Raw genomic sequence first — 136897 nt, 5'->3', positions numbered from 1 at the left:
CATGAAGATGGCCCCATGAGGACGCCATGTTAGCATCTCATCACCTTTCACCAGGCCGAACTGTCCAATGTGGTAACCGTGATCAGACGTGTAGATGATGTAGGTGTTCTCCAGCTCGTTGGTCTCCACCAGCATGTTGTACAACTGACAAGCATCGACACGTACGCTTTTACAGCCGAATGACACGCTAACAGACGTACGACGATGTCACATGTGCGTGTCGGCGTGCGTCACCTTGTCCATGCTGTCGTCCACCGACAGTAGCGTCTGCAGTCGTTTCCTCTGGAGAACGTTGGTGAACTCCATGTGAATGGGCTTCATGGGACCCGTGTAGCGCATTATCCAGTGCTTGTCCGGGTTGGGAGCGTAGTTGTAACTGGGGGTACTGGGAAACATAGACATACAGTTTAGTGTGTGAAGTTCCACAGGGATCTGTCCAGGATCAACTGTTCTTTTCTGTTTATATCCTGTGGAGCATCCAAGCATGATTGACATGTGGTAAAAGATTGTAACGATACGCTTGGACTCCGTGAAAAGCGAGTCTGTGTCCATGTTTAGTCCGTGTGAATGTGACTACACACATGTGCTGTGACGCGTTGGGGAAGGCGTTGCTGTACTGCGGCGCCGAATCCTCAGGTCCGTGAGGTGCAGCGTGACTCAGTACCATCATGACGGGCCGATGAGGATAAACACGTTTGGACCAGCGGAAGTAACGAATGGACTCTGCTGTGATCAAGTCGGTTAAGTAGTCCTAAAACACACACAAATAAACACTTTAGTACTTGGACATACGGTACTACTTTATGTACTTTATGTCCCCACACGCTTAACATTGTCATTGCTCCCTTATGTACAATGCTAACATTTTAGCTTTGCGTGTAGCAGATGTCACAAATACTATAAACATCATGCAGCACGTAACACCATGTAACATGTTGCATGTTGAACACACCGTTACACATGTAAACATGTAGCACATCATGCAGCACGTAACACCATGTAACATGTTGCATGTTGAACACACCGTTACACATGTAAACATGTGGAACATCATGCAGCACGTAACACCATGTAACACGCTGCATGTTGAACACACCGTTACACATGTAAACATGTGGAACATCATGCAGCACGTAACACCATGTAACATGTTGCATGTTGAACACACCGTTACACATGTAAACATGTGGAACATCATGCAGCACGTAACACCATGTAACACGCTGCATGTTGAACACACCGTTACACATGTAAACATGTGGAACATCATGCAGCACGTAACACCATGTAACATGTTGCATTTTGAACACACCGTTACACATGTAAACATGTGGAACATCATGCAGCACGTAACACCATGTAACACGCTGCATGTTGAACACACCGTTACACATGTAAACATGTGGAACATCATGCAGCACGTAACACCATGTAACATGTTGCATGTTGAACACACCGTTCCACATGTAAACATGTGGAACATCATGCAGCACGTAACACCATGTAACACGCTGCATGTTGAACACACCGTTACACATGTAAACATGGAGCACATCATGCAGCACGTAACACCATGTAACATGTTGCACCGACATTTAACACTGCATACTCTACCATGCGGGAATGTAGTGCGTAACCGGAACGTAGCATACGACGAAGGACGCGGCATACAATATCGCTTGACATGTAACTAATAACATGGCGTGTAACACAGGCAACATAATATAAACACCGTTACACATGTAGCACATCATGCAGCATGCAGCACGTAACACCATGTAACATGTTGCACCGACAATTAACACGGCATACAACATCACTTAACATGTAACTAACAACATGGCGTGTAACACGGGCAACATAATATAAACACTGTTACACATGTAGCACATCATGCAGCATGCAGCACGTAACACCATGTAACATGTTGCACCGGCAATTAACACTGCATACAACATCACTTAACATGTAACTAACAACATAGCGTGTAACACGGGCAACATAATGTGAACACACCGTTACACATGTAAACATGTAGCACATCATGCAGCATGCGGCGCGTGCTTCTGCAAACAACAGTGTGGAATGCAACATGTTCCGCAAACAAACATGTAACAGCGCACAATAGCGTAATATAACACGGAGCATGCACGACAGTAACATGCAACATAAAGCACATGTAACACTTAGCATGTAGCATTTAACACTAGAACGTCACAGGCAGCATGTAACAAGACTGGGACGTGTTTGGAGTGTATGGAAGTGCGCGTATGCGGTGTGTGTGTGTGTGTGTGTGTGTGTGTGTGTGCGTGCCTGAGGGTACTGTGCGCCGTGCTTCTCTCGGAGTCCGTTGCGACTGAGCGTGTAGTTGTAGAAGCGACTGTTCTTGACCAGGCCAAGCCACTCCCTCCAGCCCAGCGGAACGTACGAGCCGTTGTATTCGTTCAGATACTTCCCAAAGAAGGCTGCCGCGTGCACACACACACACACACACACACACACAAACATGAGTAAACACATTGTCATGAAGTCAACGTGTGTGTGTGTGTGTATGTGTACCAGTCCTGTATCCTGTGTTGTTGAGGTAGACGGCGAAGGTTCGTGGTTCCTGCTGCCGCTGCCACGACATGGACGAGCAGTTCTCATTGTTGGTGTACGTGTTGTGGTTGTGCACATACCTACACACACACACACACACACAGTAAGCGGACATTTGACTCAAAGTTCAATTTAGCGTTGTGTGTTGCTAGCACACACTTACTTTCCGGTGAGCATGCTAGAACGCGATGGACAGCACATGGGCGTGGTGACAAAGGCGTTGGAGAAAGAAGTCCCGCCCTCCTCCATGATGCGGCGTGTCTTATTCATGGCCTGCATGGAGCCTACACAGACAGCCACACACATGACCTTTGAACCACAGCTACGGCATTAGCTTGCAATGCTCACAACGGATGTTTCAGTCACCCAGTTCGAGGTCCTGATCATCAGTGAGGACCAGAATGATATTTGGACGGATGTTGCGTCTGTCTCTCTGGAGGCGGGGCTTCAGTCGCTGGCCCGACAGGAAGTGAGCAGGACTGAGCATCATCAATGCCAACAGGATGAGGAGGAGTCTGCTTGCCATGGCTTACAGGCGGGCCTGACCTCACCCAAAAGGTCAACCAATCAGCTTCTGGAAGACAGAAATAAAACAACAGTGGTCAAAGGTCAGGATGATGCTTACACTAAAGAGCGACATAGCGACCACGAGCGAGCACACGTGCATTCATCACACTGACGAGCCGTCACCGCCCCCCCCCTCCCGGTTGAAACTCGTGTGCATTAATATTCATGAGCTGTGGGCGGGTGCAGCTGGTCGCTAACGAGATGCAGCGCTAACAAACACTCTTCCATATTCATCAGCAGCTTGGCCTGCTGGGAGTCCACAGGACCCCCCCACCCATAAGATCAGAGTGCCCTCTGCGCTGCACTGAGGTCAGAGGTCAGCACAGTGGTTACCATGGCAACAGAGAGTGGCCACTGTCTCCATCCTGAACGGACATCTGGAGTATCAGAGAACATGTTGCACTGTCAGCATCATGTGAGCTGATCAGAGTGTGTGTGTGACAAAAAACGTAAGGGGTTAGTATGTCGTTTTTGTTTTTTCGTTTTTTTTTCAACTTGCTGCTAATGCACTTTTCTGGTCAAAAAAACAGGGGAAACCTCACACACACTCAACAGGGGGCCCAGGAGCACCCAAAAATGGCATAAAATGCCAGTGTTTGAATTTTGTAATTTTTGACAAAAAACGTAAGGGGTTAGTATGTCGTTTTTTTCAGTTTTTTCAACTTGCTGCTAATGCACTTTTCTGGTCAAAAAAACAGGGGAAACCTCACACACACTCAACAGGGGGCCCAGGAGCACCCAAAAATGGCATAAAATGCCAAAATTTTAGGGCGTTTATTATTTCTCACAGCTCCTCGCGGTGAAGCTGGAGGAGGTGGCCGGCGACCGGGAAGTCTGGGCTTCCCAACTGAGACTGCTGCCCCCGCGACACAGACCCAGATAAGAGGAGGAAAATGGATGGATGCTCTGCGCATTAGCTTAGCATTAGTCTAGCAGGATGTTTCTATTGTTGTCGTTGTCTAGCATCAACTTCCTCTTCTTGTCCTCGCCCTTCTGCTTCTCTGCTCTTCCTCTCGCTGATGGGAGTTATGTCCAATGAAAGAATGTTGACTTGTAAAGAGAACAGAGCCGACACAATAAAATCCATGTTCCCCGTCTCTCTCCTGTTCGCCCTCGCCATCCCTGCGGGTGGCTTAGCCGTACTGCCCACTCGCAGACGCAAATAAACTGATGGAGAATATACACACACACACACAAACATATATATTCAGGCAAGAAATTCAGCAAAGCGAGCATCAGAGTGGGGTTGCAGGTCACCCGTAGATACATATTGTGTCAACACGCTAATGCTAGTAAGTCTAGGCAGAGGACAAAGGTCAGAGAGTGCCGCCCTCGCAGGTGAGGAGGGAGGCAGCCAATCGGTGTGCAGCAGCGTGCGTCGCCATGGCGACTCTGACCCAAAGTGCTGCTCGGGCCTCGCTCTCCTCTCGCTAATCAGGAACATGTGGGAAAACATGGAGAGGAATGTGGAGGAGAGAACGTCATCTGGCCAGGAAAGCAGCCTGGAACGACGTCTGCATCACTCTGTGTGTGTGTGTGTGTGCGTGTAAGACACAACAACAATATCAACAACACCGTGTATGTGTGTGTGTCATTGTTTGGGTCTAAACTACATCATTAATCAGGAATGTTCTGTTCCTCTTACTGGGTCACGACAAGTGCACAAACCCTCTGACATGCATACGCACACACACACACACAGTGTCAGTAGTAAGTCACATGTGAACAAAGTGACTTGGGACTTGAACACTTCATTTTTGACATTCATTTTGTAAAAGTAGCTATCCCAACAAAAAACCTAGGTGACTCCTATTATAGTCGTACATTTAAACAATTACACTGCATGCATGTGATCTGTATTGGCTACAGCCAATTTCACTCACGGGCAGCACTCATGCAGCCCCATGCCAACTATGTAACCCACCAACACCCATGTAATAATATAATAAAAAATAATATTATAGTTTATGGTCTGACGACTGGCAGGCTTATCCCCACCCCTTCAATTTCTGCAGTGATGTTGGCAGCACAACCAGACTAATTAATTTTAATTATTCATGTAGCAACAATTTAATTCAATGAAGAGCAATTTAAAACAAAACTATTGTCAAATTTGGACAAATTTTGGACCAGCTAATTGAGCCCAATTAATACAATTTGACATAAGCGTACTGATTTTTGTTGCAGCTAACTAGACATTAATAGTTGTGTGTAGAACTGCATCAACTAATCGGAGATTAATCGAAGATTAATCAAAGATTAATCCAAGATTAATTAATCAAGCAACACAAATGCTCAATGATTACCCGATTAATAGATTGATTCATTTATTAATAATTGATTACACAGTTAATTAACAACTATTTTGGTAATCTATTAATCATATTTTTAATTTAAATACGTAAACATCATTTAATTTCAGCCTGTCAAATGTGATTATTTTTTAATTTGCTTCGTCATCCATGAAAACAGACCTCTTTTCTGATATTTTGCGGACCCAACCACGAACTGTAAGTGTTTGCTTTGAATTAATTTGGTCTAACTGATTACTTATTAATTGAAACAATTAGCTTCAGATTAATCGACTAAGACAGGTGTCGAAAACCTGTAGCTCGTCAGTTAAAAACTTCGATTTCTGAATAATGAGGCGGAAATTAAAAATGTCTTTTTTTAAAATCTGAATCAAGGATTGATGGAAAAAAATAGACAGATTAATCTGTCTATTTAAAATAATCATTAGTTGCAGTCCTACTTATGTGTTGAGTTATTTTGAGTGTAAATCCACATTGTTCAACTAGCTGTACCTACCGATCATGTCATCAACCACCTTTGACAGCCACTGATATGTGTTTGTGTGTGTGTGTGTGTGTGTGTGTGTGTGTAGAAGCAGAGCAGACCGCAACCAGAAGCCTTCAGCTGTACAGCTGTACGATAGATGAGGGTTGCCATGGTGACCAGTGACATGCGGTTGTTGTGTTGGCTTCTCTTTTCTGTTTTCATTTAATTGTATGTAGTTTCTCATTTTTAGTTGACAAGATTGTTTCTAGATACAGCACACAATAATTAAAAACATAAATATCAGTGGTGTCACGATACACAATTTCTTTTGTGTTACTTTTAAAGAACTACAGTGACATAATCAGTCACATGTAGCTATCTTGTTTTGAAGTGCAACTATTAAGTAACTTTGTTCAAATGTACAATTACTACAGATTCTGCATGGACATCGCAAGCAAGTGACACTGGGAATTGCAAGGTTTATAGTGTGCTACTGTGAACTGCCAATCCCGACTTCCATATTATGTTTATTATTCACAGTTAGCTTTTTCCTAAAGGAGAAATATTGTCATGTTTAATCTTGTGACACCTCCAAAAATGTTAATACTACAATTATGTTTACATGTTTACAACATGTAACACAAACTTCACAACCATTACCCACAACGCAACTGCACAGACAAATTGAGACGTTCCTCATGTCATGTGACTACCCTGACAGTCGCAGCCGTGCGTCACATTGTAACATCACCCAGTGTGAAACAGGAAGTCCGAAGAGGTCACGTGTGTGGGGCACAACGTGACCGCCTTCAGCACAACTGTGACACAAAGACACAAAGGCAAGCATGTTTGAGTGTTCCTGTGTGTGTGTGTGTGTGTGTAGGCACCCCGAGGACTTCCAGCTGTAACAAGTTCAAAGGTCACCTGGCTGCACTGCCATGGATTCACCCCCGGGCGGGCGGCTGAGCAGAATCAGCTGATGATGTCAGCGTGTCGCGCGGCCAACAATGTCCTCGTTATGTCTTCTGTTTGACCCCCTTTTTGTCCACATGGACGCGAGACCCTCTTCAGTAACTCTACACTGCCCCCGATGGTGACATGTGACAACAGAAAGTACATCCACGGCGCTGACAGGAATTTCCCAATATTGAAATAATTCACAACACTATCATCCTCTACATACTGTATATGTTGTCATGTTGACCGCGTGAAGACATCACTAAGAAACAACGCTACGCTAGGATAACCCCTCCAAGACACACCATAGGACATCACTCCTGGAAAAAGCAATTCTACAACATGATCAATTCACAGTACAATGCTAAGGAGATGCTAAGCTACAATGTCATAAGGCACACTGCGCTGTGGTATGACCACATCACACAACGTTGTGCTACTACCCAATGCTACTACCCAATGCAATGCTAGCAAGAGGCTATTGCAACATCTTATTAATCCAGTATTTTTGATATATTAGCACACAATGCTATGCTACAATGCTGACAAAGGACTTTGAGATGTTTGATGATTACTTTCACTGTTGTTAAATGATGTTGTTAATTGAATTTAAGACCAAACGGAGGAACTTGAAGTTCACCATGAAGTCTGATTGACACAAACAACGAAGCAATTAACACTAATGCGCGCACACACACACGCGCACACACACACACACACACACACACACACACAGTGAATGCTGAAGTTGAATGACTAGTGTACCTCTTGCTCCTTGTGGAATCGCGTCTGTGGAGGCAGGTGTGCTCTAGGACCCCTGAGGAGGAGGTGGTGGAGGAGGAGAAGGAGGAGGAGGAAGGCTCCAGTCAAAGAGTCATGTCTTACATGAAGAAAAGTCTTGCTTCCAAACTTGTGTTCAAGATGACGTCTTTCTGTTTCGTGTTTGTAGAGGAAGAGTTGAGAAACGAGTGGGAGGTCTCACTGGGATTATTTTTCACTAGCTCTGTCCCAGCTTCCTCGCCCCTCTGTCCCCCCCTCTGTCTCCCTCCCTCGTTGCCTGTCTAAGGGCGTTCCAGAGCTCCGCCGCCGCCACCGCCGCCGCCGCTGGTAAAGCCATCTGTTGCAACACGTCTGACCGCCTCTCCACTTTCACCCACCATCTCTCTCTCACACACGAGCAGAGAGAGAGAGAGCGAGCTGGCGAACGAAAGAGAACGCGAGCAAGGGGGCGGGATTTGGCCTCTGCGAGAGCCAATGGGCGGGCTCGGACATCAGTCATGCTGACTGGAAGGGGAGGGGCAAAGAAAAAGAGAACAATAATCACGCACACACACACACAAAGTACAGGTCATTTCCGATCATGTCCATAAAAAAACATAATTTTATCTTTAAACGCTAACAAATTGTATAACTTAGTAGGCTTTAACAGGAAGTGGCAGATAACTTCCTGGTACACACGTGTGTTAATAAAGTTACCAACAGGTGACATCAGCACGTGACGCCTCAAGTGTTTCATGGCGACTTACCGACACTATTTGCTGTCGTTGTGTTCTCCACAGTTCTTCTTACAGACCAGAGTTCGCTAGTTTTTCATTGTTTTTAATTGTAATGTTCGTCAGAGTGGTCACTTGATGTCTAACGAACTAGCTCTGCCAATGGGGGGCGACACCGAGGCGTTTTGTGTTTCACGCAGCTGTTTTTCCTGATTAACTCACCTTAAAGGGGAAGTACACTTTTTGGGGGAATTTAGCCCATCATTTAAAATCCTTATATGATCCAGAAAATGAGTTAATATTAGCTAGCTAACAATGCGCGTTACATGTGAACCCTTTTTAGCATTAGCAACTCAGCGCTGATTAACATCCTAGATCCTGTAGGGGGCGTTCGATCCATTCATTCTTTTTTCTACCGCTTTTTCCTCACAAGGGTCGTGGGGGGGTGCTGGAGCCTATCCCAGCTGTCTTTGGGCGAGAGGCGGGGTACACCCTGGACTGGTGGCCAGCCAATCACAGGGCACATATAGACAAACAACCATTCACACTCACATTCATACCTATGGACAATTTGGAGTCGCCAATTAACCTATTCCTCCCACCGAATGTGGGAGGAAACCGGAGTACCCGGACGGAGAAAACCCACACATGCACGGCGAGAACATGCAAACTCCACACAGAGATGGCCGAGGGTGGACTCGAACCCTTGTCCTCCTAGCTGTGAGGTCTGCGTGCTAACCACTCAACCGCCATGCCGCCTACGTTTGATCCACTGACATCAAAACATGAGCTCACTAAGAACTTGAGGCAGAAAGGGCAGGGTTGGGGGGGGGGGTGATAGTGGGGTGGAGGGGGGGTCATGTAACTGAGGGTAGGCGGGGTGAGTTACAGCTGAACGAGAAGTCTGTTTATGTTCTCCCATGTGAACACACACACACATACAGACGGCCATTTCCATGGTGATGGCGGACATTAAAGCGCTAACAAGTGAAGCAAACAAGGCGTGAAAACATGAATGGGGGTGTGGCCACAAGCGTGGCTTAAATCAGCCGCCATAATGAGAGCCGAGAGAGTCAACCCGAAAAAAAACAACATTACATTCCAGTTATTAGTGTATGTTCCTCCCATGATGCATTGCAGCATCAATGTGTATATGTGTGCATTTATTTGTATGTTTGAGCATATACTGATGTTGAAAGATGGCGGTCATTTTGGAACAGCTAGCATCAAAAAGTAATGTGCGTTACCATGGTGATGAAACTAAGCAACAGGAAGTTGATTGATTGATAGGTGCCCCCCCCCCTGAAATATACTTTGTTTCCACTCTGACAGACATCTGTGGAACGCTGCCATGATGATAACAGCAACATGACAACACATAAAATGTGGGCGGAGTCCAAATAAAGTGTGTCATCACTTCCTGTAAGCGCTGTTCAGCACATGGAAGCATACACGATGACGTCATTGGTCGTCTGTTACTAGGGGACGTCAGCTTGAGGCGGGGCTTGACGAGTAAACAGCAGCTATAAGATACGATGTAATACATAACTTCATTAATTAAGCAATTACCGTGTAATTGGATAGAGAATAAAATCAATATCTTCATGTTGTTTGTTGTCATCGAGCTGAACGCTATAAGAATTAAAAATGGTGGCTACATGGAAGAAGGAGGAGGATGCTGAGAGAAACAGGAAGTGGAAGGTGACCTGCGGGACTATTGATCAGCACGCTGAGGCCATCAATAAGCTTATAAAGATCTGATAAGAACGTCTGCATCCTCTGATGACTCCTCAGACTCTCCACTTCCTGTCTATAAGTATTAGGACAGCTGTTGTTGTGTACGTGGTCTCGTTCTTCCACGCCAAATCTACTTAGCGTTACCACTATTTTCCAAAATGTATCGCCAAGATAAAGAATTAAGAACTTGTCACTGATTGATTGATTAATAACATTCCACGTCCCGCCTCATCCTCCTCATCATCATGCTCCCAAGTTGGCGTTCTCTCACACTTCCCAGCCATCCATCAGGTATTTGAACTCCTCACATGACTTCTCTCGCATCTTTGTTGCCGTAATGACGCCGCCAGCCCTCCTCCTTGTGTGTGGTCTGACCGACGGCCATTGTGTGTGTGTATGTCAGTGTGAAAGTGAGCCAGCCAAGATGGATAGACAGAGAGGCCATAGTGCATGTGTGTTGTGTTTGTGTGGGAGGGCCCGGGGGTCTGCCTAATTTGCAGCTCATTCAACAGCAACAAGCTTCCTCCGGCGGCCATGTTGTGGGTCTGTAGCGGCAAGTTGACACGCAGGACTGTTTTACAGTCTTGTTTAGGTGTAATATCTGTCATATTGTATATTACAATACACTGTGGCATTATGAGTGTAAAGGTTATTATGGTTATTGTGGTTATTATGCTATGTTATGTTATGTATGTTATGTTATGTTATGTTATGTTATGTTATGTTATGTTATGTTATGTTATGTTATGTTATGTTATGTTATGTTATGTTATGTTATGTTATGTTATGTATGTTATGTTTATAATAACAACAACAACAACAACAACAATAATAATAATAATAATAATAATAATAATAATAATAATAATAATAATAATAATAATAATAATAATAATAATAATAATAATAATAATAATAATAATAATAATTCTTATTTTTATTATTATGGTTGTAATAATAATAACAACAATAATAATACAAAATCTTATTATTATATTTATTCTAAATAAATAAATAAATAAATAAATAAATAAATAAATAAATAAATAAATAAATAAATAAATAAATAAATAAATAAATAAATAAATAAATAAATAAATAAATAAATAATAGTGGTTGTTTGTCTATATATGCCCTGCGATTGGCTGGCGACCAGTCCAGGGGCGTACCCCACAAAATCATTAACCATTAATTATTTTTAAATTAGCATCCACGAGGTGTTTCACACTTGTTAGCAAAGTTAACATTGTGTACTCTAACAAGGCTTCAGTTCTCAATGTTAAAATGTGATTTAAAACACAAAAAAACATAAGGTTTTAATGATGGACACAGTTTGACACTGGAACTGATTAATCCAATTTACATTAGTATTACCTATGGGAGAAAAATGGTTTCCAAATTAGAACAAATCAAAGAAACAACCAGGATCAACGTCACTCTTTTGTTGTCCTGACGGAAAACAGGTCACACACACACACATATATACACACACACACACACACACACAGCAGTGATGAACTGAATGAACTGTGTTGGATTATGCAGCATCTGCCTCAGGTTTTATTTGTCTAAAAATAAAACCTGATTTTAAATCCTCCAGCTGGTTGAGGTCAGATTGACACGCTGACTCTGATACACCTTCTGATTGCCATTTCCAATCAATCAAAATGAAGTGAGAGATGGTCACCATGACAACTGAGCCACTGAGCACACACAGACATCCATGTCAGGGGGTGGGGGGGGGGGGGGGAAACAGCATGGAAGTCTTTTCTCTTACTGGACCACAATAACAATTTCACTCACAACAGGACGTTGGCCACCACTCAGGATAGAGAAACGTCTCAATCTGCAATGCTGATGTTGATGAAACAATCCCTGTCCGCATGAAAACACACACTTCCTGTCAAGTATTATTATAGCTATAATTATAGCTACATTACAACTCATTCATTCATTTCTACTGCTTATCCTCACTAGGGTTGTGAGGGGGCTGGAGCCTATCCCAGCTGTTTTCAGGCGAGAGGCGGGCAAGGTACACCCTGGACTGGTGGCCAGCCAATCACTGGGCACATATAGACAAACAACCATTCACACTCACATTCATACCTATGAACCTACGGCGTGAAGTTCAAATAATTCAAATTAAAAAATAGCCTGCAAAGGTCACCTGACATTCAGCAAATGAATGCTAACTTTAGCTTCAACACTCTAGCACATGTCTCTCAAGACCAAAGTTATTTCGAGTCATTTGGAAATTTGCTGGACCCAGATGGAGAAACCGCTGGAGTACTGCAGGTATTTTTTTTTATTGTCATTTATACAGTAATACCTTGACATACGAGTGTCGCATTTTATTTATGAGCCGTCTCTCGCCTGTGAGCTAAAATTTGAGATGCTAGTTACAAGACTGCTATTTGGGGAGTTTGTGTCATAAAAGTGGAAGTAGATGGTCGTAAAGCTTTAACAGGAAACAGGAAATATGCCTTTCAATGTTATTTTGCAGAAGTAAAATGACAATTAACATGTGTTTTGGTGTCACGAGCACCTAAAATACACCTAATAATGTGTATGTATGTGAAATAGTTGCATGTGTTTGATTGCTTGACTTTGTTCTGGATGGATTAATAAATAAATGTCTACAAAGATGTCTACATTAGCAAATGTTGATGTTGATCTGACATGGCCGACGGCGAAAAGTCCCAATCAGCTAATTATGGTGTTTCTAACTAGTGCGACTAATTCAGTTCAAAAGCTTTGGTGTCAATTAATGTCTTTGGTTTGACTCTGTGTGTGTGTGTGTGTGTGTGTGTGTGTGTGTCAGACACTAATTGCGACAAGACTAATAAAATGTTCACGCTGGGGGCCTCTTGTGTTTTTGTCTCCTCAACCGCTTCAGCTGATTCAACCACAGCATTGAGTCATCGTCATTGTGTGTGTGTGTGTGTGTGTGTGTGTGTATGCTGAGACCTTTTAGACAGTAAACAAGTGGTTCAATATTCAGAGTGTGTCTCTCCGAGCCTCCCCTCTCATCCTCCGTGTGAAAAGTCACCAGGAAAAAGTCAAGTTACTGTCACATTGTTAAACTAAGAAACCTTAAAGTGGACCTATTATGCTTTTGGATTGACTTGTGGACTCCTATAGAGCAGCTACACACAATAACCCGCACTGAAAACATTTTAGAATTTCCAGAATCTGCACCTATTCCAGCTGTATTTCCTTTGATTTGTGCTGCCTCCATTTATTCTAATGTTAAAATATGAAAAAATAAAGAAACACAAATAATAAAGTAATAACAACTAAAGAAGACAGTTCTGTCACAGCACCACCTGCAGGCTGGGAGGCTTCTTGTTATCAGTTTGATTGTTGCGGGAGACCAGGTCGTCCAAAGAGTCAAGTCAAATTATTGTTTGGTCATTTGCTTGGTCCTTTGACTTGTTTGATGCTAATCCTCAACCAAACTTATGGAGCCAGCAAAGGTCCCTGAAGGGGTTCACGTTGGGGTGGAAGTCATTATGTCGGTCAATAAAATACAAAATACAAAACCAAGACAGGTATCATGGTCTTGGTTGTCATCACGGCAAAGAAACAGATAGATGTGTTCCTCCATGTTGTTAAGGACATCGATTATGGATGTCTGCGGAAGCGTGGGGCATTCAGGGTCAAGCTGCTGACGTTCATCAACAGATGGATTTGCTCTATTGATTTTTTTTTTTTTTATCCTCAGAAGCCTGAGATGCATCAAAACACCTCCTGTTGCTGTGTGTGTGTGTGTGTGTGTGTGTGTGTGTGTGTTGCGGCCAACCATACATTTGCATTGAGACGTCACTTCACAGTCGGTCCTAATCAGTTTCATGATCAACTTAAACATGTCATTGTTAATAAGAACATCTCCTTTTTTATTCTGTGTGCTGATACACGCATGCAGACACACGCATGTTGCCGGGCAGAGTGTGTTGACTCACAATGAGTCAGAGAGGGGAATGTCAATCTACCTGGACGACACACACACACACACACACACACACACACACACACACACACACACGGTATTGCATGTGGAAACAAGCATCCGCATGCTTTCCATTCCAAATAAAAATATTAAACATTAAGTCTTTGTTGGGCTGGTTTGAACCGGCAGAGGTCATGTGACTAAGGTGATGATGGATGAAAATGTTGAATTAGTAACTTCAAATGAATCTCAGTCATTGAATGCATCGTATTATCGTTTCTAGTCCTGACCGCTGCAACATCTCAGCTGGAAACTCAAGTTGTAAAAAATGGCGGAACTACCTTTGGTGCAGATGTCTGACTATTAGCGTTTTTTATATAAAAAAAAAATGTATGGCTAACGCAGGTTGTTGTCCCGTTCCACTCATCCGTAGTTACTAAAAGGGCGGAGCGTTTACTTGCTCAAGGTCAGTGTCTCGGAGTGCTCATGTCTGCCAATACGCAATTTAAAAATGACATTTTCCACTAATTCATCATATTTTAATGAAATATACTAATCACACCAATTGACACGAACCAGTAACACCATGTTGATCTTACAGAGGAAACGCATTCATTCATTCATCACCATAGTCGATGTTTAAAGATGGCGGATAACACTTCCATAACGTGATTTCAGCCTGCATCTCATTTTCTTATTATAAAAAAATCATAATTAATGACATATATAATTAGATATTACACTAATCTACTTTCAGGTGTAACATAAAGTTAATATGCGGATGTTTTGTTCATGAAAGTTTTCTCAAAAGAGCAAAATGTATCAAATTGTACACCAATCCTTCAATTATTTTGTGTGATGCGTTCAGTGGGAAAAGTTTGCCATAGAGTGAAATAAAAGCAGCTGTCAATCATGCCCAACTGGACCCTGACACGTTAGCACTGGGCGACTTCACACACACAAATGTGGAAACCAACACAGCTAGTCCTCATTAGCATGTCAGCTAACAGCCATAAGCTGGCCTTTGTAAGCAGTGCACGCTATGCCCTCTCCCACAGGGGGCCTCGTAACCCCGAGTGTGTGTGTGTGTATGTGTGTGTGTGTGTGTGTGTGTGTGTGAACTTTGATGAAAACGTTCTTTTGTGGTTTTCAGATGCTAATCTTTCTTTTATCAGTCGTATAAAAAAAGAGTTTAGCTGCTTAAAGACAAACAAATGACTTCTGGCACACGCACAGCCCATCGTGTGTGCGTGTGTGTGTGTCTGTGTGTGGTATTTCAAGGTTAAAAGTGATGTTCCTATTGTTGTGACTTATCTTTCACACAAAATTGTGTTTTGTGAACTAAATGATTAATTTAGTAATACTAATAATAATTATTATTATACTTATTAATAATAATTATTACTAAATAGTCTGTAATAATAATAATAATAATAGTTGTTTGTCTAAATGTGCCCTGTGATTGGCTGGCCACCAGTCCAGGGTGTACCCCGCCTCTCGCGCGAAGACAGCTGGGATAGGCTCCAGCATCCCCGAGACTCTCGTGAGGAAAAGCGTTAGAAAATGAATGAATAATAATAATAATAGTTTGTCTATATGTGCCCTGTGATTGGCTGGTGACCAGTCCAGGGTGTACCCCGCCTCTCGCCCGAAAACAGTTGGGATAGGCTCCAGCACCCCCACGACCCTCGTGAGGATAAGCGGTAGAAAATGAATGAATGAATAATAATAATAATAATGAGAGTATGAATGGTTGATTGTCCAATTGGTTGTTGACCAATCCGCCTCTCCCCAAAGTCAGCTGGGATAGGCTCCAGCATACCTGTGACCTTGTGACGATAAGCAATATAAAATGAATGAATGAATAATAATAATAATAATGAGAGTATGAATGGTTGATTGTCCAATTAGTTGTTGACCAATCCGCCTGTCGCCCAAAGTCAGCTGGGATAGGTTCCAGCATACCTGTGACCTTGTGACAATAAGCAATATTAAAATGAATAATAATAATAATAATAATAATAATGAGAGTATGAATGGTTGATTGTCCAATTGGTTGTTGACCAATCCGCCTCTCGCCAAAGTCAGCTGGGATAGGCTCCAGCATTCCCCGCAACCCTACTGAGGATAAGCGGCATAGAAAATGGATGGATGGATATCAATGACAAATGAAATGGATCAATACTTCTTCTCATTGAAGATGATTTACATAATTTTGTTATGGTAATAAGCTAATTCGGCATATTTCGGTTAGAGTCGGACCTTCTCGAATGAATGAATGACACGTGACCTCTCATTGTTGTATTGTCTCTGCACTCCCGCCTTCCGCCACAGGGGGAGACATTGCCATGATGTTTTCTGGACAGGATGTTAGTATGCCCCAAATCCTGCTAATTTAGTCAAGATTAGCTGCGGCCCAATAAGGAGTTAGAAAGCCATCAGGTGACCTTGAACACACTCTGTATGTGTGTGTGCGTGTTTTTTAGCATGCTTGCTTACTTAGGTGTTTACATAATCCTGGATGAATAAACATGAGATGATTTGTGAATAACCATGGTCACGCGCACACAGAGTGCTGACAGTGCCATGAATATTCAGTGAGACAACATTTTGTGTGTCTGGTTCTCACACTTGCTCCAGCGTGATTGACAGTCATCTTCATCGTGCCCTCCTCTTCCTCTCTGTGCTAATTAGATAGCTTTGTTTGTCTTGCGCGCTCGGGGGGGGGTCACACTTGATGATGCGTCAACTTGGATCGCCATGCCAACCACTGCCAGGGAAGGAGAAGGAGAACATGAATCGATGGCCAGAGTGACTGCTTTTGATTGACATTTCAATTTAAAACATCCTCGTTTGCACAGTGGGCTTTCGGGAAAAAAAAGAACTCGGAACATCACTTGAAAAGTAGTTTTTCCAAAATGTTTCTCCAAGTCAGATTGCCAGTCAGGAATGAAACCAGAATAAATCATACATGATTAGCACACGCAGGCAAAGCCCATTATTTTAATCTCTCCTTCTGCTATGTAGCCAAAATGGTGGATTTAAAGGGCACCTATTATGCTTTTTCCACGTTTCTGTCCTGTAAATGTTGTTAGAATGTTGTATTCGCGTGTTAAACCATGCCAAAGTTTAAGATAATGAAGTTTGCGTAATTGGAAGTGAGTCCTGAAAGAAGTTTGGGATGGCTCAAAACGCTCGATTTCAGAGGGCGTGGTAAAACTGCCCCTTTGTGATGTCACAGAGGGGAGGACTTCCTTATATGGTTCATCGTTAATGGGTGTGCCTGAATGCAGACTACATTAAAACACAAATCAAAGGAAATACAGCTGGAATAAGTGCAGGTTCTAGAAAATCTAAAAAGTTTTCTGTATGGGTTATTGTGTGTAGCTGCTCTACGGGAGACCACAAATCAATACAAAGGGTAAAAAAATTAGCATAACAGAACCCAGAACATTAAGTAAATGTTAATAGTACAGGCCAAAGGTTTGGACACGCACAATAAAACCCCATGGTCCAAACCCCATTAATAAGACAAGAAAGTCCACGTAGTAACCCTGACAAGGCGTATCTGGGAAGTGAAAAAAACATTTCAGCTTATTGAGAGAACACCAAAAATCTGCAGTGTTATCAAAACATATTTGGTAACACTTTCCAATAAGGTCCATAAAATGACGGTAAATAATGAGGAACAAACCTACTGAGCCACTACTCATGAGTTCCTCAGTAAAGTGGGCGTTACATCCTGACGTACGTGTTACCATAAACAATTAATTTATAAGCGGGGTGAAATGCAATTATGAATATTGATGTAAATCTGTGATTTTTTTTAAGTATTAGTAAGTGAACTGCTATGTAGCAACAAATATTAGTCTCTTAAAAGAACAAAGACAACGTCCATCAAGTACCTGAAGGTGACACATGGCATTACCGCCCCCTTGTGGCTATACAGACATATGACAATGCTGGAACATGTCACAGAATGTTAAGTCACTAAGCAAGAAAGTCTGTTTTCAGTCATTAAATTAATTGAATAACATCTGTCCACAATGAGTTTGGTTAATCAATTTAATGACTAAACATCTGTTTCTTCCGGACACAAAAACTGAAATAAAAAATTAAATACAGTAAGAAAAAAAATCCTAATGGCATCAAACGTAGTAGATAAAAATAAAAACTAAAACATATAGCATTTTGTTTTCCAGCTGTACGACGAAACATTCGTAGTTTGGACCCCAAAACACGAGCAGCTCTGCGAGGCTAAACGCTAAGGCTAAGCTAGCAGGCTAATCCAGCATGCTAGTCGCAAGCTGCGGCCACTTCCTGTGTGCATGACGCTCACAGACACGGAGCTGCCAGTCAGCTAGTCAGACTTTAAAAACAACTGAGTGTTTGTCTCTAGTCGATAAAATCTGACGCGAGTAAACAAAGGTCACAAATGTCACATGACCAGCGGGGCGGGGCGTTGCCACATATGGCTAATAAGGAAGAGGAATTAAATAAGCGCGCTCTGACAACACGCTGGCTGCTTCCTGTCTGACAAGTCATGTGACAGGAAGTGTGCTCCCGTGACAACAGACCCCTTCGCCAGCTCGGGCTCAGGTGCGCCTCCTTTTGGCTCCTCCAGGACTGGCGGGGTTGGAAGAGGACAAGAGTTTCTCCGCCGTCCGACTCCTCTTCCTCTTCTCTGCCTCCTTGCCGCCTCCCCCACCTCCTCCTCCACCACCACCTCCTGTGGCTCCGCCCTCAGCTCCTCCCTTGTCCTTCTCACGGCTGCCACTCAAGCGCTCAGACATCTTCACCGAGGAGTTACTTCCTGCAAAGAGGCAACGTGTATGAGGTCATGTGATCAGGTATTGTCGGGAATCTTCGAAGTCACAAAGTTGCCGTTTACCTTCTTCGTGCGTCGCTGGAGGTTCTCGCTCCATCCTGAACTCTTCCTTTGCCTCTTCTTCAGAGCACAGCTTACCTATACATGCATAAATACGAGAGGGCAGGGCATGTTGATTGGCATTTCAAGATATTTGAAATAACATATAAACACAACTTTCACCTTCTTTCACTTCCTGGATGATGTCATCAGGCAGAGAGAAGCTCTTCTCGGAGTTTGGAAACGGCAAGATCTCCGATTCATGCTGACTCACGCACACACAAAACACATTTACAGCAGTCTCATGTCAGCATCCTCACATAAAATTAACATATATTTAATAATATTCACATTGCTTCACTTTTTACACTTTCATATGCAGTGTTAAAATCTGACTTATACAATTAAAGTTTTTAAGATGGACACAGTTTGACCCTGGAACAGATTATGATTATTTACATTGACATTTGGGTGTGTGTGTGTGTGTGTGTGTGTGTCCTCACCAGCGCCTGCATGTCGTACATTGTTCCAAGATGATCCCAGATGACGGAAGAGGAGATTTGGCGTCCGATGTTTTGACTAAACTTATCTCGGATGCAGATCATATGGAAGTGACGGTTGACTCCTGCGTTAACACAAGGCCCCATTGTAACGTTGAAAGTCACATGACCACACAGTCACATCCATTGATGAGGCTGATGAATGAGTTTGACACCCTAACTCTCCAACATTACATGTGTCAACCAATGAGAGCTCTGTGTGTTAATGTTAGCATTTAACGTGCCTGCTAGCATGAAAGCAACATCGCCAAACGTCCTCATATGTGCCTTAAAAGTAACGTTTTAGCAAAATTCTAACACAACTCTTATTAAACCTCATTGTACTTATTCATTAAGCGACGGTGAAAGTTTAATATATCAAAACTGTCAAGTTTGCAGGCCGGGGGAACGGCAGCTAGCACAGACTTGTTAGCTACTGTTGGCTACTGCGGGAGTCTTACCGACGGGTTTATGTCCAATCATGGCGTGGAAGAGACACACCTCCACCTCATGGCTCCACACAACCGACTCCTCCCCGGGGACCAAGGCCGAGTCTGGAGGCTTTTCGTCGGCCTGGTTCTGCGTCACGTCAGCCTCCCCCATCGTTAGCCAAGCAGAGCGGAGACAAGAGCCGCACTGCCCTGTTTTGTTTGGGATGTGTGACAAACGGAAATACAATACTACATCCGGGTTGTCGATTCAGGGTTTTTCAAAGTAAAAGTAGGGCAACAAAACAATATACTGTAAGTCAAATAATTATATATTATAATTATATTAGACAATTGAATCCCTTCATGGGATATTTCAATAAATATTTTAAGTTGTATTAAATACAAGTCATGTACTTTAAATTTAAATTGTATAATAAATATAAAGTTTATAAGTAACTATAATGTATACACATTAATGTGTACACATTATAGTTACTGTTCTGAATATCCAAACAAAATCATGTAATCTTAAAATGAATATATACACACAAATCTGTATATTATTCACTTCATATTGTTCACATTAAAAAAAAAAACATACAACTTGCTCAAGTTGCTACTAAAAAATACACTGCTTCTGTGTGGCTTGTCAAAGTTAAACTGCATTATGCATACAGTCAGCAAAACATGTTTATTTGAAATAAAATATAGTCCAGTTTTTAAACTACCTCCTAAAACAAACAAAAAGCAATTCTCGTCAATTAAACTGACTAAACTTCACTGAAAGCATGACACTTATTGTTGTGGCCTTTTTTTTTTCCTGTAACAAGATAGAAAACAAAACAAAAACACCAACATCAAGCATGACAACGCGACAAGTCAAGTCAAGTCATGGAAAACAGATTTTCAACAGGCAATATTCAAAACAATAACTGCTTGCAAAAATACTGTGAAATAACCCAAATGCTTAAAAGAAAATTCTCAGAAGATGAGCTTTTATTATGAAATTCCCATTGTGCCTTCTTAAGTGTACCTTTTATTGGAATAAACCTGATAAAAAAAATATCCTGAAAGTTGGATGAGGTGTGACGGGGGATGTGATAGGATTTTAAATGCATTATGAGGATTATTTTAATGCTTTTTGCTGGAGCCCTTTTGAAGCCAATCTGTTAATGCCAGCTTTAAAGGGGACCTTTTATGCCCCCCCCCTTTCTGAATGTAGTTACAATGTTGTATTGTGTTAAACGATGCCAAAGTTTCAGATAATGAGGTTTGCGTATTTGGAAGTGAGCTGAAAGACGTTTGGGATGGGTCAAAATGCTGTTTCAGAGGGCGTTGCAAAACATTGCAATCGCTCTTTATTCATTTATTATCAACTCCTAAAGCACTTGGGCATGTGACCAATCACAGGGGAGTGGGCATGCCTGAAGGTGGGCCGTGGGTGGAATAAATTAAAACACACCATGAGCATAATAGGTCCCCTTTAAGAAAAAGAGTATACCATTTTGGGCTGAATTTAAAAAAAAAAAAGAAAAAAAAAAAAGAGTGCTTGGCTTGTTATGAGTGAAAAGGCACATCACATGTCCAAACATACTTATAAACCGAATAAAAGACAAAAATGCTCCATTTGACTGAAGAGCCTCATCAAACCATTTGGAAACAACCCTTTTTTATTTGAGTTGAGTGAATTAATCTTTAAACTTAAGTTTATATATATAAAAAAAAAAAAATTCTCTCTCCATCATGTGATCAGTTCCTATATGTGGAGGCCCCGCCTCCTTCTGTTCTTTTTACAGCTTATTGGAGGAGGGGGCATTCCTACACTCCCGCCCACCTGTCTGAGACAGTCCGCCAATTGAGTTGCAGAATGACAAGTGACAGGAAGTGCATGAGGAAGCGGCTGGATGAGAAATGGCAAGCTGATGAGGGTATTTGAGGGGTATGGTGGTCTTTGGATGTTATTGGTCCTTCTTTTCTGATTCTGATGAGTCGCCTTTGGCTAGTGCCTCCTCTGCAGAGGACTCCTCGTACCTGGGGGGAGAGAGAGGCGGGAGCACAGGTGAGTTGGAGGTGGAGCTTCTGATGACATCACACAGGAAGTAGACGTTAGTAGGAAGGCTAATGAAACAGTGGACATCTGAGCAAAATGACGCTTCCACCCCCCTCCACCACAGCATTGAGGGGTGGCTCTACAAGGAAGTGGGCTGTAAGTGACGGCGGCGTGGGGAGGAGTCTGTCGCCATGGAAACGGCATCCATTGAGTTAGCCAGGCTGGCAGGAGAGCCGCTGACGGTGGGGAAGGAAGTAAGCCTAGGAGAGGCAGGAAGGATGTCCTCTGACGACTCATAGCTAACCACCAGTGGGAAGGGGGGATGGGGGTGGGGGATAGGTAAGAGTAAGAGGGAGGGATAGGTGAGAGAAAATGAGCAGAAAAAAAACAAAAGATTAAAAAAAGGTGAGGAAGAAGACGCGATAATGTGAAGGTGACAGTGGGGACACATTGAAGAAGAGGAAGCTGGAGTAGGTTTATGCAAGGCAGCCGTTGCAGCAGGAAGTGGAAAACAGGGAGGGGTTCCGAGTGCTCACAACTTTAGCCGAATAAGCTAGCGTGCATGTGCCAAAAGACACAGGAAGCAAAAGATGAAGAAGGCGTTGGAAGGTGGAGGAGGCAACTGAGACAAAATTCTACTCGTTCCCATGACGATGACAGCGGTTCTTGCCAGCATCACATGACCTGGTTGTTTTGGTTTCTCACCTGAACATCTCAGTGAGTTCCCCTTTGAAGAGCGCCACCACCACGGGGAAGCCGACACAAGCGGGGACCAGGTACAGCAGAGCGGGCTGACGAGACAACAACGTCCACACGTTAGTTCAATATCACAAATGGCGACCTTTAACCTCTCCCATCTTACCTGTGCGTGTTTGAAGGTGTGCATGACGAAGATGGTGAGGCCCAGTCCAAAGATGTAGGCCAGGAAGCTGGAGTAGAAGTAGGTCCTGCTGTTCTTATTCAGGCTGCAGATAGAAACAGAAGACATAAAAACAATAATAAACATAAATAATAAACAGGAAGAGGAGGAACATAAACAAAAAAAAAAGGAGGTCACACCAGGTAGAAAAGCATGACGAGCGGCTTACCTGACGTCAAAACGCAAAAGAAGTGCGATGAAGATTCCCGGGATAACAATATCGCCGAGACCCAGCATGGCAAAGTTGCTAGCGTCCATACCTTTCTCCAACAGGTCCTGAGGAAAGATCACTGCCGTGGCAGGGAAACCACATCAATCACTCGAACCCGGAACAGATTATCTCCTGTGGGAATAATAAACAGCACGCATACTCACATTTGATTGGCGCCTCAAAGGACTTGGCCACGGTTACCATGACATTGGTACCAAACACCTGATGATCGATATCGATGATAAAAAGACACATTAAAGACTGATCAGTATCATCGGATGCGACTTAGATGTGTCAATCACTCACCCAGAAGACGTCATACACAAACAGCCCCCCCAGCAGGATGCAGCCTGTGCTGACGTTGTTCAGGTGGAGAAGTTCCACCCCATTGAGTGCGAAGGCCAGCCCAAAGAGGTTGTTGGCGATCCAGTGCTGTGATGTCACAACACTGAGAAATGATTGGCTGTTCGCGTTCATGACGAATAATGAGCAGTGTATGCGTGTTCAGTACCTTTTTAAGCAAGTACCAGACACCCACCACGCTGCTGGCCATCAGACACACCAGGTTGTTGGTGTCGAACTCATAGTTGATGATATCTGCAAAGAAATACCACGATAATCGGTGTTATTGCCGTGAGGGGAGGAGCCACTCGTATGGTCTCACCTTCTTTGGCCTCGCCAGTGCCCTGCGTGAAGAGCAGCTGGTACTGTTTGATTGGCAGAGACGCTGGAAAGATTCTGGACAGCAGAGGACTTGGACACAGAGACACACCAAGAATTAATTCATGTGTGTTAAGATAAGATAAGATAAGATATGCCTTTATTCGTCCCTCAGTGGGGAAATTTGCATTGCACAGCAGCAACAGAACAGAATCAGTTAAGCAGTACAAAATACACAATATACAAAATAAACAATATGAACAACACAAGTATTAACAAATTAACAATTTTACCCACACTTATATACAAATACAGTTTGCAAGATAATATGAAATATATGACCAGTCTACACACTCTTGCTAGTGAGTTAATATGAGGCATTATAAAAATACTGCACTTAAAACTGAATATATTGCACTATATTGCACAGCAAACGACCTGCGTTATCACTCCTATTTGTGTTAGTTTAATGAGCGTGCTCACATAGAAGGGCGGCCATCTTACCTCATAGTATGAGACAGTGCAAGCACACCAAGCATGAAGAAGTAGACGGACAGGAGCAAGTTGATGTACTCTTGAGAAAACACCTGAAAGACACTTCAGCATGAAGCACGAGTGCAGCCTGCTAAGATCAACAGATAGAAGATAACGTAAAGTGGACGTAAAGTGTAACGCTCCGGTGTCTGAAATATGTCCGTATACTTAAAATAAGTACAATGTGCGCAAGTGCTGATATTATAGTGCTTTGGTGTCGTTCCACAGTGACCAGAAAGGACTACTGCAATATGTACCCACTTCTTTTTTTCATTCCTTTTTACTGCACTAACGTCACAAATTTGTCACTGGCTGCTTCCGTGATGCATTCAAAACCCCTACATCCGTTTGTGTTCACCAGCTGTGACTGTTAGTGAACTAATGCTCGGTGGTGTAGCCAGGTTTTGCCCTGTCGCTTGCCAAATGTCATGCTGTGTTTGCCCATCCACTTGCTTATTGCTTACTTCTGTGACATGCTGATGTGATTGTGGGTTGAGGAGGAAGGTCACCTTGAAGAAGAGGTAGAGTCCAAAGAGAGTACAGCTGGCGATGATGGGGAACCGGGCAGCATCTCGGCTGGTGATGGTCTCTGGCATGTCCGATGCGTTCTGCAGACCACAAAGGAGACGTGTATGTCAAGACATGACGAGAACCTTCGTCATGTTTGAATTATCTTCACAAAGACTTTTTTTTTGGACCGACAGCTGGTGGTATTATGAGAGCAGGATGTTGACAACTCGCACTGACACAGGAGAGGACTCATCTAGCCCACCCCACCCCACAGACAACATGGGACGAGGACAGAAGGGACACATCAGGGCAGAAAATAAAAAGAAGAGACAGTAAGGAAAGCAGACAATGTAATGGAACATACAACGTGTAGATTAAAGTAAAACATAAAGGTAACTGGGTGACAGTATATATGTATAGCACCGTCCTGCATTGTGTCTTCACTTTTTTTACACTTAACATATTTAATTGCTTAATAAATTACTTTTAAAAAGGCCACAGTTTCACCCAGAAACAGATTAATTCACTTTACACTAATTTACTTTCCCTATGGAGTGAAAAAGCATGGTATCGATATTCTTTATGATCTGCCGATTAGCTCCACCCCCCCTGCGAATCCAGTCTATATTGATATGAACAATATGCTTTTAATACAATAAAAAATAAAATAGTTAAAAAAAAAAACTTAAATTATATTAGGAAAGCAGGAAGTGAACAAATGTAACAGTTACTGATTGTAAAAGTACCAGATGGAGGGGTAGGATTTAATAAGCTTTGCTTCTTCCTACTCCTTTTGGACATGTGGAACTGTGAACTGATTATGTGATGCATTCAATTGTAATCTGATGCATATTCAAATGAAATAAAACCATTACCAAATATGAAAAATTAATAATATCAATATGTCACCCATCCCTAACCACACATAATGTACATACACACACTGACAACAGTGACTACATAACACATGTTAACAAAGTTGTCAAGGTGATTGATTGACCCCCCCCTTCACACATGCACAGACACGCACACACACACTATAGGTGTGTATGTTCATGCATGTGGTGGCATAAAATACTCTCATACTCACTCTGTAGCCTGACTCGTACCCTTTGTCTCCGAGCTCCTACGAACATAACAGACACTCACAGACGTGCACAAAGACACACATGCACAGACGAGAGAGGGAGAGACAGAAGATGAGGGCTGAATCAAGTTTGAGGGGAGGAAGAAAAAGCACATTATTGTATATCGTAAAAAGAGGACTTGACCGTCTTGTGAGAGACAGCAGGAAGTGCAAACAGAAGAATGGAAGTCAACACAAATATGTTATTAAAGTCTCTGTCATCCTATTTTGCTCTCACGCCACTTTATTCTCTACAAAAACACAAACCACCACATTCTCAAGTGGGCATGGCCCCAATTGGTGATGTTGATTTAAGTCAGTGGTTCTCCATTATTTTCTGTCATCTAATTATAATCATATTTTGGCGTCTGACCCGGAAATATTGGAAGTACAGTTGGCATTGGCTCTAGCCGTCCACATTGTGCTATAAAATGATGAGTTAGATAAAAATGCATTTGTAACACTGATTTCTGTAGTGTTTTACATTAAAAACTTCAGCAAAACAAAAAAAAAAATGTTTTAAAAATGTTTTTCAGTCCAAACTTTTCAACGCATATATGAGTCTCATTTGCAAGTAGGCTACTGCCAGTAGGATGTACAATGTGCCAGTCTCGTCTCCTGTTGAGCCATATATTATGGAAAGCAGGAAGTGAGCAAATGTAACAGTTACTGATTGTAAAAGTACCAGATGGAGGGCTAGGATTTAATAAGCTTTGCTTCTTCCTACTCCTTTTGGACATGTGGAACTGTGAACTGATTATGTGATGCACTCAATTGTAATCTGATTCATGTTCAAATGAAATAAAACCATTACCATAGAAAATGTTTGCTTGAAATTATTTTATACTTATTATGCATTATCTGTTTAAGTGAAAGGTATATTTCAATGCCCATTTAGTTGTCATAACGCCAATTAACATCGGCTAGCTCATTTGTTTAAATGCATTTAGTTCATGTTTAATACAGCATCAAGATATTGTTTTGTATCGTATATATACTGTATGTCTTAATTGCCATGCTATATCTTTGTATATTCAGTTATACAGTGCTTCAAAGTAAATGACCACAACTATATAGTCTTTATTGAGAATCTGCTATCTAGGAAGTATAGAACAAACCTGTGCGAGACCCCCACTTACCCATTTGGTTAACCTAGGTTAGATGCCAAGATGTCTGCTAGCTGTACTGTACTGTGTTTATATTGAAAACTGGAACTAACCTTGCATTAAACAGAAACCTCATACTGAAAAGGGGGGCTTTAGACAACAATTTACATTGTGTACATTCAAGAAACTATATTTGGTTGTATTTTCAAAGTGAATGTCACAAGCAGAGGAGCTTTTGGCAGAAGCCATCTTGGGTTTTTTTGTTTGTTTGGGCAGCCATCTTGGGTTTAATTTGTGTTTATTCAAGTATGACGTCATACTAGATGTTTGTGAAGGTGACCATGCGCATGCGTGGACCCAGTTATTTCAAGCCAGCAAGCTAAAGTACACGTCACGCACACGGCTGCTGATCATCTTATCAGAGCTCTATTGATTCTGTCTGAAGGCTGGCCAAGAATCGGCTTAAAGTTCATGACGATGTAAACAAAACCCGACATAAACACCCACCAACAAGTCACTGTAAATAAACACTCGCTACTGGCTTTGCGAGCACACGCGTCATGTTTTAAGTTGAATGTTCATGGAAACAAGGCTTCCAAAGCAGCTCGCTAGCTTGATGCTGCGCTAAGCTAGCGGTGGATTCTCTCAGGCTCCCCTACCTTAGACTTCGAGCAGGCCACTGAGCGTAGGGCTCCGAAGAAGATGGGCACCAGGGCCATGAGCACCAGGCTGCCATATGCCAGCGCGGTGCCCTCTGGGGTGGGCACAAACTTGGCCGACGCGTTGACAGCGTCCATCCCGCTGGAGTCGGTGGTGTTCAGTGCGTCCAGGAGCGCGGCGGCGGCGGCCTGCGGGGCCGAAGCCGGGGCTTGTTCCGCCTCAGACATAGCTCTTCGGGGGTGGAGGGTCTTCGAAGGACCTCGGGTGGCGCTGAAGGTTTACAGGAAGCAGGTCTATAGATGGAGGAAGAAGAGGAGACGAAAGCTTGTCATTCATGGACGAGCTTCTCTTTTCCCCCCTCTTCTTTTGCGGCTAAGGCCACGTTTCTTAAAGCAAAGATAGGAGACACAGACAGGACGTCTCACTCCGTCGGTGTTTTTCTTTCCATGGACGCGACAGTTAAAAAAAAAAACAACAACCAGACTTTACGTAATAAAGACAATAATACAATGCGAATAATTATAAGGTTTCACGTTAACGTTACAAGCAGCAAGAAAAAACCTGTGAATGAGACACAAAAAGATTGTATAATGCCAAAACAACCAGCAATTCAACACACCAGACAAGAAAATACCTTTCAAAACGTTGTGTGCAAGAAACATACTAAGAGAACCACCAAGATGTCTGGCTTTTACACCTTTGTGTGCTCATTAAACAAAGCAACACAAGTCCAACACAGTATTGACAAAATAGACGATCTATGTTTTGATGAAGCGGTGCTTTCCTGGTGAAGCAGCAGCGCCTCTCTCAGGCAACAGAGCAGGACTATACACCTGTGGTCCCCAAACCTTTTGCCTGTAAGACCTCCCTACAATGCCTGGGCATGCTCCTGATGAGGCGGCAGATGTTCTCCTGAGGGATCTCCACCCAGACCTGGATTAAATCATCTGCCAACTCCTGGACAGTCTGTGTATCCCACTTTGGGAACCTCGGCTCGACACAAGAAGTACCAGGAAATCTGCTTTTCTTCACAGAAGTCACATTGTATTGTCTCTTCAAATTAATGTTAAAAAATACTTCATTGTAAACTCATTGTTTTGTGTGTCAGACATCATCACTTCCTTATAATGATCATAGAGTACAATTTTATTTCATACAATAGCTTTTCAATTTGAACATAAAAAGGTAAAAAAAACAAACAACCACCCCAAAACACTGCAAACAAACATACTGTACATGACATTCATGTATACATGATTCCATAAAGATCACTTTGTGAGGTTTTGTTGTCGCAAAATTTGGCATCTTTCATTTTTCACTGACACTTAAACCATAAAAATGTTACAAATAATACATGGCTAATTTACTAGCTGACCTAATTAACTTAAGCTTAGGTTAATTGGCAACTATAAATTGTCCATAGGTATGAATGAGAGTGTGAATGGTTGTTTGTCTATATGTGCCCTGCCATTGACTGGCGACCGGTCCAGGCTGTACCCCGCCTCTAACTCAGAGTCAGCTGGGATAGGCTCCATCATACCTGTGGATAGCGGATAAGCAGCATAGAAGATGGATGGATGAACCAGCTAAAAAATAGAAACCAGTCAACACTGACAAAGAAGCGTCTTCAAGACATCATGTGACTTAGCATCTGGTTGCTCAAATTCATTCACGTAATTAGAGTGGTAATAGACGTGCCAAAGGGTTCCAGGGTGGGAGTTACAACCATATCAAGTCCATCATTGGAAGCATGTAAAACAAAAATTCACAGAGACGACAGGAAGGAGTGGATCACTGCGCTGACCAGGAGCAGGAGGGGTGTGGCCTGAGTAGCCAGGGCGAAGCTCTTCAGCCTTACCTCCACAGGGAAGTGATCGCTCACCTCCAGCACCTGCGCTGACAAAAACACATTAAGAGGTTTGTAACCTCATTGCACATTGTTCTAGAAGTGGGGTGTCCTAATTTGTTCCACAGAGGGCCACATGAAAAAAAAAACAAAGTAATTCTATCATTTATTTATTTGGCTCATTTTCGGCCCATTGTATAGAGATGTGGACTCCTATAGAGCAACTATACACAATAACCCACACAAAGATCTTCCAGAATCTACACCTATTCCAGCTGTATTTCCTTGGATTTCCAAAACGGTCTGTTTGAACTGTATCTTTGGGTACCAATAAAGTAACCTTTGACCTTTTGCGTCCCCCTGAAGTATAACATCTGACAAACTTACTAACATGTAAAGACAAAAAGACAACAGAATGATTTTCTTACCCTCGCCCTCGACAATTTGTACTCTTGAGCATAGTTGAAGACCCTGGCAGAGAACGGAACGATGGCCTTCAAGAAGGACTTCCCGTACACGACAATTCTGCCACATAAGAAACACACCAGATGACACCCTCCACTGAAACAATAACAACAAAAACACATAAGCATTGACACCTACCGGTCATATGCACAGCTAGTTTCGTCTGTGATGGTGGTATCCATTTTGTCCTTGATGAGCCAGGAGAAGCTGGTGTTGGTGAACAGTCGGATGTTCTTCTTGTCATTTCGGGTCACATAGGCGCAGCTGGCATGGAAATCACCCAAGAATATCACGTTCTATACACAAAACACAAAAAATGGAGCACCTCAAGGCTCTGTCCTCTGCCGTTTGACATTTACATTCATCTTCATGTTATGTCTACTACACTGGAACCGTGAATATTGTTTATTATTGCAACCCTAGTAACCAGGTATGTTTTCAGTATCCGTCACCTTGTTGTCCCATTTTTTCAACACTTCCTTGAAGACGTCATACAGGCGGTCAAGCTCCTGGACGGCTTTGCCAGGGTCTGTGTGCAGCCCGACCAGAACGAAGTTCTTGACGGCTGAGAAGAATAAAATCATCATAATAATATAACATTGTGTTGTGATACGCTAACACAATGTGTGAAAGGATCGCCAACCTGTTTTGTTGCTGTGGAAGTGAACGGCTAGTGGAGGTCTGACAAACTGTTGCTGGTTCTGGTACTGATATCGGTCCAGCACACTAACAGTCTCTGTCCTGTTAAGATTAAAACACAGGGACAAATGTCCACTTTCTGTCCACCAGTCAACACACTGTGCTGTGTCTAGCACCACCCTATGACTGTATTTGGTAGTGCAGCAGCATAGTACCAAATTGGGGCGGTTATTTTTGTACCCATGAAAACTTTATAATGATGGAAACACAATAAAAATACTATTTAGGGAAACGTGTCGGCTAAGGGTGCATCATGGGAAAATTGGCAGTGGGGTCTCACCTGTAGATGAAGACGTACTTCTGCATGTCGCTGGGGGACTTGCCCAGACTAGAACTGGACTCGGAGCGGTAGTGGTATCCTTCATACCTCCAAAGGAAACACACATAGATCAAGTACTAAGCAGCAACATACAACATGTCTCTTGACCTAATATAATTAGTCTTTTAGAGAAATGTCTTTGGACTGTTGTTGTTATGATCAATAATTCATAATTAATGTTCAGCTAATAGATGTGTGTTTTGGGCAAACAGTAAAACCGTTTGTCAGTTGAGTTTTGCTGAGTGTCGACACAGACTCACTAAAGATAGCAATACAAACGTGTTCCGTGTCTGAACATGTCTGCATCTGTCACGTGCTGTTGGCTGTCATTTTTTTCTTTTTTTTCCAGTAACAGACCTCACCAGTATACCCGCCTCCGCCCCCATATTGATTATTACCCGCCACAAACAAAGCTTCATCACATAATCATGTCCCTATTTAACATCCAGACATGCACATGCTTTGCATCAATCAAATAGAATCTAATTATTTTCCCTAGGGATGCTCTGATCGATCGGCCACTGATCAAAATCATCCAATTTCCGTGAAAAAGCACAGGATCGACATATGCCCGATAAATTCCTTTGACACTTGACAGAGTATGGTGAATTTTGGAGGATCATGATGTGATCGTCAGGCAAACCGCAGCTAATGTAGCCTGTACATGAGGGTACTGCTTATATTAATTGGAGGCTGACTGTATGATACATGGAAGTACTACTAGAACGCCATCAATGTATGAAGGTTCACTAATGGTCGGTATTGGAATCGGCAACCTAAAACACTGATCGGAGCATCCCGAATTTTCACCAACCAATTAGTGAGCGGCACTGGTATGGCGGCTGTTAGTGACCTGGTTAGTCGGGGGAGGGAAGGGAAGATAAAAGGACAGACACTTGAACAGTACTAATATGTGTACTCACTTTTGTCAGATACTGTAACAAAAACACGCTAAAACATTTAAATGATATAAATGTGATGTGTTGCATGAGAAAGTGGTGTGATTGCAGCCAATCAGATTAGTAGACGATTGATTGCCGTGATTGCTTTGGGATTAAAAGCCGACATGCATTCTGCGAGACTCCTTCGTACCTTTGAGCTTCCCTGTCGGGGGTCAGAAAGCAGACATGACGTCACCTCGATGCATCGACGCGTCGCTGCAATGTTAAAGGTCACCAACACCACACCACTACTACTACTACCACCTGGACACTTAGGCGTCCATCAGTGCTACACAAATGCCGCCGGACAAGTGTTAAATTCAAGATATTCCGCTTTGTGACCTGCTGAGCCTCATGCACAGCTCATTCGGGGAAAGAAATTCAGAAGAACGCCATTTTGCTACGGTTCCATTATTCAACATTTGGTTACAGTGGGAATATTTGGTGGAATAAAGGTGACAAGCTAACAGCACCATGGCGACAACTATATGGCGTCTCGATGCACTGTGTCGCGAACACAACAAACGCCACGGCGGGGCGTGGCCTGCTTCAGTACCTTCCACTGTACCTGTTGAGAGACGACAGTAGTGCTTTGATGGCGGAGCCGTCAGAGTCCGTCACCTCCTGTAGGAGGATGATGTCACAGCGCGATATGATCTACGAAATGGGCGCACACTTTATTAGTTCAAAGCACATCAATAAAACATACAGGAAGTGTGTGTGTGATACCCGTGTCAGTGTGTGTAACACTTTGAAGTTCGCTGCCTTCTGTGAGTCGAACTTTCGCACATTGTAGGCACAGATCCTCAACCCGGAGACGGCCTCACCCCCGACCGTTGCGAACAGGAAGGGAAGGAGGAGAGGAAGATGATGACAGCAACTCCTCATGGTGGACTGTGGATTAAACAAACGCAAACACACATTTAACAGACTGTTGCTACAGTAGGTCACATGTGAAGCTGGAGCACAACACCACAATGAGCTCAGTGTATTAATGTGTATTAATAACACCACAATATGCCAACAGTATAATATGCTAACTGCAAAATATTAGTGTACATTTTCAATGTTAACCAAAAAAAACACTGTGTCAGGTACTGTGACATAGTGACAACAGATTAAATAAATTCTCTATGTTGAATGCATGTTTGAAATAAACTAATCCTTTACCATTACTATAAAATATTGTAATAATAATAATAATAATATTTTCTATGGGAAACATTGGCGGTTCTGAAACTGCCCGTTTCACAATTCCAAAGACAAAAACGTTGACGTGCAAATGCGACAAATTCAACGGCTCTTCGTTACAATTTCGCAACAAATTGAACATTAAGGTTTTCTATTTCGAGTATGTATTTCCATGCCTATATGAACCGTAGTGTTCTAGTTAAGGAGCTAAACCCACCTGTAGTTAAACATTGAACCCGCCCACTTTGCGCTTTCCGTGATTGATTGACATACCTGACATCCACTTCCGGTGTGCGCGGTACTACTTTGCAATTCGTATTTGATTCGTCATTTAGGATTGTTTGTTTATTAGCTGGTGTACATGTGTTTCTTCGTGGAAACGTATACACCCAAGACTACGGGACAGACCACACTAAGTTTTAACAAGTCAGCAAAATATCGACTTTGAGCGACAGACAAAGTCGCTAAACAACGAGACGCCATTTTGACGGATAGAAGTGAAAGTGAAAACACCAAATAACAGCAAGCTCTTACCTGAACAGCTGAGCCCAAAGTTCTGGAAGGCTTTGGCTTAGTTCTTGAACAGTCAAGGTGGCGGCTCTCTTCCTTCCGTTCTCCCCACCTACCTACCTACCTACCTACCTACCTGACTGACTGACTGACTGGCTCCTCCCACTAGCAGGGTTGCCAGATGCTAAGTATTTTCTCCCAAAAGTCACCCTACTGAGAAGGATAACTAAGCAAATACACAAACATAGATACTATAAATGCTGCATGCTGCAATGTTGATAAAAAAAACCTATATATGCCACCGCAAGGTATGCTGGGTAAGCAACATTTTGTCATGTTTGTCACGTTTTTGACTTGATTGCACAACATGTGGAGGAGCTACCATGCTCTTTAATAGCCAATGTGTTATTGTTCATAGTTCATATTGATGGTGCTGGACTACCCAGCATGCCTTGCTGGTATTTGGAAATAAGTTAAGTGTTATGTATAGGGCTTAGTTGTTGTTTATCACCTAGTAGTAGTAGTTGACTTATGTGATGCATTACCTTGATGTGGATGTGTTATGTTTTTGTTTCGTTGCACTGTGAGCAAGTATGTTGTTCTGCTTGATCACCACGGAGGCGGGGCCCTTTGCCAATTTTTTTTAAGCCAATGTACGTGATTGATGTATGGGATCTTTGGCGTACACATGAAGCCAAACATGTGTCCAGAGTTGATCCTTTGCTTTAATTCCATGCACCTGTCAATCCAGGGAGAAAAGGCACACACTGTCACCATCACGGCTGCACGTCACCGCAATCACAACACAAAAGTCGACAACTGTACCGATGGCGCCCGTGATAAAATACATTTTAGACGTCACAACAAGGCCGCTCGGCACTCATGCAAGTGATGCAAACTGCCACAAACAATTGGATACCTGAGTGAATCCAACACACAACCGAGAGAAGCCCCAGGCCACAACAGGAAGTCAGACAAAAATATAATAAAGCACAAAAAAAAACGTCACATTTGAGGCACTTGTGGTAGAACGATGTTGATCATTCAATGCTGCACACATCTTCAAGTCTACCTGGCCTCCCTGTCATTTGGATGAGATCCGGGTTCGATTCCCCGACTCCAAATTGTCCATAAGTATGAATATGAGTGTGAATGGTTGTTTGTCTATATGTGCCCTGTGATTGGCTGGGCACCAGTCCAGGGTGTACCCCGCCTCTTGCCCGAAAACAGCTGGGATAGGCTCCAGCATGCCCGCGCCCCTCGTGACGATAAGCGGTATAGAAAATAAATAATGATATAAGTAGTTTTGGGTCATTTGTGATGCAATAAATTATGTAAAAATATATTTTTTATCATTACTACAGTATTTTCTGGATTCCTGGCTTGGTTATCTCTGCGTGGAGTTTGCATGTTCTCCCCGTGGAGAACTCCTGTTTCCTCCCACATTCCAAAAACATGCTAGGTTAATTGGCGACTCCAAATTGTCCATAGGTATGAATGTGAGTGTGAATGGTTGTTTGTCTATATGTGCCCTGTGATTGGCTGGCCACCAGTCCGGGGTGTACCCCGCCTCTCGGAAAAAGTATTAACGCAACCCTAATGAGGATAAGTGGCATAGAAAATGGATGGATGGACTATTTTCTCAAGCATGCATATCAACAACAAAATTCCAATTTTTTTAACCCAACTTCGGGTTGTTCAGCTTTGTCGGTAGCCTGTGCTTAACCGAGTATCTTTCCAAAAGTATCATACCAAAATAACGAAAATCACTAAACACCTATCACCGTTTCATGTACAAGGTCAGATAAATACGAGTTAGCTCTTTGACTTGGTTTTGTTTTGCTACATTAAAATAGTTTTCCTGAACAAAAAAAACATCTAACGTGTGTAACGCTCGACACAAAACACTTGGCTGATTCGCTGGGCTAGGATACGTCGCTTAAGTGCATGCTAAAACGTTGACGCAAAATAATTTGTCATAACAAAAGCTTTTGTTTTTTTCACAGCGAGGTTTACAAACACTTACACTGATTTCTGCTTCACCCGTCGATACCTTTACATGCCAGTTTGACATTTTTGTTTCAGCTACGTGAATTAGAATAATGGTATTATAACGGTTTAAGCGGAGAAAATAATATTGTTGTTAAAGCTCCTCTTTTAAAAACAGGCTTCGCTACACACCCATTTTTTTAAGTTTATAAGCTAATTTTCTAAAACTTGGCCAAGATAGTTTTATAATAATAATAATAATAATAATAATAATAATAATTATTATTATTATTATTATATTATGCATAATAATAATAATAATAATAATTATAAGTATTGTTATTGTTATTATTATTATTCATAATAATAATAATGTCAGGATATGAAAAATATGTATCATATTGGAACAAATTTTTGTCCTAAGCATATATGCAAATCTCCTGTTCTATGCACCTTGCAATAGAGGGGCACATTGAATCATAATAATTATTATAATAATAATATTGTTAATAATGATAATATAATAATAATAATAATTATTATTATTATCATATTATCATTATTATGCATAATAATATAATAATATTAATATAATGATTATATATAATCATTATTATAATTATTGTATTATAATATTATTATATATATATAATTATTATTATAATTATTATATATATAATTATTTATACTACTACTAATAATATATAATAATAATTATAATAATAATAAATATTATTATTATTATTATGCATAATAATCATAATAATACTACTACTACTAATAATAATTATTATTATATTATTATTATTATTATTAACAATATTATTATTATAATTATTATTATGATTCAATGTGCCCCTCTATTGCAAGGTGCATAGAACAGGAGATTTGCATATATGCTCAGGACTAAAATGTGTTCCAATATGATCCATATTTTTCATATCCTGACATTTTAGAATGCTTTAATCCCAACAAAGGACAGCTTTGTGAGGCGGCAGGCTGCAGCCTGGAGCTCGCCCAACTATTTGTCAGTCATCTACAGATGTGGGAGCTGAAAGTTTCATCATTAATGTTAGCAGTGTAGCTCGTATGTAATGTTTAGCTAGTCCTGTTCCACTTCTTAATGTTACCTTGTTTTATTTACATGGCGTCTCTCCCGTTGGACAGCTCGTTAGCATTAACGGGGGCTTACGAAAAGCACTTTTATGTTGTCTAAATTCCACGGAAAACACATTAAAGTATTTTAGGACCTGTGACACTTATTTAAAATTGATGAAAAATACCAGAATAACGGGCCTTCAACCTTCAACCTTCCAAAGTGACGTCGCCAACTGCATGCATCCCTACAGTATCATTTGACAATGTTGTTGCTTGTATGTGTTACTGCACCACAAGAGTGCATGGAACAAGTGGACAAAACATGCTAAATGTACAAAGCTACATATGTTAGGGTGGTTAGTGTGCAGTAAAAGGTAATAAGTACACTGAAAGAAAGTAAACAGAGCTTAATTAACGGTCTTAGTGGCCCTAAGCAGTGCATGTAAACGTTTCGTTAGCATAGTGTGCTATACACCGGCGTGGTCACACACTGCTGGGGTTGTAGCACAGCATGTTGAGCTGCAGGTTGTCGTCCCAGTGTCTGAGGATGATGAAGAGCTGGTTGGCGGCCGCCTTGACCGACGCCACGTCTCGACCTTCTGGGATGTCCTGGCTGCTAAGCCACATGCTAGCTTTAGCGGCCACCAGCTCCCACTCGATGAAGTAGCTGGCGGAGCTGTGCTCCAGCCAGGCCAGAGCCACCGCCGTCGCCCACACCAGGCTCTCGGTGTCAAGCATCCCCTTGCTGGGGGCCTCCGAAGCACCCGGGCTGCCGTCCACCTGGGACCTGGTGGAGGGTGGAGGGGTTCCTGCACATGTTTCTGGGTCACACGGATGCGGTAGGTTGTCTTCGGTGCTTTCAACACGGCGGCCGCCCAAGTGAGATGGGTGTCCCAGGCTATTTCGGTGGCTGCTGAAGGGGGACCTCCATTTGAGTTTATCCATGGGTACGTTGATGGCGTCGCACAGCGTGGTGTCCAGTGGGAAAGCGCCACACGCCAGCTGCAGCAACACCTGCAAATAAACAGACCACAAGAGCTGGGTGAGGACCCCGACTACAAAAAACCAAAGCATAATATAGTTGGCAGTGCGCCCCCGGTCTGACCCAAAACCGGTGAAGAAAAAAAAATCCATGTTCATGGATCATCTACCCACTAGAGGAATGTAGTCCTTGTTCTCGTTGTCGCTCTCCCCCATGGAGTCAGCTGACTTGCTGTGGGATCGGCTCATGAATTCTTTGGCGGCCCTCGTCAGGAGGCGAGTCCTGCTGAACGCCAACCTGGCCGATGACAAAGTACATGTCAGAGTACTTCAAAGTAAATGTCAGCAACACACTCTACCAACACAGCAGACACACAAACACACACACACCTGGCAGAAAAAAGGCTCTCCACCGATTTCTGAGACTGGTCTGACGTCACTGATGGACTCCTTTGGGCCACTGGGAGAAAAATCAAAATACATTTTTTGATGTTTTTCAGGCACATTGTCATGCCTTTGTACGTATATTGTAAATAATAATATTGTATTGTAAATTGTAATAATCATCTTAGTGTTTAACTTGATACTTGACACACAGAATATTGTATTATATAGTATATACCAATAAAAGATCACAATCTCATCCTTCATCATTAAAAAAATAATAAATTAATAAACAGAAAACCACAGCTTTTACTTTGTTTTTTAAAGGAAAAAAAATAATACTCGCTTTGGGTGCAAAACCAAGCTGTTCAAAAAAAAAAAAAAAAGACCCGTAAAGGCATGAAAACATGCATCAATATTTAATATTGTCAAAAAAGTATGGAATAATTCACACTTCAGCTTAATATGGCAATAAAGATCATTATAGGATTCATTCATTTTTCTGTTTATTGATTCAATAGCATTTCAACCAGATTATGTGGCATGTTCTACTATAGTTAGCATCAAGTACTAATAAATAGAGAGTATTATTTAAAAAAAAAAACAGCCGAAATCAAGGTAACACAATAAAGACTTAAGCCAATGACACTACTCGTCATTTAGTCACGCAATATTAAATTAACTCACAAGTAAATGAGAAAAGAACATTTCTCCAATGGAGTTCCTGGCGCAAGTAACTTTTGCAGCCAACCTACACAAGATAGCGGCTTAAAATATGATAGGTGGCAATTGTGAAAAGGGGTGTGCGTAGTTTTTAATCCTCAGCCAGCGGTTGCTTTCATGCTGGGATTTCATCTATTGTGATGCTATTGTGGTATGTTAGTGTTCGCGTTCCAACAGATACACGTCACAGCGTTTAGCCACAGTGTGTTTCCACATCTCTTTCATTGCCTTGTTAATGCAGAAATGTCTGAGCCTTGCATTGCACAAATAAAAATAATATTCATAGTGAATGTAGAAGCCCCTCCACCCAGTCAGTAGCGTTCTGAAAATGTGAACCCCAAAAGAATCGAGTGATATTATGTGTACCCTCTGTGAAACGACATTTCTCCCAGCTGGACGAGGATGGAGTGCTGCAGGGAGAGACGCCATCGTCCACACCTGACACAAGAACATAAAAATAAATCTGTCGCATTAGCACACCGTCTTTGATTCTTTCCTCCTTGTTGCTAAGCCACCGCACACAGACAAACAATATTTTTCCAGAATAGAAATTGATATTAACATCCAGCCTCATATCTCCTTGCACATGCTATTAGGTGTCATCTGTTGACATTCATTCATTATGATAATGAAAGATATCAAAAATAGCCTACTGTTGTGCGTCAGAGCGTCTTCCACGTCCTCCGACACGCCACCAGACTGAGAGCGGCCGAGTCCGACGGAGTAAGCTCGGTTCTTGCTGCTTCCCGAACTGGACCGTGAGCCTCTTTTAAAGCCGTGGTCTAAAAGTGAGAAAGTAGTCACACACTTTAAAATGTATAACTTATTGTTTTTATTATGTTCCTACACACCAACAAAGTATTTTCAAATCATATATGAATAATACAGATGTTGATCGATTCAAATATTTAATCGCATTTTGTCCCAAGTTACAGTATCTCATAATTAATTGCACTAAATCGTAGATAGAAATACGTTTTTATTAGGGCTGCCAATCGATTAAAATATTTAATCGCATTTTGTCCTTAGAGTATCTCATAATTAATTGCACTTAATCATAGATAGAAATAAGTTTTTATTAGGGTTGTCAATCGATTAAAATATTTAATCACATTTTGTCCCTAGTTACAGTATCTCATAATTAATTGCACTAAATCGTAGATAGAAATACGTTTTTATTAGGGCTGCCAATCGATTAAAATATTAATCGCATTTTTTCCTTAGTTAGAGTATCTCATAATTAATTGCACTTAATCATAGATAGAAATACGTTTTTATTAGGACTGTCAATCAATTAAAATATTTAATCTCATTTTGTCCCAAGTTTCAGTATCTCATAATTAATTGCACTTAATCGTAGATAGACGTACATTTTTATTAGGGCTGCCAATCGATGAAGATATTTAATCGCATTTTGTCCCAAGTTTCAGTATCTCATAATTAATTGCACTTAATCGTAGATAGACGTACATTTTTATTAGGGCTGTCAATCGATTAAAATATTTAATCGCATTTTGTCCTTAGTTAGAGTATCTCATAATTAATCACACTTAATCGTATATAGAAATATGTTTTTATTAGGACTGTCAATCGATTAAAATATTTAATCAATATTATTCACATTTTCTACAGTTAACTCAGAATTAATCAAATTTAATCACAGATAGAAATAAGTTCTTATCTATCATAAAGTAGTGGAAATCTCATTCTGGTGAACGATTCAATGTGCAACTACAACAATAATTACAAATTTTATGTAAAGCGATATCTATTTCAGAACTATGGGCCATTATTTAAAACAATACAGTCAGCAAGCATATTTTTGTATGGCTATTTTTCTTTATTATTAGCATATTAGCTCTTAAACTCGCCCACAAACGTTCAGCAAATACAAAATGTGAGCGAGTGAGACCTCTCACACTGACACAAACACAGAGCAATAGTCGCAACGCCACCATGCCCAATCGTGACAAAAAGAAGTCAACAAACAATCCATACTACTCACCAGGGTTGAAGTATTCAATGCAGGTGTGCAGATATTCATTTGTGTCCAGGTCAACGGGGATGAAGGCCGTGTATTTGCTCAGGATGTTGCAGGCTTTGCTCGTGTGGATGGCGTACATTTGGTACTTCCTGCCACAACCTGCAGCGGTAACATCACATGGCAGCGAATATCGCTGGTGAACTCCAATGAATGCGTAAAGCGTCGATGGTGGAATTGAACGGTTGTCGGGCTCACCGTGTTCAATGTCACTCTCCCTGTCGGCCATGTGCTCAAAGTCGTGAATGATGGAGCGGCCGGCCAGATGGTGGAAGGTCTCGTTCCACAGCTCCTCATGGACCTTCTCCTCGCGTTCCCGTCCCTTCAGGAAGGGCTCCACGTCAAAGAGCACCTCCCAACGGACGGCCTTCCCACTGAGCACGCCCGACACCACTGCCTTGCACTCGCCACCCCGCCGGGCCACCGCATCGGCGCTGTGGATCTCTTGCGGTGTTTCAGCCTGACACATCTGGTGGCCGTATCCTTCTGAAACACCACAGAATGGAAAAAAATGACTAAATACATTTTCCTGGAACGTGGAATGATACAACTTCCTGTTGTATTCCACTTCTTGGAATGTAACCTTCCAGAGTCCCATATACAGCGGAACCACGGAGGAGTTGTTGTAGTGGATTTACTGAGCAATCCTCACAAGAGGCTTGCTGCCGGAGCATACCTCCTCAAATGGGTGTGTGCACCACTGTGGAAGCCTGCATTTAGTAATAGTGCCACTCCCCACTCCCTGTGAAATATGTAAACCAGGGATGTCCAAAGTATTTATTTTCTTATGGGCCTGTGAACTACACATGGACAAAGAGCTACCTGTATCGCCCACGCTACCGATAGACGGACTGTCTGTGGATGATCTGGACCCGTCTTCTCCTGTCGTGTTGCGGGCCCGGGTATGTTTTGGGCTTTCCGGAGCTTCCAAACCAGTCTCCGTCGAGGGAGGCTGCAGGACTTGACGTTCTCCGGATGATGCGGCACACAGACTGGCCAGTTGAGGCTGAAAATAAGACAAATTGACATTTTGTTAGAGCATCCACAGTGACATTTGACGAATGTTGACTTTTCCACACCTGGTAGTCTCTCCTCCAGTGGGACTCGTGTTCCGGGCTCACATGGCTGAGCAGCTCCTGGACTTTGGCTCTCCGCAGGGGATTCTTAGGCATGACAGAGCTGGGATCACTGGAGGTGTACTTCTTAGTTGGGAGGTTGTCGGCTATCTGGTTGGCGCTGTAAGCTCGCCTTCTCACTTGAGCCTCCAGGCCTGACACTGCAGCAGAACCACCAAAAGATAAAAGGTGAAGGCAATGATGGGGAAAACCGGAAGGGAGCTCGGCTACGTTCTCACCGTCATCGTGGTCCGTAGTGACAAAGCTGGCGTCCATTATGGCGTCCTGATTGGAGTTGAGGTGAGCGCTTTGTGGTGTTTCTTTGTAGGCTACCTGAGCAGAATCAGCAGGGGTCCTGAGCAGGTCTTCGTCTTGGGAATGATAAAAGACGGAACTGCCTGAGCCCACGGAGTGCATCATGCTGTATCGGCGTCTTTTGTCCTGTTAATGATTGATAAAAGCGAGTTGATCCTGTGAAAATGTTGTGACGTGTGTCATCATCACACTTACGGATTTGGGGTTGGCGTGATAGCGTGTGGCGTCGCATACCACGGCGTACCCGATCAGACTGTCGCCTGGGTACAGGAAGGTGTTGCCCACCGGGGAGAGCAACACTTCCTTAGTCTCGGGAAAGAGCCACTCAATGGAGATGTCACTGAGGACCGGGCACATGGTCTTCTTCAGGGACTTTATCATCTGCAAAGACAAAATGTCCTCAGTTTGGAAAGTGGTACGGTCCTCTGAGTGAGAGTCATTGCACGTACTCTCGGTTGGAGCCTCTCGCCTTGGGCCAGGAACTCGGCTGTTCCTTTGGACACGGTGGCCAGTTGCTGCACCATCCTCCTGCAAGTGCTCTGCCCAATGCCGAATGTGAAGCATCTGCGTAAACCAACACAAAAATATAACATATCAATCAACACATTAGCCATTACATGGGTTGGAACATTCCTATTTGGGTTAACTATGCTTCGTCAAGGAACCTATGCTCACAACATGGCGGTGTTTTGACAATCCTAAGAGCCGAAATGACGTATGCGGGCTCTAGAGCCTTTTCTATTTGGGATCCAGCACTGAGGAATGCCATACTTCCTAATATTAGAGTTGCACGGTGGACGAGTGGTTAGCGCGCAGGCCTCACAGCAGGACCAGAGTTCAATTCCACCTTCGGGCATCTCTGTGTGGAGTTTGCATGTTCTCCCCGTGCATGCGTGGGTTTTCTTCCGGTTTCCTCCCACATTCCAAGAAACATGCTAGGTTAATTAGCGACTCCAAATTGTCCATAGGTATGAATGTGAGTGTGAATGGTTGTTTGTCTGTATGTGCCCTGTGATTGGCTGGCCACCAGTCCAGGGTGTACCCCACCTCATACCCCGAAGATAGCTGGGATAGGCTCCAGCACCCCCCGCGACCCTTTGCTCATGTTTGGAATACAGCTATATTTTACTCTGTTGTCTTCGACAACAATACAAGATTGACGTAGCATTGGGTACTTGTGCAAAATACAGTAGTACAAAATAAATACATAATAAAACCCCAAAAAGAAATAAATAATACAATGTGGTACTAAAAATACTTGTCAGTCAGCATTTACATACTAAAAACAATTGAATTAAAAAATCGAATAAAAAAAGGACATGATATATAATGTATATAATATATATAATGTATATATATATAACATAATAACATCTTGTACCAGCAGAGGTTTATTTGGTGGATGGCAAGAAGATGAGCTAAAAGTGATATATTTTGTGTAATGAATACAATCAATACAAAATAGAAGAAGAGATTGATTTGTGTGTGAAGTGGTGAGCTCTTCAATAAGACTGGAAGGACAAAAGGCAATTATTTCCACAGGACTTAGAGACCCGGAGGAGAGTGGGAAGCCTTGAGATGATTTCCCACAGCAACAGGAGCTGCTTTGTCGCCGACACGTCACTAACTCACATCTTATTTTGATGCGTGTTTTCTTGTGCAGGGATTCAAAGAAAAATGCACGTTTTTTGGAATTTTGTCCGTTGTTTGCATAATCCGTATGTGAAACATCATCATATATTTTTCTCTTTCCTGTGCATTCTAACCAAAGAAAATGAGTTAATATGAGCTAGCTAACAATGCACGTCATTGGGATGTACATATTTAGACTACAAAAAAATCTATATAATTTTATATACATGCTATGATCATGCATTAACAACATTGGTGATGTAATATTTACCATATCTTGCCGTATTTTGATGATTTAAAACATTATCAAAATTTCTTTCCCAGTTGCATTGATTTAGCCCAGATGCTAGTTCCGTCAACAACAACAGCATAGAAACAGCTACAACACTTACAATGTCCGCTCATATTGGGATGGCTGTGTCTTCCAGCACAAGATGTGTGCTCCAAAAAAAAATGCTAATGGAAAACAAGCATCTTGTTGAGTCTTCGAGAATCGGAATCCACTGTCTGTGAGTGAGACTAGCATCTAGCTAAGCGTCGTGTTACCAGATAAATATGGTTATTCGTGTTCGCTGCTACAATAACAATATCGATGTAGCTTAGTTAGTTAGATATGTAAATGGAGCACACATATTTAGCATCAAAATAGGTGCCTCCCATGATGTTCATCGTTAGCTAGCTCATACTAAGTCATTTTCTCTCAGTAGAACGCACAGAAAAGGGAAAGAAACCTGTGCTTGACTGACCTGATGTAGCGTGCGTGGCTGCGCACCAACTCAATCACCTTGCCCGTGTCGTTCACCGCCCCGTCCGTCAACAGGAAGAGCAGACGGGGGTGTCCGCTGAACATGGGCTGCCTCAGAATCCATTTTAACGGCGCCAGGATGTTTGTACCCCCCATGTCGGCGCGGATCTTATGAACGTACTCGCAAGCCAAGGCCAGGGCCTCCTAGACGAGGAGTGAAGATGAACAGCTTTATTGTCCCGATGAAGGAGATATTTCAACCATTTATGTAATCCCATTTATTACCTCCTCGTAGTTCTGGCTGACTGAGAAAAGCGATTTGAAGGTGGAGCCGAAGCTGACGATGTTGAACAGGCAGCCTGGTACGAGACTCTTGAGGATCACCACCATGGCATCCTGGGAAAAAAAACAGAATGGTCATCATTATGATTCATAGTTATCTCAGATTTAGTGTGCAATAGCAGAAGGATTTGTTAGCAAGCACCAAACATCTAAACCCATTCATTCATTTTTCTACCGCTTTTCCTCACGGGGGTCGCGGGGGTGCTGGAGCCTATCCCAGCTGTCTTCGGCACCCTGGACTGGTGGCCAGCCAATCACAGGGCACATATAGACAAACAACCATTCACACTCACATTCATACCTATGGACAATTTGGAGTCGCCAATTAACCTAGCATGTTTTTGGAATGTGGGAGGAAACCGGAGTACCCGGAGAAAACCCACGCATGCAAACTCCACACAGAGATGGCCGAGGGTGGAATCGAACCCTGGTCTACTAGTTGTGAGGACTGCACGCTAACCATCTAGAGCCACGCTTGACCAAATTCTGCGTCCGAGGCAGTCATTTTACAAAACCACTGTTTTTTCAGCTCTTTGTATTGAATTGTGGATTCCTATAGAGCCCTCACACACAATAACTCGCACAGGAAGCTGTCAAGATCTTCCAGAATCTGTACGTCCTTGCATTTTCAAAATGTCTGTTTTAATTTATTTCACCCATGGCCCGCTCCCGGGCACGCCACTCCACTGTGATTATTAACACTACCATGAGTTCCTGAGGACTTCCAAACTACTGCCGAAACCCATTTTCTAATTTTGTTGGTATAGAAGTTGATGATAAATGAATAAACACTTTGGAGAGCTACTTGAAAAATGGATAGAAGCTACTGGTTGGAGAGTGCCGTGTTTACCTTGACATGGTCGATGTTGACACCGCTCATGCTGCCGCTGCGGTCAATAAGAAAAATGAACTCGCCGTGCACCTTCCTCAGGTCGGAGCTGACAGGTTTGAGGTTGGGACACAAGTTGAGCATTACCACAGGGTTGTGGAGGAGGTCCTTGTGCAGCCGCCTGTGGATGACCTCCACCTGTGTACACACATACACCCGGCTCGTATGATCAGCTTGATGGACCTGATGGTGGGCTCAACGCCGTAAATTTACTAATGAACCAATGACAATGCAAGCTATAGATGTTCGCAATGGTCCGACCTTCCTCTCGTCGCTGAAGTCTTTCCTGGTGGCCTTGATGAAGTCACTTCGGGCGCGGAGGAACTCATCATACTCATCCGTCGTCATGTCTCCGCTCTCCATGAGCACATGAGGCACGTGAGGTTCTACAGACACCACAGCAAGCCCAGAAATACCAGATCACAGTTTGACTTCATCAGAGAGCAGGGGAATCGAACCCAGGTCTATTGACTCTGTGGCGTACATGCTAAACACTCTTCCAAGGGGTTACTCAATCGAATACAAACAACAATTATATTATGAGACGCTCATTCATTGAATTGCTAGTCTGCAATTTTAAAACTTTTTTTCACCACAGTGCCCTCTGCTGGGTCAAGCGGGTCACTGCCTGACGTTAGTAATATATTTATTTGTTATGAAAAGGTGTATTTCTCACGACTTCAATAAGTTATCTGTTTGTTTTTGCTCAAGGTGAAAAATATTGGCATGGAGACTGTCGCACTTAAAACTAGCCACGACTGGCCGTGTGCTTGTTTGCCCAACAAAGCCTTCAAAAGACGACGGTGGCTCGGCAGAGATAGCTATGCCCTGCGGGAAACGAGCGGCCCACACATACTCCAGAACAAGACGACACTCGAGGAGAGACAAAAAAAAGACCCAAAGCCGTTCGCCCCCACATGGCGGCATCTTCATTGATATCAGGGCTGCACGCCATTGGAGGCCTGGAGGAGGCTGAGGAGCGTACGGTAGAGTGTGACCTTGCCGACGTACCGCTAGGGTAGATGAGAATCTTCACTGGACAGTCATAAGTGTACTTGTCTGCTAGTGTGATGACCACACAATTGGCCGAGCGGGCCAGGGGGTCGGCGTCGGCTCGGATGGCGTGAGACGGGCTCTCCACACCTACGCAAAGAGCACATAAGTTGAGATCCTGTAGTTCTGGACTTCATTCATTTGTGCTTTTAAACTTATTAAGCTTTGCCTGAAAAGTTAAAGGTCTAAAAGTTAAAGGTCTATTAAAGGTTAAAGGTTTATCATGACCACAGTTTGACCCTGGAACAGATAATTAGTATTTACATGCTTTCCAATTGTCAACATGTTTATGGCTTTGAAACATAACAATTAGCCCCAAAGAATATTAACTTGGAATTGATACAAGAACAACGCTGGTAGGACGCCATCAAACAACAAATCCAGTCCAAACTGAAGCAACTGGAGTCGGATGCTGACCTGCGAGGAGATAGGGGGCTCGTATCTCCAGCTGGAAGTTAAACTGGTAATCCATGGAGTTGATGGCCTCCTCCTCCAGCAGAGCAGCCAAACAAAAGTGATCAGAGCCGGCAGCTGGATCCTGTGGGCTGGGCGGATGTCTTTCCCGCCTAAAAGTGCAGGCATCGTCTTCATCAACACAGACGACGTCCACCACCAATATGAGTAGAACTTACAGTCTGGAGAAGTTTGGGGACAATCCTTGCTCCTCGTTGATGCTCCTCTGTACGCGGGGTGTGCACACTGGCGGCGTGGACACGGTGATGCCTCCGCTGGGCAGAGTAAATAGCTCACAGGAAGTACTGACCAGAATGTGGACCGTCTCCAAGGGAGGTATGATGCCCAGGTTGACTACAAGAACTGTCCTCTCCAAATCCTCATCCAGGACTATGTGGCCTGGAAGACCACATTGGAAGGTAAATAAACGTTTTTTTCACGGAAAATCTGCATTTTATTCCAAAAAGTGTATCACTTCTCACCAACACCGCCAGGGGGCGCTCCATTTGGCACGCTGCACGGGTTGTTGTAACAGTCGTCAATCTTGGCCTTGTCTTTGATTTGCAGCGTGATGATCTGGCTGGAAATCATCGCCTCAAAGCCCACGACGATGGCTTTTTCCTCCAGCGGATAGATGAAAATCCCTGAGAGAAAACACAATAATATGACATCAAGTAATTGTTGCTGCTCGCATCGCAACAAACGCACCTTCGATGGCGTGGTCCTCGATGTTTTCATACGCCATGGAAGCTGTCATGGCCTGAGTGTAACCTCTGACACAGGAAGTGATATCAGAGGCGCTGAGGGGTAGAGGGCGGCGGTTCTCCTTGTTGATGAGTCCCGGCATGGCGCTGATGTTGGGAGACTTGACATCACAGGAAGAAGAACATTTCTCTGAAGACTAGAAAATCAAACAGATTGAATAGATTGGATTCATCTGTTCCAGGGTCAAACTGTGGCCATCACAGAACCTATATGAAGTGCACAGGCCCTATTTTAAGTCATATTTTAACATTTTCCACTATTTGATACATGTGTGGGTTTTCTCCGGGTACTCCGGTTTCCTCCCACATTCCAAAAACATGCTAGGTTAATTAGCGACTCCAAATTGTCCATAGATATGAATGTGAGTGTGAATGGTTGTTTGTCTATATGTGCCCTGTGATTGGCTGCCCACCAGTCCAGGGTGTACCCCACCTCTCACCTGAAGACAGCTGGGATAGGCTCGAGCATGGCTATGACCCTCGCAAAAATATGTTTTTTCTGATTACTCAATTAGGCTGCACGAAGGCCGAGTGGTTAACACGCAGGCCTCACAGCTGGGAGACCCGAGTTCAATTCCACCCTCGGCCATCTCTGCGTGGAGTTTGCGGCGTGGTGGTGGGGCGATTTTCAACTAAATCAGAAAATGGGTTTTGGCAGTAGTTTGGAAGTCCTCAGGAACTCATGGTAGTGTTAATAATCACAGTGGAGTGGCATGCCATGGGTGGAATAAATTAAAACTGACCGTTTTGAAAATGCAAGGAAATACAGATTCTGGAAGATCTTGACAGCTTCCTGTGCGAGTTATTGTGTGTAAGTGCTCTATAGGAATCCACAATTCAATACAAAGAGCTGAAAAAACAGTCGTTTTGTAAAATGACTGCTTCGGACCCAGAATTTGGTCAAGCGTGGCTCTAGATGGTTAGCGTGCAGACCTCACAGCTAGTAGACCAGGGTTCAATTCCACCCTCGGCCATCTCTGTGTGGAGTTTGCGTGTTCTCCCCGTGCATGCATAGGTTTTCTCCGGGTACTCTGGCTTCCTCCCACATTCCAAAAACATGCTAGAATGTGAGTGTGAATGGTTGTTTGTCTATATGTGCCCTGTGATTGGCTGGCCACCAGTCCAGGGTGTACCCCGCCTCTCGCCCAAAGACAGCTGGGATAGGCTCCAGCACCCCCACAACCCTCGTGAGGATAAGCAATAGAAAATGAATGAATGAAATACTCATAATCATTTGTCAAGTAGGCTGTTCTGTTGAATTAGAAAATGTAAACAATCAAAATGGCCCCCGCAAGATATGTGGACATTTCCTATGATGTCATGCAAGAAAGGCAGTTCGAACATGGACGTTTTTGCACCATTTTAGGAACCAATTTTTCCGACTGTACAACTTCAGGGCTTCCAAAGTAATTGTCCTTGCATCAGGATTTATGGGTAGTCTGATCTCATTAACTGGAGGACGCAGGTAGCTAAAGGTCAAAGCAATACCAGCGGTAAAAAGCGGCCTTATCCACAGCAACACAAGACAAAGCAATCATTTCATCAAAACGTTCAGCATTCCCAATTATGTAGATGAATCCATAAAATCCCACGTTGGTGTCTTGAGCGAGAGCCGCCTCATTGCTCATATTGCGTCGACGGGGCGTGCGCAACCGCACCGTTCCATCACCACGGCAGATGGGAATTTATGACGAAAGCCATTTCCATAGAGACGGATCGGATCATTCGGAAGGCTGACCTAAAGTGAGGCTGTAGCCTCTGTGTCTTTCAGACCGCAGCAGCGGAGACGAGGCAACCTTCACACCCGCATCGGCTGAATTTGGATTTATACTGCATAGTTCAAATTAGAACAAAGACTAAATACAAAAGTTGTATCAAAAATACTTTTGATTGACATTTATATCAACTTCTAAAATATTCCATAGCTGCAGCCCTAAAGACAGTAATGGTTGGGGTAATAGTAACCATAAATAAATGATTGTTGTATCTGCTGGTATGTCTCTTCTCTCTCCAAATGGGCCCCCCCTCCCCCCACCCAGTGCATACTTATTTACTCAACTGCAGAGAGTATAGGATGCCATTCATCAAAGGCATTTATTTGGGAGGAGGCTTTATGTGTGCAAATACATTTTTAGAACAGTAGAAAATAAACTCATTCATTCATTTTTCATAAGCCTATCCCAGCTGTCTTCAGGCAAGAGGCGGGGTACACCCTGGACTGGTCGCCAGCCAATCACAGGGCACATATCGACAAACCACCATTCACACTCACATTCATGCCTATGGACAATTTGAGGGAGGAAAAGAAAACCCACACATGCACAGGGAGAACATGGAAACTCCACACAGAGATAGCCCAGGGTGGAATTGAACTCGGGTCTCCTAGCTGTGAGGTCTGCATGCTAATCGCTTGACCGCCGTGCCGCGCTTCTCTTAATTATTCATTCATCCATTTTCCTCACGAGGGTCGCGGGGGGTGCTGGAGCCTATCCCAGCTGTCCTCGGGCGTGAGGCGCGGTACACCCTGGACTGGTGGCCAGCCAATCACAGGGCACATATAGACAAACAACCATTCACACTCACATTCATACCTATGGACAATTTGGAGTCGCCAATTAACCTAGCATGTTTTTGGAACGTGGGAGGAAAAGAAAACCCACGCATGCACGGGGTGCATGTGCATGTGTGGGTTTTCTCCGGGTACTCCGGTTTCCTCCCACACACAGAGATGGCCCAGGGTGGAATTGAACTCTGGTCTTCTAGCTGTGAGGCCTGCGTGTTCACCACTCGACCACTGTGCAGCCTAGAAAACAAAGTACGGTAATGTAATATTATGACTATTAATATGCAATGATTATTGTTCTGGACACATGTCTGCTTTGCAGGTGGTAAGAACATCTTACCTGGTGGTATTAGTATTTTTTTATAAAAAAGAAACAGCATTTATTTGAGGTGAGGAGTTTTTTCAAGTTGACGATGCACCTGGTAATTAATTGGGGTCATGAGCGGACAATATTTGAGGAGATGAAATGATGTTTGTTTTTCGGGTATGATGCATTCCAGTGGTACATGCACAATAACAAACATATGGAATTCCTCTCAAAGTGAACATTGCCTTTGGGTTCCTTTAGATGAGGTGTACCTAATGTTGTGTCCATATGAGTTGAAGGCAGTGATATCCATGCATCACAAAAGAAGCGGAGATATTCCCGTATAGTACTTTGACTTTACATGCATGTTGTTGTTGGTGTCAAGTCTACCCTATCCTCCCCCCGGGGACCTCCAAAGCGTCCACTCTGTGTTTTCTATCAGCTGCGGTCACGGCGCTGTGCACTCATTAGTGCTCCTGCCGCTGCTGTGGTAACCACCTGTTGAAAGGCGGCGTCTGCGGCATCGAGACGCACGACGGCTCTCAGCATCTTCTTCTACGCATACGCCACACATCGTTCACAGACCATCCTCTTACCTTTCATCTGCGTCCGTTTTGGTAGCTGTATGACTCACAAAGTCCACTTAGGATGAACGATATCTCCTCCTCGTCTCCCCCCCCCCACCACCACCTCTCTCTCTATTCTCCCTCACTGCTGCTATCGGGAGCGCAAGTGAGGCAGCTTTGGCGGGAGAAAAAAAAGGCTGCTGCAGCACTTTAAATGAGCCACAGCAACATGTGGTTAAAAAATACTCCTCCTCCTCCTCCTCCTCCTCCTCCTCCTCCTCCTCACAGTGATGCTGAGAAAAAGGAGGAGGGGGAACCGGGGACCAGTCCTTCTGAGGAGTATCCCCCTCATCGCCCCCATGCATGCACAAAATCACACTGAGCCATCCCTCATATTGATAACAACATAATATGCTTGATTAATTGTTGTGATGGTGGGTGGGGTGAATCAAATATTTTTTTACTTGGGGATGGATGGATGGAATGGGATTTTAGCCAGAAAAGCTTTGTCAACTTTTGTACTTTTCGTCCAATCAATCACCTTTTAACAAATGAGTATATAAGGTCACATTTAATAATTTTGTGTAAGTAAGCGGTTGTCTGTGTAGCATTATAGAGTGTGCATCCAGGTAGCATCTTACCGGTATGCATGCAAATTGCAAGCTCGTCGATGTCTGGAGTTGCTAACGGCCTTTTCTACCATAATTGGCAGATCTTTGTTAAACACAGGAAGTCCCGTAAAAATATTGTTTGTACTCAATAATAATAATAATACGTTACCACTCTTTGAGTTCATACACGGAAAGTCAGAGGTCTCTAGCTAGTACCTCATGAGCTACCGGTAGCTTCTAACCACTTTTCAAGTACCTCTCCAAAGCGTTTGTTCATTTATTATTAACTCCTAAATGAAATAGACAGTGGGATTCGGCAGTAGTCCGGAAGTCCTCAGGAGCGCTTGGACATGTGACGAATCAGAGTGGAGTGAGCGTGCCTGGAGGCGGTCTGTGGGTGGATCAAATTAAAACAAAGCCAAAGAAATACAGCTGGACTACAGGGGCAGATTCTGGAAGATCTAGAAAGCTTTCTGTGCGGGTTTTTGTGTGTAGCTGCTCTATAGGAGTCCACAACTCAATACAAAGGGACGGAAAATAGCATAATAGGTCCCATTTAACTTTGTTAAGTATAATTTAAGGAGAAAAACAGTTGGATTGCTATAAGAAAAAATATGTATAAATAAAAATAATGTAATTTCCCAACTAAAAGAGTGAAATAAACCCATCATATTACAGTAATATAGTCAGGAGGGGAAAATGGTGTAAGATTTCAAGAAAAAGAATACACTCTGAATACAGGATATAGGATAGATGGGTGAAGGATTGTGTTCTGTCACCTTTAAGGCGCTCTTTCCTGCTCCGTGAAGCAGGTTTAGAAAGCCTGACTCGTTCAAATCCAGCGTAGGCGTTTGGCCGCCACTGTGTTTTGTTATCACCTCATTTGATCCATCTGTTTTCTTGCAAGGCTACCATGGCAATAAGAGCGTCTTTATACGCTCACTTGCTGCGTGTGCGCATCTCACCCAAACAGAATTAACCTGCAGCCAATAAGAATCACTTAACCCGCCCCACTCCCCTTTCCTCACATCAACACACATTCAATGAATAAAACACACACACACACACACACACTTGCGTGTTTCATGCAACAAAAAAAAAATCAGGTTAAGCCTCTAGCACAATCTGCTAATGAGCTAGCTAATTTGAATTTTTTTTGGCTCATGACAATTAAAAATGCTAAACAAATAAGCTGCGAGAACCCTGCATGTTATTGTTTTTCACCTTTTAGTATTAACTGTGCTTGACTTCTTTTTACACTACAAAATCAAGACCACACGCAAAGTCAATCTGTGGTGGGACTTTTATGATTGTTAAGAGTTGAGTATTTTTTGTACTGATTGTTGATTGTGGTTAACTTCATTGTACACTGAGTGCGAAGATGTGAAATCACAGTATTTTCCATGGGCGAGATTGTTTTTGAATACAAATAACCATTTATTAATATAATAAAATAATAGAATTCCATTCCAAAATTAAGTGATATACACAGTATGTAAGATACTGTATATTATTTTCATCTTACCCCATGTGTAGTAATATTAACATAACAAGTTGTGTTTAGGACATACAGTATAATTGAGACATGTAATACTCATTAGTGATGGGTGTGCTGTGTGATGCATTCACTAACCAACACACTAGCAAGTGATTTTCTTATTCTATCCGAAATAAAAGTCGTGTTCTCCCTATGATCCGGAGAAAATGAATGTACTAGAGGTAAGGAGGTAAAGGTAGAATTAAATTCGCGTTGATCTACTTTGCAGGATATTTTATGGCGGTCAGGGCCTAAAATCCCATCCATCCCTGACATCAGTGAAGGCATCACCAGCACGCCGACCAAAGCAAGCTGTCACTAATTTGTCGCTTCGCTGTCGCTGACTTTGGGACACAGTTTACCTGGGAGAAGTCTAGCTTCTGTCATCAAGAAAGTTAACAGCCAACATTTTAAATGTTCGAACAATCGTGGGCGTTTGAGGCTGACATGCAAGATGCGAGCACGGCGCCGCTGCAGGTGGTTTAATATGAGGATGCTAACTAACCTGTTGGCGAGGGGGGTGCTAGCTAAAAGTTTGACTAGCACTTTCGACACGCGTTAAAACAAAAAATGTCGACTTTTACTCACCAGATTGAGTCAGCAAAGAAAATGGATCGAGTGCGCCGTCCACGAAGCTTCACCAGAGATATCAACGGTAAGCGAATTTGTCACTTTACATCGTCCGACGGTTAATAAGTTTGGTGATGGTGGCTGCGTAGGGAACGTTGAGCTGGCCTCAGGCAAACGAGGTGAAACGTGTGAAGAGGACAAAATAGACCCGGCTGAAGTGTCCCTCCTCAACAAAATGATCCGCCGAAGTCTAGTGAGGAACCGGAACGAAGTGGAGGTCCTGCAGAGGGACCCTACCTCCCCGCTGTTCTCAGTCAAGACCTTCGAGGAGCTTCGCCTGTGAGTCCTAGGTTACTTCTGGTTACTTAACATAACCTGCATATACACAACACATACCGTATACAATGTGTGTGTCCTTGACTAAAAATACTGTTCTGTGGTATTATCTAACTTACTGTGTGGAGATATAAAAACAATCATCACTTGCTAAATGTAGTTTTTATATGTATAAAAATACAGACTGTATGTTCATGTCTCATAAGAATTGATGAAATGTGCAATTTTCCTTTAATTGAATGACGTCACAGCTCAATGGGCTCCATATAATGGGTGTGTCTTTAAGGTTTATTTTGAAAATTAATCTACTTACATCTATCAAATGTATTTATTTTATGAAAAAAATTTGTTTAATTTTCCCAATATCTGTGCTTAAGAATTTTGTAAGAAACAGCAGCACTCATGCACACTGCTAACCTGCCACCGTTTATAACTGTAAGTAAGTTAAACTGCAAGTCCTACGATCAGCATAGTAGTACCAGGACTGACCTGTGAGAGGCAGCAATGAGCCACAGAGCTCAGACTCGCTCAGGCACTCACTATTAATCACACTCACTCAGACTGCTGGAATCTGTGATGATTTTTGTTGTTGCTTGTAGGACACATTGTTTATGTTGCTTTTTCAGTCACCTGACTTCTGATTGGCTGTTGTTTGTCACAAAGTCTGAGGCTTGTCTGCGTTACACAATAGTTTTCTTGGCGTTGAGTATTGAAAATATCTACAATTGTTGGCCTTGACTCGTCATATTAAAACAAAAACACTCTTAGCTCCACACTCCACTGCATAATCTGTGAGTATAACCTATAATAGCCACCTGATTCATATTGCTTCGCTAGCGTTGTTTGAAGGGAGGGAATCGGGCTCAAAATCGGCCTGACATCAACATCATTATTTATTCAGCATTCATGCTCCACCGCAGAGATTGGCAATTTCTGGTTTCTAATTATTTCCCCACCCCTCATATGAATAGGAAACCGGAGCTGTTGAGAGGGGTCTACGACATGGGCTTCAACAGACCTTCCAGGATCCAGGAGAAGGCTCTGCCTATGATGCTGGCACAGCCGTATGTCCATTTTTACTCCTTTTGAAAATTGGTAACTGAGTGATAATTGCTATTTATTACCGATCAAATGTCCAAATTATGCTTTTCCCACTTTTCTGACCTCTAAATTGTAGTCAGAATGTAGTATTCTTGTGTTAAACGAAACCAAAGTGGCAGATAATTAGGTTTGGAAGTGAGTCCTGTAAGAAGTTTGGGATGGCTTAAAACGCTCTGTTTCAAAAGGCGTGATAAAACTGCCCCTTTGTGATGTCACAGAGGGGCGGACTTCCTTATATATAAACCCTCGCCCTCCCTGTGCAGGCAAGCGGTAGTGGAACACCGCCTCTGTGCAATGCAATGTGGGTCTGACAGCTGCATAAACCCCTCCACAATGCAACCAAGACCCTCAGCAGTTTTGCTTTAAAATACTGTACATGTAAAGTGTTGCTTGACAGCCCTGATGTAAATAGACAAATACAAGTCGATAATACAAAATCAGTGCGCTGGCATTCTTTATTAATGCTGGTATTGCTATTGAAGCCATAAAATTGTAACATTCTTTGCTTCCAGACCTCAGAATCTCATTGCCCAGTCCCAGTCTGGCACAGGAAAAACTGCTGCTTTTTCCCTGGCCATGCTCAGCCATGTCAACCCCGACCACCATTGGACCCAGGTAGGCCATGTGACCTGCTGTCATATTCACCTGTTGACTGTGCTTGCCAAATGAAACAATTTATTCCTTTTTGCCCTCCAGGCTCTTTGCATCGCACCGACATATGAGCTGGCCCTGCAGATCGGTCAGGTGATGGAGCAGATGGGCAAACACTACCCCAGTGTTAAGCTGGCGTACGCCATCAAAGGCAACCGGCGTAAGAGCCTCCCAGCATCTTCACTCACTCTGCTGCGTCGCCAGCTAACGAATGGCTCATTTGGCTGCATTTCCACGCAGTGGAGCGAGGCACTAAGTTGCAGGAGCAGATCGTTGTGGGAACGCCGGGCACCATCCAGGACTGGTGCACCAAGCTGAAGTTCATAGAGCCCAAAAAGATCACCATGTTTGTGCTGGACGAGGCCGATGTCATGATCGCCACTCAGGGTCATCGTGACCAGAGCATCCGCATCCACAGGTACTGTATAACAAATGTCTATCAATACCAAAATGTCAACATGGCTACCTCAAACTAAGTCGGCGATCAATCTTTGAAACTCTTACTTGTCACCAAACATGAGTTGTTCCACTGTACTCGCTTGCCAACTCGCCAGGCAACTAACAAAGGACTGCCAGATGCTCCTCTTCTCGGCCACCTTTGAGGAGGAAGTGTGGAGGTTTGCGGAGATGATCGTTCCAGAGGCCAACATCATCCGTCTGCGGCGTGAGGAGGAGACGCTGGACACCATCAAACAGTTTTATGTGCTCTGCAGGAGCAAGGAGGACAAGTTCACCACTCTGTGTGAACTCTACGGGAGTATGACCGTGGCGCAAGCCATGATCTTCTGTCATGTAAGTCCTTTAACGTAAATCATGCACAATGTCATTTTAGTCAGCTTTGCACACAAAGCGACAATAATCTGTATTATAATCGATAATAATCGATATTTGCTAATTTTGACCTCCTTATAAAAAAATCATTGCCTCACATCTGAGCCACTAGATTGTACTCAAGTGGAGTGTCATCATGGGAATCATGGGCGACACCAGATCACACGGCATTCCAAGTTGTGGTGCAATAGGTGGATAAAACAGATGAGACACTACCAACGTATAATGCAGAATAATAACCCACGACTACTGTATGTGTATGCGAGCTCTAATCATGGGCTTTACAGTCATTTATAAAAACGCTGTGAAATGGAAAGTACTACCAGCGAGGCTACCGTATATATATATACATATATATATATATCTGTTAAGAAAAAAAACACCAACAACACGGCGCATCACCGCTACTTGTGCATTACAAGCTGAATGCGCTGTGGTCTGTTTTCCGTATATAATTTTTCTCCCTGTGCAGACTCGAAAGATGGCGTCTTTATTGGCCACTCACATGACCAACCAAGGCCACGTTGTGGCACTGCTGAGCGGGGAATTGACTGTCGAGCAGAGAGCGAGCATCATCGAACGCTTTAGGAACGGCAAGGAGAAGGTTCTTGTGACCACAAATGTTTGTTCTCGAGGTAGGACACAAAAGTCTAAGTTTTAGGTTTTGATAGCCTCAATAACTGTTTAACTTTGGTACACTTGAACCTCTCAGGCTGAACACAATTGTTTTCCAATTTGTTAATATTGCACAACACGAGCCTGAAGCCAAAGAAAAAGCCAAAAAACATGTGCACTTTATCCTTTTGAATTGAGCATCTTAACTTAAGACAACTGATGTGTTTGTTCCTCAGGTATCGACGTGGAGCAGGTGTCCCTTGTGGTCAACTTTGACCTCCCCGTGGACAGGGATGGGAACGCCGACAATGAAACGTACCTTCACCGGATTGGCCGCACGGGACGCTTCGGCCGGCGAGGCTTTGCCATCAACATGGTGGACAACCAGCACGGCATGGAGGTCATCCGGCAAATCGAGATTCATTTTGGTACGTTCCTCCTTTCTTCTCCGACAAAACCTGCAAACGCCATCATTAGCTTTGTGTCCTTATTCATCCCACAGACAGGAAAATCCCCAAACTTGAAACGGGGAATGTTGAAGAAATGGAAAAACAGCTCAACTGAACACTCTGACTTCCATCTCCAGTGGCTCTTCCACAGGTTTATTGTTTACATGTTGACTATGCAGACTTCTGGAGTTTGTTTGACGCACTTTTGATTTATTGTTGACTCGAAGCTCAGCGCAAAGCTAGCTGTTGTGTACTTTTACTTTGCAGTGGTTTTGCAGTGATTTCCGTTGTTTTACTTGGAATGAATGCATGAATGTTAGCTATTGTCTATTCTTGTGTGCTTTAAAACATTGTGTGTGTTTCAGACTGCAGTGACCCTGGTTACTACGTTCTTTTGTCCTTGTTTCAAATTGCTGCTGTGAGCTTCATGGTCGTTCATGAAGGACAAAAAAAAAAAAAAAAAAACAAATGGAAAAAAATGATATATGAAACATCCTGTTGCCTTTATACCTTGTTTTGGTGCTTTCTCTCCAAACTGGCACAATTCTATTAAAAGGCATAATGAGAAGTGGCGTGAGCTTATTGAAATATTAACAAAAAATACATATATTAATTAAAAAAAATTTGAAATTACAAATGAATAAATAATACCCAAGGGAATCTACAGGTTCTGACTGCATTTCTGGACAGGTCCAAGATCTTTACTCGGTCACTGAGTCAAGCCACTAGACTTCCTCACACTTCCTGGTTGTGTCATGTTTTTCTCGTTTTTTAGGTTGGAGATCCTGGATTTAGACACAGCATTGGCAAAGAATGATTGAATTACCCTGCTGTTGTGTTCGGGTTAGAATAAAAGAGCGTCATACTTTGTGTGACTGTGTGGGGACATGCCAACCATCATAAGAGGTATCGCTAATTGACATGGGGCGCATGCGTTAATTACACTACAATGAAATTAGTTACTGCTGTTAACGTGTTATTTTTTACAACCCTAGTAAATGTATTTTTTTTAATTATAATATATGCAATTTTAAGGTCATTCCCTATTATAGAAATGTAGCCAACAATACAACACTTGGACTTCAGGTTTTTATTAACATGTTCATTAAAACATGCTAATGCATCATGTGTCTCATGGCACAATTAAAATTTTTTAAACTGAATATCACAAAAGGAGGCCATTTTTTTACACCCCGTGTTTTTAGTCTCACCACACAAGACAAAGGTTCCCCGTTTCAAATAAACATATCATTCACTTAAAGAGATGCACAGTACTGATCTGTCGTGAACGCCACACTGGACCAAGGTCTGTTCCAAGTCTCTGAAGCTCCTGCGAGGCATATCCATGGTTGCTATGGAAACCTCGCCGTATCGGGTCCCGAACCTGGCCTCTGCGCTGTCCCTCACCGTCCACAGGGGGTCTGAGGGGTCAAAGTGCTGCTCGAACCTCCCGCCGCACGGCGTTCGGATCGCCAGTAGCAAAGTACCCCCTGTGGTGCTGACGTCACACCCGGAGTCGACCTTCACTCCTTCCTGTGAAAGCGGGCTGAGAATCCCAGAGCGTCCACTCGGGATGGCGGGGAGGACTTTGTACTTGTTGAGGCTTGGAGCATCAGGGGGGTGGCAACTAGGTCGGAGGACTCTAGTAGTCTTAGCTGACCCTGGTGGTACCTGGGTTCCTGGGCCACGGCTCGGCCCTCCTTTGGACTTTGGCCTCGATAAATCCATTGCAATAATTTACAGAATAAATGTTCTTCTCAGCGAATCTTTTATGAACTTGCAAGATTGAAGTCGCGAAAAATAAACCTTTTCGACACTGAACAAGAAGTACTTCTATTCAGAGTCACTGATGTTACCATGGCAACGTGTCCATTACACAAAGGGGACCTCTGGCGTCCAATGCACGCAACTGCAGCCAATTGAAGCATGCTACAGTACATAAAAATCCATGCTTTTAAATGGGAATTTTTTTTTTATTAATTTAGTCCTCATGATTAAAATATTTACAGTATGTTTTCAGCTAATTTTAAGTCACTCCTAACAATTTCAGTGCATCATTACAACAATGATAAACAAGCAGAGGTCAGGCTTTGTTACATACAGTTACAGATTATATATTTTTTATTTAGGATAGAATGATACAAACAATTACTATAATAAACATGGTGAAGAAAAGTTATGCTGTCCCTACAGATTGAAATTAATGAATAAAATTTACAAACATGTTTTGCAGTTTAGCCGTATCAGCATTTTATGATGCGGCGTTCCCGCCATGCGATATTGCACAGTCCCTAATGGCAGTCATGTTGACATCGGAGGTTTCTATGGTAAGTTCAGCAGGTTGTTCTTAGCATAAAGTTCCTCAGTGACCTGGTGTACTTGCGAAATGAGCGGCACCGCTTCCCCCAACATGGCCACCACCTGCTCCGGCGGGCCCACGTTCATCACCTCAAAGAAAGTGGGGCGACCAGGGAGCACACAGAAGGCCATGCCTGCGGCCTTGCGCACCAACCATGGATGGTATTGGGCTAGGGACTCGTTGTAGGCCTCGGCGCACATGGTGGATGTCTTGCTGTCCTCCGTGCTGGTCCTCAAGCGCTCCAGGAAGAGTTCCAGCCACCTGAGAGCACGGTGCAGCCTCAGCAAAGTACGGCAGCCTGACTCAGGATGGTTGCCTCGCTTGTCCAGGTCTACCAGGCCATTGTCAAGCTCATACTGGACCATGGACTGCACCGTCATGTAGTGGGAGAACGTCTCTCCATTCAGAAAATTCACCAGAATCTGGATCTTATTCGTAGCATCCTTGGAAATGAAGCCAAAGACCGTACCCAGGCTGTTCAAGAACCTGTCAAGAAACCCTTGTTTGGTTGTTGTGGTCAAGGCAGAAGGAGTTTGATACAGGCACTTAGAATAACTTACTTTACAAGCCCACGCCAGCCAGTCACGTAGTTTTCCAGAATAACCTCGTTGTTTTCTGACAGACACACCTTGAAGGTGGAGAGAACCTCACTCAAGCAGAACTTCTGCTCCTCTGATGTCACAGCAGCAGCCATAGTGGGCGTCATAAGAAGGTACTGTGAAAAAGAAATTGAAATAAATAAAAACAAGATGGTACTGTTAAAAAAAACACAACATGAAGATGAGGAAATGAGTAATTCATTAACGCAACATTATTTGACGTCAACTAGCAAAAAGTCAAAGCGCGATTTAATTCAATTTGAGCGCCAACAGGCAGCGCACAGCATTTAAAATGCATCACCTCCCGGTCACTTGTGCAATTGACGTAATGATGTTTCATCTGACGTAACCCTCCAAACATGACAGAATTGTCACTAAATATTCTATATTAAACAAGGAAGCCGAACATTACCTGCTTAGACCATTAGAAGCGAATGGGAGCTTATACATTTCTGTTGTTTCCGGGTTGTGCTCCTACTGCGCAGACTCGGACCGGAAAATGGACACCGTTTACGAAATAAAAGCATATGCATCAAAATCATTTATCGAGTGTAGCCAGAAGCGGTGAAGTATTGCAGTGTCACTGTCTACCCTCACCCTCTTATTCATCATTAGTAATTTATTCGTTTTGTAATTATATTTGGGATTCAATATTCAAGATTTATTTTAAAGTTGAACGTTTAATCTATATGTCTGACATGATTGTCTTTCTCTGTCTGTATATTGTTCATCTTTGGTTGATTAACTGATCATTGCTCTGGAAAAGGAAAACCTAAACAAGCCAACATCTAAGCTTAACAGAACCGTGTAAAATTGCATACTCCCTTATTTTGAAAGAACACCCCGGAAGTTGTCATATGTCTCTGATGAACCATTCTCAGGGCAAGCTATACAAACGCATATGTTGACACAACACTGTAGCACAAACTACTGAATTTAAACTGTTTCGAAGTTCATCCGGATACGTCGTTCGGCTTGCTTTCGTGATTTCGCCGCCAAGAAACAGGAAGCTAATGCCGTAAAATGCCGGAAATAAAAGTAACACCACTGGGTAAGCTCACTAGCTGACTAGCATGTGTGAAACATTACAATATAACACAAGCGTTTGTGTTATTACTTCACAAATCACTTTCATGGTGACTTTTCTCTGTGATAATGGTGTAGAAAATCTATTGGTTTGACCAATGAATGTTTAGAAGAAAGTGTCAGCTGTTTAAGCTAACATATTGAGAGTTTCCACCATGTTTTTTTGTTAATATGGCTTAGTGACTCTTCTTTCCTTGTCTTTGCTCTTCTCCAAGGTGCTGGACAGGATGTTGGACGCAGTTGCATCATCGTCTCCATCGGAGGCAAAAATATCATGCTGGACTGTGGTATGCACATGGGATACAATGATGATGTAAGTCTGGACCAAAGCCTCCATCGGGGTGCTATTCAGAAACATACACATGTTAAAAAGTGCTGAAAATAAAATGCTACAACAGGATGATCCAAGGTCTAACGTCTACCGTTTATTCTGAAAACCATTATCCTTGCAGAGACGCTTCCCAGACTTCTCTTACATCACCCAGAACGGACGTCTGACAGACTTTTTGGATTGTGTGATCATCAGGTTGGTTTGAATGCAACATCTTTCCCAGCATTTGTGGACTTCCTGTTTAGAGAAATGTGTCTTTGTCAGCCATTTCCATTTGGATCACTGCGGCGCTCTGCCCTACATGAGCGAAATGGTGGGCTACGACGGCCCCATCTACATGACCCACCCTACCAAGGCCATCTGTCCAATTCTGCTGGAGGACTTCCGCAAGATCACCGTTGACAAAAAGGGCGAGACTAACTTCTTCACCTCGCAGATGATCAAGGACTGCATGAAGAAAGTGGTCCCTCTTAACCTCCACCAGACAGTACAGGTGGGCTCTTCACCTGCCGCCACATCACTTGTCTCTTCTCATCTGTAATCATCAAGGTGTATGCAGGTGGACGACGAGCTGGAGATCAAAGCGTACTACGCCGGCCACGTTCTTGGCGCAGCCATGGTGCTCATCAAAGTGGGCTCAGAGTCTGTGGTCTACACAGTAAGGGTGAACGTTTTACTGTGTCACATGCCGTGCAACAAATCGCATTAACTGCTAACTCTTCTTCTTCAGGGGGACTACAACATGACACCCGACCGACATTTAGGGTATGTCCAACTCCATCAATGTAAATATTCTTCAGTGGGATTCTACTGTTTATATTTAGTTTAGTTTGCTATGGGGAGGGGCGATGCATCCAATCCAAATCTAAGGTTTGGTTGTGCTCGTAGCGCTGCATGGATCGACAAGTGTCGCCCAGACATCCTCATCTCAGAGTCCACGTATGCCACCACCATCCGCGACTCCAAGAGGTGCAGAGAGAGAGACTTCCTGAAGAAAGTGCATGAGAGCATAGAAAGAGGAGGAAAAGTACGCTCAAGTGCAGGTTTTGTCATTTTAGGACAAATCGATGAATTAAGCATGCTTTTATGCAGGTTCTTATTCCAGTATTTGCCCTCGGAAGAGCTCAGGAATTGTGCATCCTCCTGGAAACATTTTGGTAAACTGCTCAAAATCCAAACACTGCTCAGTTGACTGTTGATGTGCGGTATTTTTTGAATGCTAATTATCTTTTAAAAGGGAGAGGATGAACCTGAAGGCGCCCATCTACTTCTCTACGGGGCTGACGGAGAAAGCCAACCACTACTACAAGCTCTTCATCACATGGACCAATCAGAAGATCAGGAAGACCTTTGTGCAGAGGAACATGTTTGAATTCAAGCACATCAAAGCCTTCGACCGCTCCTATGCTGACAACCCGGGGCCAATGGTGAGCGACCCCGTTTCATCCCGACCGGTCTGAATGTGGCGACATATTGAGAGCCGTGTTGGCGCTTTTACAGGTCGTGTTTGCCACACCCGGGATGCTGCACGCCGGACAGTCCCTGCAGATCTTCAAGAAGTGGGCCGGGAATGAGAAGAACATGGTGATTGTCATTAGGGCACAAGAGGTGAGAGGAAGTGACAACACGTTGACGGAGCAGGTCGTCTTCTGACCAATGCAGGTCATCATGCCGGGGTACTGCGTCCAAGGAACCATCGGACACAAGATCCTGAATGGACAGAGGAAGCTAGAGATGGAAGGGAGAGCCACAGTAGGAAAACATTTCAGTCAATTACAGTATGTTGTGTCAAATACATGGAAACAGGAGTTCAGTATCAGACAAACATCACCTCCTTTTTGCCTCTCCTGCCATAAATTATAAAAGACATTTAAATATGTATTTGGGATTGGGGAAAAAAAACTTAGAATTACATCTTTGGTAGAAAAGGAGTCTATCCCAGTTGTCTTTGGGCGAGAGGCGGGGTACACCCTGGACTGGTCGCCAGCCAATCACAGGGCACATATAGACAAACAACCATTCACACTCACATTCATACCTATGGACAATTTGGAGTCGCCAATTAACCTAGCATGTTTTTGGAATGTGGGAGGAAACCGGAGTACCCGGAGAAAACCCACGCATGCACGGGGAGAACATGCAAACTCCTCACAGAATCAAACTCGGGTCTCCTAGCTGTGAGGCCTGCGCGCTAAGCACTCGTTCATCGTGCAGCCTCATAATGAATTAATTTAAAATTGTATAATTAAGAGAAGGGCGGCACGGCGGTCGAGTGGTTAGCGCGCAGACCTCACAGCTAGGAGACCAGGGTTCAATTCCACCCTCGGCCATCTCTGTGTGGAGTTTGCATGCAGGTACTCCGGTTTCCTCCCACATTCCAAAAACATGCTAGGTTAATTGGCGACTCCAAATTGTCCATAGGTATGAATGTGAGTGTGAATGGTTGTTTGTCTATATGTGCCCTGTGATTGGCTGGCCACCAGTTCAGGGTGTACCCCGCCTCTCTCTCGCCCGAAGACAGCTGGGATAGGCTCCAGCACCCCCGTGACCTTCGTGAGGATAAATGGTAGAAAATGAATGAATGAATATTGGATAATAATTCATGAGATAATAATATAATTGTGACTCTTGGGGTGCACGAGTGCTGCCGGCACAGGGGTGCTGCGGTTGAAGGGGAAATATGACTTCCAATATGTACCGTACGTGACATTGTGAAGCTGAAACTGGTTCTACTGGAAGTGTTCTGAGCTCATTATCATGCTGGAAACCGACGTGCTGCTCAGTTCCTGTTTTAAAATGTCTGGAATGAATGTTTCCTTCAATGAACCACAGCTCCCCACTTTGTGCAACTCCCAGGCATGTCGCCAACACCATGCTTGACTGTGGGCGGGACATAATTATCCTGGTACTGACTTGTGTTGGCTAAGTTTCAGTGGCTGAAACATCCCTATTTACTTTCTATAGTATTGCCCAATGACAAGATGGCTGTACTGACTAGCTACCGTAAGTCTTAATGTTGCTGACATGATCATGACCAATGTGACGCTCGTAGCTGGACGTGAAGCTGCAGGTGGAGTACATGTCGTTCAGCGCCCACGCCGACGCCAAGGGCATCATGCAGCTCATCCGCATGGCCGAGCCTCGCAACATGCTGCTGGTGCACGGCGAGGCGGTCAAGATGGAGTTCCTCAAGGGAAAAATCGAGCAGGAGTTCAGTGAGTCCAAAGCCGGCTTCGCTCACTCTCACAGAGAGGACATGTGATGCTATCCATCCGCTGATGTCCGCACGCCAGGTATCGACTGCTACATGCCGGCTAACGGTGAGACGGCCACGGTGACGACGAATCCCAGGGTTCCAGTGGATATGTCGCTCAACCTTCTCAAGAGGGAAGTGGCTCTGGGAGGTGAGGCGTATTAAGACGATTACTGTGCAACTTTTCATTTTTGTTGTTAAATAATTTCATTAGAAATGATTCTTGTAAAGATAGGTAGCTACCCTATTAATCCCCAACACGGGAAATTGATATGTTTCATCCAAATACACAATATTCTCCAAATATACATTGTTTTTTTTCTGCAGGATCTTTACCAGATCCCAAAAAGCCACGCATCATGCACGGAACACTCATCATGAAAGGCAACGTAAGTTCCAACTCATAATAATAAGTCAGTTTCGTTTGTGTTGACGTCTTCATGAAGCAACGCCACGCTGCCTTCAGGGTCTCAAATTGGTGTCGTCAGAACAAGCTTTGAAGGAGCTGGGACTGAACGAGCATCAGCTGCGCTTCACATGTCGCGTGCAGCTCCACGACTCTCACAGCGACCCGGACACGCTCCGACGGATCTACACGCACCTCAAGAGGTTCGATGCTCATGTTTGGGTCACTTTAAAACAGGGGTGTTTTGATTGTTATTGTTATTGGTGTTATTATTGTTTTATTATTAAGAGATTTTACCTATGAAACAACACCCCTATAGTCAATTTAGTCTATAGTCAACTATAGACTGTATTGTGTGTTTACACTGCATTGCGCAACTTTTACGCCCAGTCTATGAAGTCTCTGAAGAGACACAAGATGGCTGTTTCTCGACGTTACTTTAATAGCAAGCTGAATTTATTCTAAATTTAAGAAGGGTTTGCAACAATAGTGGTGACGAATGACAAAGTAAGAAGCCAAACACTTACCACTTCCACACTGAATGAGAGGAAAACTGTCCTTGACAGTCTCATGCCCTTATATGGGCAACCGTAGGGTGTCACTCTGTGGTCATTCTGAGGTTTTGATTAGGTATTGATAAGGTAATGGGTTCCTGGATGCTACTAATGAACCCCACCCAACCATCTTGTGTCTGAAGGGACACAAGATGGCTGTTTCTTGAGGTTACTTTAATAGCAAGCTGAATTTATTCTAAATTTAAAAAGGATTTGCAACAAGACTGGTGACGAATGACAAAGTAAGAAGAAAACACTTACCACTTCCACACTGAATGAGAGGAAAACTGTCCTTGACAGTCTCATGCCCTTATATGGGCAACCATAGGGTGTCACTCTGTGGTCATTCTCATTGATAAGGTAATGGGTTCCTGGACGCTAATAATTAACCCCCCCCCCCCCCCCCTTCCCGCAGCATCTTAAAGGGTTATGCCATCCAGCACCTTCCTGATGGCACGGTCATGGTGGAGTCCATTGTCATCAAAGTGTCGTCCTCCCCCGACGACGCCAACACCAAAGTCATCCTGCTGTCCTGGAGTTACCAGGTAGGCGTTCCATGTTTTCCATCAGGACTTTGACTTTTAATATACTCTACTCTCTTCTTCATGTTTTATCCAGGATGAAGATCTTGGGAGCTTCCTTTCGACTTTGTTAAAAAAAGGCCTTCCGTCCGGACTTTAAACTTTTAAATGTTGCGGCACACGGACTTTAGGTAGGCCTACACACAGACAACAAAACGTCGATGCGATTCATTGTGACACACACCAACACTTAACGACCACAGCAACATATTTATGTGTTGCCAGGCAGGTTTCAAGGACAGGGGAGGTCATCAGGAGCATGTCGTCACACTCGAGACGATAACCGTACTGCAAGTATCATGAGTTTATTTATGCACATTCACTCAATCATTTGTCAGGCTTTTTTTTTTTTTTAACCTAAGCTGGATGGCGGGCGGGGGGGGGGTCACTGCCCCGCTTGCTCCAATTGCAAAACAGCCACTGATATTGTGACAAAGTGCAAAAGTCAATGTACAAAGTCAGTCATAATGATAATAAACACATTTTTTTAATGAAAATGAAGCATTTTCAGATGTCTTTAAGTTCAAAATTGAACGTTAATGGATGGTGAAGTGGGTCGAGCACACGCGACATGGTGCAAAAGTATTGGGACACATTGCACTAACACAGGGGTGGGCAAATATTTTGACTCGTGGGCCGCATTGAGTTAACAAAATTGTCCAGGGGGCCAGAACATGTATTTAACACACACATTTTCCTTGAATGATTTGTCTAATTGTAGCTGTATGTTCTCATGTGACTTTTTTCAGGAGCACTTTAAACATCAAACTATGTCACTAAATTTTACATTTTAAAAAAAAATGACTAAATAAGACATGTTGCCAGTTTGTATGTTAAAAGTTGAAATACTGAAAAAGCAACTGGCGGGCCGGATTCAAACACTTGGTGGGCCGCATGTGGCCCCCGGGCCGTAGTTTGCCCACCCCTGCACTAACAGGTTTTCCTCATCCTAAATGGTGATACTTGGAAAAATTCAATTTTTTCCACATATTACAACTTAATTTTCATAAAAGTGCAGGTTTTTCATCCATTCTCTACACAGCTTATCCTCATTATGGGTATGCTGGAGCCTATCCCAGCTGACTGCAGGCAAGAGGCCAGGGTGCACCCTGGACTGGTGGCCAGCCAATCACAGGGCACATATAGACAAACAACCATTCACACTCACATTCATACCTATGGACAATTTGGAGTGGCTAATTAACCTAGCATGTTTTTGGAATGTGGGAGGAAACCGGAGTACCCGGAGAAAACCCACGCATGCACCGGGAGAACATGCAAACTTCACACAGATATGGCAGAGGGTGGAATTGAACCCTGGTGTACTAGCTGTGAGGCCGGTGTGCTATAACCACTCGCCCGCCGTGCAGCAGGGTTTTTTTATTCCTTCATTCATTTTCTACCGCTTATCCTCACGAGGGTCGCGGGGATACTGGAGCCTATCCCAGTTGTCTTCGGGCGAGAGGCGGGGTACACCCTGGACTGGTTGCCAGCCAATCACAGGGCACATATAGACAAACAACCATTCACACTCACATTCATACCTATGGACAATTTGGAGTCGCCAATTAACCTAGCATGTTTTTGGAATGTGGGAGAAAACCGGAGCAGCTGGGATAGGCTCCAGCTCCAGTATCAGATTTATGATGTTGGACCTGTTCTTGTTCTTCCACACCAAACCCCTCCAAGCATGTCCTCATGGAGCTTGCTTTGTACACTGGGAATAGAAAAGGGTCTTCCCTGAAGTGTTCCCACAAAGTTGGAGGCAAAATGAAACTAAACTAAACGAATCATATCTCATCCAACCGTGATTGTATAAATGCCACGGCGCCTCCGTACTCGCCCCCACAACCAAGTCCTCCTCAGGGGCTTCCACGTACAGTGGCTGGTGGTGACGTAGTAGAGCAGAGGGTCCAGGCAAGTGTTGAGGATGACGAGGGCCATGGTGACCCTCCTGGCAGCGTGGATGGCGTTGGCGGGGGCGCACCTCTGTATGACTTCCAAGCGGCGCAGCAAGTGCAGCAGGTAGACCACGTGGTTGGGCAGGAAACACAGAAGCGTGATGGCCAGGATGGTGTAAATGATCCTCAAGGCTCTGCGAGCCGTCATGGTGCGGATCTTGGAGATGCGCCTAGCAGCCAGCGGGTAGCACACCAGGATGATGGCGGACGGCAGCAAGGAGCAGAAGATGAGGCTCAGGAGGCTGTAGGCCACCAGACGGGAGCTCCACTCTTGCGTTGTGAAGTTCTCAAAGCAGCTGTGGCCTCCTGAAGCATTTGTGTTGGTCTCCAGGGGTCCCATGAGGATGAAAACCAGTACGGCCACCACCGCCACACACCAGAGAGCGGCGCTGGCGAGTAGCGAGCACCGTGCGCTTCTCATTCTCAAATAAGCGTGCGGGTGCACTGTGGCGATGTAGCGATCCACGCAGATGCACGTCATGAAGCAAATACTCATATAGATGTTGGCGTAGAAGAGGACCCCCGTGACACGACAGGCCACATCACCGAACACCCAGTCGTTCCCACGAAGATGGTAGTGGATGCGGAACGGGAGCGTGCACAGGATGACTACATCAGCCAGCGCCAGGTTGCTGATGTAGACGCTGAAGGACGTGCGGGGGTTGAACCTGAGTGCGAACACATAGAGCGCCGCCAAGTTGCCCGGGAGACCGAAGAGAAGAGCGAAGATGTAGACAGCCGGGAACAAGTACAGCTGGTACTCGGCTGGAGGGAGCTGGCACGCTGCCGCCGCTGTCTGGTTCGTCATGGCCGATTCCTGCTTCACCTGACGAGGTCACATGACCGCGTGGGCACACAGTGAAAGGACACGAAGTAAACAACAATGAAGGACATTGCACTTTATGTGCTTGTGTCTGTTCTTTTGTTTCTTTCATAGAACAACGGCATGAATGAAGTGAGCCTTTTCTCGGGTGGAGGCGGGGTTGGTAACATACACAGGAAAAAATGCAACATAATGTCGTAGAAATTCTATTAGTAGATCGCAATATATTGTACTTTTCTTAAAGTAGTGTTAAAATTCAATCTTGTATTTTTTATACACATAACCGTGTGAAAAAGTGTTTAATTTTTTGCACTGAAACGATTGAGATCATCGAACAAATTCAAATATTACACAACGGCAACACAACTTAACACAAAATGCAGTTTTGAAATGAAACTTTTTATATTAAAGGAGGGGAAAAATTTTGTGTAAAAGTGATAGAAGTCAAGTTCAAAATCTAACCACGCCTCAATTAAAGCCTCAATTAATAAATCACATAAATAGGATCTATCTGAAAAAGTGAACTAGACCAAAAATTAGAAAAATGAAATAAATGATAAAGATAGTAATTGAGGTCTATCAGAGTGGAAAAGGATATAAAGCCATTCAAAAGATTTGGGACTCCAGCAAACCACAGTGAGAGCCATTGTCCACAAATGGTGAAAACATGTATCAGTGGGGAACCTTCCCAGGAGTCGCCGACCGACCCAAAATACTCCAAGAATGCAAAGACGACTCATCCAAGAGGTCACAAAAGACCCCACAACAACATCCAAAACGAAACACGGGGGCAAAAACAGCCTGCATGGCAGAGTTCCAGGAAACTGAACAAATCAACATTAAGGCTCATCTCAATTTTCCCAAAAAACATCTTCATCATCCCCAAGACTTTTGGGAAAATTACTCTGTAAAGTAAAATATGGTGGTGGTAGTGTGATGGAAAATTCCTTCACAGCGGTAGAAGAGACTCATTGCAAGTTATCACGCTTGATTGCAGTTAAGTGTGACAAAATGCAAAAAAAAAAAAAAAATCACACCACTATTTAATTTTATATATATTAATATATATATTATAGTACATATTTGTTTACAACAAAGCTAATTCTTCATTCTACAAATGTACTAAGTGGTAATTTAGACCTCATAAATGAATGGTTGAAATATATATTTCAAAATATTTATTACCTGCCTGCCTCGGAGATGTCTGGAAGTGTTGTGTTGCCGTGTCAAATGTCGCACTTTTTAGTTTCCTGTCTTGATGTGTTGTAGGCGTCAAAGAAAGACGAGGACAGGAAATGCAGAAACTTTTCTATATTTATAACCTACCTGCTGCTGTGGTTTACATTAACTTTAACTTATTGGATTCTGTTTAGCATTTACAATGCAACACTCAATACAATACACAAGCTTACACAAGGAACAAGCATTAATGCATGCATAACTCCCACACTGGAAAATATGACAGTTTAAGGTCACATTGGCACACTCAGGTGAAGTTTTGTGTGGGGTTTTTTTTTGACTGCTTTTAGTGTTTGTGCTCTTATTTTGCATTACTAAATAAATAATTCACTACATTTCTACACATGGTTTTTATTTTTGAATAAAATGTCTGCTAAATCCAAGTCAGCAAATTAATATTTTAATATCTGGCTAAATTACTAAGACCATTATTATGAACGTGAGATAAAAAAAAAACAATAGCCTTGTTAAGATGACGAGATGACGCTATATTACTCCGTGGCAGAAGGTGGCGCTAATGTGTCTACAAGCTACTCGTCCGCTGCAGATATCAATACACATACGCGATGAAGAAAATGAAACCCAGGAAGAAGAAAATCAGTCATTTACATACAGTATTTGTAGCAGCCGAATAATTAAGTAAGTATTGATGAAACTATTCAATTCACACATCGTAATAACTTTATTAATATCTTTTTTTAGACATTTTGAGACATTCTGTGACTGCTTATATGCTCGCGAACTGTCGTGTTGTAGCGCCATGTTGAAAAATGACCTGCTGTGACGTCACTTTGGTTAAAGTTGTTAGGATTTAATCGTTGTGGACATGCAAGAATCGAACGCGGAGTCATGTCCCGTCTGCTTGAACCCTCTCGTCGACGACACCGCTGCCTCTGTCGATAACTGCCAGCATGTGTTTTGTCTTCAGTGTATTCTTCAGTGGTCCAAGGTAAACAACACTTTAGCCCAAACCGACAATCAAGACTAAGCGGATAAAGTAATAGGACACAGCTAATAATCTATCATGAATCTATCATAAATGTTCAATTCTTCATCTTAGCAAAATATTTTTGGAACAGTGGTGTGCTTCCTACTTTGGAGAAGACACTTAACTGTTTCAAGTGCAGAAGCAAAGGGTGCTTGGAGGAGTTTGGTGTGGAAGAACCAGAGCATCATGTGACCTCACAAATGGACACACTCCAAAATGTTGTAGAAAGTGTCATAGTTTCAAGCTTCCTGTCCAACTTAAGTACGACGTGTTCAATTCCAGACGGCCAACATCTGTCCCGTGGATCGGATCCCTTTCACGTCCATCCATCCTGGAGGTGACGTTGGAAAGAAGGTAGCCGTTACTACTAATCTCTCTGTACAGAATACTTTATGTGTATAAATGCATTACTCGTTGCCGCAGATCGAAGTGATGGTGGTCAAACAAGATGATGATGATGATGATGAAGAGGAGGGAACCAGCAGCATCATTGTGTGTGAGCAGTGTGGACGCAGCGACGGCAGACGTCAGCTTCTAGTGTGTGTCCAGTGTGATTCGGGGTATGTGACTTGAATTAACTGGAATTAGCTGCTTCTATTTCATGTTGTGTGTTCCACCTCAGGTATCATCATGGCTGCTTCAGAGCTGCATTGTTGACAAGTCCTCAAGGTGACTGGACCTGCCCCGACTGTGACTTCCTGTCTCATCAAGCAGGTAAAAAACACTTGATGCATACATTAAAAAAAAAATCGCATTTCTGTATTAGCTTAGTTGGACCAATCACAGTGGAGTGGGCGGGCCTTGGCTGCTCTATAGGAGTCCACAATTCACTACAAAGTGCCGAAAAATTAGGTCCCCATTAAGTTCTTTTTCTCGAACGCTCATAGAGAGACTTGCAGAAGAAGAAGATATCAGCGATGGTGAACTATCGGACTTACTTGCTGAAGTCCATGAAGATGTGTCCACCACCAGCCGCCTCCGTCCCACCACCATCAATCAGTCCCAGCTCGCCGCCGCCCCTCGCCGCAGCCCCAGGAACCACACCGTAACCAGCAGTACCAGCAACAGCAGCGTCGGTGTTCACTGGGTTGGTTCTATGTGGTAACGTCCTGCTCATTGGACATTGTCGTTGATGTTTCCGTTTTGCTATTTTTCAGCATGTACCCAAACACTTGCTGAGGGCAACCAGGCAGCCGACGAGCCAGATGAACTTCCCCTCCCCGCCACTAGGTGTAAGACTTTCCTAGCAATCCCCAGATGCCACCCATATAAAGACAATAGCATAATAAAATTAACTGCTCCTTTTTTTTGTCTTACAGGGTCAAAAATAGAAAAAATACTTCAGAAGTAATGCGGTGAAATGGCCACCAGGTGGCAGCATCGTGGCAACAGATTGGTGCCAAGATTTAACTCAGGAGTCTAGAGTTAAAAGTAGACTGCAAATTAAGAGCCACTTCCATATTATGCCCTTCATGGGTTTGGCCGCCATGATGGTGAGCAGAATACAGAAACAATGCATTGAAAACATGTCCTGGGCACTCCGCTCACCCATTAATTGCTCTAATAGACGGCCCAAAAGACCAGATTTGTCATTTTTCAAGTTTCCTCAAACAAAGACAGGTTTATGTGAGGAAAATGGTGTAGATTTATAAAACTGGACAAGACTCACAAAGAGTATACAGTGTTGTATGGGACTCACACAATATAGTTTTAAGCTGATTTGTTTGTATGGGTGATTAGTTCAATTATCAGTGATGGTGATTTACATGATGTATTATAAATGACATTACTGAAATAAATTTTGCATTGTGTGAATACTTCCAGTTAAATATCCATAAAATGCAAGTACAAATTAAATCAAAGTTCCTTATGTGACCGGGTTATTTTTATCGACTTACTGGAATGGTAGTTAATGATGCCATGTGTGCTTCTACTCACACATGCTGCTTGTTATTGTTTAATTATATGAACAACATTTTGGCATTAGCTAGCACTGGAGAAGAACAAAGGGTGTCTTTTTCCCCCCAAAGAGTTCCTATTTCCTGTCGGCTGACAAAAGGACAGGAAGCAGCAAGGAGCTTGCTTTATTTTTGTGTGTGTAGATATATTATATATAAATGTGTATATATATTAGGACTAAAAAATAAAGCATTAACAGCGGTAATTTAATTTATTTCATTAATTTATTTTATTAATTCAACAGTAGTGCAATTCCTACACTTGTATTTATCTACAACTCCTCAGAACACTTCCTCGTTGGCACGAGATGGTTGTGAAATGCGTTCATGAACACTCAGAAATCTCAATGTTTTTACTACAAAGCACATTGCATACAAAATGAACACATTTTATGACAAAAATCATTGTGGCATTTTGTATTATTTTAGTCACAGGAGGACGTCGACAACAAAACACAAACTTGTGTTCAGTTCAACGTTGTCTTTTCTAGTCTTGATTGTGTGTCTCCCCCAAAAGGGAACATGCTGGGGCGTGACGTCATACTTCATTCATTCCCACGAGGAGGGTGGCACATGTGCTGCGTTCAGGCGCGAGTTGGGAAATTTGATTGTTCTCACAGTCGCCTCTTAACGCTGTCGTATGTGTAAGGTAAATATTGACACTGATTTTTGTCCACACAGTTTATCTGAAGTTAAATGAGGATTAAATGTCGTTCGTGCCATTTATGTATTTACGCGTATTTCAGGGGCGACATCTATGTGGGAATCCGTAACGTACGAGGCCAACTGAAGGATCATGAACTCAGCACGTCGATGGGGCGTTTGTACCGCTCATCCGCGTAGGTCAGAAAGAGCGAAGCGCGGCGAAGAGACGTCGACAACGACCCTCACACCGCAGCCCTTACCGGGACATGAACCCCGCCTTGTGACAAGGACTTACAAATCAGCGGGGCACAAAGATGACGGTGGACTTCGAAGAATGTGTCAAGGATTCACCGCGCTTCAGGTGAGTGAGGCGTTTGGGTGTTATTTAATTGTGTGTTTATTTGCATGATACTTGTGGGTTTGTTGCTGGAACGTTAAATTAAGTTATGCTGGAGTAGCTTGCTAGCTACATGCAGCAGTACAACCCGAAGACTCAAAATAGTCCACAACTCATGAGTTGTTTTTTTTCTATGAAATCTTAAACACATATAAAGTACACGCCGAAGCAACAGGTGGCGCTATAGCACAATTTCTCTAGGCTGTATTGGCCAATTAGAAGCGAAAAGCACCTTTTTAAAATGTTTTTTTAAGTTGCTGCTTTAATTATGCTCAACACAGTAAAGGTAGCTAGATAGTGTCGTGTCATGTGTCACGTACAGCATTATAATGCATTCACAGTCCCATTATAATGTGTTTATTAGCGAGGGCGAACAGTTAGCACTAAATGTAGCAGTACATGTAGTTGTTTGTTGAATCCATTGTCATGCTAAACACATGAAGTTTAGCATGACTAGAATATTCACGAGCTAGCAAGCTAACCTTCAGATGGGGAGTTGTGAGGCGTTAAATGTTGACTTTTCCATCCATGTGTTGTTTGGATAAAGTGGTTGGTCACTGCTGATTGGCAGCTTGTGTGTGTTTGTGTTTGGTCCAGCACGACCACGAGAACAAGCAGCGTTGGTGTGAGACCATCAAATTCAGGATAGTCCGACTTCTTCCGATGAGGGGGCGACTTTCTTAATATTATCTTCAACTTTTATGTGATAGCGTGAACACCGAGGTGCAAGAACCCTTGCACTGGTGCCAATGCAATTTGCTGTGGCGCCTAGTGTCACCAATAAGGTGCCTCGTGGCTCAAACTGCCTCCCAACTGGCACCTGGTGGCTCGTAATGGCTGCAAAAATTGAGTTTGGCGGCAAGAAAATTTCAAAATGTTAAAAATCTTCATCGCGCCAATTGCTTGATGCAAGTGGCACCAAATGTCACAAACAATCTGCCTATTGGAATCCACTGGCGCGAGCCAAGTTCCGCCAATGATGCTAGAAGTTTACTGGGTTGGTGCCAGTTCACGCTAAAGATGATGTGATTGGCGCGTAGTGGCTCGCTGTGGCGCCGAATAACGGCAACATGCCGAGTGAACATTAATTTGGCACCACAGTGAGCCACTACGCGCCAATCACATCATCTTTGGCGCAAACTGGCACCAACTGGCGCCGACCCAGTGGACTCCTAGCATGCACCAAATATCATGTGTGTTGTGTATAGGGTGAAGTTTGTTGTTCGTCGTTTTGGATTAAAGTTAACAGGAACTAGCTAGAACTTTCCACAATGTTGCACGTCACTGCAATGCCAGTGCAGAAAGTCCGGTCCATGTTCCCCATGTCTTCACACATTCCACTTCCTGTGGGAGAAATCTGTTTCCCCTCTGTGCTGATTCGGTGTTTGAGGTTCATCGCGATCAGTCAGCATCCCTCAGTCATCGCTTTGAGATTTCATCACACAGTATTGACAGCTTGCAGTCTGGAGTGATGAAGAGGAGTACAGGAAGTCGGAATGCAGCCATTGGATTTCCACTGATCCTTGGCCTCAGACGTGTCAGCGTGGGCAGGACACTCCCGCTTCCCCTGCACAATGGTCGCATTCTGCTGTCAGGCGGTGGGAAACCGCCAGAAAGCAAAACAGATAGCTAACAAAATTAGCATTGATATGAAAAAAAAAAACAGAGCTGCACGACAGGGAGTGGTTAGCGCACACGCCACACAGCTAGAAGACCCGAGTTCAATTCCACCCTCGGGCATCTCTGTGTGGAGTTTGCATGTTCTCCCCTTGCATGCGTGGGTTTTCTCCGGGTACTCCGGTTTCCTCCCACATTCCAAAAACATGCTAGGTTAATTGGCGACTCCATGAATTTGAGTGTGAATGGTTGTTTGTCTATATGTGCTCTGTGATTGGCTGCATGGCCACAAGTCCAGGGTGTACCCCGCCTCTCCAGCACCCCCGCGACCCTTGTGAGGATAAGCGGTAGAAAATGAATGAATGTCTAAAAACCAACACAGCAGTAAGTGTCAGACCTTGCGGTACATAACCCAAACCCTCTGCGGTATCGTGGTTTTTGCGTGTACAATAAACTAGACAGGACAAAAACACTTTAGAATGTCAAAGTAGTCAACTCAGCAAGTGTGGCTAAAAATGCAAATGTAGTCCATTCCAATTGTTTTTTTTTTCCAGCGGGGGACTCATTGCTGCCAAACATGACACACATGGAGATGCTGGGTGAAGTCACCATGTGACCGTGCTAGGTGGGGTGTATATTTAGGCCACGGCAGCCTGCGGCAAAATACCACCTCAGATGCTGCCAACAAAGGGCGTACAGTAGAAGCGTCATAGATGAAGCTTTTAAGCACTGGTCTCACACTGGGGTGTTTACTGGGACACCAGGGCAGGGTGGTGGCTGGCAGGTCAAAGAGCGGTCAGGCTACAAGTGGAATCATGTAGCGGTGAAGGTTTACATGAGGCCCGGGTGGTCCGATGTCGATGGCGATACTCTCGATGGCGATAATGTCATTGCCGACACCGCCAATGCCGACACCGCCAATGCCGACACCGCCAATGCCGATACCGCCAATGCCGATACCGCCAATGTCATTGTTTTACAGCACGACTTCCAAAGAACTGTGATTCTTTCTGTGTTGTAAAACCAAAGTAGTCCAGATTTCCGGTGGTGTAGTGTCTTTTAGGAAAGGGCTGCTCTGTACTTTGGTATCCAATCGTCTCTTGTTAAACCTGCAGGTCCTCCACTTAGACCGAGAGCAATAGCAAAACGGCATCGGATTTGCCAAATGCAAGAAATGTTAGTTATGCATTCATTCATTAGAATTTATCACACATGCCAATACCGTGCAGGCCTACAACTGAGATAATGCATCTTTGTTTCCTGGTGGACACGCAAGCCGATCCAACACTGCAAGACAGAAATAGTTTAATTCCTTGGAGTACAGACGGTCCAGCAACGGTGGTGCCGAGCAGCGAGTCTTCCCGGCATTTTTGTGGGCTCAGCAGCAAGCAGCTCGGCTTGCAGCAGACGTACATAGCAGACACACGGAGCATGAAGCGCTTTCCGCTGAGATGGAACGGCTTGAATTACAGCGACAGACCATCACGGTATGAACGGCCTGACCCAAAAAGTCAACACATCCAAACAGAAGATTCCTGGTTTACATGAGTCAGTGAGCGGGTTCAGGTGGAGGCAATAGAACCACACAAGCGGTCACTTCCTTCGAGGTTTCCTCCAGGTGTTTCCTCGTGTTGCTCAGCAGTACGGCCATGACGTCAACCTCCGTGACCCTCAACCACTTCCCATGCAACCATCCATCCTGACTACTGGCGACAAAGTCATCAGGAACCACAACAAGCTGATGACGGCTGTGAGCCAATCATACCAAAGTGCAGCTATTCATAGCAAGACTTGGTACTACGGATGCATAATACAGTATAACATCCACACAACACGGCCTACTCCCATTACCAAGTCTTATCCCGGTCATGGACTACTCATTTAAAGTGAGATGGAGAATATGTTTGTCATTTTAGTGGAGAAAATTCCGTGTGTGAGTCAGGATGAGATGTTGTAACAAGGGAGTCAGCATCCTCCCCTCATTTTGACCTTTATTCTCAACCGCCTGTTAAAACGCCAACAGACTTGACGCATTTCCTGGCCCACCACTGGTCCCAATACTGGCCCGGACCCATGACCAGGAACAGGGAGGAAGGCAGGCGACGAAGGATAGGGGGAAGAGGAACAGGAGAGGGAGAGAGGGATGGAAGAAATGGAAACCAGATGCTTGGACACGTGTGACGCTACGTTCCAGCAAAATGGGTTTGGAGTCGAGTCCAATGATTTTCCCGCCTCTGGAGTCACACTTACAGGCTTTTTTTGGATAATTTTTCATAATTCATAATTGTGTCTTGCCTACAGTCAAGCACGGAGGTGATAGCATCTTGGTCTGGGGCTGCATGAGTGCTGCCAGCATGAGGGGGTGGCTGCGGTTCTTTAAGGGTAGAAATTAATTCCAATATGTGCAATTTGTATATTCATTCATTCATTCATTTTCTACCACTTTTCCTCACGAGGGTGCTGGAGACTATCCCAGCTGTCTTTGGGAGGTGGGGTACACCCTGGACTGGTGGCCAGCCAATCACAGGGCACATATAGACAAACAACCATTCACACTCACATTCATACCTATGGACAATTTGGAGTCGCCAATTAACCTAGCATGTTTTTGGAATGTGGGAGGAAACCGGAGTACCCGGAGAAAACCCACGCATGCACGGGGAGAACATGAATGAGATGGCCGAGGGTGGAATTGAACCCTGGTCTCCTAGCTGTGAGGTCTGCGCGCTAACCACTCGTCCGCCGTGCAGCCCGCAATTCGGATATGAATATGAATAATATCCCGGAATGTGAGGATACACAATCATGTTTTGGAATGCCGGTGACCTAAACCGGGTCTTTTTTCGCCATAAAAAAAAAAATGTTCCAAAGTCATGTGGACATGTCAAGCACTGTTACACAAACACACAAAAATGTGAAGACTCTCCAAATAAAACTATGACCCGTGTTCTGCACACACACCGACCAACAGCTATAAATCCACTACATCTGGTTTTACTTATTTTTTTACCCCCCACCAGGAAAGCTGATATGGATTAATCAGATTTGACAAACCTCAAGCTTGAACCTACGTGTTGTGTTTCAGGTCACACACACTCAGACACACTCACACAGTCAGAAAGCAGACAAGAAAATATGACTGAAAATATTGTAGTAGTAGTAGTAGTAGTAGTATACCTTTAGATGAGCACTGCTACTGTGAAAGTCATGCGTGTTAATGCTGACTGTGTAGCTCATTACTGCAACTACAACATTGGTTCTGTTGTGCTAATATACTTGTTAATAAAGTATCGTGGCTAAGAGATCGATATTTTCCTTTCCACTTTCTCATGCACTCCAGATCATTAACACAAAAAAGTCTCAGAAATGTAAGAAATAACAGGCGCTCACCATGAATGATCCGTCCTCGTTGCAACATATATGTTCATTTACGTTATTCCCGATGCAAACACGATGTTATGCTAGTGATGTTTGCCATCTGCGATTGGTCTTCACAAATGTTTTCTCTTCAAACGATACGAGACATCTGATATCCACACGTACAACCAACGTCACATCTTCTGACTTCATCAGCATAATGGAATCAGCTGGGAAAACAAAGTGACTGACCTAGCTGAACCATTCCGCTCATGCGTAGGAAGACAAATATATACCAATACAAGTTTTAAAATGATTTGAAAGTTTTCCCCTGAATGCAACGGATTCATTGGGGCGCTGCAATGACATCAGCCTCCCTCACAATAGCCATTCAGTCATTCATTCATTCTTATTCATTCCATTCATACCTATGGAGTACCCGGAGAAAACCCACACATGCACGGGGAGAACATGCAAACATTTTTAGTTTTATTTTTTATTTTCCAGGATATATACCATAATTTTGCATAAATTAACAACATTATGTAGTGATTGGTGGAGAACCAGGAAGTGAGCAAGATATCCGACAGCATTAGTTTGAGCTCTACGTATAGGACCAGTTATTGACACTAATAATTATTGGACATCCCTACTAAAGATTTAGAATTATATGTCAGGATTACAGTATACCAAACATATGTGGCTAACTGTGATGTCACAGTGAGCCAGACTTCCTTTAACTGATAAACCAAGTCTGCGGACACACTTCCCCAAGCAGGAGTGTACTTCAGGGCATTTACTGGTTGGTGTTATCAATGTAGGAGTCAATATTTATGGGATGACTTCACCACCAAGCCGGAGCTCTTCAAGGTCACCCAATAGCAAGACTGTCCAGCTTCAGAGATCCCTACATTTGCAGCTGTGGTCCAGTCGGAGCTTCCAAGACCGCCGACCGGTGTCAGGAGGAAGTGATCTGTAATAGAAGGTTGCATTTATAGAACCTCCGAGTGATCTTATTATAGACCGGCTTTGTCATCAGCTGTTTGCATCCAGTGCTGACTTGAAGAAGCTAATGCAGCGCTAACCACACGGAAACCTCAACTTGTCTGCTAAACGACTTGAAGACTGACTTAGAGAAGGACATGTGTGCAGTGTTGAACATCAACAAAGATATAGCACAACCGATCATTCGCATCGACCTTATGTCACAGAAAGAACCCTGTTGACTTTGGTCTTCAGATGCCAGAAGGAGCTGGGGTCATAGGTCGTTTTGACTGCTTCGCCAGGACTCCACACTGTTTTACAGTATTTATTTTATTTTAGCATTCCTGCTGAAGAATGTTCTCTTATTTATGAGGCGGGAATCGTCTGCTTGTATTAAGCGAGAATGTTGTCCAATTGGGTTCCAGCCTGGGAACCAACAGCCGGCGTACGACGCCAGAAGCAGCAGTCATCTGAGAGAAATATGTGCACTTTGGTCAAGGGCCAACGGGATGCTAACAAGGCTGATTTACACAGCGACTGCCACGAATACAATTAATACCCGCCCACTCCACTTTTCCATTATTGCTGAGGTTTTATTGCTAAGGTTCTGCCATTGCTGTTCACAAGATGCTTTTAATGAATGATTCTCCGAGTTGTTTTGTAGCCGTGCGGCAAAGAAGAATCCAGCGAACTGTATCTGTTCAATGTAGCTGAAAGGAATATCCTCAGGGATGTCACCGCCCTCCCATAAGCCATTCAGCCGTGTAACCCAGGCCTCAATTAGGACACAATAAAGCGATCAATACCATAACAAAATGCTGCTGCTTTGCTGCAGACAGGAAACAGCTCTCTAACAATAGGACACTCACTATACTTGGCCCCCGGAGCCCCCCCCTTTCATAGCACCTCTTATCCCCAATGTGGCCTCCTAAAAGGCAGAGGAAGCCTTCTGTCTGTTGGAGTGAGAATTAGTCTAGAGAATTAATGTATAGACGAGTCCTGATTGTCCTCTTGTGGTCGCTGTGGATCAATGGCTGCTACTATTGATCTGTTGAGCATCACAGTCCACGCTAAAGTACAAGTACAAGTTTGGGTTTGGTTGGTTGTTTGTTGGTATAATTAGCTCTCAGTTGGTAAGACTGTAAAACTCACACCAAGCTTGTCAACTCATTGGAAATTGTAGGCCATTACACTATATAACAATCTTACAAAGAACACTAAACTCATCACACATCAACTGAACACTCAAAGGTATACATAATAAAAATACAAACATGTGCCATTGTGAGTTTAATTGGAGCACAAGCAGCATAGAAATAAATGGATGGTGCTTCAAGGCTCATTCTGTCCACCAGAGGTAGCTAGATGAGTCCAGAGGGAGGCTGATGTCATTGCAGCGCCCAGCAAGTACCATGAATCTGTTGCTCATCTGCAATGCATTATGGGAAAACTTGTAAACTCATATTGGTACATGTATTTCTTTGGTATATCTTTGGAGTGTTAAGTTGCTGTGTGATGAGTTTAGTGTTCTTTTGTGAGTCTGACTATTGTTATACTCATCGCGAGTGTACTGATGATTGGGGTTCATCTCAGAGGTTATTTAAGATTCCCAACTCCATTCTAGAACAACATGAAGCATGTTAAGTGCTCTTACATCAACTCTTTCTGAGGCTGATAAAGATGACCTGAGACATTCCCCAGTCATGTTGCTGATGTATGCTCATATGTCCCCCCCACCACTGGAGTTTAATGGATTCCTAATGAGACTCTAATGGTGTTTATCCACTCAGCTTCTTGCGGTCAACTCGCCAGCACGCCAGGGACCTCTCTGCGGCCCACTTAGCCCCGGTTGCCATGCCGACGGGCCCCGGGCATCTTATGCATCCATTATGGGAGGCTTGTGCAATGAGTGGTGATGGGGGGGGGTCATTGCCTGAGGGAGTGTTGTTGCGGGACAGCAGCTGGTGCACGCACATCTGGATGAGCGAGGTGGACTGTAGTGTTTTCATAGTGCTGCAGTTTCTCCATCGTACCCGTTGACATACATGCTCTGCAGCAACCAGGAAGTGAAAAGGAATCTCACCGTGTTATAAAGTTGACTATGGGGGTGTTATTTTATATCTACAGGGCTCTAATTAAGGTAAACATTTTATTTAGAAAGTTTTTTAATGCTATTTTTATGCCATTTACTATTTTGCAAATGTACTTATCGTGGTCGGGTTTGGAACCTTGTGGGGTAATTTGAGAAGACGGTTGACTATTTCCAGTGTGGAGGGACAAACATGTCATGTGACCTCAAAAATGGAAAGTCGTCCCAGATTCATAGAAGCTGTTTGCGCCGCACGACGAGTGGACAAGTCCACATTTGTGTCCATTCATACATTCTTTGATAACATAAGAATGTTAGGGAGTGGTTCTTTTTGGGCTTTTGCCTTTAAATCTCACTGTGGTCCCGACTCCAGATGCTTTTGGGTGTGGGATCTCCGGGGGTGTTGACACAGTGGAATTCGGTAGCGGGGCGAGCCACGAGGCATCCACGTTGTTGTCCTCGCTGCGTCTCGTCTCTCTTTGTTTGTTTTGACAGACACCAAGTCCTCCCAGGAGGGCGTCTCGGTCAATTAAGCGGCGCTGTCAACCTCTCGACCTGTTGCATGTCATCCTTTGACAAAATGCCCAAATAACTTTGGAGAACGTGGGAACTGTGCAAATAGTTGGAAATGTGCTTTCATGACATGAATGATCCTAATGGATGCATGATGGTCAACTTCTGTTGTTGTTTTTTTTATCAGGGCAAATATTGACGAGGTAGAGACTGAGGTTGTGGAGATAGAGGCAAAACTTGACAAGGTAAGACCTCCGCTTTTGTACCTATCTTTGTACATATGCCTTTTTTTTGATGAAAGAAATAAAGTAGAAAAAACAAAAGAGCTAATGAGCGCTGATGAGTTAATTGTAAACAACAGTATGGCAAGTGTAACATCCATGACTACTGCCATCTTGTGGAGTTAATCAGTATGTTGTCTACAGTCACATATGTTAATGCCTAGGACTTTTAACTCTAATAACTAATTACGGTTACTTGCTTTTGTAGGCCACGCCCCTAGCAACTTGTAAGAGACCGTGGCCAATCGAATTGAGCCGTTAATTGTAGGCACTGTGTCTGTCTTCCACACAGCTGGTGAAGCTATGCGGCGGCATGATAGAAGCCGGCAAGGCGTACGTCGGCGCCAACAAGCTCTTCGTCAACGGGATCCGAGATCTGTCCCAGCAGTGCAAGAAGGATGGAATGATCTCGGTGAGTTGTCGACAAATGAAGTCAAAGATGGAGGTTAAAGGTCATAAGGGTGACAGCTACGTAAGACAGAAATCATAATAGAACAGAATGTTGTTTTGGGCCCCCTCATCTTTGCAGAATTGTAAGGAAAGTCTTCCAGATCCTGAAGGAGCAAAACCGCCCGAGACCATCACACTACCTCCACCATATTTTACTGGTGGTATGATGTTCTTTTTTCTGAAATGCAGATTTACATTCATGCCAGGTTTTCTGGTAAAATTGAGATGAACACTGACCTTAACTGAGGCCTGCAGTTTTTAGGAACTAAATAACGCGGAAATGGCGGCAGTCACGGTAGAATGTGCAGAAGGAAATGTTGGGTAATGTTGGGTTGTTGGGTATCCTGGCGAGGATGTGTCATTCATTCATTTATTCATTTTCTACTGCTGGAGCCTATCCCAGCTGTCTTCAGGCGAGAGGCAGGGGTACACCGTGGACCGGTCGCCAGACAAACAACCATTCACACTCACATTCATACCTATGGACAATTTGGAGTCGCTAATTAACCTAGCATGTTTTTGGAATGTGGGAGGAAACCGGAGTACCCGGAGAAAACCCACGCATGCACGGGGAGAACATGCAAACTCCACACAGAGATGGCCGAGGGTGGATTTGAACTGGGGTCTCTTAGCTGTGAGGCGTGCGTGCTAACCGCTCGTCCTGCGTGCTAACCGCTCGTCCACCGTGCAGCTGGGGATCTGTCATAATATTCAAATAAGATTAGTGAATTTGCTCCCACCACAAACTTTGGGTCATACTGATGATTTTTCTCATTTACAAATAATGTAGAAAATATGTCAATATGATGCAAAACAATAATAGATACACTAGTTAATTGTCTTTTTATTTCGTGTCACTTTAGCAAGAGGCAATGCTTGTTATTTTAATGTGTGTTATTGTCCAGCTCATGTCTTCCCACTCACATTTAGCCGTGTTTAAAAGCTTACTTGGCTTCATGACTAATGGTGACTTTCTTTTCCACATTGGTCCACATTGGTATTTTCCACAGTAAAAGCCAAAAAAAGAGCTTTTGTTCTTTTCCCCTTTTAAAGATGGAGGGAAAAAAGCTCACCTCAGCAAGTTTCGCTGTGTCTGGAATTCATTTTAGTTTTGCAAATGTTTATTTTAAGGCAGGATGTTTTTCTTTGTCTATCATGGAGGCTAGCAATGTTCCAAAATGTGTGTTTTTTTTGTTGTTTGTTTCTTGCAGGAGTGCCTTGAGAAGTGTGGAGAAAGCCTTCAGGAAATCATCAACTACCACATGGTATGTCCTCACATGTCCCCTCGTACTCCATGTACTTGTTGGTGTGTTCAGTGTCAATGTGACGCTCCTGTTTGTTGAAATTGTGGACGTTCATGGTGAATTTGGGCTTTATTAATGCAACAGTAGGCATCACCGCTCTCCATTTTTGTTGCGTTTGTGTCCCCTGAGTGCCGTGACAGAAAATAATTAAGAACCACTGCTATACATGAACAGAAATTCATAAAATGTATGTGTCAATCATTAGATGTGTGTTTTCCATACAGTGAAGAAAATAAGTATTTGAACACCCTGCTATTTTGCTATTTCTCCCACTTAGAAATCATGGAGGGGTCTGAAATTTTCATCGTAGGTGCATGTCCACTGTGAGAGAGATAAACTAAAAAGAAAAATCCAGAAATCACAATGCATGATTTTTTAACAATTTATTTGTGTGATACAGCTGCAAATAAGTATTTGAACACCTGAGAAAATGAATGTTAATATTTGGTACAGTAGCCTTTGTTTGCTATTACAGAGGTCAAACGTTTCCTGTAGTTTTTCACCAGGTTTGCACACACTGCAGGAGGGATCTTGGCCCACTCCTCCACACAGATCTTCTCTAGATCAGTCAGGTTTCTGGGCTGTCGCTGAGAAACACGGAGTTTGAGCTCCCTCCAAAGATTTTCGATTGGGTTCAGGTCTGGAGACTGGCTGGGCCATGCTAGAACCTTGATATGCTTCTTACGGAGCCACTCCTTGGTTTTCCTGGCTGTGTGCTTCGGGTCGTTGTCGTGTTGGAAGACCCAGCCACGACCCATCTTCAATGCTCTGACAGAGGGAAGGAGGTTGTTCCCCAAAATCTCACAATACACGGCCCCAGTCATCCTCTCTTTAATGCAGTGCACTCGTCCTGTCCCATGTGCAGAAAAACACCCCCAAAGCATGATGCTACCACCCCCATGCTTCACAGTAGGGATGGTGTTCTTCGGATTGTACTCTTCATTCTTCTTCCTCCAAACACGCTTATTGGAATTATGACCAAAAAGTTCTATTTTGGTCTCATCTGACCATAAAACTTTCTCCCATGACTCCTCTGTATCATCCAAATGGTCATATGCAAACTTAAGACGGGCCTTGACATGTGCTGGTTTAAGCAGGGGAACCTTTCGTGCCATGCATGATTTCACATCATGACGTCTTAGTGTATTACCTACAGTAACCTTGGAAACGGTGGTCCCAGCTCTTTTCAGGTCATTGACCAAGTCCTGTCGTGTAGTTCTGGGCTGATTCCTCACCTTTCTTAGAATCATTGAGACCCCACGAGGTGATATCTTGCATGGGGCTCCACTCCGATTGAGATTGACCGTCATGTTTAGCTTCTTCCATTTTCTAATGATAGCTCCAACAGTGGACCTTTTTTCACCAAGCTGCTTGGTAATTGCTCCGTAGCCCTTTCCAGCCTTGTGGAGGTGTACAATTTTGTCTCTGGTGTCTTTGGACAGCTCTTTGGTCTTCGCCATGTTACAAGTTCAAGTCTTACTGATTGTATGGGGTGGACAGGTGTCTTTATGCAGCTAACGACCTCAAACAGGTGCATCTGATTCAGGATGATACATGGAGTGCAGGTGGACTTCTAATGGGCAGACTAACAGGTCTTTCAGGGTCAGAATTCTAGATGATACACAGGTGTTCAAATACTTATTTGCAGCTGTATCACACAAATAAATTGTTAAAAAATCATGCATTGTGATTTCTGGATTTTTCTTTTTAGTTTATCTCTCTCACAGTGGACATGCACCTACGATGAAAATTTCAGACCCCTCCATGATTTCTAAGTGGGAGAAATAGCAAAATAGCAGGGTGTTCAAATACTTATTTTCTTCACTGTACATGAATTGTTTCATGGTGGCCCGCCACAAATACATTTGGACATCCACAGATAAGATTAAGCGCTACCTGTTCATCCTCATTCATATACACATATAACTACTATATTCATTATACATTTATTATGTAATCAAATACACACACTCTGTCAGACACAGGCGTGGAGAAACATTAGCGCATTAGCATTTAAGCTACAGACACATTTGACCAAAATGCTAATAATCCAACCTGTGACTGATTCATTAGTTGTTTACGTCAGAGGTACAATATGTCCTAATAGTGTATCATCACACCAAATAGTAGCACCCGGAGAAAGCTAATTCCATGCGTTTTAACGTATTAAAACACAGACGCAGTTTGTTCCAACACTTCCTCCCTCATCCTTTTGTAGGGACATGTCCATTTATAAAGTCTTCTCAGGGAGAAAAGACTAAAAGACTCCCGACGCACAAAAGGCCTTTTGTTGTCCCGCAGTCAGAGTGGGACATTCATGAGTTGTTCTGCGTGCTCACGACCTTCCTGGTGAATCCATGAGTCAGAGCAGCGTTCTTGGAATGTGTCGTTCCACAGATTGATCACGTGATATGATGTCACATTAAAGTACGTCGGATGCGTCAAACCTCTGACGTGAACCTGCTAGTGTGTGCGTTCTTCCATCTTGCTACGTCATAGCTATTTAGGTCTGGGGACTGAGACGACCATTCCAGAATGTTGTACTTGAACGCACCAGGATCCAGTGTGATCCTGGTGTATGTAAGTAGGGCACCTTCAGTCCAGCTCAGGTGTGCATAGCTCCAGTGAAAGGTCTCCTAGAGAGAAAATAAACACACAGATGAGAAAGCAGGAAAACAAAACAAAAGAGAACAATGCAGTACATGACAGACGGAAGTGTTCCATTTGTGACGCAGTACAAGATCGGTACTAGCTTCCTTGAGCCAGGATGTCAACACTCTTGATTTTGTTTTCTCTCCTCTGGCCGCTCAAACGCCACAAAGTCGGTAGCGGTTGACTTTAACAGGCTGTGCTCACGTCGGGCCTCCATTATGGTCAAAAAGTTTATTCCGCTGCCTCGCTGACGTTGCATGAGTGGGATGTTTTGCGTATTTGTGGGTTTACCCGCCAAAGAACAAACATGCCCTAAAAGAGGTCGCCTATTTTTGAACGTGGTATCGGGTGTAAGATCTGAGTCACCATCATTATTGTGTCTTGGAACGTATAAAATCTTCATTTTTTTTCCTGACATTGTGGAATGAAGAAGCGGAAACGGACATGCTGGGGTACAGTGATACCACATGACGTCTGACAGCATGTCTGTGTGGGCTCACATTTCACCAAAGTCCTGCCCCCCCCCCCCCACCCCACCCTTCACATGTCCAATACAGCACCACCTCCCCCTTTGTCTGGATGACCTATTTAGGCGGAATGCCGCAGGAATCACAGCATGTGCTATGAGTGTGCGGAAAAGCTTCCTGTCTTGGAGTGGAAATGCCGATATTCCTCCTCTTTTTTTTTTTTAGTGACATTTTAATAGGTTCATCATTAATATGCAAATGAGAAAACTTCATTGCCTGTTGGCACACAAGTGGGCAGTGTTATTATTTCATTCAATAATCAGAATATCTAAATGGTTAAATGAACAAATACAAGGTAAAGAACCATTGTAATTGTGACTGTAGTACAGTATTCTACATTGGCCACTAGGTGTCAGTAATTGCTTTGTGACACTAGGGGAGCACATTTATTGTAACACTGCTCGACAGGAGTTTTAATTACATCTAAATTTGTTCTTATTTAGTCTACTATATTGGGTAATACGAGTGCCATTTAAAAGCATTTATGTCTGATTATATCTATATATAATGTATCTATATATGGGTTTTATTCCATGTCTTAGGGTCTCTAATAATGTTAAAAATCATATTTAGAAGATCATAAACACGCATTAGAAAGTGGAAGGCGAAACTTAGCCCTCTTGTTTATTTACAAACATGCTAGCATGACACAGCAACAACAGAACCAATGTTGTAATTCTGGTAATGAACTCCCACGCCAACAGATGATTAGCAACATTATAAAGCGTTTGCAAACCTAGACCGAAGTTGCTGAATGCTGATAGATAGGAGGTTGCCTACAGCCACAACCATAGAGGCATTAATTAGAACATTTACGCTACCTAATGATTTGGGTGGTGAGTGTATATTTGGGGTGATATACAGTAATGGGAGCATGTGATTGAAAAACATTCATCAAGATGTGAGGGTGGCCACAGTTTGACCCTGGAACAGATTATTTACACTTACATTATTTCCTATGAGGAAAATGATCATTGTGTTGGACTTAAAGGTTCCACCATGTCAAATTTGAGTTGAGTTGTGTAAGATGTGCCCTCGTTTCTTCTCCAGATCCTCTTTGACCAGGCTCAGCGTTCTGTCAAGCAGCAGTTGCAGCACTTTGTCAAAGAGTGAGTCATCTTTGACGGCAATTGTTGCCAATAAATGCCAGGATCTACCGTTACAGCGGGAATGTCTGTGTGAAATGTCCTCCTTATGACGTTTAGGGATGTGCGCAAGTTCAAGGAAACCAAGAAGCACTTTGACCGTGTTCGTGAAGACATGGAAATCGCCCAGGTGAAGAACGCCCAGGCGCCCAGGAACAAACCTCACGAGGTGGAGGAAGCCACCAGCTCGCTCAGCATCACTCGCAAGTGCTTCAGACACCTTGCTTTGGACTACGTTCTCCAGGTCAGACCATGCACCTCCACAACCTTACAATCTCTGTTACGTGATCGGACTCCACAATGGAGGATTTGTTGTCGGTCCATTTCATTTGTAGCTCTTGGCCTGGTCTGCCAGCGGCCAGTCTTAGACATCTGTTATTGAAATTGTCCCCAGGCGAGTTGTGCTCCATGTATAAGTGACCTCTGAAATGTAGCATGAAATGCTATTTAGGTTTGCATCAGTGCAGTAACACAAAGCCATAAAGTCTTACCAGGTTTGTCACACAGAACATCAAAGTAACTGTAAATGCGTTAATTATAGCCAAGAGGATGGGACATTAAATCCTGTAAGTTAATCATTAAAATTAATACAAGGTTTGAACTTTTTTGAGTGTAAATGCCTGTCTGAGAAAAGTGTATGCTAATGGATTTTACAGCCTTAAAACATTTGGCTACTAAGCGATAAACAAGGAGAACACTGTATCAGTCTAACCGCTAGGGGCAGTGCCCCAACACAGAGAGTATACAGTTGTATATTCATCACGCAGCATGTTGACATGCATCTTCTCCCTGTAGATCAACGTCCTCCAAGCCAAAAAGAAGTTTGAGATCCTGGATGCGGTGAGTCTTGTTTACATCTCACCCACTGGACAACATGAGTCGGTTTCTTTACCATTTTTAATATTTCCATCATCCATCCAGATGCTGTCCTTCATGCATGCCCAGTACTCGTTGTTCCAGCAGGGCTACAACCTCCTGGATGATATTGACCCCTACATGAAGAAGCTGGCGGCCGAGGTGAGCCCAGTCGACAACTCAAAGGGGGATCATTTCTACGAGATGTTTGGAGAATTAGGAAAAAACAAACATACAACAAACTCAGTGTATTAATTTGCACTGTAGAATTGGTAATTCTATTTATTTCATTTGAACATGCATCAGATTACAATTGAATGCATCACATAATCAGTTCACAGTTCCACATGTCCAAAAGGAGTAGGAAGAAGCAAAGCTTATTAAATCCTACCCCTGAATCTGCTACTCTTACAATCAGTAACTGTTACATTTGTTCACTTCCTGCTTTCATAATATAATTTAAGTATTTTTTTTGTTTTTGTTTTTTTTAATTATAATTTTTTTTAATTTATTGTCCTGTACCGAAGTACAAGGTGATATGACCATCCAATGCCATAATGGGTACCATAGTAACCGTCAATATAGTGATATATATAGCACATAATGACTGGTTCAAGACTCTTCATCCTTGTATTTAGCAAACATCAACTGCTTGTATTGTTTTTTGAATTGGCTCAATCCATTCCATAGTTTGATTCCACATACTGAAATGTTATGGCTTTTTAACGTAGTCCTAGCATATAAGTGTTTCAAATGTACATCTTCCCTGAGATCATATTTCTCCTCTCTTGTAGAGAAGTATTAAATGACATTTTTAGCTAATTGGTTATTTTTAGCCTTATGCATTATTTTAGCTGTTTGAAATTGAATTGGCGTCTTTGTCGAATTTTCTGCCTTTAGCTTTCTTGTCTTTACTTTACTCTTCTTTTCCTTTCAGCTGGATCAGCTGGTGATCGATTCTGCCATGGAGAAGAGAGAGATGGCACACAAACACGCCACCATCCAACAGAGGGTGAGTTGTTCACCGGAGAGAAAGAAGTTGCTTTTTTTTGTTGTTGTTGTTGTTGTTATCCACCAGGCTTTTTGTATTGGTGCATGTTTCCTTGACAACCAGTGTCGCTAAGAACAGAAATGTTTGTTCCCCTTTTGGAAGTTGAATACAACCCTTGTGCACGTGGAATTAGGGGGAAAAACAGTCCTGAATGTGCATGCCAGGCCACTAGTGGGTGCTGTAACACTGATTGTCGACACAAAGTTGACACAGCTCTTTGAGCCGTTAAACAAATGACAAAACTCCTATTGATAAGTAGTGATGCAGAGATGAACGTCCTTTCTGCTGCTCGACTTGTTGGGTCTGTCGGGATGAGTGGATTAAGGGAGTGTTTATATTAATCTCCCTAACAAACGCGCCGCAGCTTTAAATCAGGTGGATTTGAGTGTTGGATGAGATTTTAATCCTGCTGTTGTCTGCTCTTCAAGCACATTAATTGCTGAAGGAGCTTTTTTTTTAAACTCCTGTTGGAAACATCTACTGACTTTTCAATGGATGAATTGCAGCTTTAAACAGCTCCTTGGTTGCACACGGGCGTAGTTTATTTCACGCCAAAAGCAACCATCTGCCTGTCAGATGGTCGCCACTCTTCCTCCAGGCGTGCCCGTCTGTGCACGTGGACGCTGTTGGTATAATCATTTGTTAGTATTGATCCAGCACTTGAGATTCACGTGTTGTTGTATTCACGTGACCTTGCTTTAATGTTTCTAATATCGTTTTTTTTTGTTCTTCTTCTGTGGTTGCTGATTACGATACTGCTTGCAGACGCTCATGCAGGTGAGTACTGCAGTATTTTTTCCACTCAAAATACTCATACTCAAATTATTGATCGTCAAGCAAAAAGCTCTGCGAAGGGAAAATATGATGATGATCCATCCATCTGTGACATCACAAACCGCCAGTGTTGGAACTCCCTCTGAAACCAAGCGTTCAGAGCCATCCCAAACTTCTTTCAGGACTCACTTCCAAATACGCAAACCTCATTATCGGAAACTTTGGCAAGGTTTAACATGAGAATACAACATTTTAACTACATTTATAGGTCAGAAAAGTGGAAAAAAGCGTCATAATTTGCCTTTAATGTCAGACTGATGTCATATGACATCAACAAAAGTGGCCCAAACTCAGGATCAACGTAATTGTTATCCATAATATGACTTCATATTAATTGTTTAACTAACGGTGTACAAGTGGTTAGCACGCAGGCCTCACAGCTAAGAGACCCGAGTTCAATTCCACCCCCTGTGGAGTTTGCATGTTTTCCCCGTGCAGGTTTTGTCCGGGTACTCCGGTTTCCTCCCACATTCAAAAAACACGCTAGGTTAATTAGCGACTCCAAATTGTCCATAGATATGAATGTGAGTGTGAATGGTTGTTTGTCTATATGTGCCCTGTGATTGGCTGCATGGCGACCAGTCCAGGGTGTACGCCCCACTCGCCCGAACTCAGCTGGGATAGGCTCCAGCACCCCTTGCCACCCTCGTTAGGATAAGCGGTAGAAAATGAACGACTGAATGAATATTTGTATATTTTTGTTTGATGGTGGTTAACTTCTTTTTACACTTAAATGTTAAAATGTGGCTTAAAGCATTGCCTGTACGCTTGTAGGTCAACAACGCGGCATGGACCATGTTTATGTAACCGTCATGAGTCACTGAGTCGGCTGTGTTATGAAATATTCCACACGCATGAGGATGCATCCTGCCTCCACCTTGAACATGTGACCTTTTGCACACGGTCGCACAATAACGTGCACGGGAACATGCAGCTTCTCTATACTTGACATTCCCGCTCTTTCTCTCTCTCTCTCTCTCTCTCGCTCAGGACTTTGCCTACGACGACTCCAAGCCGGAGTTCAACGTGGACGCCCCTAACGGCGTGGTGATGGAGGGATACTTGTTCAAGAGGGCTAGCAACGCCTTCAAGACGTGGAACAGGTGAGATTTAATTACATCGATGATTGGATTGAGATCACTCATTAACGTACTAGAAATGTCCGAACATTAATGACGCTGGTTGATACAGTACGGTGCAAAAGTCAGGGCAGCCATTTTGACACAGCAGGATTGCAAGGAAGATTTTGGAGGAGGCATTTTTTATAATAAGATCTTCATAGTGGACCAGGACTGGATGAGTTAGTCCACATCGTCGAGTTGTTGACATAAACAGGACCTACTGCAATGACTTCCACTGAAATACGGTTTGAGTCAGAGTCCACACCTCAGAATTATTTTTTTTAACCATTAGTAGAGCCCTGTAGACATGAAATAACATCCCTATAGTCACCTTTACACTTCTCTTTTACGGCGTTTACACCACATTGCGCTAGTTACGGCATCGCTGCAGGGACATAAGGCCACCGCTCATGGCATATAGCATGCTTCTGAGCTAACTAGTTAACCTCACATTTATTTACTTACCACTTCCACACAGACTAGGAGGAGAACTTTTTTTTCACTCTATCATGTCGGACATGCCATGATTGAGTACTTTCAGTGTGAAGGTAAACAAAATACTACTGTACATAGAAATTGTACTTCAATATTCTATGACTGGGGCTGCACAGCGGTCGAGTGGTTAGCGCGCAGACCTCACAGCTAGGAGACAAGGGTTCAATTTCACCCTCGGGCCTTCTCTGTGTGGAGTTTGCATGTTCTCCTCGTGCATGCGTGGGTTTTCTCCGGGTACTCCAGTTTCCTCCAGAATGTGAGTGTGAATGGTTGTTTGTCTATATGTGCCCTGTGATTGGCTGGCCACCAGTCCGAGGTGTCTCGCCCAAAGACAGATGAATGAATGAATAATAATAATATTCTATGGCTAATAATTAATTTAGAAAAACCATGGTGGAGTGATTGAGTGATGTCTGAACCGCGATGACGGATTCCTTCCTCCTGGTGATACTGTTTGCTCCCAAGCGCCCCCTCTGGACTTTGATGGAATGTTTTTATTGATGCCCCCCAGACGCTGGTTCTCCATCCAGAACAGTCAGCTGGTCTATCAGAAGAAGTTCCAGGCAGGTTCACCTCCACGAACGGTCACGACAACTATCCAACATGGCTGACTCTCATGAGCGTAATTTTATCTTCATCGAAAGGACTCTCTGACGGTGGTGGTGGACGACCTCCGCCTGTGCTCCGTCAAACCATGCGAGGACATCGAGAGGAGGTTCTGCTTTGAGGTCGTCTCCCCCACCAAGTAGGACTTTTTCATGATTTTTTTTTTAATGCATAATGTGTTTTTAACAAAGCGTCATCCTGTCTTTCTTGCCAGGAGCTGTATGCTACAGGCCGAGTCCGAGAAGCTGAGACAAGCATGGATTCAGGCGGTCCAAGCCAGCATCGCCTCGGCCTACAGAGAGAGCCCAGACAGCTTCTACATCGAGGTGAGGAGGGCGTGGTTGTAAATACGGCCTTGTTGTCACCTACTTTGGTATTTTTATACTTCAGATACCGGTTGTAAAATGTTCCCAGTCCGTTTAGTATTAAAAAAAAACAGTTAAAGATCTTCTTCATAACCATCCAGCGTCTGGATAGAACGGCCTCGCCGTCCACCAGCAGCATCGACTCAGCCAGTGACATGCGAGAGCGCGGTGGGCGTGGCGAGGGCATCCTACAGAGGATCCAGTGTCTCCCGGGCAACCAGCAGTGCTGCGACTGCGGCCAGGTGGAGCCTCGCTGGGCCTCCATCAACTTGGGAGTCCTGCTGTGCATCGAGTGCTCCGGCATCCACAGGTTGGTTGTTGTTGATGTTTAGTTTCTCTTGAATAATCATGAGTCCTCCTAATCCGTGCCAGACACGGCGTTGCCTGTTTCCTGGATACCGGTAACTACATCCATGGAACGTGATTAGCATGACATTAGCTAGCTAGTGAGCGGCTATTTTATATGAATGAAAGCACTAGCCACGCTTTTAACAGTTACTTGTTTGACGTCTTGCCGCAGGAGTCTCGGCGTCCACTGCTCCAAAGTGCGCTCGCTCACGCTGGACTCGTGGGAACCAGAATTACTGAAGGTGGAGTTGATCTTATCTGCAATTAGAAATGCTGTGAACAATAACATTCTGAAACACTTTGATAGGATAAAGATCACACCTCACACTCCCTTTTTTTTTTGTATTGCAGTAACTTGATAATTGTTGATAATTAAGCACATCTTCCATGGTCAAACTATAGCTTACATAAAAGTTTTATTAAGTGTATAGGCACTTAATAAGAAACAATACAAGCAGTTGATGTTTGCTAAATACAAGGATGAAGAGTCTTGAACCAGTCATGATGTGCTATATATATCACTATATTGACACTTACTATGGTACCCATTATGGCATTGGATGGTTAAATCACCTCGTACTTCGGTATGGGACAAAAAACATAATTTAATTTAATAATTTAAAAAACAATTTAAAAATTATATTAGGAAAGCAGGAAGTGAACAAATGTAACAGTTACTGATTGTAAAAGTACCAGATGGAGGGGTAGGATTTAATAAGCTTTGCTTCTTCCTTCTCCTTTTGGACATGTGGAACTGTGAACTGATTACGTGATGCATTCAATTGTAATCTGATGCATGTTCAAATGAAATAAAACCATTACCATTACCAAAGTTTTTAAACATTAACTGCCATACAAGTGGGCGGCACGGCGGTCTAGTGGTTAGCGTGCAGACCTCACAGCTAGGAGACCAGGGTTCAAATCCACCCTCGGCCATCTCTGTGTGGAGTTTGCATGTTCTCCCCGTGCATGCGTGGGTTTTCTCCGGGTACTCCGGTTTCCTCCCACATTCCAAAAACATGCTAGGTTAATTAGCGACTCCAAATTGTCCATAGGTATGAATGTGAGTGTGAATGGTTGTTTGTCTATATGTGCCCTGTGATTGGCTGGCCACCAGTCCAGGGTGTACCCCGCCTCTCGCCCGAAGACAGCTGGGATAGGCTCCAGCACCCCCGCGACCCTCATGAGGAAAAAAGCGGTAGAAAATGAATGAATGCCATACAAGTGTAAAAAGAAGTGAAGCACTGTCAATAGTCAAAGGTAAAAACAATAAAGCAGTCTATGCTAACGCGATGCTAAGGTGGACTTCCGCTTTATTTGAAAGATTTATGAATTAAGCCAATGGGTGGTTGCCATGGCGACAGCTGATGTGTTATCCTTACATTGTAGTTAATGTGTGAGCTGGGCAACAGCGTCATCAATCACATCTACCAGGGTTCGTATCAGGAACAACAAGGTGTGAAGAAGCCGACGCCCTCCAGTTCCAGGTAAGGGAAAAAATGGCGTGTTTTTTCTTTTTTTAAAGTGACTGTTCTCACTTAAAAAACTGCTGTGGGTTTTACAGGCAGGAGAAGGAGGCTTGGATCAAGGCCAAGTACGTGGAGAAGACGTTTGTGAAGAAGCTGACCAGCATGCAGGTTCTTGTCAACGGTCAGAGAAAGTCAGATCGGCGCTCGGGCATTAAGAAATGCCGCAGGCACAACAGTGCCACAACGGTACCCAAGATGCAGCGCTGGTACCGGCAGGAGCTCAGGAGCGCCTCCCCGTCCAGCCTCTCCTCAGGTGACATTCTAGAACCCAACCCTAGGAGTTGTTCTCATCAGTGTTTGACCAACAATGTCTCACCTTGTTTTTTATGTGTAGCTGCTGCCAAGTTTAGACGAGAGTCCTTGTTTTGTCCAGATGAGCTGGACTCACTTTTCTCCTACTTCGACACCGGGTCCGGCCCTCGAAGTGAGTCTCAAGAGAATAAAAGCTGACTTTTACTTTCTTAAAAATGAGCATTGTGGTTAATAGTGGACCCTGTTTATGTTGACCAGCTTGTCAAGTCCTGATGCACCGTGTCAAAGTCCGAAGTACCCTTGATTTTTAAGTGGTTAAACTCCCACAATGTTAGTGATTTAATATGGCTGTTATATTTAAGATCGGAATCCATTGGCTAGATGGCTAGCTAGCTAGATGGCTAGCTAGCTAGATGGCTAGCTAGCTAGATGGCTAGCTAGCTAGATGCTAGCTAGCTAGATGGCTAGCTAGCTAGATGGCTAGCTAGCTAGATGGCTAGATTTTAAGATAAATTGCTAACTAAATTTAGTTGCCTGGCTCCCGTAAATTAATAAACAGTAAATAATAATGTGGAGAATAGATGACATCAAATATGAACAATGTACAGCGTGAACAGTAATTTGTACAAATTATTTAGAATAAATAATAATAATTTAAAGTTTTGCGTGTGTGCAGGTAGATGGGCTTATTTGGTATTCAGCAGTCAACTGCCTTAAAGAGAGCATGTACAGATTCAACAATAGGGGCTCCAGGATTGACCCCTGGGGAACCCCACAAGTCATAACCATTTGTTTTGAGACACAGTTACCGATTCCAAGTACTTTCTGTCCTCCAGATAGGAGTATACACAAATGGAGGAAAACCATGTCAACAAACAAAACTGATTATCGTCTGTCCTTGTTGTGTCGTTAGCCAAAGTCAGAAGTAATGGTCAGTTTCAGTTATGTCAACATGAGTCTGGATCATGTTGACTCATGTGTCCATTTTGTGGCGTTCTCCGGTCCGGCAGGCCTCAGCAGCGACAGCGGCCTGGGCAGCACCGACGGCAGCACAGACATCCTGGTCTTTGGACCGGTGGTGGACAGCGTCACAGAGGAGGGTGAGTTAACGCTAGCCGCTGATCGCGTTATGCTACTGGCGTCAATGTCATGACACATCATCCTGGATCCTAAAGAGTGTGAGATGTCAGAGGATTCCAGCGGCGAGGCCGAGCACGATTTTTCGGACCCGGAGGACCTGAGGGACCTCCATCCGGGGGCGCTGCTGTACAAAGCGGCCAAAGCTCGCAACTTGCCGGTCATGGCTGAGGCACTGGCTCACGGCGCTGACGTCAACATGGTCAACGAGGACGACGAAGGGAAGACTCCCCTCATACAGGCTGTGATTGGGGTAGGTTTTCAAAACAACAAAAACTATTCAGAGATCTTCTCTTGTGAAGATGTTCCTACAGTGATATGTGTCCATAGATCCTGTTTATATGATCCATTAAATAAGTTACAATGCAAAAACCGTGCTCACTGCTGTCTGCTTCCCTTAAGGGTTCCCTGCTAGCTTGTGAGTTCCTCCTCCAGAACGCCGCCGACGTGGACCAAAGAGACGCAAGAGGGCGGGGCCCCCTGCATCACGCCACCTACCTCGGTCACACGGGGTGAGTGAAGACACGTCAACCGCCGTCTATCTCCTGTACAGGACGCTAACATGTTTGCTCGTCTCGATCCCAGGCAGGTGTGTTTGTTCCTTAAAAGAGGCGCCACGCAGAGCGACGGCGACGAGGACGGCCATGATCCTTTGAGCATAGCCGTGCAGCAAGCCAACGCGGACATCGTCACGCTGTATGTTCTTTTCTTTCACACTTTGCACCAAAAAGCTCAGATGTTGGCCAAATTTGACTGATGCTGTAGCACAGGGGTCTCAAACTCAATTTACTTGGGGGCCACTGGAGCTAGGGTCTGGGCGAGACTGGGCCGCATCAGGTTTTCCAAAAAAAAAAAAACGCATTTATTAAAAACAGAAAAATTAATAAACTTTGCTTTGGTTTCAATTTTCTACAAGAAAAGCTCTGATAAAACATTCCACTGTTCTCAAATATCTTACTTTTTATTTTTCTACACAAAATTAGATGAAAAATAAGTAAACAAATCAAGAATAAAGAAAATCAATTAATCAGTAATAAATAAATAAATATAATAATAATAATAAAACGGCAAATAATAAAAACTTAAGAAACCACATATAGTTGGTGGGTAGACAAATTATTTTTTTTTTAGATTAAAATTAACAAATCATTATTAGAGCCCTGTAGACATGACAAAACACGACTATAGTCACATTTATACTTTTTTTATTTACAACATATTGCGCAACTGCAGGGTCTTGAGACACATGCTAACTCGCAAACGAGAGAGCTAGCGACCTAAACGGTAGCCTTCAAGTTATTTCCTTTAAACTTAAATAGCCAAAAACTTACCACTTCCACACGGATAGGGAGGATAACTATTAACAGTTATTTAACCTTTAACATGAACATTAATCAAATGTAATATTTTTTTCTGGGTACATGATACCATACAGCATCCATATCAAACATTAAACTTTCATATCAAGGCGGGGGCCTCAAACTAGTGCGGGCCGCGTGTTTGAGACCCCTGCTGTAGCAGCTCTTTTTTATGGTGACTCACTGTCTCCCCCTTTGGACAAAAGTGGTATTGCAACACAAGATGAACCAACACATTGTGCTTTTTGTGTTTTTAATTATAATTTTGCAAGGTGTATCAAATTATACTGTAATCCTGATCACGTTTTTCCAGCGCATACATCATAAATCTAAGCCTCTAACTTCAATTTTTATTTATTTATTTTTTTCTCCAGGTTGCGTCTGGCCAGGATGAACGAGGAGATGCGTGAGTCGGAGGGTCCCTTTGGACAGCCAGGTCAATATCCCATCAGCAGCCCCACAGAGCAGCAGTACAGGCGGTGCATTCAGGAGTTTATTTTCCTCAGTATTGCACAGTGCTAGGGCACTATAAGGCCTACACAATCGGCTCCACTCTCAGTGTGTCGCACCAATGGTGACATCGCAGCCATGATGTTGTCGGTGCTTTATGCCAAAATTGTTGTTCAGCACTATCCGGTGCTGTTCTGCGTTTTTATACAAAGCTGAGCAAGAATACAGATGTTGTTTTTTTTTTTAACTAAATATATTTTATTACATTTTATTTTGCAGAACACACAGACACAACTGTGTTATTTTTTAACATAGCTAACAGTACCTTTAACAAGTTGTCAACATGTGTACTGTAAACATTTAATATTCTTATTTATACCTTGTCTGTTTTTTAATAATTTATTATCGCAGGTGAGACAGTGTGTGTGAGTGCCCTAAAATGTTGTTAACTAATTTGTCCCGTCCGACCGCTGTGTACTGAGTACTACTAAGTATGGATGTTACATTTGGTTTTAACCCAAATATGGTCTGTGTCGTCTTAGATGCTTCTGGAAATAAACTAACATGTGACTTAACTCTTTGGCTTTGCTCTGCAGTCGTCTTTCCTGCACTGTTCTCCACTTTTATACTTCCTGACAACACTAACTTCTAACTACCACTAATCTAAATCTAATTTAAACAAATTAAACATTCAATCACAAGGGAGATATTTGATATTTACAGCACCTTTAAAAAATATATGTATAAATATAAAGGTGGTAAATCCCACAATGATAAACAGTGGGAGGGACATTTTTTAGCAGTAACGTGTGTCACAATATTGTGTAGCAATTTCATCAGCAGCATGCTAGTAGGAGAAACACCGGAAAACAGCTTCTGGTGTTTTAGCCTGTGTTGATATTGATCATTTAAACCTCCAATGTAAGCCTGTTGTTCCAGCAATCAAGTCCAGTGCTTGTCTCAGTGAGCAAATACTGACACCTAGTGACCAATGTGGAATACTACACTGACAATTTCAATGCATCTTTTTAAATCCTTGTATTTTAGTTTAACCGTTTTTAAAATTTCAGCATAAATTGAGTGTGAATGGTTGTTTGTCTATATGTATCCCGCCTCTTGCCCGAAGTCAGCTGGGATAGGCTCCAGCACACGACCCTAGTGAGGATAAGCGATATGGATGGTTGAATTGGACCACTGTTACAGGAAACAGTGTGTGGACTACCCCGTCTACAATTATATTGAGGGACAGATTCCCTTTTATTGAGACTGAGGTGGTCTCAGTGGAGACAAAAGATGCTGTGTGTTTAGACTGAGGTGTTGCCATGGATACGGGCTCAGCATTGAAAGAGCAGGCTAACTCATTCATGAAGTTATCCTAATTTGCATATCAAAACATTTCTTTTCTACATGTGCTCCACAGGAGACGCCACATACCTGGACATCTTCCGAGAGTTCTCACACATGGCATCCCATAATCCTGAGAAGCTGAAGAGGAGGAGTGTGCACTTCAGGCACTCCTTCAGGTAGTCCATAACCTTCTTCTGGTGGACAAGCTTGGAGCTGTAAACCTTCTGCAGCATTATTTTCTTCTCATTCTTGTGATTTTTACATGCGTCATCCAACACTATGTTAGTGCTGCTTTTTTTATTATTGTTGTTTTTTTATCCATGAGGATTTGCAGGTCTTGTCTTCTGATGGATTTTTGTTGACTGAATTATGAAGCATTGAGCACAACTAAAGCCAGAAACATTATAAACATGGTTCATTTACATGTATTTAAATGCAAATTATTCTCCAAGTTGCCAAGTTGGAATATTTACTGTGAATAAGTTCAATTGATTGAGATGCAATAAAGTTTCAGACAAAAGGATGTCAGCTGTGCATAATTTAATAATTGTTATGATACATTTCTAATCGATACATAACAAATAATCTGTGCGTCAGTATAACTTAGTTAACAAGAAATACATTGTCAACAATAACATTGTAAGGACTTTATAGGTAAATATATAGTTTAAACTGCTTCTAATTGAAAATATTGATAAGTTGGATATATTGACACATTTTTATTCAAATATTTATGACGTAATATGTGATAAATTTACATAAAAACACCTAAAACGAAATTGCCAATAAAAATGTAGCTAAATAGCACCACCTAGTGGCAAGAGTTAGTCATTCGTCAACCGTCAAAGTTAACAAAAAAGAGTGTTAGTGTATAGTTAAGAAAAGACTATAACATTAAGTCTAGCTTTATAGAAACGTGTTACGTGTTCATATGCTGAAGTTGACAAAAACGGGACATTTTTTTCAATGTTACAAACGCAGCTGTCACTGAAATACCTCCACGCGAGAACAAGAGACTGCGCATGCGCGGAGATGCCATCTCGACGAGACGTCACCGACTACGCTACTAGACAGAGAGGTAAACAAGCTGCTGGTTATTCCTTGAAACTTTCGTGGCGCCATGGTTGCAATTTAAAAGCCGGCGTGATTTATGAAGGCGTATAACTCGTCGCTCGTTACGAAACTTGTCAAGGGAGACTTTTCAGCCGCCGCTGCTGAGGTGGTCGCTGTTAGCTTGTTAGCCCTCCATGGAGGTACGAGGCACCAACTCTCGTTTTTACTCACCAAACTTAAATGAACAACTCGAGGCGAGCGGAAGTTTCATTGTCTCTGCTTGTTTACTAGACCACAGCGTCATTTGTCAGAGTTTTTACACTTTCTTTATGGCCTTAATTGACACACTTTATTCCCTCGCTAATCCAACATTAGCAGAGAGACTAGCAAGGGGCGGGGCTTTGCTATCTCTGACAGCACAGACGACAAATGAAAAGTCGGAACGCGGGTCCTCGTTGTTTTCTGGCCAATCAGATGCTCTCATGGAGGACCTATACAAACCTAACAGGCCGACATGTCAAATTCTATCGAAAAGTTCATTTAAAAAATGTGAAAATGTGTGTTTTATTTCATGACATTCACATAACTGATAATCCACATGCTTAACTAAACTAAACTAAACAAATCTTTTGAATGATTGAGTTTCTACAACGTTTGAACAATTTGCACTCCACTGATTTTGTAGGCCGATCCACAGTGTATTGTATTATCTGGCTACTGGAGGTCATCGTTGTTTCTCCTTTTATCAGCCTAAAATGTAATTTAGCGACACAAAATAAACTCTCTCAGTCATGGAATACAAAATAAATATTTACATAAATAAAAAAAATAGTGTTACAATGATTGAGACTTCATTACATAGCAGGCGAATCATACACAAAGTGAAACATTAGCTCTAAAATTCATGTTTTTAAAACTCTTAGACTTAGAAGTTGTTAATTATATATATTTTTATATCAGAAGTAGTAATAATAACATTCTCCTCAGATGAAGACTCCTCCAGACAGGACGGGCATAAAGTTTGAGGTTGGCGCTCAACTCCAGGCCAGGGACCGCCACAAGAACTGGTACACACTGGTTGACCCATTCTAATGTCCCATTCGAGTGGCCTTGGAATTACTGACTTTATTTGTCAGGTACTCGGCCACCATTGAGAAAATTGACTACGACAAAGAGCGAGTCCAGGTCCACTATCGTCAGTGGAGCCGCCGCCATGATGAGTGGTTCCAGTGGAACTCGCCCTACCTGCGCCCGTTGGAGCGAGTCAGTCTGAGGAGGCGTGGCCTCACTCAGACGAGCTCGTCAACGGTATGACACACAATTAGACAAATACAGCGTGACCTGTGTAGTCACTTTATCTTGTCTTTATGTTGAAGTTGGTTCCCATTTTCTTGCATTCACAATTGTTGTTATTTTTTAGTACAGGTTTCTAAATCCTTTTTTTTTCTCTCTCTCTCTCTCAGTCGTTTGTTTCCGGCACAAAGGTTCTGGCATGTTGGACCGACTGTCGTTTCTACCCGGCCAAAATCCTGCAGGTCAACAAGGACGGTGAGGCTGAACGTAAAGGTCCCATGTTATAGTATTTTTCATCAGTTCTCAGTAAATAATGCGTATTTGAGGTCTGTTGTCCACTTTATGCACCGCACTTGTCAAACATAATAGCTACCAAATATACAAACATACGCATACAACAATGTAACATTAAGGACTGGTACAGGAGGACGCAAACGTTTGCAACACTAGCTATGTTAGCTACAATGCTAACATTACACTCTTGTTGTAAAGGCAGCATCATGCTGAGCCTATTTTTTTTGTTGTTTTGCATTCCTTTCCAGACTATGGTTTAGTGTGTGTGTGTGTGTGTGTTTCAGACTCCTACACAGTCCGGTTCTACGATGGTGTGGTTCGAACCGTAAGGCCCACTAAAGTCAAACCTTTCCAGAGAGTAAGAAAAACTAGTCGTATTGATCCTGATTCAACTAATCACAGTAGTGTTTATTTGAAGTCTTTATGTTTGCTTGTGTGTGTGTAGAAATTGAGACGTGAGAAGACGGCGGTGGGAAGCGAGGGGTGGGAAGAAGGAGAGAGCGAGGAAGAGCAGGAGGCAGAAGGAGGAGAGGAGGTGGAGGAGAAGGAAGAAAAGAAGGAAGATGAAGGTGAGAAGGAAGGAAGCACAGGGAGTGAGCGGAGACCACAAGCTTCATCATCATCATCATCATCATCATCATTGCCTCCACCAGCCAAGAAGAGGATCCATGACAGTAAATAAGTCAAATTGGCAAATGACACCCCTCCTCCCCCCACACTCTTTCTTTACTGGAGGGTGACCCGCACTTCTTCTCTTTCTCCAGCCGAAAACAGTGAGACTCACAAGCAGCCAATCACAAGCGAGCTCAGCCCATCAGCTGTCCCAAACCCCGCCCACATCGACAAAGGTAAGCACAAGGAACATATTTTGCTTTTTCTGCTTGTGTAAAACAACTTGGAAATGTTGATCAATTATATTTAGAAAAATATGTACTTGCCACCTGCACAACTAGTGGGTCATTTATAGGGCTGGGCGATATGGACCAGAACTTATATCCTGGTATATTTAGGTTGAATTTTGTAATTATCAAATTATCATTAATGTCAACAACTCCAAAATACTTCAAACCGTATTATTTTTAGGTAAACATAAACACAAGCATGTCCTTATGTTGTCCCAGAGACGCCAACCTGTCACCTGGCTTAGCGACTGTTTGACTGACTTCCTTTTAGTCACTACTGAGGACGGTTAGGTTCCAATGCTGCACACTCATCATTTTGGGCAACGTTGCAACAGTGCGTTCACAAATTATGTCAAAATGCAGTTTCATTTATTATTATTAGCAACCAAATGCTGCACTCAAAAACTTCTACTATGATTTGTGTCATGTATGTATTAAGCGGAACATATTATCAGTAACTTCCTGATCAGTTTGAATGATATTCATACACAAACATATTATTAATGATTCAACAAAGATCATGTTTCCGATGATGTCACAGTCATTAAAGCATTTATGTCACGACCAAAGATACTCCTCAGTCCGTCTCAAAGTGGACTGGTGTATGACCTAATAGCATATTATGATGTAATGTAAAGAGGCAAACATTGCAGTGTTAGCATTAGCCAGGTGAGTGTTGATATTCCGAGGCAACATCACCATGCTACGATGACGAAGCGCAGAGCAGGTACTTGTGAAAAAGCATTGTACATGAGTGCCTCCGAATATCGCTGTGGCTGCGATGACTGTGTACAGTGATGTTGATTAATAAGTAAATAATAATGACTGGTGTGTGTTTTTGTGTCTGCCAGATGTCTTGTTGGAGCGTCAGGCCCACCTGCCCACCACTCACAAATTCAGCAGAGAACCACGTACGTGCACCATTACACATCTCCATCATTTACATCTTGTAAGCAGGATCAAACCACTCCAATGTAAATTTGATAAAAAGTTACACATACCGGTGAATTTCTGTAAATTATATAAAATAATTATGTGCAAATGTATTTGCATTCAGGAGCTCAGTTAAAGGCCCTGAATGTTGATATAACATTTATAATGCTTTATAGCCTTGTTTGCTTAGAAGACATGACATGTTCTGTTCTGTGGCAACTTTCAAAATGCGTTTATACCGTACTTTTCAAGCCAAATGCTTCTTGTAAAGGTGTTCCTTCATTGCAGTAATCAGTGAAATGATCGGCTACTGTAAACAACATTTTGGCATGAGTACTATTTGGATGAAAAATACACTGAACCAAGTCGATAATCTACCTCAAAATGTGTCACACCAATTATGTCCCTTCCAGAGATGAGACTGAACAGCAAGAGCGAGCTCGTCATGGCTAGTGCTACGAACTAAGTAATTTTTGCAAATTTAATGTATGCATTAAAAAATTAACATAATTACAAACAATGTAGAACATTTTTAAGCAAAGTTGATAACTTTGAACTTTGATTATACTCTCATTTGTGGAAAGACATAGTTTGGTAAAGCTTGCTATTTTAGACACAGCCTGCAATCAGCCAGCAGATGGCGCTGTTTCCTCGGAAGACAGCAACATCTGTATATGATATATGAGCCTCATTGAACTATGAATAGTATGTTGTGGAGTTGAACATTTAACTTTGATTGAGTTAAGCAAAATGAGCCTCCCTCCTGCGTCTTAGTATACAGGGTGATCAAGAACCAGCCTCCCCCCATCCTCTCCATTGAGTTGGACCACAATCCCTTCAAGTGTCCATCGGCAGGCTGCACCAAGTCCTTCCGGAAGGCGAGTCTACTGCACTACCACATCAAATATTATCACTCCGAGCAGCAGCAGCCAGATGAGCACAGCAGCGCATCGGAGACGCCAAGGTAGGTTGTTTGCGCCACATCGACGCGTGACGAGTCTTGACTTTTGGAACTTCTGGCTTGGCTTTATTGTAGAAGGAAGCGCTCCACTTCTGAGGGCGGCCACTTCCTGTATGACACAGTCACCTGTCACCATGACGACAGAGAGCTCAGCACCTCACTAACAGGTTGGCTAATTGAACACCCTTATGATGATTATGTCTTAGCGCCGCCATTGTTGGTACCAAAAGGTTGTTTTGGCGGTGTGTTTTCATGACGTATTTGCCTGCCAGCAGAGGTGAAGAAGGAGACGACGAGGGAGAAGATTCATCATGACAGGAAGGAGAGGAAAGACTTCCTGAGAGTAAAACTGAAGAAGAAGAAAAAGAGAAAGAAGAAGAAGAAGAAGAAGAGCCAGGCAGGTAAATATCCCAGCATTTTTAAAGCTTTGCAACTCGACATTAGTTATGTTGCTGGTGTAGGTTCACACAATTTTTTTTGTATAACCTTTTGTTCATTGCATAGGTCCCAATGACGCAAACTGTATTTGACTGCATTTGACATATTTCACATAAGGATTGTGAATAATAGACAAAATTCCCCAGTGCAGATTTCCTTTAAGAGATCTTGGAAAATGTAAAAAAAAATGTTTACAAAGCTGAATTCAAATGAATCCTGGTTTGACACTTTTAACTAGATCTGCACCAACATGGAAAGTTTCCTGATAGTGTCATTGTTTTTAATAATCCTGCTAACAAATAAACTGTAGAAGAAGAACACCCTGGTTCAGGTAGTAAAGGCCAAAGACAGAAATAATAAACTGTATAATGATGATGATGGGGCGGCACGGCAGTCGAGTGGTTAGCGTGCAGACCTCACAGCTAGGAGACCAGGGTTCAATTCCACCCTCGGCCATCTCTGTGTGGAGTTTGCATGTTCTCCCCGTGCATGCGTGGGTTTTCTCCGGGTACTCCGGTTTCCTCCCACATTCCAAAAACATGCTAGGTTAATTGGCCACTCCAAATTGTCCATAGGTATGAATGTGAGTGTGAATGGTTGTTTGTCTATATCTGCCCTGTGATTGGCTGGCAACCAGTCCAGGGTGTACCCCGCCTCTAGCCCAAAGACAGCTGGGATAGGCTCCAGCACCCCCAGGAAAAGCGATAGAAAATAATAATATAATAATAATGATGATGATGTTCTTCTGGTCAGAACTGTGCAGCAGCGACGACGACATCTCGGCACTGCCTCCTGTTGCCTTCACGCTCGGCAAGGACCATCACGGCGGTGTGCACATGTGTAAATGTGAAACGCTAAAACACGCCGACGTGGGCCCAGTACACAACCAGCTTGTCCGCTTTCCAGTCGACGACGGCAGCGACTGGTCAACGCTGACTGCCGAAAGCGGGGAGGACACGCCCTTTTGGTCGGTCGCCATGGAGACGGAGGACTGCGAGGTGGTGAGGTGTGTGTGCGAAGTGGACGAGGAGAACGACTTCATGATCCAGGTGACACACACACATACACCCGCACGCGTGCACTTCCTCCTTTTACAGGAAGTTGTACTTTTTAAAGCAACCTGTGGGAGCTTAGTACTGTGTTTGTTTGTGTGCAGTGTGAGTCATGTTTGTGTTGGCAGCACGGCACCTGTATGGGCTTGTATGAAAACAACATCCCGCACAACTACATCTGCTACTACTGCAGACACTGCACAGGTAGGCCCCCCCGCCCATCATATGGATCATACATGCCTATTTCAGATATCACTCTTTGTGTGGACTCGGTCTTAATGTCTTCCTGCGTTCTTTTCTTTGTGACTCCAGGCTGGAGGCGTGCTCAGCGCTACCAGTCCGAGCCCGACTTGCTGTCGTCGGGTCGTATGTTTGGCCTGTCTTGCGTGAGGGACAACTACTCCGAAGTCAATGCCTCCAAGATCACACTTACCAGCGGCCTCCTGGCTCACACGCATGGTCTCCATCAGGTCCTCAGCGGGCTGCAGCTCAAAATTAGCCTCTTACAGTGAGTCCCAAGATGAGACCAACCCGGTTCGCCGCCGCCGCGCACTTAGCTTCTTTACATAAGTCGTCTTTTCGTCTGTTCACGCAGCGCACCCTCGCACCCTGACCTGCAGCTGTGGCGGTTGCCTTGGAGACAAGAGGAGACGCAAAAGCCGACGGATGGTCCGAGAGGAGAAACCCACGTCAGTTATGTCAGCAGCGAGCACTGCTACCAGAAGCCTGGTGCATCATGGGAGAATAAGAAGCGGGACGAAACCGAGAAGGACTGGCCGATGGTTTCTGTGAAGCTAGAACCACATGATGACCAGAAGGTAAGAACATATCCCAAAGATACACGATCATTCTGCTTTCAGGTGGTATTTGTGAGCTATTTAGTACTTTTACTAAATATACCGATACCGGTCGTCCATGGGTAAGATCAGCCCCGTAAAAGTGATATGTCATATGGATTAACTGTACATTTTTCAATGTATTTATTATGAGTGCTATTGGCCAGGTCCACCATATGGGGCGATTAGGACAATTCCAGGAGTACTTAGTAAAAAATAAAAAATAAAGGGATGGTTTTCCTGGTTACAAACCTTGGTATTGGCTACACGATCTGAAAAAGGAACCATAAAATCACCTTAATTTAGACAAACGCCTCTTTTACTTAACTTACAGTATGAGACGCCTTCTTTAAGGAGACTTGTACTTATAGGTTATATACTTATAGGTTTGTCTGGTATCAGGCCAGGTATCATGCCCCCAAGTGTCAGTATATTGGCACACGGGGGCATGACACTGGGCCTGATACCAGACAAACCATGTGATGATCTTATTATCACATACTATTTAATCATGAGCTTATTATCACGTACTATTTAATCAAAAGACCCATTTTGTTTCCAGAAAATTTTCATTTTTTTCAGTATTATATCTAAACAGTGTAAACACAATAATTGCAAAAATATTTCAACAATAATATTTTATCAACAGTCTTATCAATGTCTGACAATTAAAGTTCCATTCATCAAGTTTGGGCAGCAAAACAAATGCTGTGTGTTCACGCTAGTGCGCTGTTCTCTGATTGGTTGTTTCACGGGCACGATACCAGAGCAGCGCGCTCTGAGTGGACAGCTATGGGGGCTGATACTGGACATGGTTAAACTCTATATTTTATCAGTATCACTGCCCCTGGGATTTGACACAGTATCATTTCGGCCTTTTTCCCGTATCATTCATGGGCGGTTTCTAGGGTACAGGGCCAATTAATACTGTAGGATGTGATAAAGTAAAGGAGCTCTGGCAGGGTTTTTTCCAGGTAGCACGTTAGCGGAACCTGGTGTCTTCCAACGTTGAGAGGCTGGTCATCTAGTCTGATGAATTCAATGACCCTCACTCCTACCCTCCCGACTGTCACGTACATTTGGGGCGAGTGCTGCCCAGCGTTGTTAATGAAATGTGTATTAATGAACACATTTTAATGTGCATCCCCCCACGAGATAGTCGATGCAGACTTTAAATCACTCTGACAAACGGTATATAAAACGCAATGGAGAGAGGGAGCGATGTTTGAAGTACGATGCAGCGAGGGACAACTGCATCTGAAAACACCCTGAGGCTCCATCCTTCCATGTTTCCTCATTGCTGCTGTAAGTCAGCATGCAACTCGTATCAGGTCAAGCCCAGGTGATGCTGGGAAAAATGTGTGAAGGAGAAGCTCCGCACAGCAGACTACTGCTGTTGCTATGACAACTTGATACCACCACCGATGACCTATTTTTACTCGTGAGCAGGCTGACTTTTTCCCTCATCACGTGAATCTTCAGTCGTTCTCCTCCTGATAGTCCATTGTGCATATGCGTGTCTTTAGGAAATAAAGAAGGAGGAGGAAGACACGACGCTGCACGGCGAGGCAGACTGGCATGGCGGGGCCAAGGGGACAAAACACACCGGTGTCGATGAGCACACACATTACGTGACTTCGGCCACAGAGTGCCAGCTCAACCTGCTGGACCACGTGGAGTGTCTTCACCAGCAGATCTGCACCAGGATGGACCTGGTCGAGAAAGACCTGGATGGTGAGATAATATGTGTACATCTAAGCATATTAGCATATTTTAAAAAGGGGGCGTGGGGTGAACACCCTTATTTGGGTTGGGGGTCACCTTTTAGATTCTTCACACTACAGTCAACAAAGTCACAAACTGGTGTCAGATAAATAGAATAGAGCAAATACACACGTGTGTTTACTTATGTACATCGAACGATACAAAAAAACTAAATACACAACATTAAATATAATATTAGCTATTTAAATAGCAGTGCCGCAAAGCATGATGGCATACCCTACTGTTACCCCAATTGTGGCAAATTAGTAAAAGTTGTATAGCGCACATGGTAGAGTGCTTGGATACTCACCCAGAGGTGGTTGGTTCAATTCCTGATTTGAGTTCAAACTACAAATTTACACTTAACTTTCATTCTACGTTTTAGCTTATTTCCACAGCATTTCAGTCAAGCTTCAGCTTCAGCAAATTCTGCCTTTTTGGGGATTGAAGATAATACTGCACTGCAGTATTATAGTATATATCTCATAGTGTCAATCAAACAATTGGAAGATACCTGGTGTGGTACAAGATGGATTGTTTTTTTTTTTTTTGCTTTTTCTATAGACCAGGAAGTTAACATGACCCATTTTTGTTTCGTCTTCCTCCAGTATTGGAGTCCTGGTTGGACCATTCCGGCGAGCTGGAACCTCCCGAGCCGCTGTCCCGCCTCCCGCAGCTCAAACAGCGAATCAGACGGCTGCTGTGCGAGCTGTCAGTTGTAAGGCGCCTCTCTGTATGCCACTGTCACTGAATCCGAACCTGCTTGGATGACTTGCGCACAGTGGGACGCGTCAGGAGGGTCAAGCACTTGTTTGCAGCGTGACCCCCCCCCCCCAAAAAAACAACACCCTCCCCTTCCCCATGGTGGCAGAGTAACTTAAATTTTTACAATTTAAACGCACATAACATAAGTTTAGCCTTAGTTTAGCATGATTATTTTATCACCCACGGCTACGTTACTTTGTAGATTGCTCTGTTTGATTTTGTGTTCATCCGTAGGAAGTTAAACCAATGAAACATTGACATGCCGATTTGGTCTTCGACTTGCTCACCAGAGCAAGAAATCAAGCGATGATGCTTACTTTAAATAACTAAGCTCAGGTTAGTGTCTGTATGTGTTAGTGGATGCTTTTGGTTTTAGTTTGAGGTCAATCAAACAGACATTTACAACATTTACATGTACACTACATGGACATGTAAATATGGCCGTTTCAAGTTGGACTAGTCGCACAAATTCCCTCGACTCTTGTAACGCGAGTGAAAGCTGTTTTAGCTGCTCTGCTTTTTGTCCACTTCCTGTTTTCCATATAGACGAAAAGACTCCCGACAGATGATGATGACATCATAACATGCTGTGAGTTAACTAAACACAATGTAAAAAGAAAAACACGTTGAATGTTTTCTATTCTTGTATAAGAAACTAAAGTGTAAAAAGGTGTAGATTTTATTTTGATAGCTCCTTAAACGTGCACGAATGAGATCGCCGTTGCACTCTCGTCAGACTCGTATTATTTTAATCCCGTTTCTGTTTTAAAGCCTGGTTCGAAGATGCATCTTTGATTTATTAAAAACTAGAAGTTGCAACAGTGTGGCTCACATGGTTTGTTTGTGACGCATACACACGTCGCGTATTTGAGCAGCAATCGGTCAACATATTCAATCAACCGTTAACAATGCTGCTGCACAAGCTGTCACTTCGCCGCAATGTGTTCACGCTTTGTTTTGGTGCTACAGGTCAGCAGATGGTCACACTGTGTGGCACTCACTATAGTGGAGGTGGGGGCTTGGGGGGGTGAGGGTTGCTATCTGTATACCATATTTCCGCCAATAGTGACATGGACTTATCTAAAGCCTTGTATTCTTTGACTACTTATTAATGATTGTATAAATAAATTGTATTTTGCTGACCGCGTCACATTGATTCTCAAACTGTGGAGCGATTGCCACAGGTGATACGTAGGCTCCATCAATTGGCATTCTAAAGAACACCAGCAGTAAACATAAGAAAGTGAATGGCATAGTGTCTCCAATGTTTTGACTGGTACTGTTGCTATATTGTAAATATGTTTTTTTATTGTCTGACAAACATGACAGTAAAGTTGTTTTTTTAGAAGAAAAACTCTTAACAGGATACAATTTTATACTTTACAGTGTTAAAGGGTATTCATACAGTAGTTTTGCGGGACAAAAAGATGTACAAATGAAGTAATTATAACTATATTATTAGTACTTGTACAATTATGATTTTATCCTTGAGTTTATGCATGTGGTATTAATTCATTTTCGCTATTCACAACATGTGAAATAATTGTTTAATAACACAATTATTAAACACGTTGACTTTGTGGCGGATTAATTGTGACTTAATTGTGACATTTACATGAGCCAATGAGCTGCGAGCACAAGCCACGTGTTCAAGGTAAGCTTTTTATTTTTGTGGTGGTATTTTTTGGTGAAAAGATTTAATGTTGCTACTCTGCCATTCATATATGTGCATTTTCTTTTTTTTTACCAATAATTGTAACATTTGGAAAAGCTGCCTAATTTTCAAATCACACGTTGACAGATACGGAAATTGGTGCAGTGTTGGCGCGAGAGGGCCCGCCCATGTCACGCAGGAGCAGTTGTTTACGTTGGTTTAGCCCCGCCCCCCTGGCTGGCCGTACTCACGCCACTCAGCGCTGAAGACTGGCTCGTGCGACTGACTTTACCGTCCTCTGAACGGAAACAAGAGATAAGAGACCTCCAAACCAGTCTGGTTCGCCGTCCAAACTGATCCCAGCGGGTCTCCTCGTGCTACCTCGACCCGTCAACCCCCTTTTGGTTCGAACCAGACTTTACGGTAAGTGGCCTATCTCCGTCAGACGAAGGAAATTGAACTAACCTATCCGCCGCTAGTTAGCTAGCCAATTCAAGACGACCAATGGTCACGTGGTCACATACTACAAATATATGTTAATGTACATATAAAATGTGTGTGTGTGTGTCAGTGCGTGTGAGCGCGCACGTTTTAGACCATGAAACTGCTCCCATAGCAACCGTTGCTACGCAGCAGCTGCCTGTCCGGAGCTAACATTAGCATGTACACTCATCAGTAAGGCTGAGCTCATGTGCTGATGTCTATTATGATATATATATACACATAAGCCACTTCATTAGGTACACAGTGGCCATTAATTCTGCCTTGACAAAGGGCACTGTTGTTTTTCAATATGTTTATTATTCCCGTTGAGTAGAAGTGCATTAGTGTATTGATATGTGTGTATTGTGCATGTGATGGCTTGATTTACAATGGGAACAGCAAGTATTTGATCCCCTGTATGTCTAGTGTGTGTGCTTGTTCTGGTGGTGTTGGGCCGAAAAACACTTGAAGTTGAGTTGATTCCAACGTCTCATGTGACCACGAGTCCTGTGTGGAACATTCAGATGTTCGATCTCCTATTAACACAGTTAGCCACAAGTCTCTGCTTTTCTTAATTGATGTTAACACACTAATACATACACACACATATACTTAATGCTTTGTATAATCTATAAATATATCCATCATATATATATATATATGTACAGTATATTGGCGTTGATGTTAATTTAGTTGTTTTAATTCAGCGTTGCAGTCAACTAAATGTTACGCAATGTTATATGTGTGTTTCTCCTCGTTAAGAGCATGGAATTAGATTGTCGTTAGATATAACCAACCACAGCAGATGGCTGAGAATGTTCATGTGCTCTCATCACATTGCAGCTTTGTTTTGGCTTTTGGTTCACAGCCAGTTTGCCTGCAGGAAGCACACACACACACACACACACACACACACACACACACACACACACACACACTGTTAACCTCAATTGGCTGGAAATGACAATACTCCATTACTTCCTGATGACAGTGTTGTATGTTTAACATTTTAAGATGTTAAGGCGGACTTGAATATCAAATCAAATACATATAATATCCACTAAAAGTGAGTCCTGACTAAAGTTTGTCGTCACGCCCTCATTTTGAACACATATACAATAAAAACTTATTATGTTTGGTTGATCGGATATACTGTTTAGACCTCTTAAGATGAACACAATACGTACCAGGACGCTAGTTTGTATTTGTCGTTGAAAAATCCTCACCGATGAATATGTCAATATGTGCAAAGTCATCAGCTGTCGAGCCGAGTGGTCACATGATGGAAGAACTTCACGACGTCCAGCTGACTGAGATCAAACCACTCCTGACTGGACAGGTGAGGTATCAACACGTCTTTTCATAAGCAAACATGGCCCCTCCCCCCCCCCCCCACACACACATGCTAATTCCACTCTCTGCCACTCTTTCTGCCGTCAGAATGGAGGAAACCTGCAGGACTTTGACTGTCAGGTGAGATGTTTGTTGTTGTGTAGCTCGCACCACGTGAGAGCGCACCCTCCGAATGTGACACAAGTGGTGAAATCCAATTTAGGCGCAGCCATGTCGCCATGAGGCTTTTGCGGCTCTTGTCAATATTGTAGCTGCTGTAAAACAAATGGTGTGTGTGATGGAGTGGGGTGTTAAATCCACACATGGCAGAGAGGCAGCAGCACACAAATAGCTGCTGGCTCTGCTGTGTGGGAGTCGCCTCCAAAAAAGACTCGTGTGGTTGTCGACAGGCTCCCGGGCGCATGAGACGGTCGAATTCACGCGAATATCGACCTCCATCATCATCATCCTCATTGAGCGTCACTGAACACACAACCTCACCGCAGACTAACACACACAGCAGTGATTGAACATCAGACATACAACAAGTGGGCCACTGCGAGCAGCCAATGAGAGTCCATCCTATTCTTCCTGGTCCAAACAAGTGACCTTTTTCGGTCCCCGAAATGACCAGTGTTTACCTTTTTATTTCCATTTGACCATTTAGAGTCACATGCATGTTTTTGGAATGTGGGAAGAAACTGGAGTACTCATATTTATTCTTGTTTTGTATATTTCTTAGCTAACCTTTGAGTGTTCAATTGCTATGTGATGGTAGCCTTCTATCGAAGATGTCAGTGTGAGTCAGACTGTTATATTCAGTATTTGACCTTCTGTGATTTTCGATGAGTTTTCTCACAGCTCATGGCTGGCTAACACATTTAGCTATTTAACCATTGTCAGCCAATCAGGATGCAGAACACGATGAGCAGCCCATAAGGACTGTTGTAGCTTTATATTTAACTAGATATAGACATGTTCCTATTATGCTCTTAGAGGCACATAAACACATCATGAGACGAGGTGGAGCTGTAAAGAGCACCGATAGATTGCTCTAATACACAACAAGAATGCAGAACACAAAGTACTTTACACACTTTAAAAAATCCTCAAATCAGTGAAAGATGAACCTCGATGTAGCGAGGGGACGGTGTTGATAGGTATATTTTATATATTATATCTACGGTTTTATGTTTACTCAACTGTAGCGAATGCAAATCATTCATTAGGGCTATGGCATTAATTATGGTGGAGGTCCGATACTGGCTTGTCGCTGCTTTCTTTACTTTTAAATTTCCTTTACTACAAATTTTTACAACAAATTTCCCCACTGAGGGACGAATAAAGGCATATCTTAATCTTATTTGTTGTTGTCCAGGAGTACGACGTGGAGACCACTCACTGTGCGTTGCACGTAACCATGAGAGGGGTTGCTAAGGGCAACCGACCGACCATCCTCACCTACCATGACATTGGACTTAACCGTGAGTTAGTACACACATGGGAACATATTGTATTATGTATGGAAATGATAAATATATATATATACACATATATGTGTGTGTTTGTAGACAAGTCGTGTTTTAACAGCCTGTTTAACTACGAGGACATGCAGGAAGTGACTCAGCACTTCTCGGTTTTGCACGTCGACGCTCCAGGACAACAGGAGAACGCCCCCACTTTCCCTACCGGGTAACATTTTTGCTATAAAAGCTTGTCGTAACACAACTGTCAATGGATAATACTACAGAAAGCAAATGTAGATACATACAAGAAAATGAAGCACAAATGAGATAAGGAGTCCAAACACACCTCCAAGATGACACCTTCAGCTGAGGAAGCTGAAGGTGATGGAGATACTGATACAGATACCGTACAGTATGTGCAATTAGTATATTTTTGTGTCTTAGGTACCAGTACCCAACAATGGATGAGCTGGCGGCCATGCTGCCATCAGTCCTCACGCAGCTGCAGTAAGTCTGCTGCTTCAAACATGGACGTGTCGTTACTCCATCACATATTCATATTCTGCCATCAGGATTAAGAGCGTGATTGGTATTGGAGTTGGAGCTGGAGCCCACGTTCTCACCAAACTGGCGGTAAGGCAATTCACTATATCATATTCCATCATTGCTATGCTATGATTGCTATGCTATATTGCATGGTTGTATCAGTCCGTGATGATGATGATGATGATGGTGTTGTGTTACAGTTGAATGAACCCAGTCTGGTGGAGGGTTTAGTTCTGATCAATATCGATCCTTGTGCCAAGGGCTGGATGGACTGGGCCGCATCCAAGGTCTCACACACACACGTCAACATTATAATAGACTTTTCTATGTCAACAAACTATCCAATGTCAACTCTACATTGTAAATGTCTCACAGCTGAGTGGTTGGACCAGCAACTTGGTGGACATCATCATGGGACACCACTTCAGCACTGTGATGACACACACACACACACACACACACACAGATCCAAATGTACTGTCCATAGAGATGTCAGATGCCCGGCTAAGCTATTGTGTATTGTGTACAGGATGAGTTGACAGAGAACAAGGAGATCATCCAGACGTACAGGCTACACATTTCCCAGGATATTCCCCTGGAGAACCTGGCCTTGTTCTACACCAGCTATGATAGGTGTGTGTGTGTGTGTGTGTCTGTGTATACGCAGGAAAGTAATAGTTTGTCTTTTAGTCGGACCGAGCTGCAGATGGAGCGTCCAGCACCTGGTTTGAATGACAACAGCATCAATACGCTAAGGTATTTGTCTCTTAAGAGTCTCTCAAGTCAAACAGCCCTAAAGTCTTACACGTCTGCATAAAACCAAATATTTCAAAATAAAATACACCCCCAAACCAGAAGCCACGCAAGGGTGTACGGTTTCACTATCATCAGAGTTACATTCATTCATTTTATACCGCTTATCCTCACAAGGGTTGCAAGGGGGTGCTGGAGTCTATCCCAGCTGTCTTCAGTCAAGAGGTGGGGACTGGTGGCCAGCCAATCACAGGGCACATATAGACAAACAACCATTCACACTCACATTCATACCTATGGACAATTTGGAGTCGCCAATTAACCTAGCATGTTTTTGGAATGTGGGAGGAAACTCCACACAGAGATGGCCGAGGGTGGGATTGAACTCGGGTCTCCTAGCTGTGAGGCCAGCGCACTAACCACTAGTCCGCCGTGCAGCCCATCATAGTTACATTTGCACATATTTTGCTTTTTTTGCACCACTTCTCCCAGACACTAGAAGACATACAGGAAGTTACGTGCAGTAAACAGACTCTAGCATCACCATACGTTCTCTTGTTAAGTCAAGTGAAGTTTTATCATGGGTGTACTGTTGTATAATATGGCTAGTACACATTATTTATATTTCTGATGTCATTTCCTGTATTTTGTGGTGTGTGCGTGTTAGGTGTCCTGCCTTGCTGGTGGTTGGAGATACATCGCCTGCTGTCGACGCTGTGGTGAGCATCTTTGCTATTTCTGTGATCTCTAATCAATTTGTGACATCATGCGTGCGTGCGTGTGTGTGTGTGTGTGCACGTACAGGTGGAGTGTAATTCCAGAATGAACCCCACCAAGACCACTCTGCTCAAGGTATTCATTCCTCCAGTCAGCTGAGCATTCATGTTGCTGGGGTTGGGTTTTTACAACGTCCTCCATGTGGTGTAATTCTCTGTCTGTCCTCTAGATGGCAGACTGTGGAGGGCTTCCACAAGTGGTGCAGGTCAACTTTCTCCAATGACTTATTTCCTTCTTATGGCTCAATTCATGTCCATTTCCTGCTCCATGCTCGTCAGTTGTACTTTTTAATTGTGTTTTTTTTTTGTTTTTTTGTGCAGCCAGGAAAATTGGCAGAGGCCTTCAAATATTTTGTACAGGGGATGGGCTACAGTGAGTATCAACCTTTTGGTTATTAATGTCTTCTTGGTCTGCTTCCTCCTCCTTTCTGACACACTGACAGTTCTTGTGTGTAATGGGTGAAACAAAGTGTGTGTGTGTGTGTGTGTGTGTGTGTCCTCTTGTTGTAACTACTGTGTTGTACGGTTTCTCCCCTTTTCTTCTGCGTTCTACCGTTGGTTTGTTTCTAGTCCCTCATCTTGTATTAAACCACCTGAGCAGCCAATCAGGTATCAGGATTTCTTCAACACCCTCCCACTTCTCATCTGTCTCTGTGTGTCTGTCTGCACGGTGTTTGTTTTTACCAACATTTAACAACACATCTTGTTTGTGACCTCATCCATTTCCACCAAGCACACCAATAGGCGTCATTTTGGTAAGAAATTGTAGAAGGTTTGGCCGTGCAAATATACACTAGTAATCTTCACAAGCCGGCTTTTTCGACACAATTTGATTCGGATCAGGCCCACAGAAGGGTTTAATGGGGGCTGCGAGACAATTGTATAAAGTATAAAAATAACATGCATTTTCAATAAAATTAACCACTAGATGGCGCTATAGTGATTGTGTTAAACAAGTAAACGGTTTATAGAGGTGCAGAGCAAGTAAAGGGCAGCCAGCTACTAGTGGTGGGCAGAACCTTTCATGCAGTAAAAAGATCCGTTCATTTCGGTCAATTGGTCGTTAGCCTGGGATCTTACCCCTGTGCATAGACCCGGTCAGCCGTGTCGAGTCAGTCCGTTCACCCAAAGTTCACGTTTGTTGCGACTCAACAGCGCAACAACACGTGATGACTAGTGGTGCGTCGGTCATGAACGAACGGGTTAAAAGAACTAGTTCTTTTTTTTGTGAGCGGAATGAACGAGGTCACCGACAGTGTCTGCTAACCCCGCCCACCCACAGATCGAGGCGCGAAGATAGGATAGGACAGGCAGCAGACATCAGAGCCTGAGTGGAAGTTAGCAAGGTTAGCTTGTGTGGTTATGTGTGTGTGCTATATTTACACCAAGTTTGAGTTTACGGCTTTAATGTAAGGAAGGTTTTACAGCGCCCAATGACGACGTGGAAGTTCTGAGTGAAAAAAAAACATGAAGCACATTTGTTTTTGAACGTAGGCTAAGGAACATAGTACTTCCTTGACCGTCCTTCAAAATAAGAGCGCCGTTTGCAGTGTCATGAAACTTATCTTCATTATCATTATCATCTAGTGTCAACAATTGATTGAAGAACAAACATCACAATTAAATCTCGTCTGTCTGTCACCCTCTAGTGCCCACGGCCGGTATGACCCGCTTGGTCCGTTCCAGGACTCACTCGGCCTCAAGCGTGGGCTCAAGCGATGGTGTCCGGAGCCGCGTTTCCACCAACGCTCCCCCGGAGGGCGTCCCGCCCAGCAGTCCCTAACCCTCCCCCCACCCCCTTCCCTCATCCCGGCGGCCATGCACGCTGCGGAGATGACGGCGGAACACGGTTTCCTCTCACTCACCCCCCCTGAGTGCAGCTCCACAGTTTAGCCGCCGTCATCGTTAGAATCCTTCCCATCGTAGCTGAGAAAATTCTCCCAATGAGGTAGAGATGAAGGCGGCCATCTTGGTGTGCTAAGGAAGCTGTTGTCGGTGTGTTGCATTCACTTCCTCCCTCCCTCCTTCCAGCCCTGCGGTTGCCGTGGTGTTGCTGTAGATTGTGTTCATATGAGGTGTTGTATTTATGATTCAGTGGACTTCAGCTTGTTTTATCGGCTCAGGCCACGTTGATGTTGCTAATTATTCCTGGAACCTTTTTTTGGTTTGCTCCAAATGCTCTTTTTCAGCCAGTTATGTTGAATTTATGGAATTATTTTGTCAACAAGCCTGAGCTGTCCACTGTGTGGTGAACCTCAATTCTATTCTTTAATAAGCTTATGTTCTGTTGAAAAGGTGTAAGTGTGAGGTGATGCTAGCATGACTGTAAGAAGTGATATTGTTTATTTTCCCCTTCATTTGTAGTATTCTTTATTGAGACAGCAGGGCCTGTCACGGCATGCTGCTTGTGGAGTCTTGGCATGAAAAGTGTCCAGTGTTTGCAGTCTCGTGAGTGACTTGGTTCAGCTGTCCGCCATCATAACAAGCAGGGTTAGCAGCTCAGAACCTCAAATTGTACAAGTGATGCAGTTGACTGTAGTTTTTTTTAGGTGCTTTATATGCCACCGCGACGTGTTTGAAATAAAACAACAGACCTGTGATGGTAGTGCAAACTTTCAGCGTTAATTTAAAAGCTCTGAAGTGGCCAAAATAGCTGGAATTCCTGATTAGTCATTGTCCCTTCTGTCTGACTGTTGTATTACAAATGCATTGTGGTGGTATACAAACACAAACTTTGTCACTGGCCAAATACTTCAGCACCTAATTGTATGACAGGTACTTATTTACTACTTACCTATGGTACTGGTGTCCAACGCGTGGCCCCAGGGCCACTTTCACCTTTTTTAAAATTGATAAAGAGCTGTAGGTCAGTCTCCTGAAAGGGTTACTTGCGAGAGTATGCCGCTGTGGGGCTATAATATATATTTTCTGCAGATCTCTTGTGTATAAAACACCATCTGATGCCAATTTAGGCCCATTTTCGTATCGTTATTTTGTGACATGAAAAGGTGTCGCAAATGTAACCCGCATGCAGTGTAATTAACATAGAATCGAGGAAAGACAATATGCAAATGAGGCTTGACTGACTATGTGAACTTCAAAGTATTTACGTGGTATTGCTTGTTTTTTTTTGTCAAAATTGACACTGATTCCAAATCAGAAATATGGCATGGTGTCCATGATAGGTGCAACATTCAAGATCTATTTTTTGTAATAGGTACACTTAATAATAAGTTGAAATGTTGCTTTTGGAACCCCTTTCAAGAGACTGATGTTACACTCATTCACTTTGTCACCTGTAACACCAAGCTAAGATGTTTCAATCGATGTTGGATTGGTGTTCGCACCATTAATGTACAAAATGTATGAAAATGGCGGTTTTTGTATGTGACCCTGGTAAAAAAAAGTCTACACACCTCTGTATGTACTATAACGTGGAGCATAGAAGAAGACTTTCACTCTTTTGTCTTCTCATGTATAAACCAAAACCTGTTTTACAACATTTAAGATTTGTACTTGCTGAATGTTCCTCCACTTGAATGGAATCTTTGTACTGCCATAAAAGCTTGTTATGTGATTAGCTGCTCGTGTGGCTCTGCTTGGACGTCCGTTTCTGCTAAACAGTCGGTTTATTTGCATGAAACTGCAGCTAGGTGACATTGGATATGTGGATTATTATATTATCAACAAAAAAAAGATTTACTACAGGCATCCGGGGTGGCATCAGCAGGCCGCAGGGGGCGCCGTCTTACTGCAGAGTCGAGCCACGAGTCCGGCCAGCTGCAGCAGTGAGTTGACGCCCTCCACCACGCGCATGTGCGTGTACCCAATTTCCTGCAAGGACACCATCCCGTGAACAAGGTCAGTCATCATGGCGACGAAGCAGAAAAGAGACAAGATGGCGCATCACCTTAATGAACTCCAGCTTGAGGTACTCGGCCATCTGGAAGGTCTTGCATACCCTGAAGATGTTCCCGATGATGTCCTCTGGTGAGTAGCCCAGCGCCCACAGATGCTCCACCACCTTGTACGCCTCATCCACGTTTCCGTCCACGCAGTGTCCCAGCATGCTTTTCACCATCAGAGGATGTGGCTCGTCGCACACCTTGAACACGTTCTCACTGTTGATGTAGCCGAAGCCCGAGTTGGTGGACTGCAGGTTGTTGAGAGCCTGCACAAACAGGAAGTCATGTCCATGTCCGCAACACACGCAGCGTGATGCTTTTCTGTGGATGTGTTGGCTTTGTCTCAAATATGAAAAACATGCACGTTAGGTTAATTAGAAACTAAATAGTCATATGAATGACCCCGCCTCCCACCCAAAAAATCAGCCTCACCTGTCGCATGTCCCCCTGCGCTGTAAAGATGACCGCCTCCAGGCCGTCATCCGACACGGACAAACGCTCCTTCTCCACTACGTCCTGCAGCCGGGCCAGGATCTGACCGTCCGTCAGTTTGGAGTAGCGCAGCACGGCGCAGCGCGACTGGATAGGCTCGATGATCTTGTCGGAGGCGTTGCAGGCCAGGGCGAAGCGCGTCGTCTTGGAGTAGATTTCCATGATCCTCCTGAGGGCCTGCTGAGCCCCGTCTGTCATGCTGGGGGGAGGGAGGGTATTGACACTGGTCACGCTGAGCAGCACTTTGTGGTCCTGTCCTTAAATTCTTTAATTTCCACTAGTCTACCAAAACTACTGAGCCTCACCTCATTTCTTGCTGTGGCTGTAGGCAATCGCCTGATTTATTTGCAAGATTAGTTTAAAGACGTATTCAATTTTAGTTTTGTTTTTTTTTTTACTTAAACATAAAATGTCAAGTACAAAAATGGCTAAATGAGCTTTTTTAAAAAACATTATTAAAGCCCTCTAGACATGATATAACACCCCTATAGTCCCCTTTACATTACCCAACAGTAGTCTTCACCTGTCTGCTTCATCCAGAATGATGATCTTGTGTCGTCCTTTGGGCAGCGTGACCTTCTGCTGAGCAAACATCTTGATCTTGTTCCTCACCACGTCGATTCCTCTTCAGAAGCCACGGAACAAAGCATCACGTCACATGCCGGATCCAACACCAAGCAGCTCTGCGCTGACTTGACAAATCTAAACGGCCATGATGATGAGCTCACCTGTCGTTTGAGGCGTTGAGCTCCAGCACGGCGTCCTTCATGGAAGCCCCCAGCAGAGCTCGAGCCAAACACAGGATGCTGGTGGTCTTTCCGGTTCCGGGGGGGCCTGTGGCGCAGGTAACGGTTTTATTTGGATCAGTTAATCAAGACACATTAGTTAGCTTCTGATTGGCCAGCCTGTAGTTTCAAAATTACTGGACTGGATTAACCTTTTGGGTCTGTAGATTAATTCAATGTTGTCTAACAGCACACAGTCTAACATGGACTAGCTCCTGAAAAAACTTACACACGTTCCTTGATTGCATTCTTACAAATAGAATAAAGGTTTCACAAAAACAATAGTGGGTGTCAGGCAAAGGTAATGTCTTAGCTAAAATGTTTTCACGTCGGGAAGTGGCCCAAACAGTCACAATATTAGGTTATACCACCTTAAATCGAATCGGTTAAGCTAACTTTAGCATTTAGCAGTCTGTTCAGTTTATCTAAGGCGACACAACTTTTTGGGGAAGAAAGTGACCGAAACATGTAGTTAGTCAACACCAACCTGCTATTATTATGTTTGGGACGTTTCCCTCCCTGGCGAACACCTCCAGCCGGCTAACAGTGTCCTCGTTGCCCACAATCTCATTCAGCTTCAGCGGCCTGTACTTCTCCACCCAGGGCAGGTCGTAGGAGCCGGAGCTCTTCCCGGCCTCCGTGTCCGGTTTGAGTCCGCCTTCTGTGGCTGTTTTCTCGCTGGACACCTCCATCACTTCGACGTCCATGGCGGACCGCTGTCGCCAACGACTCAGTAGGAAGGGTCGCTATTGGTTGTCTTCAAAGTCGCGGGAAGTTGCATGAAAACGTCATCAAGCGTCGACGTAGGGATACAGGATTTTTTAAAACAAACTTTATTAAAAAACATCCAAAGACGATTACAAACAAACAAACCAAGAACATACCCAAGGGGTTAAATCAAGTACAAACATTTACATAAAAAAACTGTTAATGTTTTTAGTGTCTTCTTGTTTCCAAAGTTTTTATTAGTTGGATATATTGTTCAACATATTTGAGAACAAAAATAAGATATTATTTTAACAGATAAATTTGCGATGTGGATGAAAAATAGTAGTACTGTAAGTATTACTGTATATAACATAATTGCCAACAGTGCCACTGTTTGGTGGGAAGTATGAATGACATATAATTCATTATTCCCCGTACCCATGGTGACATATTTCAGTTCTGCACTGCAGATTCTAAATTTCTATTTAATTAAAGTATTTCCAAGTATCAGCAAGGTTCACTTTGGGAGTGACCAGGATGGATAGGATCAGGAACGAGTACATTACATGTTAGAGGCCAGACTGAGATGGTTGGGACATGTCCAGAGTAGAGATAGTGAATATATTGGTAGAAGGATGCTGCCAGGTAGGAGGCGTAGAGGAAGACCAAAGAGGAGGTTTATGGATGTAGTGAAGGAGAACATGAGGGTAGTTGGTGTAAGAGAGACAGATGCAGAAGACAGGGTTGGATGGAGGAGATTGATTTGTTGTGGCGACCCCTGAAGGGAAAAGCCCAAAGAGAAAGAAGATTTTTGCTGTCACCTAGGTAGAAATGTTGAAGTCCCGACTCAAGACTTATTTTTACACTTAATACTATTCCTGGCATGTTTGACTTCCGCTCCTACTCAACTGGGCAACATCTGACATGGTCCACCTCGATATCACGTGATTTCCCCGAAACCCACTCCAGCATTTACTTGATATAGCCACAAGGGGCGCTCGAGTTCAGTAAAGGAATACTTTGTTTTTCATCTCCTAATTAAATGTAATGAGCACAACATACACAAAACAAGCTACACTTTACAAAATACTTAATATTACGTCTAAAATAAACCATATCCACCTTCCTGTCGAGACACAGCGTGAACTGCAAACTCACTGTCGGCGTCCCCTAGTTGTTAGTGACGTCAGATACAGGCTGTGTTGCCATTGGCTTATTAGCGCACATTTGCTGTCATGTCCTGTTTGCTTGTCGGGCATGTGTTTGTTAATTTGTCTTTCTCTGCAGGATAAAAACCAAGTTAATCTTTTTTATTGTGCACTTCTGACAGGTGATCATGAACTTACTTTTCGTCTTTATTCTAGCTTTGCAAATCCACAGCGTGGTGCCTGGTAAGTCCACTTCCTTTAAAACGCCGTCATTTCAAAATCGTCTTGGTTATACAACTTAGTATATGCAGTAACTTACAGTATATGCAGTACATACACATGCGGGTGTAAATGTGTTCACGTGCACACACATTCATAGTTTTGAAAATCTACAATGTAAATAGCTATGAAAATAAAGATAACATGTTTTTTTGTGGTTGTATTATATTTTTAACTATAACATAATGTTATCTTGACCGTGATTTCTTGTGCAGCGCTTTCACGATCACATCGATACCCAACTGAAAACAGAATTGACTTAAGTATTCACTGTACAAGACCGCTGAACATAACTCCAAATCTTATTTTGTCTTTCTTTCAGGGATTCACACAGTGAAATATTTTGACACCGTGTCCTCTCATCTTTCAAACTTCCCGGATTATGTGGTGGTCGGTTATGTGGATGATGTCGAGGTATTTCACTATGACAGTAACCGCAGGAAAGCCGAAGCCAAACAGGACTGGATGAACAAAATCACAGAGGAGGATCCGGACTACTGGGAGAGCCACACGGAGATTGGTCTTCGCAATGAGCATGTGTTCAAAGACCACATTGAAATTTATAAGAAGCGCTTTAACCAAACTGGAGGTATGTTTATGTTGAACAATAAACACACCAGACATTACTGAACTGATACCGTCAACGTAGAAAAATGGATGGAGGTGCGCTGCTCTTGCAGTGTCAGAACCTGGAGTCTCTGCAGAGGAATGGTCATTGTCTTGAGGGACGGCAGGGGTCCATGCCCCAGCTTCACACAGTGAGAGAAGATTAACAGCTCTAGCTACACCACCGGTGCCGCCCAAGCGATGATTGACTTACAAGTCGATGTCGGAGGAAAGTGATTTTGTTGGTCTTTCCCAACACCCTCTTGCCTAATGGTACCCTTCCTGGTACTGACGTCTGCATCTGTCCGCCCGTTTTCTGTAACGCTTGTCCTCATTAGTGTCATGGGTTTATTTTAAGTCTATCCCAGCTTACATTGGGCGAGAGGCAAAGTAAAGCTTTTTCCTTCTTCATTTGCTCTTCTGCCAGTCGGGTTTCGGACAGTGCTCCTTAACGCTCCAGTTCTCTTCTGGCATCCATGACTTGAGAGAACTTTTCTCGCCACATCAGGAAGGGTGGATCTTGAGTGGGGATCCATCGGCGTTTACCGATCACCAAAGGATTTATCCGGGATATTAGATATTAGGGTGGATTGGAGGTGATTGCTTTAGCGTGTGGATGCTTGTGCACAGACCTTTCCTCTGCTGTCGGGCTCCACTAGACATCATCCCCCATGTGGTCCGCAGTTGAGGTTGTGGTGTGTGTGTGTGTGTGCGTGTGAGTGAGAGATGGTGATGGGGTTTAACTCTTTTTTGCAACCCTTAAAACCCACTTTTATTCTCTAGCTTTTAACTCAGAGTGAGTCTTATGGTCCTGTGTCTTTTAATTCTTTATTTTATTTTAATTGGGTTTTTTTATACTTTTATTGCTTTGCTTCTTGTTTTTTAATATTTTAATGTCTATTTTACTATTTTATTTCTTATTTGATCTTTTAGTTTTGGCTTAAATTCAATTAGTGTATTTTATTTTTTACTTTTTTACTAGTGTGTGCAGCACAAACTCTGTTTATAAAATGTGCTATATAAATAAAGTGAATTGGATTGCTATTTACAACCCTTTGTGTCTTTCTCAGGTGTTCACATTCTGCAGAAAATGCTTGGCTGTGAATGGAACGATGAAACTAATGATGTGCAAGGTTGGGAACAGTACGGTTATGATGGAGAGGACTACATATCTTTGGACACCAAGACATGGACATATACCGCGGCAAAACCACAAGCTGTACCCACCAAAAATGAATGGGAGAGTGACATGGCTCGACTAGACTACACTAAGTATTACCATACCGAGCGTTGTCTTTATTACCTGAAGAGGTATGTCGAGTTTGGGAGGGACATCCTAATGAGAAGAGGTAGAACCACATCATGTACTTTACCACCTTTTAGCCACATTAGCACAGCCCCTATAGCATCATTGCTAACATTACAATCTACACTCTTGACTCACCTTCTCTCCACATCGTCCCGTCCAGAACTTCCAGAGGTGTCGCTCCTCCAGAAGACGCCGTCCTCTCCAGTCAGGTGCTTTGCAACAGGTTTCTATCCCGACAGAGCAGACTTGTTTTGGAGGAAAGACGGCGAGGAGCTCCATGAGGATGTGGAATACGGTGAGATGCTCCCCAACCACGATGGAACCTTCCAGATGTCAGTGGACCTGAGAGTGGAGGTGACGGCTGATGTGGAGGGCAGGTACGAATGTGTCTTTCAGCTTTCTGGCATCAAGGAGGACATGGTCACCAAGCTGGAGAGAAAACGCATCCTGAGCAATGCAAACGATGAAGGTGAGAAAGACAGTTGAATGGTTGTATCCTCAAAAGGATACAATTATTATATATCTTATTTATTATTATTTTTTAAAACAGATAATTTGACCTACGCCGTGGCCGCCACGGTGGTGTTGGTGGTTCTTGCTGTGGTGCTCCTCGTGGCGGCCATCATCATTATCAAGCGACGCAAGAACAGACGGTGAGGGACACAAATGTTCTGTCTTCTTCTGTGAATCCACGCTGCCATGTTTTAGTTAACGCTCAAAAGATTCATTGAGACAAAGGCTACACTCTCACGTAGAAATATACCATGAGAAAAGGTCACCTTGTTTCTCTTTCATTTCAGCCAAATCTGATCCAGCTGGTAAGTAAAATATCTTTGTTCTTGGAGCCACAATAAACAAAGCAGTTTCAAGTAGACCTGTTTTCCACGTTTAGCCTGAAAATCTTCACTTTTTCTTGGTGGATAGTAGGGCTACTAGTCACTATTATGTCGGCTATTCAAATAGTTGACAACTGATTTAATAGTTTCATAGCAGACGGGCTCTGGTATCATGGCTACACTTTTGAGAAATGAAAACAAAATCTAAAAGTGTGCAGTGGAATATGTGCAAGACAGAACTTTTAGTGCACGAACACCTGAAATGAAAGCACATTATGGCTTGTGATGACAACGAGGAGGAGACATCATCTCGGTAAGCTAAATGGCTAGTTCGCTGCTAATGTTAGCATAAACAGAGGGCTAACTTACTAAAGGGCGAAACTCAGCTCCAATGCGTAGCAAACAATGGTACTGAACATGTTGGTGATAGACATAAGACCCCTGTCCATTGTGGAATGTAGTATAATACTTACATAATTAAATATTTCAGTCAAGAAAACACATTAATAGCAGTTAGCCTATGGCCACCAAGTAGCATTAGCTTATTTGACCACAGGCATTCCACAATATGCTGTACATGAAGTGATGATGTAGCTCCATACCTTTTTATATATTTTATCAATTTATATTCTTCTTAGTTTCTCTCTGTAAATTACGACTTTCACTTTTCCGTGTTTTGTTGAAACACGAGTGATATTAATATATTGATAGATTGTCTCCCACCGTCACTCAACAAGCAATCAAGGCTAAACCAACACATATTGACTGAATATTTTCAGAAATTACATGTTTAAGACTGCGATATAAATAATATAATATTAATGAAATATTTTGTTATGTTTGAGCAATTACTGTTGTAATTGTAATTTTTTTTACCTCGCCCAGCAATTAACTCAGTCTAACCCCCCCCCCTCATACTCACTTTGGTTTGATCCACGTGACGTACTGGACCTCGTGCACGAGTATCCCAGCCACATACAGTATATCCTGAATTTAGTACTAAACGCTAATAAATGTATTACTTTCCCGTGAGCTTTGGCGCCCTCTAGAGGCCAGTTGCTCGTATGACACTTTCGATAACCACCACTGGTCCTGTCAGCTTCCACTGTATAAAATGTCACTGTCACGCTTTCCTCATTCTTTTTGTCTTTTTGCTCTTGAGATTCGTGTGCTTCTGGGTGAAGCTACAAGACACAACTGTGGCCAGTTTGTCATCAGCACCACCGTTTAGAACAATAGCAGCTGCAGGGAGATGTTGGATTGTTGCTTGCCTGTAATTTTGCACTTTTTTGTGGCCGGCTAATAAATGTTATATTTGTGTCATCACCACCTACCAGCAAACCACTCGTCCACTCTTACGAAATATGACAACCTGCCCCCGCCACAATTAGCAATTATGAAAAAAGTCCCTTCTAAAAGGAAAACCAAGTAGAGGCCAACTCCGGGAGTGGCTGGGAAAGTCAAATAAGCATCACTGAACTCAGCAGTTAAGAATATAAAAGATGATATACTTGTATCAAGATCAACACCCTCCCTCGTCTTGATTGTTTGCTTTGCACGTGGTTTGAGCTGTTTGAAAATGTACCAGCTGGGACAGTCTCCAGCATAACCCCAGTGAGGATAAGCGGCATAGAAAATGTAAGGATGGATGGATATAAATGAGATTCCACTTTTTTTATCATAATGATGGTTTAATTTCTTGGAAAAAACAATTAATTTCAAAAACAATTAATGGTTTTCTTTAGAACAACCAAAACAACTTAGGTTATTCCATGAATAACTCTAGCATTGTACTGCCAAAACAACAGCTTTGTCCAAACAAAGGTACTTTTAGTTAGTTAAAATGAACAAGAATCTGAATAAACAAAGCCGAACTAATCATTTTTTCCATGTTTGTTCACTATTCAGTTGTTGAGCAACCTTAAAAACCCTAAAATAATTAATTAGAAAGATCAAGTCAAGTCCAATGTCATAGTCTATTCAGTTCCACAAAGACAATGAATGCATTTGAAATTGTTTTGTTGTTTTTTTTTTTTTAAACAAAAAAAATGTCCATTGTGACTCGACTGAAGGAAGTAGAAGAAAAAGAGTGCTGACATTCTGGATTTAGTCACAGCACAGAAAGTAGTCCACACATTGTTCTATTAACCTGCTTGGACGTTAATAGATGTATTTAACGAGGCCGACTCCAAGGGGAAAATATGTTGTCTTGCTGGAAATAACATCACATGACTTAAATACTCATTTTAATCACATTCTTTGAAAAGCTCAGGTTTTTTCCCAGGCATCAGACAAGATCTAAGTCAGGGTGTCAAAGTTCAAGTCTTGATGATGATGGTGATTAATGTCTAATAAGCCTAATCATCAAAGTCATCAAAATTGGGACTTGAGTCCAGGTCACGTGTTTGTGTATTTGATTACATTTGAATGTCATCCCAAAAAGCACTCTTGTAAACACACACTGGGACATGTAAAGTACATGTCTACATGTATGGAAATAGGTTGATGTATATGTATGTACATGTTGTATATGCACTCAGTTACAATATGTACTTTTGCAGTATATTGTTCACATTTGTACACAGCTCTACCAAAAGGCTGTTCACCCATTCATCCATTTTTTATGCCTCTAATCCTCACGAGGGTCACATGGGTATGCTGGAGCCTATTCCAGCGTTTTTTTTTCGGCGACTGGTCACCAGCCAATCACAGGGCACATATAGACAAACAACCATTCACACTCACATTCATACCTATGGACAATTTGGAGTCGCTAATTAACCTAGCATGTTTTTTTGGAATGTGGGAGGAAACCGGAATACCCGGAGAAAACCCATGCATGCACGGGGAGAACACGTGGCAGGTAGTGACGCTGGGAAACGTAAAACTCCCGTTATTGGTGTCCATAGCTTAACATTTTTGCCTGAATCCACACAAAACCAAACATCCACGTGCTTGTGTGGATGATAGGCCAAATCGTGGGAAAAAAAAAAAAACTTGATGAGGTCACGCCTTGATGAGGAACGCATGAGAACATCAGAATGTGAAATTTGGACACAGCTGTAGTTAATTTGTGAAGCAATTTAGTTTGCGTTGCTTCTCAATATACAGGAGCAGAAAGGATTAAATCTCGCAACAATCTAGCACAATCAATATGAAAGCACCCCCAAAACCTAACCCTAATCTACAGGTACATCTTATTAAGACCAGGATTTTACCTGACACTAAGAGACCAATTAAAACCTCAAGTTTTGTGACGTCATAATATTCACTGCATCTATTCTGTGCTTGTTAAGAAAGACATTGAAGTACATTGAGTCTGTTCTAATCTATACTCAAGCGGTGTAATATTCACACTGTCCTCTAGGTGTCAGTAATGTTACATCGATGAGACAAGTATGTTGCTAATTGATATTGTCTGCTTTTCTACTAATGTGAGCTAACACACAAGCACAAATTGATGCGGAGAGAAAGATTACGTCATTTATTAGAAGGATGTAAGATTCCAAATGTGTGTAATGACTAATAACAATCGATAACAACTTAACAGCGTTGCAGAAGAAGAGAAGACTTTGTTGGAAATCCAGAAGCACAAAGACACCACTGACAACTTATTTTTTCCACAGAAGTGACATCAAGATGAGCTAGAGAACATTGTTCCACAGAACGCCACGGCGGGCCTAATGGGGACACGTCACACAAACAAAGTAATAGTTGGATGTGCAGTCCTCGTCGTCCCAGAAGTCACCTGAAAAAAAGACGTAAGAATGTGTTTTTAAAGGATATGAATTATGAAATATGTTGAGTCGTCGTACCGTTGCCGTTTATCAATACGCAGTCCTCAGCTTCATCGACGGGTTCGATATCGTTCTCAAAGTTAGTAAATGATGGGGTTGTACCATCTGTCCACACAAAGGTTTCGTCCTGGAGAACAAAAAATCAAACCTATGTTCTTACATACTTCCTTGAGTGGAAGAACCGTGTGGGACAAAACACGGCATCGGGACTACTGCTTGCTTACCACTTCAATGTCATTGAATCCGATCCAGGTAGTCAGACCCGTGGTCAGTTCTAGAATGATTTCATTCTCCACGGCGCTTGTGACAGAGGCCAGATTCCCTCCAAGAGAGTTGCAGACCAACTAAAAATAGAATTTATGTTTGTTTTTTATTCTGTTCATTCCAATAAATATACAAAGAAATTATTTATTGTTACCTCTGCATCTTCAAAAGTCCTCTCTTCGTGTATAAAACGGAAGCAGCGGTTGTTTATCCGAGTGTAATGCCTCGGACATGACGGAACTATAAAATATTTATGTTAGACACAATTTAAAAAAAAAAGTGCGATCAAAAGAATAAAAAGAATAAAGACACCAACCTCTCACTGTCACTTCAGACCACTGTGAAGACAAGAAGACATGATTGACTCTCAGAACAAATTCATCTCCTAGTAGAAAAGCTTTTTGAAGTTCCACTTACAGATCCAGACACCAGTCCACTGATCCCACAAAGGAGAACGAACACAGAGAGAGCCGATGCCATCTGTGGAATAATAAATAATAAATAATAAAATAATAAATAAAAGACTTCCTGGCTTTGGGTTGGTATGTTTAAGGAGTTAAGTCGCCAGTTTTTTTTGTTTTTATTGTCATGAAATGGCGTTCCGAATGTGTAATGTTACCTTTGCAGTCGTGATGCTTGATGCTGAGTGGAGGTATGGAGGACGAGCCTCCCTTTTTTATACGCCAGGTTGACGCAGCCCTGGAATGTTGACTATGTCGCTTGTGTCACATGACACATCCGACAAGTTCCTATTTGCACCAACGAAATGAAGATGCTTAAAGGAACTTTTGTTCCCTGGACACTGAATATGAATATTTACAAAATATGACACTACCTTAGACCCTGAATATGCATATTTACAAAATACGACACTACATTAGACCCTGAATATGAATATTTACAAAATATGACACTACATTAGACCCTGAATATGAATATTTACAAAATATGACACTACATTAGACCCTGAATATGAATATTTACAAAATATGACACTACATTAGACCCTGAATATGCATATTTACAAAATACGACACTACATTAGACCCTGAATATGCATATTTACAAAATATGACACTGCCTTAGACCCTGAATATGAATATTTACAAAATATGACACTACCTTAGACCCTGAATTTGCATATTTAAAGATACAACACTGCCTTTTTAAAGAGTTTCGGTTTACTTTCCCATTTGTTCTTTCAAAAAAAAAAACAATGACGTGTTTATCGAACAACAACACCAGTTCAAGACTTCGGATTTTACAACTATAAGTACTGTAAGTCCTGCTTTGTGGGCCCATGTTGGGGTTTGCTGATGGTTTTTTGTTGAAAGAGTCGTAACTACAAGAAGAGTTAGGGTGGTGCTGCTGCAAAAAACCGAAACCTTCTCTTTGCCTCTTGATAAATGACTTGAATGACTTCCATGTCACACCCTGATCTTCCAAACCACCTGCTGTGCCGTTCTGTCCTCTCCGAAGCAAAGAATGAGTCAGCAAAGTTGGCTTTGTGAGTGTGTGCGTCTTTCCTTCCTTCATTGCAAAGTGTGTCATCGGCCATTTTGCAAATAAACTGCGTTGACAGATGTAACATTATTTCGGAGGGTACCGAACCGAAGAGTGAAGCCACACCCACAAATATTCTCACTCTGATGAGTTTAGAACCTCCATTGCTGATCTTCCACAGCAGTAAACATAAGCAGGCTGAGTTGGACCCACAAAGGTTGAACAGATCCCTACATGAAGTGAGTATTTGCATCCATTTGGAACCCCCCCCCCCCCCCCCCCCCCGAGTAAAGAAGTTTCACATAAATGAAAAGATCCTGACTTCATCAGCTCAACGTCACACCTGAAAATTAATGACTTTAATTAAGGGGTGGAACTTCACTGTGATAATTGATGCCGCACCCAACATGAATGGTTCTCGAACAAACACTTCCTCCATCTCCAGTGACGCCAATGTTGCATGGCTGCTTGGTATGCCACTCGTCCAGTTCAATTAACATAACATCTCGAAACAAAGTCAAATTACAGCCACAAACAGTCCCACACGTACATTTCTAATGTGCGTGCCGGTCTAAGGCGTAACCGTACTTGTGTCTTGCTAGGAGTTCCTAAGTTCCTAAAAGCTTAATTGGCTTACACAATGCTCACTGTCAGCTTACAATCATCCGTATACTTTCACCACCCTTCTCGGGTCAAGGGTCCATGATATCTCTGTTTGGCATGGGTCACCATGGCAACGCATTCTGTCCACCAAGCCACCCTAGTGCAACTTGACCAGCTACGCTTCAATGTAATAGCAATACAGCAGTTAGCATACTGACATTTTAGCCTTAGAACCATTATAGCCATATAACTTATATACCTTATAAACCATATAACCATAACTTATATACCTTATAAACCATATAACCATAACTTATATACCTTATAAACCATATAACCATAACTTATATACCTTATAAACCATATAACCATAACTTATATACCTTATAAACCATATAACCATAACTTATATACCTTATAAACCATATAACCCATATAACCATAACTTATATACCTTATAGACCATATAACCATAACTTATATACCTTATAAACCATATAACCATAACTTATATACCTTATAGACCATATAATCATAACTTATATACCTTATAAACCATATACCATAACTTATATACCTTATAGACCATATAACCATAACTTATATACCTTATAAACCATATAACCATAACTTATATACCTTATAGACCATATAATCATAACTTATATACCTTATAAACCATATACCATAACTTATATACCTTATAAACCATATACCATAACTTATATACCTTATAAACCATATAACCATAACTTATACAGCTTATAGACCATATAACCACAACTTATATACCTTATAGACCATATAACCATAACTTATATACCTTATAAACCATATAACCATAACTTATATATCTTATGAACCATATCACCATAACTTATATACCTTATGAACCATATAACCATAACTTATATACCTTATGAACCATATCACCATAACTTATATACCTTATGAACCATATAACCATAACTTATAAACCATATAACCATAACTTATATACCTTATAAACCATATAACCATAACTTATACAACTTATAAACCATATAACCATAACTTATACAACTTATAAACCATATAACCATAACATATAAACCATATAACCATAACTTATATACCTTATAAACCAGATAACCATAACTTATAAACCATATAACCATATAACCATAGGTTATATACCTTATAAAACCATA

At 43.0% G+C, this 136897-nt stretch overlaps 16 protein-coding genes across 31 annotated transcripts in view; 7 read left to right on the top strand and 9 right to left on the bottom strand.

Moving 5' to 3' along the window:
• Positions 1-8046, bottom strand: part of sulf2b (sulfatase 2b) — a 12931-nt gene extending 4885 nt beyond the window's left edge. Inside the window, exons 1-8 of the mRNA XM_058085179.2 lie at positions 7666-8046; positions 2965-3172; positions 2762-2882; positions 2560-2678; positions 2314-2465; positions 582-751; positions 235-385; positions 45-144 (exon numbers count right to left, since the gene is read on the bottom strand). Coding sequence (XP_057941162.2) covers positions 45-144; positions 235-385; positions 582-751; positions 2314-2465; positions 2560-2678; positions 2762-2882; positions 2965-3124 — 973 coding nt within the window. The 5' untranslated portion in view covers positions 3125-3172; positions 7666-8046. The remainder of the gene's footprint in view (positions 1-44; positions 145-234; positions 386-581; positions 752-2313; positions 2466-2559; positions 2679-2761; positions 2883-2964; positions 3173-7665) is intronic.
• Positions 8047-18130: 10084 nt separating this feature from the next.
• On the bottom strand, positions 18131-20163 carry mrgbp (MRG/MORF4L binding protein). Its single transcript, XM_058084621.2, has 5 exons — positions 19947-20163; positions 19450-19571; positions 19130-19211; positions 18971-19045; positions 18131-18892 (listed from the first exon to the last, which is right to left on the bottom strand). Exons 1-5 carry the CDS (start codon positions 20086-20088, stop codon positions 18675-18677), a joined length of 639 nt encoding a protein of 212 aa, XP_057940604.2. The 5' UTR covers positions 20089-20163; the 3' UTR covers positions 18131-18674.
• Positions 20164-20551: 388 nt separating this feature from the next.
• Positions 20552-28108, bottom strand: hm13 (histocompatibility (minor) 13). 4 transcript variants are annotated; one of them, XM_058085268.2, is made up of 12 exons: positions 27692-28108; positions 25891-25926; positions 24800-24898; positions 24261-24343; positions 23761-23849; positions 23608-23693; positions 23403-23528; positions 23261-23318; positions 23055-23175; positions 22829-22931; positions 22672-22757; positions 20552-21947 (listed from the first exon to the last, which is right to left on the bottom strand). In XM_058085268.2, the coding sequence occupies exons 1-12, from the start codon at positions 27917-27919 to the stop codon at positions 21875-21877; spliced, it is 1188 nt and encodes a 395-aa protein (XP_057941251.2). In that variant the 5' UTR covers positions 27920-28108; the 3' UTR covers positions 20552-21874. The 4 variants fall into 4 exon arrangements, with proteins under 4 accessions (XP_057941251.2, XP_057941252.2, XP_078653996.1 ...); XM_078797870.1 differs by lacking the exon at positions 20552-21947 and adding an exon at positions 21955-22265; XM_058085269.2 differs by lacking the exon at positions 25891-25926.
• A 712-nt stretch (positions 28109-28820) lies between these two features.
• Positions 28821-33821, bottom strand: LOC131137382 (deoxyribonuclease-1-like). 4 transcript variants are annotated; one of them, XM_058085271.2, is made up of 10 exons: positions 33688-33821; positions 32692-32856; positions 32519-32619; positions 32114-32125; positions 30983-31069; positions 30647-30744; positions 30456-30568; positions 30142-30299; positions 29967-30063; positions 28821-29583 (listed from the first exon to the last, which is right to left on the bottom strand). In XM_058085271.2, exons 2-10 carry the CDS (start codon positions 32848-32850, stop codon positions 29458-29460), a joined length of 951 nt encoding a protein of 316 aa, XP_057941254.2. In that variant the 5' UTR covers positions 32851-32856; positions 33688-33821; the 3' UTR covers positions 28821-29457. The 4 variants fall into 4 exon arrangements, with proteins under 4 accessions (XP_057941254.2, XP_057941256.2, XP_057941255.2 ...); XM_058085273.2 differs by having other exon boundaries at positions 32531-32619; XM_058085272.2 differs by lacking the exon at positions 32114-32125.
• A 2765-nt stretch (positions 33822-36586) lies between these two features.
• Positions 36587-51726, bottom strand: vwa5b1 (von Willebrand factor A domain containing 5B1). The gene is made up of 22 exons (XM_078797722.1): positions 51654-51726; positions 48132-48324; positions 47906-48067; positions 47603-47822; positions 47388-47536; positions 46929-47060; positions 46179-46303; positions 45879-46055; positions 44972-45082; positions 44688-44890; positions 42759-42873; positions 42505-42690; positions 42234-42435; positions 41959-42155; positions 41702-41885; positions 41078-41365; positions 40844-40981; positions 39492-39620; positions 39205-39276; positions 38122-38191; positions 37906-38029; positions 36587-37764 (listed from the first exon to the last, which is right to left on the bottom strand). The coding sequence occupies exons 2-22, from the start codon at positions 48268-48270 to the stop codon at positions 37234-37236; spliced, it is 3654 nt and encodes a 1217-aa protein (XP_078653848.1). The 5' UTR covers positions 48271-48324; positions 51654-51726; the 3' UTR covers positions 36587-37233.
• Positions 51727-54042: 2316 nt separating this feature from the next.
• On the top strand, positions 54043-58892 carry ddx19a (DEAD-box helicase 19a). Its single transcript, XM_058084262.2, has 11 exons — positions 54043-54248; positions 54363-54426; positions 54491-54680; positions 55649-55741; positions 56291-56393; positions 56475-56589; positions 56670-56847; positions 56984-57221; positions 57733-57895; positions 58112-58303; positions 58378-58892. Exons 1-11 carry the CDS (start codon positions 54186-54188, stop codon positions 58437-58439), a joined length of 1461 nt encoding a protein of 486 aa, XP_057940245.2. The 5' UTR covers positions 54043-54185; the 3' UTR covers positions 58440-58892.
• Positions 58893-60200: 1308 nt separating this feature from the next.
• On the bottom strand, positions 60201-61781 carry cptp (ceramide-1-phosphate transfer protein). 2 transcript variants are annotated; one of them, XM_058085634.2, is made up of 3 exons: positions 61584-61695; positions 61244-61398; positions 60201-61169 (listed from the first exon to the last, which is right to left on the bottom strand). In XM_058085634.2, exons 1-3 carry the CDS (start codon positions 61641-61643, stop codon positions 60647-60649), a joined length of 738 nt encoding a protein of 245 aa, XP_057941617.2. In that variant the 5' UTR covers positions 61644-61695; the 3' UTR covers positions 60201-60646. The 2 variants fall into 2 exon arrangements, with proteins under 2 accessions (XP_057941617.2, XP_057941618.2); XM_058085635.2 differs by having other exon boundaries at positions 60203-61169; positions 61695-61781.
• Positions 61782-62131: 350 nt separating this feature from the next.
• On the top strand, positions 62132-67990 carry ints11 (integrator complex subunit 11). The gene is made up of 17 exons (XM_058085630.2): positions 62132-62333; positions 62584-62681; positions 62821-62894; positions 62964-63192; positions 63259-63357; positions 63430-63464; positions 63588-63726; positions 63792-63856; positions 63937-64126; positions 64200-64283; positions 64362-64451; positions 65752-65914; positions 65993-66103; positions 66280-66341; positions 66419-66561; positions 67328-67457; positions 67531-67990. The coding sequence occupies exons 1-17, from the start codon at positions 62306-62308 to the stop codon at positions 67591-67593; spliced, it is 1803 nt and encodes a 600-aa protein (XP_057941613.2). The 5' UTR covers positions 62132-62305; the 3' UTR covers positions 67594-67990.
• A 7-nt stretch (positions 67991-67997) lies between these two features.
• LOC131137539 (lysophosphatidic acid receptor 6) lies at positions 67998-70275 on the bottom strand. Its single transcript, XM_058085633.2, has one exon. The coding sequence runs from the start codon at positions 70260-70262 to the stop codon at positions 69291-69293; it is 972 nt and encodes a 323-aa protein (XP_057941616.1). The 5' UTR covers positions 70263-70275; the 3' UTR covers positions 67998-69290.
• A 1764-nt stretch (positions 70276-72039) lies between these two features.
• On the top strand, positions 72040-74558 carry LOC131137217 (PHD and RING finger domain-containing protein 1-like). 2 transcript variants are annotated; one of them, XM_058084903.2, is made up of 8 exons: positions 72040-72155; positions 72318-72465; positions 72787-72858; positions 72928-73064; positions 73127-73218; positions 73392-73591; positions 73662-73736; positions 73824-74558. In XM_058084903.2, exons 2-8 carry the CDS (start codon positions 72343-72345, stop codon positions 73833-73835), a joined length of 711 nt encoding a protein of 236 aa, XP_057940886.2. In that variant the 5' UTR covers positions 72040-72155; positions 72318-72342; the 3' UTR covers positions 73836-74558. The 2 variants fall into 2 exon arrangements, with proteins under 2 accessions (XP_057940886.2, XP_078654026.1); XM_078797900.1 differs by lacking the exon at positions 72040-72155 and having other exon boundaries at positions 72162-72465; positions 73662-73734.
• A 202-nt stretch (positions 74559-74760) lies between these two features.
• acap3a (ArfGAP with coiled-coil, ankyrin repeat and PH domains 3a) lies at positions 74761-102681 on the top strand. Of its 2 annotated transcripts, none has more exons than XM_078797902.1 (26): positions 74761-75111; positions 75209-75468; positions 84252-84309; positions 84638-84757; positions 86007-86060; positions 90329-90387; positions 90484-90667; positions 91219-91263; positions 91345-91440; positions 92216-92290; positions 93095-93106; positions 94154-94266; positions 95291-95342; positions 95424-95524; positions 95600-95711; positions 95852-96060; positions 96271-96340; positions 97488-97585; positions 97663-97880; positions 97962-98051; positions 98890-98979; positions 99055-99269; positions 99419-99528; positions 99602-99712; positions 100749-100810; positions 102245-102681. In XM_078797902.1, the coding sequence occupies exons 2-26, from the start codon at positions 75422-75424 to the stop codon at positions 102349-102351; spliced, it is 2508 nt and encodes an 835-aa protein (XP_078654028.1). In that variant the 5' UTR covers positions 74761-75111; positions 75209-75421; the 3' UTR covers positions 102352-102681. The 2 variants fall into 2 exon arrangements, with proteins under 2 accessions (XP_078654028.1, XP_078654027.1); XM_078797901.1 differs by having other exon boundaries at positions 97962-98053; positions 98883-98979.
• Positions 102682-103186: 505 nt separating this feature from the next.
• LOC131136957 (PHD finger protein 20-like) lies at positions 103187-113084 on the top strand. Of its 4 annotated transcripts, none has more exons than XM_058084337.2 (18): positions 103187-103249; positions 104212-104291; positions 104361-104532; positions 104688-104772; positions 105096-105169; positions 105257-105485; positions 105576-105659; positions 106565-106624; positions 107421-107610; positions 107683-107774; positions 107883-108008; positions 108799-108873; positions 108952-109094; positions 109202-109301; positions 109410-109605; positions 109693-109915; positions 111460-111667; positions 112306-113084. In XM_058084337.2, the coding sequence occupies exons 2-18, from the start codon at positions 104212-104214 to the stop codon at positions 112446-112448; spliced, it is 2280 nt and encodes a 759-aa protein (XP_057940320.2). In that variant the 5' UTR covers positions 103187-103249; the 3' UTR covers positions 112449-113084. The 4 variants fall into 4 exon arrangements, with proteins under 4 accessions (XP_057940320.2, XP_057940319.2, XP_078654188.1 ...); XM_058084336.2 differs by having other exon boundaries at positions 108799-108885; XM_078798062.1 differs by having other exon boundaries at positions 108799-109094; positions 109226-109301.
• A 1250-nt stretch (positions 113085-114334) lies between these two features.
• LOC131136413 (protein NDRG3-like) lies at positions 114335-123068 on the top strand. Of its 2 annotated transcripts, XM_058083169.2 has the most exons (17): positions 114335-114539; positions 115852-115938; positions 116040-116072; positions 117310-117415; positions 117503-117623; positions 117842-117904; positions 117970-118030; positions 118144-118230; positions 118319-118375; positions 118473-118576; positions 118634-118699; positions 119364-119415; positions 119501-119548; positions 119643-119678; positions 119794-119845; positions 120043-120081; positions 121122-123068. In XM_058083169.2, exons 2-17 carry the CDS (start codon positions 115879-115881, stop codon positions 121253-121255), a joined length of 1119 nt encoding a protein of 372 aa, XP_057939152.2. In that variant the 5' UTR covers positions 114335-114539; positions 115852-115878; the 3' UTR covers positions 121256-123068. The 2 variants fall into 2 exon arrangements, with proteins under 2 accessions (XP_057939152.2, XP_057939153.2); XM_058083170.2 differs by lacking the exon at positions 120043-120081 and having other exon boundaries at positions 114336-114539.
• Positions 123069-123082: 14 nt separating this feature from the next.
• rfc2 (replication factor C (activator 1) 2) lies at positions 123083-125421 on the bottom strand. The gene is made up of 6 exons (XM_058083171.2): positions 125142-125421; positions 124598-124703; positions 124393-124494; positions 123810-124068; positions 123383-123643; positions 123083-123306 (listed from the first exon to the last, which is right to left on the bottom strand). The coding sequence occupies exons 1-6, from the start codon at positions 125359-125361 to the stop codon at positions 123196-123198; spliced, it is 1059 nt and encodes a 352-aa protein (XP_057939154.2). The 5' UTR covers positions 125362-125421; the 3' UTR covers positions 123083-123195.
• A 1183-nt stretch (positions 125422-126604) lies between these two features.
• On the top strand, positions 126605-130900 carry LOC131136415 (class I histocompatibility antigen, F10 alpha chain-like). Of its 3 annotated transcripts, none has more exons than XR_013630224.1 (7): positions 126605-126753; positions 127112-127378; positions 128466-128999; positions 129101-129173; positions 129255-129357; positions 129505-129522; positions 130703-130900. XR_013630224.1 is itself a non-coding variant. In XM_058083172.2 (7 exons), exons 1-6 carry the CDS (start codon positions 126699-126701, stop codon positions 129512-129514), a joined length of 1023 nt encoding a protein of 340 aa, XP_057939155.2. In that variant the 5' UTR covers positions 126605-126698; the 3' UTR covers positions 129515-129522; positions 130703-130896. The 3 variants fall into 3 exon arrangements, 2 of the variants coding, with proteins under 2 accessions (XP_057939155.2, XP_078654375.1); XM_058083172.2 differs by having other exon boundaries at positions 128466-128744; positions 128865-129173; positions 130703-130896; XM_078798249.1 differs by having other exon boundaries at positions 128466-129173; positions 130703-130897.
• Positions 130901-133001: 2101 nt separating this feature from the next.
• Positions 133002-134298, bottom strand: LOC131136418 (lectin BRA-3-like). Its single transcript, XM_078797920.1, has 7 exons — positions 134221-134298; positions 134019-134081; positions 133918-133939; positions 133756-133841; positions 133562-133681; positions 133356-133464; positions 133002-133288 (listed from the first exon to the last, which is right to left on the bottom strand). Exons 2-7 carry the CDS (start codon positions 134079-134081, stop codon positions 133221-133223), a joined length of 468 nt encoding a protein of 155 aa, XP_078654046.1. The 5' UTR covers positions 134221-134298; the 3' UTR covers positions 133002-133220.
• Positions 134299-136897: the final 2599 nt, after the last annotated feature.

The sequence above is a fragment of the Doryrhamphus excisus genome, linkage group LG17 (assembly GCF_037039965.1).
Source record: "Doryrhamphus excisus strain RoL-2023G ecotype Guam linkage group LG17, RoL_Dexc_Guam_v1.1, whole genome shotgun sequence".
Lineage (NCBI taxonomy): Eukaryota > Metazoa > Chordata > Actinopteri > Syngnathiformes > Syngnathidae > Doryrhamphus > Doryrhamphus excisus.
Note: the sequence above shows the minus strand (reverse complement) of the source record. Positions and strands in the feature narration are given on the sequence as shown.

Excerpts from the sequence above, each read along its gene's own strand:
- LOC131136957 (XM_058084335.2), top strand. The coding sequence starts at position 104,212 with ATGAAGACTCCTCCAGACAGGACGGGCATAAAGTTTGAGGTTGGCGCT. Across the intron at positions 105,660-106,564 it reads CCCCGCCCACATCGACAAAG|ATGTCTTGTTGGAGCGTCAG; the intron begins GTAAGCACAAGG and ends TGTGTCTGCCAG. Across the intron at positions 106,625-107,420 it reads CAAATTCAGCAGAGAACCAC|TATACAGGGTGATCAAGAAC; the intron begins GTACGTGCACCA and ends CCTGCGTCTTAG.
- mrgbp (XM_058084621.2), bottom strand. The coding sequence starts at position 20,088 with ATGGGGGAGGCTGACGTGACGCAGAACCAGGCCGACGAAAAGCCTCCA. Across the intron at positions 19,212-19,449 it reads TGTACGACATGCAGGCGCTG|CATGAATCGGAGATCTTGCC; the intron begins GTGAGGACACAC and ends TGCGTGAGTCAG. Across the intron at positions 19,046-19,129 it reads CATCCAGGAAGTGAAAGAAG|GTAAGCTGTGCTCTGAAGAA; the intron begins GTGAAAGTTGTG and ends ATGCATGTATAG.
- rfc2 (XM_058083171.2), bottom strand. The coding sequence starts at position 125,361 with ATGGACGTCGAAGTGATGGAGGTGTCCAGCGAGAAAACAGCCACAGAA. Across the intron at positions 124,704-125,141 it reads CCCAAACATAATAATAGCAG|GCCCCCCCGGAACCGGAAAG; the intron begins GTTGGTGTTGAC and ends CCTGCGCCACAG. Across the intron at positions 124,495-124,597 it reads CTCAACGCCTCAAACGACAG|AGGAATCGACGTGGTGAGGA; the intron begins GTGAGCTCATCA and ends TGGCTTCTGAAG.
- acap3a (XM_078797901.1), top strand. The coding sequence starts at position 75,422 with ATGACGGTGGACTTCGAAGAATGTGTCAAGGATTCACCGCGCTTCAG. Across the intron at positions 95,712-95,851 it reads CAGACAGCTTCTACATCGAG|CGTCTGGATAGAACGGCCTC; the intron begins GTGAGGAGGGCG and ends ATAACCATCCAG. Across the intron at positions 98,054-98,882 it reads CCGGGTCCGGCCCTCGAAGT|CCGGCAGGCCTCAGCAGCGA; the intron begins GAGTCTCAAGAG and ends GCGTTCTCCGGT.
- ddx19a (XM_058084262.2), top strand. The coding sequence starts at position 54,186 with ATGTTCGAACAATCGTGGGCGTTTGAGGCTGACATGCAAGATGCGAGC. Across the intron at positions 56,590-56,669 it reads CGCCATCAAAGGCAACCGGC|TGGAGCGAGGCACTAAGTTG; the intron begins GTAAGAGCCTCC and ends ATTTCCACGCAG. Across the intron at positions 57,896-58,111 it reads CACAAATGTTTGTTCTCGAG|GTATCGACGTGGAGCAGGTG; the intron begins GTAGGACACAAA and ends TTTGTTCCTCAG.
- LOC131136418 (XM_078797920.1), bottom strand. The coding sequence starts at position 134,081 with ATGGCATCGGCTCTCTCTGTGTTCGTTCTCCTTTGTGGGATCAGTGGA. Across the intron at positions 133,682-133,755 it reads GGACTTTTGAAGATGCAGAG|TTGGTCTGCAACTCTCTTGG; the intron begins GTAACAATAAAT and ends TTCTATTTTTAG. Across the intron at positions 133,289-133,355 it reads CGTATTGATAAACGGCAACG|GTGACTTCTGGGACGACGAG; the intron begins GTACGACGACTC and ends TCTTTTTTTCAG.
- LOC131136415 (XM_078798249.1), top strand. The coding sequence starts at position 126,699 with ATGAACTTACTTTTCGTCTTTATTCTAGCTTTGCAAATCCACAGCGTG. Across the intron at positions 127,379-128,465 it reads GCGCTTTAACCAAACTGGAG|GTGTTCACATTCTGCAGAAA; the intron begins GTATGTTTATGT and ends TGTCTTTCTCAG. Across the intron at positions 129,174-129,254 it reads GAGCAATGCAAACGATGAAG|ATAATTTGACCTACGCCGTG; the intron begins GTGAGAAAGACA and ends TTTTTAAAACAG.
- LOC131136413 (XM_058083169.2), top strand. The coding sequence starts at position 115,879 with ATGATGGAAGAACTTCACGACGTCCAGCTGACTGAGATCAAACCACTC. Across the intron at positions 117,624-117,841 it reads GCCCCCACTTTCCCTACCGG|GTACCAGTACCCAACAATGG; the intron begins GTAACATTTTTG and ends TTTGTGTCTTAG. Across the intron at positions 118,231-118,318 it reads TGGACTGGGCCGCATCCAAG|CTGAGTGGTTGGACCAGCAA; the intron begins GTCTCACACACA and ends AATGTCTCACAG.
- ints11 (XM_058085630.2), top strand. The coding sequence starts at position 62,306 with ATGCCGGAAATAAAAGTAACACCACTGG. Across the intron at positions 63,857-63,936 it reads ATCCTCCTGGAAACATTTTG|GGAGAGGATGAACCTGAAGG; the intron begins GTAAACTGCTCA and ends ATCTTTTAAAAG. Across the intron at positions 67,458-67,530 it reads TGCTGTCCTGGAGTTACCAG|GATGAAGATCTTGGGAGCTT; the intron begins GTAGGCGTTCCA and ends TGTTTTATCCAG.
- hm13 (XM_078797870.1), bottom strand. The coding sequence starts at position 27,919 with ATGTCTGAGGCGGAACAAGCCCCGGCTTCGGCCCCGCAGGCCGCCGCC. Across the intron at positions 24,344-24,799 it reads GACTCTACCTCTTCTTCAAG|GTGTTTTCTCAAGAGTACAT; the intron begins GTGACCTTCCTC and ends AGTGTCTTTCAG. Across the intron at positions 23,694-23,760 it reads CACTGGCGAGGCCAAAGAAG|ATATCATCAACTATGAGTTC; the intron begins GTGAGACCATAC and ends ATTTCTTTGCAG.
- vwa5b1 (XM_078797722.1), bottom strand. The coding sequence starts at position 48,270 with ATGCCGGGACTCATCAACAAGGAGAACCGCCGCCCTCTACCCCTCAGC. Across the intron at positions 42,691-42,758 it reads GCGAGAGGCTCCAACCGAGA|ATGATAAAGTCCCTGAAGAA; the intron begins GTACGTGCAATG and ends TTGTCTTTGCAG. Across the intron at positions 39,621-40,843 it reads CATTGAATACTTCAACCCTG|ACCACGGCTTTAAAAGAGGC; the intron begins GTGAGTAGTATG and ends TCTCACTTTTAG.
- cptp (XM_058085634.2), bottom strand. The coding sequence starts at position 61,643 with ATGTTTGGAGGGTTACGTCAGATGAAACATCATTACGTCAATTGCACA. Across the intron at positions 61,399-61,583 it reads ATTGCACAAGTGACCGGGAG|TACCTTCTTATGACGCCCAC; the intron begins GTGATGCATTTT and ends TCTTTTTCACAG. Across the intron at positions 61,170-61,243 it reads GGCTGGCGTGGGCTTGTAAA|GTTCTTGAACAGCCTGGGTA; the intron begins GTAAGTTATTCT and ends GTTTCTTGACAG.
- LOC131137382 (XM_058085271.2), bottom strand. The coding sequence starts at position 32,850 with ATGAGGAGTTGCTGTCATCATCTTCCTCTCCTCCTTCCCTTCCTGTTC. Across the intron at positions 30,745-30,982 it reads AAGTACGTCTTCATCTACAG|GACAGAGACTGTTAGTGTGC; the intron begins GTGAGACCCCAC and ends TAATCTTAACAG. Across the intron at positions 29,584-29,966 it reads ACAAATTGTCGAGGGCGAGG|GTGCTGGAGGTGAGCGATCA; the intron begins GTAAGAAAATCA and ends TTGTCAGCGCAG.
- LOC131137539 (XM_058085633.2), bottom strand. The coding sequence starts at position 70,262 with ATGACGAACCAGACAGCGGCGGCAGCGTGCCAGCTCCCTCCAGCCGAG.
- LOC131137217 (XM_078797900.1), top strand. The coding sequence starts at position 72,343 with ATGCAAGAATCGAACGCGGAGTCATGTCCCGTCTGCTTGAACCCTCTC. Across the intron at positions 73,065-73,126 it reads TGTGTCCAGTGTGATTCGGG|GTATCATCATGGCTGCTTCA; the intron begins GTATGTGACTTG and ends GTTCCACCTCAG. Across the intron at positions 73,219-73,391 it reads CTTCCTGTCTCATCAAGCAG|AGAGACTTGCAGAAGAAGAA; the intron begins GTAAAAAACACT and ends GAACGCTCATAG.